Consider the following 144,179-nt stretch of genomic DNA (forward strand, 5'->3'; position numbering starts at 1 on the left):
TCCATCACCTCCACTAGCTTTGTTCATAGTGATGCTTCCTAAGGCCCACTTGATGTCACATTGCAGAATGTCTGGCTCTAGGTGAGTGATCACACCATCGTGATTATCTTGGTCGTGAAGATCTTTTTTGTACAGTTCTGTGTATTTTTGCCACCTCTTCTTAATATCTTCTGCTTCTGTTAGGTCCAGACCATTTCTGTCCTTTATCAAGCCCATCTTTGCATGAAATGTTCCCTTGGTATCTCTAATTTTCTGTTTTTTTAGTAGTATGCATCATTTATTTATATTTTATTTATTATTTTTTAATAGATTTATTTATTTTAATTGGAGGTTAATTGCTTTACAATATTGTATTGGTTTTGCCATACATCAACATGAATCCACCACGGGTATACATGTGTTCCCCATCCCACCTCCCTCCCTGTACCATCCCTCTGGGTCATCCCAGTGCACCAGCCCTGATTACCCTGTCTCATGCATCGAACCTAGACTGGCAATCTGTTTCACATATGATAATATACATGTTTCAATGCTATTCTCTCAAATCATCCCACCCTCGCCTTCTCCCACAGAGTCCAAAAGACTGTTCTATACATCTGTGTCTCTTTTGCTATCTTGCATATAGGGTCATTGTTACCATTTTTCTAAATTCCATATATATGCGTTAGTATACTGTATTTGTGTTTTTTGTTCTGACTTACTTCACTCTATAATAGGCTCCAGTTTCATCCACTTCATTAGAACTGATTCAAATGTATTCTTTTTAATGACTGAGTAATATTCCATTGTGTATATGTACCACCGCTTTCTTATCCATTCATCTGCTGATGGACATCTAGGTTGCTTCCATGTCCTTGCTGTTATAAACAGTGCTGCAGTGAACATTGGGGTACACATGTCTCTTTCAATTCTGGTTTCCTCGGTGTGTATGCCCAGCAGTGGGATTGCTGGGTCATAAGGCAGTTCTATTTCCAGTTTTTGAAGGAATCTCCACACTGTTCTCCATAGTGGCTGTACTAGTTTGCATTCCCACCAACAGTGTAAGAGCGTTCTTGAAGAGATCTCTAGTCTTTCCCATTCTGTTCTTTTCCTCTATTTCTTTGCATTGATTGCTGAGGAAGGCTTCCTTATCTCTTACTGCTATTCTTTGGAACTCTGCATTCAGACACTTATATCTTTCCTTTTCTCCTTTGCTTTTCACTTCTTTTCTTTTCACAGCTATTTGTAAGGCCTCCCCAGACAGCCATTTTGCTTTTTTGCACTTCTTTTCATGGGGATGGTCTATATCCTTGTCTCCATAGTTCATCAGGCACTCTATCTCTCAGATCTAGTCCCTTAAATCTATTTCTCACTTCCACTGTATAATCATAAGGGATTTGATTTAGGTCATACCTGAATGGTCTAGCAGTTTTCCTACTTTCTTCAATTTGAGTCTGAATTTGGTAATAAGGAGTTCATGATCTGAGCCACAGTCAGCTCCCTTTCTTGTTTTTGCTGATTGTATAGAGCTTCTCCATCTTTGGCTGCAAATAATATAATCAATCTAATTTTAGTATTGACCATCTGGTGATGTCCATGTGTAGAGTCTTCTCTTGTGTTGTTGGAAGAGGGTGTTTGCTATGACCAGTGCGTTCTCTTGGCAAAACTCTATTAGCCTTTGTCCTGCTTCATTCTGTATTCCATGGCCAAATTTGCCTGTTACTCCAGGTGTTTCTTGACTTCCTACTTTTGCATTCCAGTCCCCTATAATGAAAAGGACATCTTTTTGGGGGTGTTAGTTCTAAAAGGTCTTATAGATCTTCATAGAACTGTTCAACTTCAGCTTCTTCAGCATTACTGGTTGGGGCATAGACTTGGATTACTGTGATACTGAATGGTTTGCCTTGGAAACGAACAGAGATCATTCTGTCGTTTTTGAGATTGCATCCAAGTACTGCATTTTGGACTCTTTTGTTGACCATGATGGTTACTCCATTTCTTCTAAGGGATTCCTGCCCGCAGTAGTAGATATAATGGTCATCTGAGTTAATTTCATCCATTCCACTCCATTTTAGTTTGCTGATTCCTAGAATGTCAACATTCACTCTTGCCATCTCTTGTTTGCCCACTTCCAATTTGCCTTGATTCATGGACCTGACATTCCAGGTTCCTATGCAATATTGCTCTTTACAGCATCGGACCTTGCTTCTATCACCAGTCACATCCACAACTGGGTATTGTTTTTGCTTTGGCTCCATCCCTTCATTCTTTCTGGAGTTATTTCTCCACTGATCTCCAGTAACATATTGGGTACCTACCGACTTGGGGAGTTCCTCTGTAGCCAGCTGAATAAGTTTTAGCAGAAATGATTCTTAAATTACGAGACCATCAACAAATAAGAAATTATTTCCAGTTTTAGATCACAGGAAAAACATTGTCAAGACATGAGTGATAAAAGAGCAAATTAACAAGTGTTTGTGCAATTTTAATGGGAAATATGATGAAGGGTGAATGCTAAGAAAATAGTTTCAGTACAGACAGACTCAATAACCAAATCAGTTTCTGCTGATCTGGGAAAGCATTCATAATGCATTTATCTGCACGATAAAGCACCAGCCACTTCCTATCCCACAAGCAGCAGGACTTCATTTAAACAAATGCTTTATTTTTTCAAAGGACTGTTGTTAAGGTCAAAATCAATTACCTCAAGTTAAAACTCTGCTTTCCAAGATGGTTACATAATCGTAATGCCTCTGCCTTTCCAGAGGCAACTGGACCCAAGGTCCCAGCCACTTGGCATTGAAATGAAGCGTCCCAGGGTGGGTTTCTTCACATGCAGGTGTGCTCCAGTGCACAGAGCCCTGTCTCTGGAATCCAGCTCAGTATGTGAACAAAGAGAAAAACTAACTTGCCCTTTGTCCTCATGAGAGGAAACCTTGTGGCAAAAAACATCAGCCTTATTTCCAAGCTGAAACTGCCTAAACCTAAAGCTTTAATTGTCAGGGGCTGTCCTGCATTCTAGAATGTCCTAAGCTCTGGAGTCTCACTGCCACTGGAGATTCACAGCAATGTGGAGAAACCATTCATGTGTAAGAGGCCTGTCCTAAAGGACATGTCACCAAAAATATTAGAAAAGTGTATCACCTATAACACAGTCTGTATGCCTGTGTCCCCCAAAGATTATATCATAGAACTGTTCTATTGAACCTCAAACCCTGGAAAAACAATACAGTGATTTATCCTGACCAGAGATATTTCCATGTTCTCATAGAAAATTTGAATTAGATGACCATCGTGGGCAGTTAAAGACATTCAGAGTAAAAAGATATTTATTCTGAATATAACATTACAGATATAAATATGCTTTTATGTTTTATTAGCCATCTTTTTGGATAAAGGACAGAAATGGTATGGACCTAACAGAAGCAGAAGATATTAAGACAAGGTGGCAAGAAAACACAGAAGAACTGTACGAAAAAGATCTTCAAGACCAAGATAATCACAATGGTGTGATCACTCACCTAGAGCCAGACATCCTGGAATATGAAGTCAAGTGGGCCTTAGAAAGCATCACTGAGAACCAAGCTAGTGGAAGTGATAGAATTCCAGTTGAGCTATTTCAAATCCTGAAAGATGATACTGTGAAAGTGCTGCAGTCAATATGCCAGCAAATTTGGAAAACTCAGCAGTGGCCACAGGACTGGAAAAGGGCAGTTTTCATTCCAAGCCCAGAGAAAGGCAATGCCAAAGAATGCTCAAACTACCGCACAATTGCACTCATCTCACACGCTAGCAAAGTAATGCTCAAAATTCTCCAAGCCAGGCTTCAGCAATACGTGAACCGTGAACTTCCAGATGTTCCAGCTGGTTTTAGAAAAGGCAGAGGAACCAGAGATCAAATTGCCAACATCCGCTGGATCATGGAAAAAGGAAGAGAGTTCCTGAAAAACATCTATTTCTGCTTTATTGACTATGCCAAAGCCTTTGACTGTGTGGATCACAATAAACTGTGGAAAATTCTAAAAGAGATGGGAATACCAGACTACCTGACCTGCCTCTTGAGAAACCTATATGCAGGTCAGGAAGCAACAGTTAGAAATGGACATGGAACAATAAGGAAAAGGAGTAAGTTGAGGCTGTATATTGTCACCCTGCTTATTTAACTTATATGCAGAGTACATCATGAGAAACACTGGACTGGAAGAAACACAAGCTGGAATCATGATTGCCGAGAGAAATGTCAATAACCTCAGATATGCAGATGACACCACCTTTATGGCAGAGAGTGAAGAGGAACTAAAATGCCTCTTGATGAAAGGAAAGAGGAGAGTGAAAATGTTGGCTTAAAGCTCAACATTCAGAAAACGAAGATCATGGCATCCGGTCCCACCACTTCATGGGAAATAGATGGGGAAACAGTGGAAACAGTGTCAGACTTTATTTTTTTGGGCTCCAAAATCACTGCAGATGGTGACTGCCGCCATGAAATTAAAAGACACTTACTCCTTGGAAGAAAAGTTATGACCAACCTAGATAGCATATTCAAAAGCAGAGACATTACTTTGCCGACTAAGGTCCGTCTAGTCAAGGCTATGGTTTTCCCAGTGGTCATGTATGGATGTGAGAGTTGGACTGTAGAGAAAGCTGAGCACCGAAGAATTGATGCTTTTGAACTGTGGTGTTGGAGAAGACTCCTGAGAGTCCCTTGGGCTGCAAGGAGATCCAACCAGTCCATTCTAAAGGAGATCAGTCCTGGGTGTTCATTGGAAGGACTGATGCTGAAGCTGAAACTCCAATACTTTGGCCACCTCATGCAAAGAGTTGACTTATTGGAAAAGACTCTGATGCTGGGAGTGATTGGGGGCAGGAGGAGAAGGGGACGACAGAGGATGAGATGGCTGGATGGCATCACCGACTCAATGGACATGAGTTTGAGTGACCTCCGGGAGTTGGTGATGGACAGGGAGGCCTGGCATGCTGTGATTCATGGGGTTGCAAAGAGTTGGACACGACTGAGCAACTGAACTGAACTGGATATGAGGGCAACATTATTTGGACTAAGCTACAGGTGGGGTGTGAGGTATGGACATTTAATGTGGAATCAAAACATGTTAGAGCTGGGAGAAACCATAGGAACCCTCTGGACCAGCCATTTCCAAACCTCCAGGTGTGTAAGAATCATTTAGGGAACTGGATGACAATGTAGACTCCCAGGTCTTATCCCAAAGATCCCAGTTCTGGGAATCTGCTTTGGTATAGCAGGATAATGCTTAAAAGACTACTTAATCCAACTACTGTGGTACACAGTAGAGGAAGTTGGGAACCAGGGAAAGTAAATGCCATGTGCAGGGACACACGGGAGAGTATTATCAGACGTAAATCCATCAGCTAGACAGAGCACTTGAAGGCTATCTAACATCCTAAGATGGTGGGAAAACTGCCATTTACTACCGTCCCTGACTGAATAGCCTGCTTGATACCAAAATGGTAATTGCTTTTGCTAGGAACAAAACATTAGTTTCTGCCCTTAGTTATGTGGAAAACACATATGAGCATAATTTGAATGCCCTTTCTGTCATAGGAATCCACTTATAATTACACAGCATTCACAGGGAATCAGGAAGGCTGGATTCTAGACCCCCTTTTGCCGTAGGATTCTTTTAGGGAAGGCAGCTCTCACTTTTACTTCACGTGTTGATGATGATAAAGCCAGGCTAAGAGACCCTAATATCTCTTCCAGACCTGAAATTATGAGTTTTACCACAGGCAGAAATATCCAGCTTGTTCCTTCCATTTTAGTCACTTAATTGTTGTATGAATGATAGTAATTACATATACTAGCAGCTCATGGTGAGTACTAAGTACCAGACAGTGTCCTAAGCATGTTATGTAATTTTTTTGCACTTAATTCTCACAATAACTCACTGTTATTTTATCCATTTTTTTCAAATGCTGAAACTGAGGCAAAGAGGTTGATTAACTTTCCTAAGATTACATAATTAGTGTGTTGCACAGCTGGGAAGAAATCAGATGATGGGGGAAATAAGAAAAGCAAGATATTATGAAGATGTAGTACATTTAAATATTAGTGTTTTGTCAGCATTTTTCTTTGCCCTTTGCCTTTACCCCGCTAGAACCTCTGGCCTCTTCTGAAGTAAGAACTCCAATAGCCAGTGCTGATTAACAAAGGCTCAAGTTGGAAAGATACTGCTCTTTTATTTAATTCTTTTGTTATTGTTGTTCAGTCACTAAGTTGTGTTCGACTCTCTGCGACCCCATGGACTGCAGCATGCCAGGCTCCCCCGTCCTCCGCTATCTCCTGGAATTGATGCTAAAATAAATTGATTCTTTATTACTTAATTACTTTAAAATAATGATAGTAAGCACTGCTACCATTGTATATATCAATGGAATCAATACAGATATTGATGATGTAACACGAAAATTCAAAGCTCTATAGAAGTCTTTTACATCCTTTTAAAATTCCCCTTTCTAGTTTAGGATAATGAGCTAGACTTTTAAATCCAAGACAAAATTATGTGAACATTATACTTTATATTAAGCCAATTAAACTTAACGAATAGAGTTACTATCTAGCAATATGAAGAGGATCAACAGCCTGAAACTACCTATTTAGGATTATATGATATCTGACTACATTTTTAAAAGAATTTCCTAACATTTAACTCTAACAACTCTTAAGAAACTACACTAATATCCTCCAGCTAAGGTTCAAATACTTGTCTTCTAGAAGCTGACTAGAGATGCATTGTATCCTGTAGCTAAACCCTTTGGTGAAGAAATATCTTCTTGTCTACATTGTTTTCTTCTGATTGTCTATGAAAATCTGTGCTTGTCACTAATACAGCAAAATTTCAAAGCACTCAAAACCATCTTTTAGGAAAAAAAATGAATATATACAAATTCTTGCAAAAATTCCAGACTGTACCAAAAAAAGGAACAAGACACCAAAATGAATTCTTTGCATTTGTGCAGTATCTTACACAGAGTAGGCATGGTCTATTTTTCTTTATCTTTCATTGTAAGAGTTAATATTAAAGAAGAGGATTTTACTTCAGCCTAAATAAGTTGGATGAGAACAAAGGACTTTCTTCTTTCAGAGTACCTCACATTTGTTTAGTACTTGACACGTCCTTCCAAATGCACTATATCATTTGGTTTTGCAACAAACCTTATTAGAAGTCAGCCAAATCTACAGAAAAAAGAAACAAGCTGAGAGAGGTTTTCCAGTTGGTAAGCTCACCTAGCTAGGAAGTAGCAAAGTTAGACTTCAACTCAGGTTTCTAATTCCACATCCTGTGCCTTTCACTTTCCTTCCAGGCCATACGGAAGCCTGTCTCTCACACCACATCTTTCAGGGTAGTTTGTCAACTGGGTTTATGTTACAATAAAATATAACTTTCCTGCATGATTCCTTGATCTTGAACTGTTGTAGCTGATCAAGGCCTATTTGTTGCCAGAGCATAAATGGAGGAAAATAATATACTTTGATCTCTTTACACATAATCTATTTTCAGGCTTCAGTTCCTGTAGTATATACTTGCTAAATATCATTGAATATTAAAGTGGCAGAAAAATATTTTACCTCATTTATTTTCTCCCTCAGCTAGAATGTCCAAGAAGAAGCAAATAAATTACAGTTGAATTTATAGTAAGAAATATTATCGCCAGGAAATTGTCAGATGTGATGTTATCATTTTTGTAATTACAAAAGAAATATCCATTCCACTAGAAGTTACCACAGTATGGGAGTAATTGCTATGCTATTACAGAATAGTTGTGTGATATGGTTATTCTTTTCAAACAAACTATAAATTAAGTACTAAACATAATATAATTTATAATGAAAAACTTAACATGGCTTAAAGTAGCTACCAAATTTGAGTGGCGCTCTGTGGTTGTTGCAAAGTAATTACATAATTATTTAAGCCTCACAAACTTAGAAATTACAAAGTACTTATGAAATGCATTACCACGAGAAGTTAAATGGAACCTAAAATAGTTACTAGCCTAATTTGGGTAATGTTTTCTGTGTGCTAAATGGCAATTCCATTATTATCTTTTTTTGTGATAGCATCTAATGTGTTTTAACAAATGCTTCTCATTTATCTTTATTCATAGAATCCTAGATTCTCCATGTTGCAAGAAAATATCTAAACCAAGTTTTATACCCTATAAGCCTCTTCTACAACATCCAAGACAACTTATTACTGGGCTTCTTGAGTCAAGGCAGCCCAAAGCTCCATAAATTAAAAAATAAAGTCAGTGAATTGGTTAGGAGTCTTTGGTGGCATATGACAGGTGACCAACTCACACCAGCTTAAGGGAAAGAAGATATTTGCAAGTTCAGGTACTTGAAAAGCCCAAGGTTGCTGGCTTTGAGCCTGTGAGATCTAGGTGTTACACAATGTTCTAAGTATTTTATTCTTTTAGATATCTGCTTGAGAGTCTCTGTTGGCTCTGTTCTCAGACAGGCTCTCCCTCTATAAGATGTCTGTCAGAAGATTCATGTACCACCTACTGACTCAGACATTCTAGTAGAGAATTTCTGTTTCCCAGTAGTTCCAGGAAAGACCTGGAATATTCTGACTGGGATGTTCTACATCATATGTCTTTCTCCAAATCAATCACTGCATATTGTTCATGGGTCACATGAGCATCCATCTCTAGAACCAGGAGGGTAGGGTCTTTCCCAAAAGAATACTGTGATCCTGTTAATGAAAGAAGAAAGAATGAACACTGAGTGGAGAAAACACAACAGATGTCCATGACAGGCGAGATTTATTACTCTTCCTCTAATAGAGATATTTCTCTTCTTCCTCTTTTATAGTGGGGGGACCTCTGGGAGTTGAGTTCTGGTGAAAATAAAATGGTTCCGGTCAACAAATTGGTCCAAGCTGGAAGCTGACATCTGTACTGTTGGCATTTATTACGAGCACACCAGAAGGGTAATTACAAGTTTACAGAAGCACTCCTGTCTCCATCCAAAAATGCAGTTACTCTGGACACAATGTTCTTTAGCCTCAATCCACAGAGCATTGATTCACTAGAACCAATCTTTCAAAAGTACTTAGAATTTTCTTTCGTCTTCTTTTTATCTTTTTTTTTTTTTTTAACATCTACTTCTGTTTTATTGATTATGCCAAAGCCTTTGACTGTGTGGATCACAACAAACTGTGGAAAATTCTTTTTTTTTCCTCTCTCTTTTTTTTTTCACTTTTCAATATTGTATTGGTTTTGCCATACATTGGCATTCTTTTAAAATAGTAGTTGTGTGTGACTCAGGATCTCTGCAGACACCATTCGTCGTCCACAGAACATTCTGGTGAACCACAAAGCTCTGCTATACATGCTGATTATCTTAGAGTCATGGTGTAGGGGAAAGAGCATCTCATGCTCATAAGGATGAAGGTGTAGATTGTGCAGTGTAGAGAAGCTTGCCACTCTCGTTCTCAGGTGTAGCAGGCAACTGTTGCTCCTTCTGGCCGCCAAGCATCTAAACCCAATGGGCAATGATCTGTCTTACGGGTTTTGATGGGAGGCACAGATATCGGTCACTACTGAAACAAAAAATGCCACTAACTCACTTTCCCAATCCCCCTTACAGCTAGTGTGTGGGCATGTGACCTAGGCTCCCTAGGTAGCACTAGTGATAAAGAACCTGCCTGCCAAGGCAGGAGATGTAAGAGACGCAGGTTCAATCCCTGGGTTGGGAAGATCCCCTGGAGGAGGGCGTGGCAACCCTCTCCAGTATTCTTGCCTGAAGAATCCCAGGGACAGAGGAGCCTGGAGGGCTACAGTTCATAGCGTCACAAAGAGCCGGACACAGTAAAATGACTGAGCACACTCACGACCTAGGCCTTAGCAGTCAAATGCATCTACTCTGGTCTTTGACTACGGGACCAGAGATGCAAGCAATAAAGCTTTGAGACAAAGTTCCTCTGGCAACAGAGGCCGCTGCTAGGAGATCAAGTTCTCGGAGCAGCAGAGCAGCAGGTCTAGCAGCTGTGTTCAGTGTCTGAGGTCATTTGTGTCCACAGATTAAGTGGCTGTTTAGGGTTCAGCAATAGCAGTTCCAGGGCCATCCTCCCTGGACTCATTTCGCAGTGCAACTTTGGTATTATTTTTTACTGCAGTGTATCTGAACTTGTATTTTCAGCACCCCCAGAGTTTCTATGAGCTTCTTATCCTCTTTTTTTTTCCCCCTAAAGTAACCCTGAATCAGTATCTGTTGCTTGTATCCAAAAATCAAGGTTGATATAAAAGTTCTCATCTTATGTAGTCTAGAAAGATTTTCCAGCGTGGTGGTTAAGGGGATAGGCTGCAAACTTGTCTTTCACATAATAACTCTTTGTTCTTTGTGTGGTGGCATGGTTTCTGAGTTATAAGAAACATTTACTCTCATAGAGGGATGAAATAGGGAATTTATATTTAAAAACTAAAACTCTGTCATGAAGAACATTTGAGCATTTAAGCATTTTATAATTTTGTAATCTATTTAAGCAAGTTTATCAACAATAGTGGCCTTAATAAAGGGGATAACAGCTTGGTGAAGTGACATTAGATGGTCTAAGGTATCTCCCTGTTTGGGGGAGGGGGTGCCCTCCCGTGGCTTAGCTTACAGTTTTGATCACTGTAAAATGTAGAAACATTTGTTGATGATTCCCATCATTTATACTTTAGTGGGACTAATGGGTCTGATCAGACATTGGTATAAAGGTGTGGAACAGTAGGGAAAGGCATATGAATCTGAAGAGGGAATGGGGGGGTCTCACAGCTGAATTAGAAGGAGCACAGTATACATAGGTGCCTGAGCCACCCTCGATGAGCAGAGTCAATTTTCTGTCATACCTTCACTCTCTAAAATTGGTGATTACTGTCTTGCTATGGAATTTTACTGAGAAACCAAAAATGTATGTGCTTATTTACCTATAAGACTATAATTAAGGCAGAAAATGCTCCCCCAACTCTTGCAGGCATACAGCCCCAATACTCACAAAATTGTACAAGAAATTGGAGATGACAACCATGTTAGAAGGATTGAGAAAGAAGAGGGAGGAAAAAAGCCCATGTTACTAAGTTAATAACCAGAAGAACATCTAAATAGGGGCCATTCCCTTACAATACCACATACTATTTCTTAAACAGAGTTATTCTGTGGTTTGTAATCAAGTGTCTGAATTCTGAATTTATAGGCCCCAGGATGGTAAATGTGGTTATATGGTATTTAGCAATTTTGTGTGGTGCTGCGCTAAATATGGAAAAGTCAGAAAAGTATTTCAGTGCTTTTCCTTTGAGTCTACTCTGAAAGCTGGGTTGAGTAATGGCAAAAAAAAACCAAACAACACCAAACCACCAGCCTGGTAAGGGGCAATCAAGTTTATCTGCTTTGGAAACTTTACTTTCATTTCAGGAATATCTCTTTAGAATATGTCTAAATTAACTTCTTCCTTTTTAGCTCATGAAATTGTAATCGTTTCTGAAAATCTTGAAATACCTAATAAATGGAGAATTTCTGCTCAATATACCAAAACAATGTCCTGATAGTTACAATCTGATCAAGGGTTATAGATGAAGTCTCCTCATCATCCCTAGAGGTTTTAAGCACAGAATAAAGGCTCATTAGCTAGGGTGTTGGATTCTAAAAAGCATTTCCCAAAGTGTTTGGGGGCCAGGACACATTGAAAATTACTTCCAGTCTGGCTGTCTGGGGTTCAGAGGTTTGCTCTGCAACTCACTGATATGGAATTTGAAAAAATTCAGTGACCTGTAATAACCCTTGTAAACTTCTATGGACTGTCAAGGCTGGGATTACAGATTTGATATAAAATTAAAATGTTCTATATCAAATCCCACTCTTGCAGGATCTGTGGCAGTTTAGAAATACCCAAACCAATAATATTTTAAAGTATCTTTAAACTCAGTTTAAAAAAAATCAGGCAAAGCATTCAATGTATTTCTTCTAGAATCACACTTCATTTTTGTTCCCAAATCATATTAATGTACCCCAATTTTTCACCATTTTCACCATACTTGGTCCAAAAGTCTTTTGGCTATTTTTTTTTTTTTAATTTTTATTTTTACTTTATTTTACTTTACAATACTGTATTGGTTTTGCCATACATTGACATGAATCCGCCACAAGTGTACATGAGTTCCCAAACATGAACCCCCCTCCCACCTCCCACTCCATATCATCTCTCTGGATCATCCCCGTGCACCAGCCCCAAGTATCCTGTATCCTGCATTGAACATAGACTGGCGATTCGTTTCTTACATGATAGTATACATGTTTCAATGCCATTCTCCCAAATCATCCCATCCTCTCCCTCTAAACTCAAATTCATCCTGAAAGTAAAAAGGTTCATTACTTTGAATGTATTAAATTAGTATGACCTAGGTTTTAAAAACATTTCTGAATAAATGTTTTGAGTCAACATAGCAGAATAAGAACATGAGCTTTATTCTCAAATTGAATTTTGACCAACCACTGGCTCTGCCACCAGCTGACCAAGCTGTTGCCCTTTGGGGACAAGTCACTCTGTTTTCTCATTTATACAATTAAGATAACAATGTTTACCTCCTATGAATGCTATAAGATTTAAAGGTTGTAAAGCTTTCATAGCAGAGTCCAGCACATGGTAGGCATTCAATAAATTATAACAAAACAAAAATGGCAATATGATTTTCCTAAATGTGCACTTACCTAAGGTAACCACTTGGAGAAAAAAAATAGTTGTTTACATATATATAAGTTGTGGTGTTTTAAAGAATAAGTCTTAAGTCATTGTGATTAAATTGATTGTGAACTGTTGAGACCCTCTTAAATGGATACTTCCTAAGAAAGCCCTCCATTTCTAGTTCATGTATTCATCGACTGATTCAGCAACACCCTTAAACACACTCATCACAGCAGTTTATTTGAAATGTCTGCAAGGTAGTTAATTTCAGAAGAGTGTTGCCACATTAGCCTGCTCATTTCTCTCCCAACTAGAGCTCCTGAGAACAACTGAAATGCTAGTCAGGTATTCACACCATAGAGAGCTACAACCCACCATGACATGAAACAGTTGAAGCTGTGCTTATCATATGATGATGGCAACTACATTTTCCCTTCCTCCAATGTTCCTGGCCTTGACCTAGGTCATCACTAGTCCTAGAGATGGCAGGCATGTTGGAAGTTCTTCCACTGGAGGTTCTCAGCTTCTGTGGCTGCTCTCTCCCTTATGTCCTTGGTTCCGGAGGACATGGAAGAACTTCAGCCCGACCTCAGCCCTGCACCTGTCCGTCTTTCCTGAATTGTAGACAAAGCCCACTCATTCTCAGGGGAGGTATCTTTCTTCACCATCCTCATGATCTCCTGTTCCTTAGCTGTAGACAGTGAGTCCTTGTCTCCCATCTGTTCAGTCCTCTTGGCCTCTGCCCATCACCCCTCTCCACAGCACTGACCAAAGTCATGCTACCCATTGGTTGAATATCTGCCATTATTCATGACATAACTTCCTAAGCGTTGTGACTGAAGTATGTACAGAAATTTTGGAAAGCAAAAAAGAAGAGAAAATAATATTTGCCCTAGGGAGACCTGGGCAGATTCTACAGAGAAGCTAGGACTAGAAGATGAATAAGAACACAACAAAGGAAGGAAAAAATGAAATTTTGGCAGAATAAAGAAATGTCAAAGGCATGAAAATCCACAGAGTATAAAATAATGGTCTCTATGAGCAATGTGTTGAATGTGTTGTTGTTCAGTTGCTAAGTCATGTCCAACTCTTTGCCTTGTGTTGAATATGTGGTGAAGAATAACTGGAGATGAGACTGGGAAGGGAAGTTGGAGTCAAACCATAAGGAGCTAAATGGGCCAATCTCAGAAGTTCATATTTACACTGTAGTCAATAGGAAATCATCAAAAATGTTGGGCACAGCAGAAACAAGACAGAGCTGCAATGGGAGGAAGAATGTGCTTGCACTGGAGCAAATTAAGAAGGCAAGTCTAGAGATAAGAAAATTAGTCAAAGAGTTGAGAAATTCAAGCTAGCAAGAATGACAGCTTCAAATATGGATGGCAAGGGAAAAAGAGGAAGGGACTGAACCAAGAGATGCATCAAAGGAGAGAATTACAGGGTGAAATGACCAAGTGAAACTATGAAAACAGATAGAAGAAGAAGTCAAAGATGATTCTGAGAGGACATTTTAAATTCCTGCATTTTCTCTGTAGATAGAGAGGTCTATATCTTATATCACATAAATAGATATAGGCATGGGTATAGATAGAGATGGGCTTCCCTGGTGGCTCAGATGGCAGAGTCTACCTGCAATGCAGGAGACCTGGGTTTAATATAGCTAGACATAGATATCTTCACTTACTTCACCTTACCCTTTGTTTAATCTAAACACCTGCATGTAATATGCCACCATGATGATGAAGCACTCAGTATTTGCATAATAGGTTAGAAGAGCTTCAAGGAGCTCATTATTTTCTCAGAAGAGTTGGGCATCTGGAATAAGTTACAGGGAGGTTATGGAATTTTCTTCCCTGGAGGTCTTTTGCAACAAGCTGGATACCCATCTGTCTGTGAAGGCTTAGGTGTGGTCCTCTCTGAAGCCTGGGAGAAGGCTGCCTTGAGTTCTTGTGATCTTTTCCAGGCCTACAATTCTATGCTTCTACATCATTTTATGGCTTAACCCCAAGGTATATTATTCATTTGATTAAGTAAATAATAAGGCAAAACTTGAAATTTTTATGGACACTGTCATAGAATGTATTCTGGAAATCCTGAAAGTTAACCAGCAAGACCTCTGAATAAACTGTGAATAATTTTATAGGTCAGGATTCCCAGTGTGTTTGATAGAACTAGTACTGTAGTATTCTTGCTCAAAAAAATAAGAACAAAACTTCAGTGTACATTAGTATATAAAAGCCCTAATATTTCCTATAGGATAAAAGCTTTTAAAATATTCACCTAGAACTTTTCAAATCTTACAGGAGAAAGAGACATATGTATTTGCCGCTATGTATATATATGACTATCAATATCCCCCTCTCTCTCTCTACCTAGCAATCATCTATCTACTTTTAAATTTCCTATGAAAATAGGGTCTCATAAAATATGCCTTATTAAATATTATTCTGACTTACTTTTCATATCATAAGAATATCTGGGTTGAGTGTATCACCAATAACATCTAAACTTGTCCAAGGATTTTGGTTAATCCAATAATTGAGTTATTTTTAAATTACAGTTTGCTTCCTTATAAAATGGAGATAATAACACCCGATTCATAGGTTGTTATGAGAATTAAATGAAAATATGTAATGCACCTGGCATAGAGACTGTAATTTGTAAGTGCTCCATAAACTTTAGCTTCCTACCCTTTGCTTCTCCATTAAGTTTTGGTACCTAATATATCTTACAAATAAATAGTTTAGGTGCAGAAATGCTTAGGCAATTAAAACCACTGGGTTCTGCTAAGCAATGAATAGCTCATCCTGTGTTAAATTAAAATGCAGGAGCTCAAGTGATTTTCCCTCAATAATCGAAGCTATCCTGTAATGTATGTGCATATGCATAAGGGCCACTCAGAAAAATAAGAATATTTTTAATAAGTGGTATGATCTCGGGTGGTTTGTTTCATTTAAAAAAAAGAATTAATGGACTATTTTTAGGGTAATTTAGGTTCATAGGGAAACTGAGAAGAAAGTACAGAGTTCCCCCATACCCTCTTCCCCATAGGCATATAGCTTCCCCTACCAACAATATCTTACACAGTGTACTACATTTGAATGAATGAACATATCATTATCAACCAAAGTCCCTACTTTGTGTCATACAGAATAATTTTGCTGCCTTAAAAGTCCCCTGTGCTCCACTTATTCATTCTTGCCTTCTCCCAAGACCATGGCAACAATTGATCTTCCTACAAAATATGGTATGTAGCCCTTTCAGATTGCCTTCTTTTGCTTACTAACATCCTAAACCCTCTTTAAAGGCCTTCCATTTCAAGTCAAGTCCACCTACAGTAATCTCCTTCTTCATTAACAAAAAGTCAGCTGATTAGGGACTTTATTTATATTTGCCTTTAAATTATTTTTTAAAGCTGTCTTAGTAGAGTATCTTTTTTTTATTATTTTTTATTTTTTTTTAAATTTTAAAATCTTTAATTCTTACATGCGTTCCCAAACATGAACCCCCTCCCACCTCCCTCCCCACAACATCTCTCTGGGTCATCCCCATGCACCTGCCCCAAGCAAGCTGCACCCTACGTCAGACATGGACTGGCGATTCAATTCTTACATGACAGTATACATGTTAGAATTCCCATTCTCCCAAATCATCCCACCCTCTCCCTCTCCCTCTGAGTCCAAAAGTCCGTTATACACATCTGTGTCTTTTTTCCTGTCTTGCATACAGGGTCGTCATTGCCATCTTCCTAAATTCCATATATATGTGTTAGTATCCTGTATTGGTGTTTTTCTTTCTGGCTTACTTCACTCTGTATAATTGGCTCCAGTTTCATCCATCTCATCAGAACTGATTCAAATGAATTCTTTTTAACGGCTGAGTAATACTCCATTGTGTATATGTACCACAGCTTTCTTATCCATTCATCTGCTGATGGACATCTAGGTTGTTTCCATGTCCTGGCTATTATAAACAGTGCTGCGATGAACATTGGGGTACATGTGTCTCTTTCAATTCTGGTTTCCTCCGTGTGTATGCCCAGAAGTGGGATTGCTGGGTCATAAGGTAGTTCTATTTGCAATTTTTTAAGGAATCTCCACACTGTTCTCCATAGTGGCTGTACTAGTTTGCATTCCCACCAACAGTGTAGGAGTATCTTTTAAATGTAAAAAAAAAATAGTAAATTGAAAATTGACCAACAGAAGAAACAAACCAAAGAAGAATGATGATTATCATGAGCTAGGAACTCTCAACTGGAGTGGTCCAGCCATACTTGTTTCCTTTTTCCCCAAACTGTTGAGTTCTGCCTCCTAGCAGACAATTTCAAGTTGCCCTACTCCTATTCCCTCCTTGTCTTCTGTCCCTGGGCTTCTGTCTTTCTCTTTCTCCACACACTTTTTTTTTCAGGGTTCTTTGAGGTTCTAAGGACAGAACAGGCTACAATCAATGAATGCAGAAAACTCAAGGGGAAACAGAGTTGTTGATCAGTCGCTAAGTCATGTCCAACTCTTTGCAACCCCATGAACTGCAGCATGCCAGGCTTCCCTGTCCTTTAGCATCTCCCTGAGTGTGCTCAGACTTATGTCCATTGAGTCAGTGATGCCATCCAGCCATCTCATCCTCTATCTCCCTCTTTCCCTCTTGCTCTCAATCTTTCCCAGCACCAGAGTCTTTTCTAATAACTGACTTCCAACATAAAGTCAGTTCTTCACATCAGGTGGCCAAAGTGTTAGAGCTTCAGCATCAGTCCTTCCAATGAATATTCAGGGTTGATCTGTAGGATTGACTGGTTTGATCTCCTTGCTGTCTGAGAGATTCTCAAGAGTCTTCTCCTGCACCACAGTTTGAAAGCAACAATTCTTTGGCACTCAGCCTTCTTTATTGTCCAACTCCCACATCTGTACATAACTACTGGAAAAACTATAGCTTTGACTATATGGACCTTTGTTGGCAAAGTGATGTCTCTGCTTTGTAATAAGCTGTCTAGGTTGTCATAGAATTTCTAACAAGGGGCAAGATTAATCTCATGGCTGCAGTCACCACCCACAGTGATTTTGGAACCCATAAAATGAAATCTGTCACTGTTCCCACTTTTTCCCCACCTATTTTCCCATCTATGAAGTTATGGGACTGGAAATCATGATCTTCATTTTTAGAATGTTGAGTTTTAAGTCAGCTTTTTCACTCTCCACTTTTACCTTCATCAAGAGGATCTTTGGTTTCTCTTCAATTTCTGCCATTTAAGTGGTGTCATCTGCCTATCTGCTGTGGTTGATATTTCTCCCAGCAATCTTGATTCCAGCTTGTGAGTCATTCAGCCTGGCATTTCAGATGATATATTCTGCATAGCAGTGAAATAAGCAGGGTGAAAATATACAGCCTTGATGTACTCCTTTCCCAATTTTAAACCAGTCCATTGTTCCATGTCAAGTTCTAACTGTTGCTACTTGTCCTGCATACAGGTTTCTCAGCAGTCAGGTAAGGTGTTCTGGTATTCCCATCTCTTTAAGAATTTTCCACAGTTTGTTGTGATCCACACAGTCAAAGGCTTTAGTGTAGTCAATGAAGCAGAAGTATGTGTGTGTTTGTTTTTTTTTTTAATTTTCTTGCTTTTTCTGTGATCCAGCGAATGTTGGCAATTTGATCTTTGGCTCCTCTGACTTTTCTGAATCCAGCTTGTATATCTGGAATTTCTTGGTTTACATACTGCTGAAGCCTAGCTTGAAGGATTTTGAGCATCATTTTGCTAGCATGTGAAATGGGTGCAATTGTATAGTAATTTGGACAGAGGAGCCTGGTAGGCTGTGGTCCATGGAGTTGCTAATAAGTCAGACATGACTTAGTGACTAAACAAAAATTGAAGCTGAGAGAGGTTAAATGACTTTCCTAATGGCTATCCTGGTGGCTTGGATTGTAAAAAATCTGTCTCTATGCAGGAGACCTGGGTTTGATCCCTGGGTCAGGAACATCCCCTGGAGAAGGAAATGGCAACCCACTCCAGTATTCTTGCTTGGAGAATTCCATGGGCAGTGGAACCTGGTGGGCTACAGTCCATGGGGTTGCAAAGACTCCAACACGATTGAGCAACTAACACTTTCACCCATTTTTGTGGCAGACAGGTAAGAATTAACAGAATCAGGACTCAAGTTCAGGGTGGCCTGTTTCCAAATCCTTTATACTTAACACTCTTTTATGCTCAGAATGGTAACACAAGTCCCATAGATCAGTGACTCCCAAATGTTAAAGTGAAAATGTTAGTCGCTCAGTCATGTCCAACTCTTTGTGACCTGCATGGACTGTAGCCTGCCAGGCTCCTCTGTCCATAGGATTTTGCAGGCAAGAATACTGGAGTGAGTAGCCATTCCCTTCTCCAAGGTATCTTCCTGAGCTACGGATTGAATCCAGGTCTCCTGCATTGCAGGCAGATTCTTTACCATCTGAGCCACCAGGGAAGCCCCTCCCCAGTGTTAATCCTGCCCTTTATGATGAATTTTATGATGGCATAATCCATGCGCATAGCACCGTGTTGTGCATCCATATACCAGATCCCAGGTGTAAGAGTTACTCAGGGAGAAGCTAGCTTCTGCCCTCTTCCTGAAGCACTCACTGGCTGCATTCCTGGTCTACACCCCTGTCATAGGATTTTCAGACCCACAGGGAAAAGACTTGTGGGCCCATAGTTCTACTTCTTAGAACAGAACCTGACTATTTTAAATTGTACAGAATTGTACTGAGTTAGCATCCAGTTTTTATGTATAATTTGACTTTTGATAAAAACAAAAAGGAGCTAGAACAAGATTGTAATAAAAATCAAAGTGCTATACCAAGAAAGCTCTAGGTCAAGGCATACTGACAAACAGCCAAGAAAATTCAGCTATACAAATGTCACATAAAATTCTAGGCTATAATTTTCTGAATTTGAATTTTTTAATGTGGGCCTTTGAAAAAAATCAACCATCTCAAAGGATAATATACATATACTAAAATTCACCAATTTTAACTTAGTTTAGAATTTTGGCAAATGTAAAGCAGTCATGTAACCACCACTGCAATCATGATGTAGATTATTTTCATCACACTAAAAGTTTCCCCTACTTTTGCCCCTTTGCTTCTCAGTGTCTACAAAAACATTTGCTTGGATTTTTGTTTGGAAATTCATTCACTCTACAGAAAATTTGAGGAACAATTCACATCTTCATGGCACACTGTTTGCCAGTCTGTCTCTCCGTTTATTTTTCTCCTTTCATTTTTTACAGTAATGCTTTGTAATTTTCAATATATGTTTTAACACCATTTTTATTACATTTATTCTCATCTTCTGTTTTTCATGCTATTGTAAATGGTATTGCTTTTTAAATTTCAAGATCAAATGTTATACAGATTGTTAGCATGTAAGTATTATACAATTGATTTTTGTATATTGACCTTTTATTCTATAATCTTGCCAAATTCACTTACATGTTCTAGTAGTTTTTTTGAAGACAGCTTGGGATTTTGTATATGGAAATTCACTGTCATATACTAATCAAGAAAGTTTTGCTTATTATTTTCCATCTGTCTCCCTTTCATTGGTCAAGATGTATTATCCTTTTAAAATGTTTCTGGATTCAGAGTATTAAAGATTTGTTAAAGATTTTTGCATCTATGTTCCCGAAGGATAAAGATCTATAATTTTCTTTTCTAACAATGTTTTTCTGTTGTTGTGGAAACAGGTTAATGACAGCCTCCTGAAATGAGTTAGGAAACATTCCCTGTTGTTTGCTGGAAGAGTTTCTGTAAGATTATCATTATTTCTTCCTTAAATGCCTGGCACAGTGTAGCAGTGAAGTTATCTGGACCTAGGGGTTTTCTTTGTGGGGAGAGGGCCACACGAGTACTTTAACTCTGATTTCAATTTTTAAAAATAGATGAAAGACTTTAGCTTTTCTATGCTACTTTGAATAAGCTTTGACACTTTGTATCTTTCAAAAAATGTCAGCCATTGCATCAAATAGATAAATTTGTTGACATATAATTATTCATAATATTGCCTTATATTTCTAACACTTGTAGGCTCTGTAGTTATATTCCCCTTTTTATTTCTGATATTGATAATTTTCATCTCCTTTTTTAAAATTTTACTTTATTTTACTTTACAATACTGTATTGGTTTGCCATACATCAACATGAATCCGCCACGGGTGTACATGAGTTCCCAATCCTGAACCCCCCTCCCACGTCCCTCCCCATACCATCTCTCTGCTTCATCTCCTTTTTTCCCTAATCATCCTGTTCAAAGATTTTAACCAATATTATGGATTTTCTCAAGTAACTAGCATTTGGGTTTATGGATTTTTCTCTACGGCTTTGGGAGTGTCTTTCTTTTTGCTTCATTGCTTTTGTAGTTGCTCTATTTTTACCTCCTTCTGCTTAAGTTAATTGCTGGTGCTCTTCTTTTTCTAATTTCTTCAAGTAGAAGTTTTGATCATTAATTTTTATAACTTTCTCTGTTATAATACAGTCATTTAATGCTATACATTTTTCTTTGAGTATGCTCTTTTATATCAGCCTAACAATTTGATATGCTGTGTATTCTTTTTTATTCATATCAAATTATTTCCTAATTTCCCTTGTGATGCCTTCCATGAGCCATGAGTTAAGATATGTGCCATTTAATTTATAACTATTTATGGATTTTCCAGAAATATTTTTAAATTGGTTTCTAGTTTGATGTTGCTGTTATCAGAGAAAATACTCTGTAAATTAAATCATTTAAAAATTTTATGGCTCAGAATTTTGTCTGTGAATGTTTCATGTACACTTGATGAGATTATACTATGCTGTTGGGAGGAGTGCTGTATAAACAAAAATTAGGTTAGATTGATATCTTGGGCAGTTGGGGCTGCTATAACAAAAATACCATTGACTGGATGACTTAAGCAATAAACATTTATTTCTTACAGTTCTGGAGGTTGGAGAGTCCAGCATCAAGGCTGACAGCAAATCTAGTGTCTGGAGCGAACTTTCTTCCTGGTTTGCAGATGGTTGGCCACCTTCTTGCTATATCATCACATGACGAAAGCTTCTTCATCCTTGGTAATATTTTTTGTTTTGAAAGTTGCTTTGTCTGCTATTAATATAGTCATCCTAGCTTCCTTTCAGTTTTGTGTTACATATTTTAGCAACTTTTCACTTTGAAACTATGATATTCTTATAGAGAGCATATTTGCTTATGCCTGCAATCTGACACTCTCTACCTTTTAATTGGAATGTTTAGAAAAATTTAAATTTAATGTAATTATGAACAAGATTGTGTTCAATTCTATTATCTTGCTATAGGTTTCTCATTTATTTTATCTAGTATTTCTCTTTTTTGAACACTTCTTCTCCATTAACTGAGTGCTTATTATAAAATCATTTTGTCTCCATTATTGGTTTGTTAGCTACACATTTTGCTTCGATTTACTATTAATTATTATCATCATCATCATTATTACTGTTGGTTTCTCAAGACTAGGAGATTGCACATTTTTTTCTGTAAAGCATCAGATATTAAATATTTTAAATTTCTCTTGCAGCTACTCAACTTTGCCACTGTAGTTGAAAAGTATAGCTGGATATCATGTAAAAGAATGGCTATGGCTGTATTCCAATAAAACTTTAATTACAAAAATATAAAAACGGGTGGCAGCTCAAATGGGATTTGACCCACAGGCTGTCAGTTTGTCACCTTTGTAAGTTTCCCAGTATTCATCTTTAACTTAAAACAGCCTAAGTTCAAATAATATTATACTACTTTACAGTGTAACAACTTTACAAAATTGTAGTTACAGTTTGTATCTCCCAAACATCATATTATTCTTCTCATATAGTTTAAAATTAGTGTTACACTCCTCAAGATACACTATTATTATTTTGCTTCAAACTTTATCTTTCAAAGAGATTAAAAATTGAGGTGAAGTAACTTTTGAAATTTATTGACATATTTCCACTTCTTGCCTTTTCTATTCTATCATCCAAATTCAGATTTCCATTTGGTGTCATCATATTGTTACTTCTGCTTGTAGAATTTCTTTTAACATTTCTCAAAGTGCAGGTCTGCAAATGGTTAATTTCATTTTTATTAGGTTGAAAAAGCATTTCTCCTAGAGTTTTGAAAGACTCTTATTGGGTATAGAAGTCTTGGTAGACAATTTGTTTTTCAGCAGTTTAGAGATACTGTTTCATGTGTCTTTGAGCCTTCATCGTTTATAATGAGAAGTTTGTTAACCTGCTTTTTCCCCCATTGGCATAACACATATATCTTTTTTCCTCTGGGTACTTTTATGGTTTTTTATTTATGATTTTTTTTTAGAAATTTGATTACAATGTATCTTTTTGTGAGTTTCTTTATATATTTCTGCTTGAGGTTCACTGAGATGCCTGTATGTGGGTTTAAAGTTTTTAATCAAATTTTCCGGTGACCATTATTTCTTCAGATTTTTTTCCATCCCCTATTCTCTCATTTTATTTTCCTTCTAGAAGTCCAGTTACGTATGATATACCATTTTATATTGCACTATATATGGAACAGGACATTGATTTTTCAAATCTCTTCATTTTGAATAGTTTCTATTCCTTTGTCTTCAGGTTCACTCATCTTTCTTTGGTGTGTATTGTGATAGTAATCACACTGAGTATATTTTTTTCATTGTGGATAATGTAAATTATTTCCTTTAGAAGCTGCAATTATATTTTTTAAAATTATTCTTTATACCTCTCCTTACCATTATTTGTTTTCCTTTATATCCTTGAAATGTTTATAAAATTTTGATAGCTGGTTTATGGTCTTTCTTTAATAATTCCATAGTCTCCATTATTTGGGAGTTTGTTTACCCTGACTGACATTTCTTCTGGTTATGAACCATATTTCCATTTTCCTTTCCATGCCTTTGATTGGTTGCTGAGCATTCTGAATTTTATGTTGAGTGCTGAATTTTATTTTTCTTTAAACAATGTTGGATTTGTTCTGATGCACAGTTAAGTTACTCATGAGTGAGTTCAGTCCCTTTAAGGCTTGCTTTCATGCTTTCCTATGACAAGTCTAGATTAGCCTTCATTCTAGAAACAAATTTGCCTGCAACAAATGCATGACACTTATGACAACATGCCCACATATTTTAGGAGATCCCTCCACTCTAGCTGGTAGAATCACATACTATGTTCAGCCCTTGATGAGTTCTGAGAACCGTTGGCCTATTGCTTGATACTGATTCCCAAGCCTGAGGTAGTTTCACCTGTAAATATGGAGGTAAGTACTCAGCCAGATAGACTCAGCAGAACTACTCTGCTACTCCCCTCAATTTGATGACATTCCTATACTCTGTCGGTTTATTCTACCTGCTCATAAGCCTGAGAACTGCCCCAAGAAATGAGCAAGGTTATCATATAACTTACTTCTTTTATTCCTCTTCTCTTAGGAACCTTCATCCTGTGCCACGTGCCACCCACTGTCTGAAATATATTATTTCATGTACCGTGTCTGATTTCTAATTATTTACACAGTGAGGGCAATTCCTATGACAGTTAATCTTGTAAGGGGAAAAAAAAAAAAAACCTGATGTCCTAGCTTGTTTTTATTTTCGCATGACAATTTTTTTTATTGTAGATCAATGTAGTTTTTTCAACTATCCTAGATTCTCATATTGTGTTCTTCCTCTTTTCATTGTTTTAAAAAAATTATCTTTTATGAAACAACTTTGACAGTTGTGTACAGATACTTTTTAGTTCCTTTACCTGGTAAAATTTTAAAAACTAGAAATGTTATATCAACTCTTCAATATTTTACCGATTAATTTTGCTGGGCCATAAAATTGAAAAATGTCTCGCTTCACTATCTTACATCAGATTCACACCTGTACAGGGACTGATGAAAGGAATTAAACAAAGGAATGTGGTGATAACTACATATTTGGTCAGTTGGACACTACAGGGTCTTAGTTCTACCACTCTAGCAATATAAAAGTGACCTTGGAGTAGATACTATAACCAGACCTCTGCCAACATATGAAGTTATTATAGACAGGCTGTTTGTGTCAGTTCAGATTCTCCAGGAAGTAGACACCAAGACGGAGCTAAGAGTACAAGAGACTGGGGTGGGTGGAGCAGTAAAACAATGAATTATAAAGGGATTGACAGCAAGATTAAGTGAGGAGAGCCTTCAGATTATTCTGACCCGTATGAGTGAGGATGGAGAGGGAAGGAGTGTGGTGTAGGAAGAGAACTCAATTTGTGCTGGAGCTCAGAGAGAGTTTCAATGGGGAGCTCCAGTGCCAAGACTGCTCATAGAATTCTGCATTGTGTAGAAATGACCAGGTCCTATTACTTCTCCAGTACTCTGTTATTGACCAGGGTTTCCCAAGAGGAGGTGGCCTCAGCTCAAATGCTGCATAAATGTTGAAGGTGCTGCTTCTGGTAGTAGTCACCTAACTGCACTCACAGATTTGTCCTTGGTGGTGGTGGTGGTGGTTGGTGGTTTAGTCGCTAAGTTGTGTCTGACTCTTGTGACCCCTTGGACCCCTGCCAGGTTCCTCTGTCCATGGGATTCTCTAGGCAAGAATACTGGAGTGGGTTGCCATTTCCTTCTTCAGGGGATCTTCCCAACCCAGGAATTGAACCCAGATCTCCTACATTGCAGGCAGTTTCTTTACCAACTGAGCTACAAGGGATTTGTCCTTAAAAGATTAAAGCAGAGTTTCTCCATGACTGTCATCGCTCTATTCTAATGCACTAAGACTGCAAGCGTGGTGGTCCTGAGAAGGAGCTGGCCCAGATCAAAGAAATGCATCTGTCTTAGTCTGTTTGGGCTACTATAATAAAATACCACAGACTGAGCAATTTATAAACAGCAGAAATTTATTACTCAGAGTTCTGGAGGCTGGAAATCTAAGATCAAGGTGCCAGCATGGTTGAGTGGGGACCTTATCCTGGATCTCATACTTCTTATGGTATTCTCACATGGCAGAGGGACAATAAAGCTCTGTAGGATGTCTTTTATCAAGACACTAATCCCATTCATAAGAGCTCTACCCTCATGAACTAATGACCTCCTAAAGGCCTCACCTCCTAGTGTCATCATCACTAGGAATTAGGATTTCAACATTTTGTGGGGACATAAAAGATTAATGATGTCATCCTCCCACCAACATATATCCCAATCTTCTAGAATAAGGATAGGTATGGCAATGGAACAATAATTGCTGCTTCTGTTTCCCCAGGTGATGTCTTGAATTTGAGCTCATCTTTATACCATTAGGTCCCAATTTCTTTACCTATAAAATGGAAATTACAATAATATACTCTCTTAGGCCACACATAAATTCAAATAGCATACTGGGGGAAAAGGTAGCATGAGGAAAGAAAAGGAAGATGTAATCTTCATCTTTTTAAAGCCAAGATATTTTATAGAAAATCTATGTCTTTATCAGTTAGCAACATTTCCCATTCCTCACAACATTCTAACTTTTAAATGGATATTGAGATTTGGGTTTTTTTTTTTTTTTCCAAAGTAAAAAGCATACAGAACTGCCTCTCTTTAAGTTATTGAAAACATCCATGAAGAGTCTCTCGCTTTCTTAAAAAATTTATTTGGAAGTACAAGTTAATTCTTACATTAAGTTATGATAGCCACTTGGGCACTGGTGGTTCAGATGGTAAAGAATCTACCTGCAATGCAGGAGACCCAGGTTCATTCCCTGGGTCGGGAAAATCCCCTGGAGAAGTAAATAGCAACCCATTCCAATATTCTTGCCTGGAAAATCCATGGACAGAGGAGACTGGTGGGCTGCTTGGGTTGCCTATAGCCGCACTATTGCAGCATCACTGAACTTCCTACTTATTATTAGTCCTCAATTTTAAAATTGTGTTATAAATCACTAGTTTCTTTAGCATTTGAAGTTTGCCTCTGTTCAAGTAAATAATAGCTTGATTATTTTTGCTGAAAGGTCATGAGTTCCCTGCTTGTTCAGACCCAGTGTTCTATATTTAAGTTATAGCATACTTAACTAGTTCTATCGGAGGGGGAAGGACAAAATGCACTGAAATGCTGATTCCCAAAAAAGCACAACTCTGACTAAATCTATAATCAATCCAATTTATGATCTTATTTAAAATAAGAGTGAAGTTATTGAGAAAGCAAAAATAGAAACTGCATGCCACGGCCATTGAAAGTGGTTTGAACCAGTTGCTGACTGACTTGGACTAAAATTCAGCTTCAACCTAAAATCCAATCAAAACCATTTTAGATTCCTCTACAGTGGTTTTAGGACTGCCTCCACAATTCCCTGACTTACAATCTTCTATTCTTACTAGGATTTGTGGTTTAAGAGAATGGTTAAAATGTCATGATGTGTCAGAAGAAATGACTAAAACAATGAAAACACATCTAGGGAAGGGAGTCTTTGCATCAAGAGACATAAATGCAAAGACAAACATTTCCATGGAAACGGTTTAGTACTCCTTGCTGATCTGTGGGGGCAGAACCACTAGGAAGGTGGATGCTCAGATTCTACCTACTTTCACTGCAATATTGCCTGCTCTTATTTATCCAAAGCCTTCTGTTTCTCAAAGAAATAAACTGAGGATAAGGCTGGGAAGGTGATTGCTCCCAGACATGCTGTGTCCACCACTGTCGTCCCTGGGAATACAGGCAAAAGAGCATTTCATTTTGTGGCAGTCAGAAGCAATAGAAAGCTGGCAAAGGCTCCAGTGTGTATCTAACATTGTTTAAGAACTGGGGCAATTTAAAGAAGGCTTAGCCTTTGCCCTCAAATAGCTTATCTTCCAACAAGAAGATAAGAAAAACCCATTTGAAACAAGAGTGAACAAAATAAAGTTACACATAATTTACTGCTAAATCACTGCTCCATTAATCACATTTCATTTCATTTAATTCTCACATCTTCCCTTACTTAAATACTTCTCTAGGGTTTGAAATTCCCTTCATTCCTCTTATTGATAAAGTGGTTGCTACTTGAAGAGAGAGGTCCATGTCCCTTACTTGCTTTTACCTTTATTTAGTGGACTATGTATAGATATAAAGTAGTTAAGACTAATAAAAGAAAGAGGTTATTAGAGATCAGCTAGTAAAAAAAATCCACTTAAAGTCATGATCTTAGAACTCTAGGAGTTAGCACATAGCAGGCCCTCAATATACATGCTGTGAATGAATGAGCAGTCTGAAGAGATAGATAAAATATTCCAGGAGAAGAAAACATTGCAGACATGAGAATGATGTCTGCATGGAAGTGAGAGAGATTAGCCAAACTAGAGCTAAAGTTACGTAGCATGAAATGACAGGAAGTGAGGATCACCAGGATACACAAATTATTGGCCTTTTCTGGAAAAATTTAGGTTTGATGTCCTAGAAAATGGCAAGTCTTTGAAGGTCTGGGACCAATGAGCTATAGAACAAGAGTATCTGAGGAAGATGAATAGCCTTGGCATGTAGGCTGGGTTAGGAATAAGAGAGGCCTCGCCTAGTCCAGCTCTGAGCCCATGCCAGCTGTCCAGGTGTGAAGTGATGGCTAGGGGCGGGGGAGGTGATGGAAGGAAGGGGTATGGATAAGAAGCATTTCAAAGGAAGACTCAGCAGGAGTTAATAAACACTTTTCAGAAGATCAAAATCACTGTGCTTACTGAATCTACAGCAGAAGAGATAAGAACAGACTACAGACTAACACTGTAGAAGGAGCAAAAGATAGAAAGGCTAAGAAATAGAAACCAGGCCTGGGAGTCACAAACCCATGACCTTGCCCAGTGTACTTGATAATTCATTCCTTAAAATCAGGAGGCAGTCTCACCGTTATCAGTTGTCAGCCTCTTGCATGCAGCCTTAAGGTTTAAGATGCAAAGAGAAAAGATACCCCAGTCCTAGTCATCAGCAGCCTTCCTGGAATTTTCTAGAACTGTCACTTCATGAGGTAGGATTCTTCTGACCTTGCCAAACCCTTTCTACCTGGTTATGTCTCCTCTGAGGCTAAGAACACCCTAAAGCAAATACCCAGGAATGTCTCCACTTACTGGAAAATTTTGCTCCATAAACATTATTAGCAGGTGACAACAGATCTTGGTTTCTTATTTCAGCATTTAAAATAGTCAACATGATGCGTAGAAAGAGTTAACTCACCCAGTTGTAGAAATACACCCCAGCTCACATACAAAAGAAAGTCCAATAGGTTTAAACAGAAAATGGAACCACAAAAGCATCATTCACTATGCATTCTCTTTACATTTTTCTCTACTGTGAGAATTTCTCTTAGGTAAGGATGTTTCGTTTGCTGTGGATTCTGCCATCTGAGGGTCTCATTAATGCTCCCAGTGTCCCTGTATCTATTCAAGAGGAAAGAAGGACTTCCAAGTAGGGATAAATTGTGGTAAAGCCATGATATAGAGTGGAAATGATGTTGTAGAACAATGCACATGATAAAACAACCATTACAAAAAAAATGATAATTAGGTGATATGATAGAGGTGTCAGCTAATGCTACAGTGGTAATTATATATTTGACACACATAAATGTATCAAACCATCCCATACATTGTACATCTTAAATATATACAATGCTATAGCTCAACCATATCTTAATAAATTTTAAAAATACATAAAACTTTGTCCACATACATAAAACTCAAAAATAAAATAGGCAATTTGTAAAAGAATATATATATATGTTATATATCTAACATATATCAGGATTTTATTGAGTCTAAAATGTGAAAGGAGCCCTATGTTTAGTTCAGGGACACACTAAGGCTTCCGTGGTGGCTCAGTGAACCCACCTCCAATGCAGGAGACGCAGGTTCAATCTGAGTGTCGGGAAGACCCCCTGAAGAAGGAAATGGCAACTCACTCCAATATTCTTGCCTGGGAAATCCTGTGGATGGAGGAGGCTGGAAGGCTCCAGCCCATGGGGTGGCAAAAGGATCAGACATGACTTGGCGACTAAAAACAACATCAGCACCAGTATGAGAAAATCTAAACACTTGCACCTGGCAAGGAGAGGACGGATGAGGCATCAGGAAAATATTGAATATAATGGGATATACCAAGGGGCTTCAACCATGTTTGTAATGAGTCATCTCTTTAGCTGCGTAGTGTGTATAGGTGTGTTCATGACATAATTCCTTACACCTTTCTATAGATATGAAATATTTAACATTTCCTGTAAACCTTCAGCTCTTTCCCGGGAGGAAAGGTGGAAATTCACACTTCACAACATAGAAGTAGACTCACTTTCCTCCTGTGCTTAGTGTAGAGGAGCCCCATTTCCAGGTAGGGAGACAAAAATAGAAGAGAGGGGACCCCTGCACAAAGGATTCAGTTGTTAAAGGAACAAATAACCCTTCATTCAACCTTCACTAGTGAGCTTTAAAAAGTCTGTATATTTTTATTTTTGCTGCACAGAAATTCCCTTCCAAGAGGAGAGGAGCATGATGTTTTGGCATTACTCAGCAGGGAAAAGGGCTTTCTCCTACTACAATGTTTAAGAAGGCCAGTATGTGCGAGTCACCCGAAATACTTCCTGAATGCCTGCGCCTTGCTGGCTCACAGAAAGGGGATTAGTAAAGCACCATTAACCCCACAATGAAAACACATCAGTTTAGGGTTTTCTTTCATCCTAAACCCAGTTTATAAACATAGCCTTATCACAAGGAGAATGTTTATCTTCATGTGTTATAAGTAGATTTCCAAAAAGCAACAGTAGCTAATGAAATTAAATATGATGTTGGAAAATCTATTTTCTCCCTCCAGCAAAAATGACACAGAAGACAGTTAAGCCAGAATGTGGTTTAGTTTAAGCATCCTCTACTCTGATTAATTTAGAAATTTTATTAATAAGTTTAAGAAAGCCAGAGATTTGAACCTAAGCATTTCCTAGTTTCCCACTTACTTACATCAAATTTCTAAAACGAATCAAGAGATAGAGCTTTTTGTAGCTTTTCAGGGCTGAGAGTTAAGACATGTTCTAGCAATTTATGATCATTTATCTGAGAAATAGTTGATGACAAAGGAAACTTAATTACAGCTTTCCTCCTTCTTCCAACCACCCAAGAGGTCCTTGAGCTTCCCTGTTTGTTTTTATTTATATGTAGACTTTCAGAGGCTAATTTGACTGAAGACCTTAACTAACCTTGACTTTTCTAAAAGCTTCCCTGAAGGGTTAATAGTATGTTTCTACCCCTATCATCATTTTTCACTTGAGGATCACATTTGTTATGCACAATTACTAATGAAATGATGAAACAAATGGAGAAACAGTGCAGGCTGTCACTCCCAAAGGACCAATGTGCAAATTTAAATGTGTCTCAGCTCTCCAACATTGAAGCATATAAATCTGTACAACATGTTCCTTATAAAGTTTCTGACAATGCAAGTGTCACAGCTAACAAGTCTTGAAAGCAAAATGTAATTTACCACCTATTCTTTTCCCTGGTGTGCGGTAGTGGGTGGTGGGGGCGGGGGGGCAAGTCAATAGTGGAACTCAGTATGTAGTATTTTCTGAACCAAAACATGGAGTTCATGGCACTGCAGAATTGATGCAATCATAAGAAACAAGACTGTTCAAGTTAGGAGAGAGTGAGTGAGTGAGTGAAGCAGCTTAGGTCATGTCCGACTCTGCGACCCTGTGGACCATAGCCCGCCAGGATCCTCTGTCCTGGGATTCTCCAGGCAAGAATACTGGAGTGGGTTGCCATGCCGTCCTCCAGGGGATCTTACTGACGTAGGGATCTTTTACACCTGACCATGTCTTTTACATCTCCTGCACTGACAGGTGGGTTCTTTACCATGAGTGCCACTGGGGAAGCCCAATTCAATTTACAGCTTTTATGGAATGTTGGGGATATGTGGTTGCCATATACATATATGGATAGCTGAGGGTAGAAGTGGGAAGATGCAATGTACACATTAGGACACATATGTGGAGAAATAACTTTCATTTTCCATGACTGAAAACTTTTTCATCTGTTTCTAGGACAGTTTATCCTATTCCATTCAGGTGTACATAGTCTGAGCTAATGATTTGCAGCCAAATCTGAGTCATCTTCAGTTCAGTTCAGTTGCTCAGTCGTGTCCGACTTTTTGTGACCCCTTGAATCGCAGCACGCCAGGCCTCCCTGTCCATCACCAACTCCCGGAGTTCACTCAGACTCACATCCATCAAGTCAGTGATGCCATCCAGCCATCTCATCCTCCGTCGTCCCCTTCTCCTCCTGCCCCCAATCCCTCCCAGCATCAGAGTCTTTTCCAATGAGTCAACTCTTCACATGAGGTGGCCAAAGTACTGGAGTCTCAGCTTTAGCATCATTCCTTCCAAAGAACACCCAGGGCTGATCTCCTTTAGAATGGACTGGTTGGATCTCCTTGCAGCCCAAGGGACTCTCAGGAGTCTTCTCCAACACCAGAGTTCAAAAGCATCAATTCTTCAGCGCTCAGCTTTCTTCACAGTCCAACTCTCACATCCATACATGACTACTGGAAAAACCATAGCCTGGACTAGACAGACCTTTGTTGGCAAAGTAATGTCTCTGCTTTTCAATATGCTATCTAGGTTGGTCATAACTTTTCTTCCTAGAAGTAAGCGTCTTTTAATTTCATGGCTGCTAGAGACATGCAAAATGTAAATAGATATCTGTACAGAATGGCAGGATTGCATGGAGATTCAGAAAATTTCTTTAGAAAAGCTGATGCTTCCATTAAGACTTGGAGGGTGATTAGGCTATCATCACCAGCAGAACAGAGCCTTTTTTTTTTTTTTTTTTGGCAATAGGAACAATGGAAGGAAAAAGATGGGGGCATGAAACAGCATTCAGTTCAGTTCAATTGCTCAGTTGTGTCCGACTCTTTGAGACCCCATGGATTGCAGTACACCAGGCTTCCCTGTCCATCACGAACTCCTGGAGCTTACTCAGACTCATGTCCATTGAGTCTGTGATGCCATCCAACCATCTCATCCTCTGTCATCCCCTTCTCCTCCCACCTTCAATCATTCGAAGCATCAGGGTCTTTTCAAATGAGTCAATTCTTCACATCAGGTGGCCAAAGTATTGGAGTTTCAGCTTCAGCATCAGTCCTTCCAATGAATATTTAGGATTGATTTCCTTTAGGGTGGACTGGTTGGATCTCCTTGCTGTCCAAGGGACTCTCAAGAGTCTTCTCCAACACCAGAGTTCAAAAGCATCAATTCTTCGGTGCTCAGCTTTCTTCACAGTCCAACTCTCACATCCATACATGACTACTGGAAAAATCAAAGCTTTGACTAGATGGACCTTTGTTGGCAAAGTAATGTCGCTGTCTTTTAATATGCTGTCTAGGTTGGTCCTTGCTTCCGAAAAGCAATCATCTTTTAATTTCATGGCTGCAGTCATCATCTGCAGTGATTTTGGAATCCCCAAAAATAAAGTCTGTCACTATTTCCATTGTTTCCCCATCTATTTGCCATGAAATGATGGGGCCAGATGCCATGATCTTAATTTTCTGAATGTTGAGTTTTAAGCCAATTATTTCATTCTACTCTTTTACTTTCATCAAGTGGCTCTTTAGTTCTTCTTCACTTTCTGCCATAAGTGTGGTGGAAACAGCATTAGAGAGCTACAAATACATTATGATTTAGTGTAGTTGGAACAAGGAAGGTGAAGTGGAGAATAGGAAGAGGTAAGAAGATGGTCTGGAGACAGATAATCAAATCAAGAACTGGAAAATGATTCTTTGAATTAAAAGAGAGATATGACCATATATACCTTGTAGAAAGACCATTCTTGCTATAGGGTAGGGGGTAGACTTAAGTAGGTCAACTTTGGAGGTAGGAAGGCTAGACAGGAAATTATGAAAATGTGAATTAAGAGAGCAATAGTGAAATAAAAGGGAAAGAATAGCAGTGAGAAATAGTTTGTAGATTTGAGAAGACTTGATTACTTACTGGTGTTGGTAATGAGAGTCTGATGGGTGCATAATAATTTAATTTGCTGAGATCAAGAATATAATACAGTGAATACCTTTTATCAGGTAGGTTATTTAGTTCACTTTTGAACATATGAAGTTTAGGGGATTTTTGAGATATCCAGATGGAACTATTTAATGAGTAATTAAACAAGTCAGGAACTAAGCATTAAAATCTGGGCTAATGATGTAGATTTGGAAGCTATAAGCATACAGCTTGCATTAATGTCTGTGTCTGTCTCTTCATGCTTGAATGTGATCTTATTCTGCACTAGCAATTTTGTTGGGCATAGGATTCTAAATGGAAATTATTTTCTTGTATGGGTTTGAAGTATTGACTCACATTTTAGTACCCAGGATTGTTGATGAGGCATCCAATTCCCATTTTAGTCTTATTTCCTTTGATTTTTCTTGCTAAATGTAGAAAAGAAAGGACACAGATTGAAACTTGGTAACACTAGCATTTTGGAGGTTTAGAAGAAAACATGGAATCTGTCATGAGACAGTCTGAGGAAAAGAAGTCAAAGGATCAAGAAAGTGTTAAGTATCTGAAGGGGAAGGTTGAGAGTTTTCCAAGAAGGAAAATCATCAACAATATCAGGTTCCAGAAAGATCAAGTTAAATAAGCCAAGAATGGGCCAGTTAGATTTGGCAATTTATAGGGCAAAGATAACTTTTATTGGAATATTCCAGTGGAGTATTGGGTTAGGAACTGAATGAAGGACTCCCAATTCAAAATGGGAGACCGAGGACACAGCCTGCCTCCCTTGTCAATCTACTGAGATGACTGGAAGACCTACAAGAGGCTGACTCCATACCAGTGATAAAAATAGGGAGAAATCCTCAATGCACCAAAAATTTTGACAAATTTTTGGAAAATAAAAATAACCCAGGTTTTCACTTTGTGACTAATCACAAAGTAAAGTCTGAAGACTTAGGGAGGGAACTCACTGTGGACTATTTACTCACCCTCTTTTAAATATGTCCTCTGAGAGGGCTTAGGAGATAATTCTTTCACCAAAACATTGAGAAGTATGTTGGTAGAGAAAGTGCCAGCATCTATGAAGAGTGTCACTGTGGAGTACAGACTGAAAAGGCTGGTGGGAGATACTACAATAAAATGTGTTCCTGGCTTCTGTAGGTGTCGAGAACTCTGCATGGTCTGAGATTTTATCTGACACACAAGTTGGCTTGCTAGCATTTCGTGAACGATGGCAGAAGACATGAAACTTCTGAATTAAAGACAAGGAACTGCTTAAATTCACAGTATGCCAAGCAGCTTGAGTAAATTTGCAGCAGGTCACCCTGCCTTCCGTTTCCTCGGAGGTCATGCAGTTGGACCCAGATGGATACATACTCGTGAAGTAGGTTGCGTTGTAAAAGAGAAATGCTGAGGTGAGAAAACCCAAATCTTTAATAATGAACTGTAAGCATATCCGCCTTTTGTTTGGGAGACACTATCTCTAGTTTCTAAGGCTGTTCGGTACACAAACAGATTAGACAATACGGAGCAAAGGCAGACAGTGCCTTGCTCACAAGACATGCAGTAATACAAGTGACCCATGGAGTGTTAGCACCTAATGACATCCACCTGCCCTTTTAAACTCTTAGCTTCTGGCAAATTTTCCCATGAATGTGCCACTCTATTTGGCCACTCCGATGAATCCGAATGACAGAGACTGGGACCAAATCCATTCACCTTACCTCACAGTGCATTTCATTTGAGGCTTCCAAGTAGCAGGATGAGGCCAACACACAGTATTGATATCTCAACCTTGCTCTCCAGGATTCCAGACCCAACCTTCTGAACAAATTGCAGCAACCATCTGGGTCACCTTAGAAAGCCAAGTGGGCTTTCTCCTCATGTCTCTCTCTTGACCATTCTGCTAGGCTTGCAGAACTGATCCAGGCACAGCAGGATGAATTAGCAGTTGTAAAGAATTTGCCTCCATGGCCCACAGACAGAAATTCTAGGGCAATTCTGTCATCCAAAACAATCGTGTCTAGGGAGTCGGGGCTGCCCTGAGTGCCTTTCATGGCCAATTGTGTCATTGGTCACTTCAGCTAAATCTAGGAATTCATTTTGTATCACCTTTTCTAATTGGATGACTCCTTTCATGGGGATACCTGCCCACGAGGAGTGATAAATCACTTATCTCTCTGGGAAACTCCACTTGATGAACAAGGGTAGCCTCATCTTACAGAGAATTTTGCACTTATCAAGAGTCTATATGATGATATTTCCTTAAATGCTTGAAGGCCTCTCAAAATACCTGTAAGACAGATGCAAGTCATTTTTCTTTGGAGAAGGAGGCAAAGCAATGCCTGGTGCTTCCAGAAAGAAAGCTTTGTGTCCATTGTGGGGTCCCTTGCAAATAGGGACTGATATAAACTGACTTCCCTCTGTGATGAGGTGAATCTGACAGAATCATCCATCCCTCCCCATACCCGGCAGAGCTGAAGGTATTTCTTTCTCAGGTGCTATGATTGTTACTCTCCTATTATTGCTACAAAATTGTGTCGCTTTTCGGTAGCTATGATTACAACTTTTTTCCAGGTATTACCTACTAGCATCCAGACTCTCCAACTAGAAGGATCAGATATAAGAATATTTTTATTAAACTTACAGACCCCTACATAGACTGCCTTAGGTCAGATTCAGATATAAAAACATTTTTGTTAAACTTATAGATCCTTACATAGACTGCCCTAGGTGTATTCAGCAACTGTGTTCTCAACCATGCAGTCATTATATTAGACCAAGTCAGTCCAGTAAGAGAGAGGGCAATGGCACCCCACTCCAGTACTCTTGCCTGGAAAATTTCATGACGGATCAGCCTGGTAGGCTGCAGTCCCAGGGTCGCTAAGAGTCGGACATGACTGAGCGACTTCACTTTCACTTTTCACTTTCATGTATTGGAGAAGGAAATGGCAACCCACTCCAGTGTTCTTGCCTGGAGAATCCCAGGGACGGGGAAGCCTGGTGGGCCACCATCTTTGGGGTTACACAGAGTCAGACACAACTGAAGCGACTTAGCAGCAGCAGTCCAGTAAGGGAATTCAGGTGGCTTTGTTGTTCAGTCACTCAGTCATGATCAACTGTTTGCGACCCCATGGACTGCAGCACACCAGGCTTCCCCATCCTTTGCCATCTCCTGGAATTGGCTCTAACCCATGTCCGTTGAGACGATGATGCCATCCAACCATCTCATCCTCTGTCACCCCCTTCTCCTTCTGCCTTCAATCTTTCCCAGCATCAGGGTCATTTCTAGTGAGTCAACTGTTCGCATCAGGTGGCCAAAGTATTGGGGCTTCAATATCAGTCTTTTCAATAAATATTCAGGGTTGATTTCCTTTAGAATTGGCTGACGTGTTCCCCTCGCAGTCCAAAGGACTCTCAAGAGTCTTCTCCAGCATCACAGTTTGAAAGCATCAATTGCTTCAGCATTCAGCCTTCTTTATGGTCCAGCTCTCACATCCATACATGACTAATGGAAAAGCCATAGCTTTGATTATGTGGACCTTTCTCAGTAAAGTAATGTCTCTGCTTTTTATTAATAATATGCTGTCTAGGTTTATCAAAGCTTTCCTTCCAAGGATCAAGTATCTTATTTTTATGGCTCCAGTCACCATCCACAGTGATTTTGGAGCCCAAGAAAATAAAATCTGTCACTGTTTCCACTTTTTCCCCTTCTATTTGTCATGAAGTGATGGGACTGGATGCCATGATCTTAGTTTTTTGAATGTTGAGTTTTAAATCATTTTTTTCACTCTCCTTTTTCACCCTCATCAAGAGACTTTTAAGTTCCTCTTCACTTTCTGCCATTAGAGTGGTATCATCTGCTTATCTCATGTCGTTGATATTTCTCCTGGCAATCTTGATTCCAGCTTGTGATTCATCCAGCCCTGTATTTCACATAATGTACTCTCATATAAGTTAAATAAGCAGGGTGACAATACATAGCCTTGACATACGTAGACTAACTTTGGGCTCTGGAGCCTAGCCAGAATGGCAATCATTAGAAGGAATTAATTAGGAGATTAATAACAATAAAGCTGAGGGAGATTTTTAGATGGATCTTTTAGAATGATCCCAGAGTCTGTGAATATGTGTGCTCTATATGAATAATCAGTAAAAGTTACCACTGTAAAGGAAACTTTTTAATAACCAGTTGGGCAAAGTGACCTACCCAGTAGATTTATTTTAGCCCTTTTATCAGTTCCCCTAATATTCACTCAACGGGATCATATATAAAATGCCCATCGTGATGAGAATGCAAACAATGCTTAAATTCAACAGTCCAGACTTCTAGCCATGGGTAACTACACTCTTGCTGAATGCCTAACTTGCTAGAAACAGCAAAAATCAATCCTGATCTTTTTACAGAATTCAGTAATCTGGGATGGTCTAAATATCTACTCAAGGACAGTTAATTACATCAAATCTTTTCCATTTGAGGGAAATACATATCTGTCCTCACTGGAGTAGTCACTGAACCTTTATTTGCTTTTTCTGGTCCCCTTTGGCAAGGACCACCATTCCAAGATTCACTGAATGCTCCTTCCTCAGTCACTTTAACCTGTGCAACACTGCTTCTGACCAAGAAATAGATTTTACAGTGACCATTTTAAAGCAGAGTGTCTTAAAAGTAGCATTGCTAATGTTTTGGACAAGATAATTCTATGTTGCAGAAGACTGTGCTGTGCATAGAAGAATGATTGGTATCATCTCTGTCCTCTATTCACTAGAGGCCAGTCAATAATATTTCCCCACTCCCCAAATCATGACAATAAGAAAAGTCTCCAGACATTACAAAATGTTCCCTATAGGGTAAATCACCCTACTTGACGACAAATGATTTAAGCTAATGTTCTATAAACCTCATATAAAGAAGAGTTGACTTCACAGAACAGTTGGATGATCTACTTTAGAGTTGGTAACAACATCAACTGGAACACAATATACAACCTTATGGGCTGGAGTGGTAATTTTGGGAATGTGGTTTATTCTCTGATCATATAGCCAATAAAAGTGATGATTCTCCTATAGCCAGAATACATTGGTCTTGGAACCACAGTATGAAAGATGGGTATTATCTCTCATTATTATGTGTAATAATTCATTTACAAAGTTTTACTCTACCATCTCCAAAACAATGGACTCTACTCTGTTAGTGATTTTGGCACCAAAGGAAGGAATTATTCAACATGGACACAAAACAGTTGTTTCATATGGATCAGAAACCAAGATCAGCACTTGGTTATATGCTTTTTTTTTTTTTTAATGGAAAAACATCCTAAAGAAATGGTAGATCTTGAGACTTAACTGAGGTAGTAGAGCCTGACTAGAGAGGGTCGTTGCCACGTAACAGTGGCAAGGGACTGTAGAAGGAAACCATCTAGACTTTCTGTTAAGTATTGTAATGCCCAGAAAAGTTAATGAGAGAATTCCATATCTGTTTATGGAGCCTAACATATAGATTAATTCCGCCCCCCTCCCCGCCCCCCCACCCCCGCCACCGCCACTGACCATTAGAAAAGCTTGAGCATGTTTTAAAGTGGTTTTAAGGCATCAGAAAATAAAGTCTATCACTGTTTCCATTGTTTCTCCATCTATTTGCCATGAAATGATGGGACCAGATGCCATGATCTTAGTTTCTTGAGAGTTGATTTTTAAGCCAGCTTTTTCACTCTCCTCTTTCACTTTCATCAAGAGGCTCTTTAGTTCCTCTTCACTTTCTGCCATAAGGGCGTCTGTCATCTGCATATCTGAGGTTATTGATATTTCTCTCAGCAATCTTGATTCCAGCTTGTGCTTCCTCCAGCCCAGCGTTTCTCATGATGTACTCTGCATAGAAATTAAATAAGCAGGGTGACAATATATAGCCTTGACGTACTCCTTTTCCTATTTGGAACCAGTTTGTTGTTCCATGTCCAGTTCTAACTGTTGCTTCCTGACCTGCATATAGATTTCTCAAGAGGCAGGTCATGTGGTCTGGTATTCCTGTTTGTTTGGTTTTTTGTTTTTTTTTTTTTTTCAGAATTTTCCACAGTTTCTTGTGATCCACACAGTCAAAGGCTTTGGCATAGTCAATAAAGCAGAAATATATATTTTTCTGGAACTCTCTTGCTTTTTTATGATCCAATGGATGTTGGCAATTTGATCTCTGGTTCCTCTGCCTTTTCTAAATCCACTTTGAAAATCTGGACCTTCTCAGTTCACATACCGTTGGAGCCTCGCTTGGAGAATTTTGATCATTACTTTGCTACCATGTGAGATGAGTGCAATTGTGTGGTAGATTGAACACTCTTTTGCATTGCCCTTCATTGGTATTGGAATGAAAACTGACCTTTTCTAGTCCTGTAGACACTGCTGAGTTTTCCAGATTTGCTGGCATATTGAATGCAGCACTTCAATAGCATCATCTTTTAGGACTTGAAATAGCTCAACTGGAATTCCATCACCTCCACTAGCTTTGCTTGTAGTTATCCTTCCTAACACCCACTTGAATTTGCCATCCAGAATGTCTGGCTCTAGATGAGTAATCACACCACTGTGGTTATCTGGGTCATTAAGATTTTTTTGTGTAGTTCTTCTGTGTATTCTTGCCACCTTTTCTTAATTTCTTCTTCTTCTCTTAGATCCATACCATTTCTGTCCTTTATTGTACCCATCTTGGCATGAAATGTCCCCTTGGTATCTCTAATTTTCTTGAAGAGATATCCAGTCTTTCCCATTCTATTATTTTCCTCTATTTCTTTGCAGTGATTGCTGAGGAAGACTTTCTTATCTCTCCTTGCTCTTCTTTGGAACTCTGCATTCAGATGGGTATATCTTTCCTTTTCTCCTTTGCCTTTCACTTCTCTTTTTTTCTCAGCTATTTGTAAAGCCTTCTCAGACAACCCTTTTGCCTTTTTGCATTTCTTTTTCTGGGGGATGGTTTTGATCACTGCCTCCTGTACAATGTCATGAACCTCTGTCCATAGTTCTTCAGGCTCTCTATCAGATCCAATCCCTTGAATCTATTTGTCACTTCTACTGTATAATCATAAGGGATTTGATTTAGGTTACACCTGAATGGTCTAGTGGTTTTCCCTGCTTTCTTCAATTTAAGTCTGAATTTGGCAATAAGTTCATGATCTGAGCCACAGTCAACTCCTGGTCTTGTTTTTGCTGACTGTGTAGAGCTTCTCCATTTTTGGCCTCAAAGACTATGACTAATCAGATTTTGGTATTGAACTGACCATCTGCTGATGTCTATGTGTAGAGTCATCTCTTGTACTGTTGGAAGAGGGTGTTTTCTATGCCCAGTGCTCTGTTCGCTTTTGCCCTGCTTCATTTTGTATTCCAAAGCCAAACTTACCTATTACTCCAGGTATCTCTTGACTTCCTACTTCTGCATTCCATTCCCCTATGCTGAAAAGGACTTTTGTTGCTGTTGTTGTTGTTAGTTCTAAAAGGTCTTGTAGGTCATCACAGAACATTCAACTTCAGCTTCTTTGGCATTACTGGTTGGGGGATAGACTTGGATTACTGTGATTTTGAATAGTGTGCCTTGAAAATGAACAGAGATCATTCTGTCGTTTTTGAGATTGTACCCAAGTACCGCATTTTGGACCCTTTTGTTGTCTATGAGGATTACTCCATTTATTCTAAGGGATTCTTGCCCATCGTACTAGATATAATGGTCATCTGAGTTAAATTTACCCATTCTGGTCCATTTTAGTTCACTGATTCCTAAAATATTGATGTTCACTCTTATCATCTCCTGTTTGACCACTTCCAGTTTACCTTGATTCATGGACCTAACATTCCTGGTTCCTATGCCATATTGTTCTTTACAGCATCAGACTTGCTTTCCATCACCAGTCACATCCACAACTGGGTGTTGTTTCTGCTTTCACTTCATCTCTTCATGCTTTTTGGAATTATTTCCCCACTCTTCTTCAGTACCATATTGGGCATCTGCTGACCTGGGCAGTTTATCGTTCATTGTCATATCTTTTTGCCTTTTCATACTATTTATGGGGTTCTCAGGACAAAAACAGTGAAGTGGTTTCAGGGGACGTTCAACTTTAAGGGATCCAATATGTTATTTTCTTCTTTTGTGTGGTGTTTCTCAAGGACTCTCTATTCCTTATCAGTTCCTGGAAAACAGGAGTGAGCAGAGCTGCACGCAGTTCTCAGGACTGAGATCATGAGAAGGGGTGCCTGCTTGGATTCCTTGCAGTGACTCCCTTCAGTGACCTTTTACTTAAAGGTAATTTATTCAGTTATGCCCCTCTTACTCAGGATATGGAATGCTTTCTGGCCCTTTGAAGATTGTTATATGCTTGGCTTTGTTTTTGCTCAATTTTTTTAACTGCCTAAAGCTGCTTTGTATGAAGATATATAAACATGCATTTCTGCAAATAAAGCACCCTTGTTTCACTCAAGACTTGGGTCCCCTGCATCCTTCTCATCAACGCCAGTCCCCAGGTCCCAGTCTACAAAGCCGTGACAAAGTGATTTGCCATTCCCTTCTCCAGTGGACAACATTTTGTCATAACTCTCCACCATGACCTGTCCATCTTGGGTGGCCCTTCATGGCATGGCTCATAGTTTCATTGAGTTATACAAGGCTATGACCCATGTTATCAGTTTGGTTAGTTTTCTGTGATTGTGGTTTTCATTCTATCTTCCCTCTGATAGATAAGAATAAGAGACCTGTGGAGGCTTTCTGATGGGAGAGACTGACTGTGGGGGAATCTGGGTCTTGTTCTGATGGAAGGGGCCATGCTCAGATGGTGACTGTATACATGAAATTAAAAGATGTTTGCTCCTTGGAAGAAAAGCTATGACAAACATATACAGCATATTTAAAAGCAGAGACATTACTTTGCTGACAAAGGTCTGTCTAGACAAAGCTATGGTTTTTCCAGTAGTCTTGTATGGATTTGAGAGTTGGACCATAAAGAAAGCTGAACATTGAAGAATTGATAATTTTGAACTGTGGTGTTGGAGAAGACTCTTGAGAGTCTCTTGGACTGCAAGGAGATCAAACCAGTCAATCCTAAAGGAAATCAGTCCTGAATGTTCATTGGAAGGACTGATGCTGAAACTGAAGCTCCAATACTTTAGCCACCTGATGCAGAGAACTGGCTCATTGGAAAAGACCCTGATACTTGCCCTCAAAGATTAAGGGCAAGAGGAGAAGAGGGTGACAGAGGATGAGATGGTTGGATGGCCTCGATGAACATGAGTTAGAGCAAACTCAGGGAGATAATGAAGGACAGGAAAGCCTGGCATGCTGCAGTCCATGGGGTTGCAAAGAGTCGGACATGACTGAGCGACTGAATAAGAAGACATCAGAGAACCATCAAAACAGATGAGATGTGGGGGAAGGAAAACACATTGCGGTGAGTCAAGATATTCTTTGCTCTTTTTCTTTTGGTGCATTTGCTGAAGTATGAGCAATGGGCTGGTGAGACTGAGAAACTGAATGAAAAGTAGCTGTGAAAAGTCAGAGAACTAGGTAGAACTTTAGTTGTCACACAGGATGGGAAGTCACATATTGGAAATCAAGACTACTACAACAGCCAGATTTTGAGGTTCAAAATCTTAAATGAAAGGAAAATACCTTAAAATGAGCCAGGCATTCTACTGCTTTTTTCCTAGAGGCATTCATAAATAGCACAAGCCTAGAGATGGAGATTACAGGCAATAAATGGAGGCTAAGAGGCTGAGATATTAACCAGAACTATCAATAGTTTCATAGAACCGAGGAGATCAAAATTGGAGTTCAGGTTCTAACAGGTAGAGCTCTCTGATAAATATCAGCAGCTCTGGGATCTCCCAAAACACTATACCCTGGAAATAAGAAAACACTTGAAATAAATCAAAGCTTACAATGACTGAAGCCTAACCTTAAAGAATAGTCCCTGATTAGATTAAGTGATTTGATCCTATTGTAATTACCTGCCAAAAAGCTAAAGAAAACTCTCTTTAAAGGATAGCATCATGTAAATCTTCTATAATATATTTTATACAATATTCAACATTCAATAAAAATTATCAAGGAATGGAATCGAGAAGGAAAGAAAATAGAAATAGATGCACAGGGATCCAGGTATTAAATTTGGGAGATATAGACATTAAAACTGTGATTAATATATTCTATAAGATTAAAGGCAAAATACGAAGTTTTACCAGAAAACTATCTATTTAAAAAGAATCAAATGAAATTAACAGATATACAAGTGAAATTAAGAATACAGGAAATAGATATAAAAGCAGTTTAAGTACAAGAAAAGGAAAAGCAATTATTTGGTGGATAAGTCAATAAAATTATCCTTATTAAAACAGAGCAGAAGAAAGAATGGGCAAAATAGGATAGGGTAAATGACCTAACACTTGCACAAATGGAGTTATGGGAGAAGAGAGCAAATGTAGCAGAAGAAATATTAGACAAAGGGAGGGAATTGCCTAAAATGGATAAAAGCTATAGATTCTAGAATGCTTCAAAATTCAAGTGAATAATTAAAGAGACCCAGGTAAAAATTGTTTTGAAAAAGAAACCAGCAAAACTCAAATACAAGAAAATCTTCAAAGCAATCAAAGTGGGGACAAGGCCAAATTACTTTGAAAGAACCAAAGGTAACAAAAAGAGTAGAAAATAGAAGACCAAAAAATGATATCTTTTATTTATTTTTTTTTCATTTTTTGTTTTTTGGCCATACTGCACGGCATGTGGGATTGTAGTTCCCTGACCAGGGATTGAACCTGCACCCCCTGCATTGGCAGCATGGAGTCTTAACCACTAAACCCTCAGGGAAGCTCAGAATGACATCTTTTAAGTGTTGAAACAGTAACCACCATTCAGAAATCCTACACACAATGAAAATGTCCCTCAAAGTTCAAACTGAATGACCCAAAGACCTTAAAAGACACCCCACCAAAGGAGAAATATAGATGGCAAATAAACATGTGAAAAGATGTTCCACATTATCTGTCATTGGGTAAATGCAAATTACAATAACAAAGAGATACTGCTGTATACCTATTAGAAGAGCCAAAATCGAGAACGCTGACAACACCAAATGCTAACAGGATTGGGAGTGACAGTAACTCTCATTCATTGCTGAAGGAAATGTAAAATGGTACGGCCATTTTGGAAGATAGTTTAGCAGTTTCTTATGAAACCAACCATAGTCTTACTGTACAATCCAGCAATCATGCTCCTTTGTATTTGCCCAAAAAAGTAGAGAACTTGTGTACATACATACAAACACTGCACACTGTGGCATACAGGAACTTTATTCATAATTGCCAAAACTTGGAAGCAACCAATGGGACTTTCACTGGGTGAATGGATGAATAAGTTGTGGTGCATTCACACACATGCATTATTTAAAAATAAAAAGAAATGAGATACCAAACTATGGAAAGATATGGAGGAAATTTAAATGCATATTACTAAGTGAGAGAAGCCAATCTGAAAAGACTACACAGGGTGTAATCCAACTATAAGACATTCTATAAAAGGCAAATTTATGGAAATTTTTTAATTGAAAGATCATGGTTGCCAGAGACTGGAGGGAGGGGGAAAGAAAGAGCAAGCATAACACAGAGGATTTTTAGGGCAGTGAAAATACCCTGCATGATACCATAGGATGGATACATGCCATTATACATTGTCCATACCTGTAGAATGTACATCAAGGGTGACTCAAAATGTAAACTGTGGACTTTGTGTTATTCTGCTGTGTCAATATAGGTTTATCACTTGTAATAAATGTACCTCTCTGGTGGAAAATGTTAATAATGGGGAAGGCGATACATGTTTAGGGGCAGTCGTATTTGGAAAATCACTGTACCCTTCCCTCAATTATGCTGAGAACCTAAAACCACTCTAAAAAAAAATCTTTAAAATTAATTAATTAATTGAAATAAAATTTGTTAAAAATTTGAAGGTGAAAATTAAGGCAATTCCAGAACCCAAAAGCTGTGAAAATTCATCACCAGCAGACTTGCAGTCAAAAATATAATAAAATAAAATTTTAAGCAAAAGAAATATAATATCAGAAAAAAAGCATGAAAATAAAAGAGAAGAAAAAGGTCAAAGAATGGAGAAATTATGTTGTCATATCTAATTGAATATTGACTCTTTCAAACCATAAACAACAAACTAATAGAAGGGAAAATAAATCAGTAAAAGATGCTTCATTAATCAAAAAAAAAATGCAAGAAGGCAGAAAAGAAGATCATAGGAGAGAACAAATAGAAAACAAATAGTAAAATGATAGTCATAAATCCAAATATGTGAGTAATTATATTAAAATAATTCAATTAAAATATCAAGATATTTTTAAAAGACTGAATTAAAACCAACCACAAAACCCAAGTACATGCTACTTAAAAAAGACAGTATCTTAAATATAAGGAAAAATAAACATTGAAAGTGAAAGAATGAGAACATATAGATGCAGTGTTAATATTAACCAAAAAAAGCTGCTGTTGCTATAATAGTTACAAAGTACAACTGGCCAAGAAATATGACTAATGATAAAAGAGGCTAATAGGGAAAAGTTATGGTAGAAAAGGATCAATCCGTAAGGAAGTCACAATTCTAAATTTGTTTGTACCTAAGAGCATACCTTCAAATTATATAAAGCAAAATTTCATAAGATAAAGAAGAGAACTAGACACATCCAGAATCAACCTCACTCAGTACTGAAAGAATAGAGAGAAAAATATAGTGAATATGGGGAAGGTCTGAAAACATGTGACCCAGTTGATATATATTGAACACTACACTCAACAGATGCAGAATACAGATTCTTTTCAAAAGCACACAGATTTCCTAAAATTGGCCATTCTGAACCATGAAACAAGTTTTAATGTATTTCAAAAGATGGAAGTCAACAGAATATATTCTCTGGCCATATTGGAATTAACTTAGAAATCAGTAACCTATGAATAACTAGAAATACCTAAATGTTTGGAAATTAAGCACTATACTTACAAATAATCTGTGGATGAAAGAATTCTTAGCGGAAAATATTTCAGACTAAATGCTAATGAAAATTGCATCATAACAGCTAAATGCGATTTGTGATTCTCACATCAGCTTATCTTCTGGGTCCCACAACATTAAAAAGATACAACAATGTTCATATTCTGAAAAAGCACACAATATCCAAGGAAAACAGTTACCAAAATAAACTCAAGAAAAAATTTTAAAAATCTGAAATGACTCTATATGTACTCAATAAACTGAATCTGTGATATAACTTTCCAGAAAGAAAACTCCAGGCCCAGATGTCATCCCTAGTGAATTCTAATAACATTTAGGGAAGAAATAGCATTAGTTTCCAAAGATTAGAAAACTTAATGTAAGATTACAGTAACTCTAAATAAGCAAAACCATCAAGGTCTCAGAATTTTCAGGTATGAAGGTATGAAAAAAACTCCTTTAAGACAAAAACTGCCTGAAAGCAAAGAGAACACAAAATTGGAAAATCATTAATACTAACTATACTTTTAACCAACTTCAGATATGTGGACCTGTATTTTTTCCATATATATAATTTCTATTTTAAAAATAATTTTTCTTTTCCTCTTTCCCCCCTTTTAGTTTATTTAGAGTTTATTGGTGGTAGTTAACCTGGTAATTTACAGATTATGGGATATACAGGCAAGATCATAATAGAACAGAAGGAAGGACAGGATCTAGAAATTTTAGACTTGTGGCTGAATAAAGGAGCTGAAGAGCCATGGTGAAGGATAGGTGGGTAGCAAGTGGACACTGGCCCCAACCCTGGCTTCTTACTGTCAGGCTTAGGTTTTTCTAGTCTTGTGAAGAACCTACAGGGCTTATAAATTAACCTCTCCCAAGGACTCCTGGGGCATCTGGAGGCTTGGAAGTCCAACATGGTGACCTATACTAACATGATCATCATGAGTGTAATGAAGTGCTTTTAAAAAATAAGAATTGCAGGTGGTATATGTAGTTGTGAAAGAATGAAGCACAGAGAGAGCTCCCTGAGGCCACTGAGGATCACACCCAGAGACAACATATCTGAGTAATTCCTTCTAACCAAAGCACAGCTCAGTGCTGTGGCTGGATCTAGGCCTACTAAATATGTTGGGGTTTGATAGTGATCAAGATTACACAGCAACAGATAGCTGAATGAACAAATGGATTAACATCATACTCTAAGTATGAGCCCAAGAATGTGTTTGAAAACAGCTGCTGTGAGAAGTACTGGAACAGAGTCACGATAACAGACCAGCATGATCTGGCCCCCAGGACAGAGAGTCGGCCGTTTGATGGACTTAATAAAAGTGTTATGTTTTCTGATACCACTGCTACAACAAGCTCAAATCCCCCAAGAACAGACAGAGAAACTAAAGAATGAGGTTCTAGTCGAGCCCTCATTAAATCAAACATGAAGTCCAAGCCCAGGAAAAACAGGCCAAGTGTCGACTCAGAGACATGGGTGGTTCCCTCATGCTGCTTAGCGTTTCATTATTTTTCGGCTCAGTTTTAAAAGTAGTACTGTAGTCACCTGTCATAAGCAGGAGATTTTTATCTTAACAAAAGATAATTTTCACGAACTTGGAAAATTCCCATCTTGTGACAAAATATTATGAAATAACAATAGTTAGCACATTTTCTTTCTTCCTAGGAAGCTAAAGGACTTTGATGTACATCTTTTTTCATCTTGAAACAACCCTTTGGAATTATGGGGAAGACAGGTTTGAATATATTTTGCATATGGAATATCCAAAGTTCACACAAAAAATTAGTGTCAACAACGAAGGAAACTATAAGCAAGGTGAAAAGACAGCCTTCAGAGTGGGAGAAAATAATAGCAAATGAGGCAACTGACAAAGAATTAATCTCAAAAATATACAAGCAACTCCTGCAGCTCAATTCCAGAAAAATAAACGACCCAATAAAAAAATGGGCCAAAGAACTAAACAGACATTTCTCCAAAGAAGACATACAGATGGCTAACAAACACATGAAAAGATGCTCATCATCACTCATTATCAGATAAATGCAAATCAAAACCACAATGAGGTACCATCTCACGCTGGTCAGAATGGCTGCTATACAAAAGTCTACAAGCAATAAATGCTGGAGAGGGTGTGGAGAAAAGGGAACCCTCTTACACTGTTGGTGGGAATGCAAACTAGTACAGCCACTATGGAGAACAGTGTGGAGATTCCTTCAAAAACTGGAAATAGAACTGCCTTATGACCCAGCAATCCCACTGCTGGGCATACACACTGAGGAAACCACAATTGAAAGAGACACATGTACCCCAATGTTCATCGCAGCACTATTTATAATAGCCAGGACATGGAAGCAACCTAGATGTCCATCAGCAGATGAATGGATAAGAAAGTTGTTGTACATATACACAATGGAATATTATTCAGCCATTAAAAAGAATACATTCGGATCAGTTCTAATGAGGTGGATGAAACTGGAACCTATTATACAGAGTGAAGTAAGTCAGAACGAAAAACACCAATACAGCATACTAACGCATATATATGGAATTTAGAAAGATGGTAATGATGACCTTATATGCAAGATAGCAAAAGAGACACAGATGTATAGAACAGTCTTTTGGACTCTGTGGGAGAAGGCGAGAGAATAGCACTGAAACATATATTATCATATGTGAAACAGATCGCCAGTCTAGGTTCGATGCATGAGACAGGATTCTCAGGGCTGGTGCACTGGGATGACCCTGAGGGATGGGATGGGGAGGGAGATGGGAAGGGGGTTCAGGATGGGGAACACATGTATACCCATGGCTGACTCATGTCAATGTATGGCAAAAACCACCTCAATATTGTAAAGTAATTAGCCTCCAATGAAAATAAATAAAAAGTTTGTTTAAGTGTCAAAAGTGGTCAAGAAGAGAATGCAGGGACTTCCCTGGTTATCCAGTGGTTAAGACTCCATGCTTCCAGTGCAGGGGGCTCAGGTTTGATCCCTAGTTGTGGAACTAAAATCCCACACACTTTGCAGTGCAGCCAAAAAAATAAATAAGATAAAATAAGTAAGAGAATGCAGTGTTTCTAGCTCCCAGCCCAATGGTCTTTCTCAGTCTCAGCTCTTCTTCAGTGACTTTCTGGACCTAGTTCTGTCCGTAGGAAGTTCACTTCATAATACAGACTTCTATTCCATCAACAAAGACTTGTTGACATTGCTATGTGCTTTTTCCTATCTAGGTGTCAGGAGGGGACAGTGGATGTTGTGCTCGACAGGCAACATCCATCCCATCCCTCTGCTCATGGGTGGTGTGCAGAGTTTGTGGAATTCCCCGTAGCTTCAAGGGTATATCTGACTGATCTGAAGAGTTATCCTATCCCTCATGACAGTGACTGGTTTAGGAATGGGCATGTAACCAAAGAGAGATTTTCTGGGAGGCTTCTGGGGAAGTGCTTTCTCACTCTTAAGAGAGAGCAACAGGAAAGCAGACACTCCCCTGCTGATTGCTACTGGCAGTCCTCCCACAGCCCCAAGAGGAACTGCCTTAGGATTAAACTGACACTGCGGACAGCAGTGTGGAAGATGAAAAGACACTAAGTCCTTGATGACATCACTGAACTTCTGGATCTACTAAAGCTGAAGCCCACCCCCTACTTCTGATTTTCCTCACATATGTCAGCTGAAGAGTAATCTTATTGTATAAGCTACTTTCAGTTGGCTTTCCTAACTTTCCTAGCTGAAAACATCCTAATGCAAAAGGACTCAGAGAGAACTAAGTTTTCATGCAGAAGGAACCTACTTCTCTTTTCCTTTCCAGTCTTCATTCCACCCAGTCAGGACCTGCTGTTCGCAACCCCAACAGGCAGGGTGCAGACTCTTCATTGCCAACCCTGTGCTCTCCTCAGTAGCCTTCTCCTTGCACCATCCAACAGTCATGGTTCAAGCCATTAAATATCCAAGTTTATGAGGAGATTCATGTCCATTTATACAATCCCTGGTAGTTTAGCTGTAAAGAATCCACCTGCCAATGCAGGAGACACAGCATATCCCCTGGAGAAGGGAATGGCAACCCACTCCAGTATTCCTGCTTGGGAAATCCCATGGACAGAGGAACATAGTGGGCTATGGTCCATGGGGTCACAAAAGAGCTGGACATGGCTTAGCAACTAAACAACAACAACCCATCAAATGGTATTCCCTACTAGCTTCTCTGTAGTAGCTGCCTTGCACTCTGATTGTTGCTTTTCAGTTGCTCAGTCAAATGTGACTCTGCGATCCTGTGGACTGTAGCACACCAGGATTCACTGTCCTTCACCATCTCTTGGAGCTTGCTCAGACTCATGCATATCCAACCACCTCATCCTCTGTTATCCCCTTCTCCTCTTGCCTTCAATCTTTCCCAACATCAGGGTCTTTTCTAATGAGTCAGCTCTTCATCTCAGGTGGCCAAAGTATTGGAACGTCAACTTCAACATCAGTCCTTCCAATGAATATTCAGAATTGATTTCCTTTAGGACTGATTGTTTTCATCTTCTTGCAGTCCAAGGGACTCTCAAGAGTCTTCTCCAACACCACAGTTCAAAAGCATCAGTTTTTCAGCGCTCAGCTTTCTTTATAGTCCAGCTCTCACATCCATTGGAGAAGGAAATGGCAACTCACTCCAATATTCTTACCTGGAGAATCCCATGAACAGGGGAGCCTGGTGGGCTATAGTCCATGGGGTTGCAAGAGTCAGACACGACTTAGAGACTAAACTACCACCACCATGTCACACCTATACATGACTGCTGGAAAAACCATAGCTTTGACTATACAGAGCTTTGTTGGCAAAGTAATGTCACTGAACTCAGGTTAAACAACAATAATGAGAGGTTGGCCCAGGCACTTCCAGGGTCAGGGTTATGTTGTGGGTAGGACACCTGTTAAAAGCTTTTTAAATTTTAGCCCTGGCTATACCCCTCTTGCTGCACATCAGACCTTCCTCCAGGTGTTGTATCTTTAATGGGAAGAGGGAGGAAGGCACTGCCTTCCCTGTGCTCACTCTCCAATCCTGTACAGTGATTTTCCCATCCCCAGAGCACACACACCTCCTGCCTAAGATGCCCTGTGTCCAGGTATGCCTGATCTGATTGTTTCCCAAGACCGATCCAAAAGAGACAGCTGGTGTCCAGAGTTGAGCTCCCAAAGGGAGACTCCTCACCCTACACCAAGGAATCCAGCGTGAGCACTGGTGTGAGTGTTAGACTGAGTCCCACAGAGCTGAGGGTCTGGAACTGCAAGTCAGCAGAAGGACAGAGGAGAGCAGACTTTGGTGATTCCAAGAAGCCCATCAGGAACTGGCTCTGGTTGGGGTGGGGTGTGGAACCCTGGGTGGATTTCTTATGGGGGTGAGTAGCAATGATTTTGAAGTCAAATTGACTGGATTCTCTTGTTACCTCCCAAAGTTTTTAGCTTTGTTGCTTTTGACAAAATCCTTGACTTCTCTGGGCTTTCTGTAGAATGAAGTCAATGATTGCTGCCTCTTGGGGTTGCTTTGAAGATGACAATGGCAAAACACCTGGCACACGCTTTCTCTTAAGACTCCTTTGTGAATCCTTGCCCTTTTTCCTTTGGCGTGAAATCTGAAAGCACCTCGGCGAGTGCTTGCCCAGGGTGAAAGCAAGGCGTGGGGTTAGGATCCTATTTGATTTGAGGGCATGTGCCCAAGGGAAAAAAAAAAAAAAACATACCAGGTGAGAAACCTAACAGTTAGATTTAAGACCAGCTCTTCAAGCTGGGTAAAAGAACAACCCATTCATCCTGTCTGCTGGCAGCCTCCTTCTCTGTAATTGACAGTGTGGAAGGAAATAATCTCTAAGGTCCCATCTGGGTCTCAGGCCTTTAGGAGGAAAAATTGAGAACTCCGGGCATGGCTGGCAAGGATCATGTGTGGATGTGATTTCATCCATACTCAGCTCCTCTGTTGGCCCCCTTGAGTACTTCCTGCAGGTTCTGGGTCCTTGGCCACAATGTCCTGCACCCTCTGCCATGCTCCTATTTCATACTCCTTCAAGAAGGCCCATGGCAGTGTCTTGAGCACCCCTCTTAAATTAACTAAATATCGTGTTTGATCATAATTCTTTAAAGGCTGAATGTTTACTTAATTGTTTCTTCTCTTTCATGCTATTCATTCTAAATTAGGGATCTTTTCTTGTTTTAGGACTTTTTGCTTTGGGATTCCATGTCAGAATTTAAACAATCTCGTAACAGCCCTCTCTACTCTCTCCCTGTAACCTTCTTCCAATGTCTGACCTTCACTATCTTCATGGAAAAGCTCCCTCTGTGTTCATCTAATACAAGTACCTTTTGTAATTTCAGCTTGAGAAATTCCAATAGCTTTTTAATAACCCTGTCATGGTCTCTACACTCTTTCACTTCAAGAAGATATTTTTCTCACTGGTCACCCAGGTTGAGGTCCTTTTTTTTTTTTTTTTTGTCTTTCTCTTCCTCATAGACTCCAAAACAGGGCTCTCTCCAACAGAGCTGCATACTTGGAAGTTGAGAGAGAATGTGGAACTCAGGCCATGTGTGCTGAGAAATCCCAGGTGATGTGTGCTGAAAATGCAGATTTCTGACCTCAGGCATAGTGCCAAAAAGAAGTTTTAATGTCCAAGTGTTTTATGCTTCAAAGATAGGCCCTTGTGGTTGTTGGTTTAAACCTGCATTCTACACAGGAAGCAATCTGATATCCCACTGACTGGAATCCATAAGGTAATTCAAAATTGCTTAGATTGAGGCCAACAACTTTGCAGAAGATTTGATACTCTCCAGAGATTATTGCTCCAAATAGGTAAGTAACGTAACAAGTTGCTCCACCAGTCATGCATTTTAGCATACTTCACACATCACAGGCCAAATTTAAGAATTAGGATAAACAAAGATTTTAAGTATTAGGATAACAAGGAATTAAGTATTAGGATTAGTTTTATACTTTGTATTTTCCGGCATTCCATAGCTTTCAAAAATTTCCAAACCCTCAATTCAAAAAGTTGAACATAGCCCTCATATCATTTGTTAACTGCAAAGCAAATACATTTCTCCAGCAGAAGGGGTACTCTGCTGTCCTGGTCAAATAATGGTATAAGACTAGGAGATGCTTCAATTCCACATGGTAAGAAAGTTGTCCTACCCAATTAAAATACCCTTCTCCAATATCATATAATTAAGTAAATATTCATTGAAAACCCTATGTCCCAAGCACCAAAGACAACACCAAGGTGAATAGAAGAATATTTTTTCTCTCTGGGCTTACAGTTTAAAGGCACATAAATGGGCAAGTAGCTACATAAAAAAATAGATAACATAGAGTGAAAAGTCATCAAGGAGGAAATGAATGACCCCAGGAGAATCTGGCAAAGCCTTACAGAAGTGGAGTCTGAGCTGAGCCCTAACTGATGGAGAGTGCTCCCATCATTAGAAGTGATGGGAGAGTGTTTCGCCTGAAGAGCGCCCCTGAGCCCTGGTTAAGGGAGAAGGGGACTGTGGACACAGGTGAGCGGCAGACGTGGTCTGCACAGTGTATGAAGGAACACAGTGCTAGTGGAGATGCAGAGACCAGGTGGGAGGACTGCGAATGGCTGTCTGAGAAAGGGCTGGTGTTTTCTGTTCTAGTTGATATCCCTGGTGCTGCTCAAGGGAATCATTCACCAACATTGTATAAATAACCCCAGAAAAATGCTAGTTCACATTGCCCATGAGAGAGGCAACTCCATGGAAAATCAATACCTACTGCAAATCAGCAACTGCAATTCAGAAAACTTGCCTTTAAAGATTTAGTCTGGGCTGAACCTGGAAACCATTCTTTGTTTTCTTTGTCCGTGGCTGATTTTGTTAGCTTTGCCTCATCCAAGCAGGAGACATGCGGACTGGCTCAGCTGTGGGTTCCAGCTGCTCTGAAGGTTAATGGCCTGTACCATTGAGATGCCCTCCTGAGTGCCTCCAGGGGAATCCACAAAACTCTCCATTTTAAGTCATATCCTCCTGAACACATAGTTCACATTTTTATGTGGTGCAGGAAGACTCAGACAACACACACTTAATTTCATTTATCTAGGTGAATAAAAACTATCAGCAAGATTGGTGGCGCACTTTAAAAGTCACCTTCTACTGGCAGCAGGGTTTGTGGATAACAGACTGGGTCGGCCTGTTAGGAGGATTTTACAATGCTTCAGGCAAGAGGTAACAAGACCTGAATTAAAGTAGTGAGACTTAAAAGAAGGGGCAGAATGGGAGGCGTTTTGGAGATGGGATCAAAAGGGTTTGGCAACTGATTGAAGGTGCAGCAGGGAAATGTTCAGGTGGCTTCCAAAGGCGTGAGGCTGAGTTAATAGGAGGATGATAATACCATTACACCAGGAAGGGAAACCCAGGAAGAGCAGTAATTCTGGCACTAAGGGGGTAACTTATTTAGTAAATAACAAGAATATGCTTGACTTCTATTCACTAACTTAGTTGTAATTAGTGTGACAGTTGGGCTTCCCTGGTGGCTCAGTCAGTAAAGAATCTAGATAGCCAGTGAGAATTTGCTTTATAACCAGGGGAACTCAAACTGGGGCTCTGTAACAACCTAGAGGGGTGGAATGGGCAGGAAGTGGGAGGAAAGTTCTAGAGGGAGGAGGCATATGTATACTTATGACTGATTCATGTTGATGTTTGGCAGAAACCAACACAGTTCTGTAAAGCAATTATCCTTCAGGTTTTAAAAAAGCAACAATCTGCCTGCAATGCAGGATATGTGGGTTTGATCTCTTAGTCAGAAAGATCCCCTGGAGAAGGAAATGGCAACACACTCCAGTATTCTTGCTTGGAAAATCCCACAGACAGTGGAACCTTGCAGACTACAGTCCATGGGGTTGCAAAGAGTTGGATACAACTCAGTGACCAAACAAGCACCATCAGTGTAACAATATCATTTTATCATCCAAACTGGGACACTGTTGAGAAGAAAAGGGGATGCTTTCATAATTCCAGGACAGGAGGTCTAAACCCAGATTATCCCTAATACATCCAGGTATGTTGACTCCCTGCTGGTAATGCCTTTCAGTGTTTGCTCAATTAATAAATTAGTGTTAATAAAGCTGTTTCACAGTTCGTTGAACTTCAGATCTCAAGAATTAGAAGATACCATAGAAATCATATATAAAGTTGCCTCCTGGCACTCCCAGAAAATCCTGTGTACTCCATTCCCCAAGGCCAGCCTCTATTGGAACAGTTCCCACAGACAGGGACTCACTATGACATTATGAAGTGCATTCTATTTTTGGACAGTGCTAAGTGTTCTTCCTTATACTTAGCTAAGAGTAGTTTTCCTATAAACTCCACACAGTTGACCTTTAAATAACATGGACGTTATGGGTGCTGACCCTCTGCACAGTTGAAAATTCATATAAAATTTTTGACTCCCCCAAAACTTAACTACTAACAGCCAACTGTTGACCAGGAGTTTTGCAATACCATAAACAGTTGACTAACACATATTTTGTATGTTATATGTATCATATTCTTGCAATAAAATAAGCCAGAGAAAAGAAAATATTTTTAAGAAAAATCACAAGGAGTAGAAAATACATTTATAGTGTGTGTGTGTATATATATATATATAATATATATATATTTCTTGGAAAAAAATCAGTGTATAAGTAGACCCATGCAATTCAAACCTGTGTTGTTTAAGGATCAACTGTAATTCCAATAATAATGACATCTCTAATATTGGGACAGCCAGTATTTATTGAGTACCTACAAAGGTCTTGGTTTCACATGTATTATTTCTGAAGGTCTCCAACAACCCTTCTTATGTTGAAGAATCCCAATTTTTCAGATGAGGCAGCAGAGAGGGAATGTTACCTGCCAAAGATGCACAGCAACACATAACAGCAAGTATGACCAAGCCTATGGCCAAGGGAAGAGGAGTATACTTTGCCTACCATGAGACCATGGCAGGAAGGTGGATATATAACACAGCTGCAAGAGAGTGAAGATTTATGACCAAGTTATAACTCAATATACCATAATGATAGAATCAAGGCCAATGAAATTCAATTCCTGGACTTTTATCTGAGCTCTCCAAGAAGTAAACCCTATTTCCCATGGTACTATGGTGAAATAAGCCTATGGAGTGCAACCACCACTCAGAGCAAGAACGAAGCCACCCCAGAGAAAGGAGAGCGTATAAGTGAAGCCTAGTGATTGAAATTGAGCCCTAAATCAAGTTGCACCTGAAGTCAAAGCCAAGTATTGTATATTTTTAAACTGTATTAGCCAATATAGTTCCATTTTGCTTCAGCCAGTTGAGTTGGGCTTTCTATCACTTGCAAACAAAGGAGTTCTAACAGCTGCAGTGAATGAATGAAATTACCTTCACAACTGAGTGACAGCACATGATTATTAAGCCTGTGACTACGCTGGCCAGAGTTTTGATAGCTCAGCCTTTTAGCCCATGCATCACTGTTGGAATCCCTCCTAGGTGGAGTGATGGTACACAAGGCATGAAACTGGAAGGCCATGATTGTATCTCAAAATCTTTTGAAACCATTTCTGATCAATTATAATCTAGACTGACTGACTTTTCTTTTTATTTTTTATTGAAGGATAATTGCTTTACAGAACTTTGTTGTTTTCTGTCAAACCTCAACATTAATCAGCCATAGGTGTACATATATCCTCTCCCTTTTGAACCTCCCTCCCATCTCCCTCCCCATCCCACCCCTCTAGGTTGATACAGAGCCCCTGTTTGAGTTTTCTGAGCCATACAGCAAATTCCCGTTGGCTATCTATTTTACATACATTAACGTAAGTTTCCATGTTACTCTTTCCATACATCTCACCTTCTCCCCATGTCCATAAGTCTGTTCTCTACATTTCTTTCTCCATTGCTGCCCTGTAAATAAGTTCTTTAGTATCATTCTTCTAGATTCCATATATATGTGTTAGAATATGAAAAATCTTTCTCTTTCTGACTCACTTCACTCCGTATAATAGGTTCTGTGTTCATCCACCTCATCAGAACTGACTCAAACACATTCCTTTTTATGGCTGAGTAATACTCCATTGTGTGTATGTATCACAACTTCTTTATCCATTCATCTGTCGATGGATGTCTAGGTTGCTTCCATGTTCTAGCTATCATAAATTGTTCTGCAATGAACAATGGGATATATGTGTCGTTTTCAATTTTGGTTTCCTCAGGGAATATGCCTAGGAGTAGGATTGCTGAGTCATATGGTGGTTTTAATCCTAGTTTTTTAAGGAATCTCCATACCATCCTCCATAGTGACTGTATCAATTTACATTCCTACCAACAGTGCAAGAGCATTCCCTTTTCTCCACACCCTCTGCAGCATTTATTGTTTGTAGACATTTTGATGATGGCCATTCTGACAGTGTGAGATGATACCTCATTGTGGGTTTGATTTGCATTTCTCTAATAATGAGCAATGTTGAGCATCTTTTCATGTGTTTGTTAGCCATCTATATGTCTTTGGAGAAATGTCTGTTTAGGTCTTTTCCCCACTTTTTGATTGGGTTGTTTGTTTTTCTGGCATTGAGTTGTATGAGCCATTTGTATATTTTGGAGATTAATCCTTTGTCAGTTGTTTCATTTGCTATTATTTTCTCCCATTCTGAGGGCTGTCTTTTCACCTTGGTTATAGCTTTTTTGGCTATGCAAAAAATCAGGTCCCACTGGTTTACTTTTCTTTTAATTTCCATTACTCTAGGAGGTGGGTCATAGAGGATCTTTCTTTGATTTATGTCATCGAGTGTTCTGCCTGTTTTCCTCTAAGGGTTTTATAGTTTCTGGTTTTACATTTAGGCCTTTAATCCATTTTGAGTTTATCTTTGTGTATGGTGTTAGGAGGTGTTCTAATTTCATTCTTTTAAAGGTAGCTGTCCCATTTTCCCAGAACCATTTATTGAAGAGGCTATCTTTGCCCCATTGTACATTCTTGCCTCCTTTGTCAGAAATAAGGTACCCATAGGTGCATGGGTTTATTTCTGGACTTTCTATCATGTTTCATTGGTCTATATTTCTGTTTTTGTGTCAGTACCATACTGTCTTGATGACTGTAACTTTGTAGTATAATCTGAAGTCAGGAAGGTTGATTCCTCCAGCTCCATTCTTCTTTTCCAAGATTGCTTTGGCTATTTGGGCTCTTTTGTGTTTCCATATTAATTGTGAAATTTTTTGTTCTAGTTCTGTGAAAAATGCCATTGGTAATTTGATAGGAATCACACTGAATCTGTAGACTGAGTTTGGTAATGCAAGTGATTTCTGTGTATTGATTTTGTATCCTGCAACTTTGCTAAATTCACTGATTAGCTCTAGTAATTTTCTGATAGTATTTTTAGGGTTCTCTATATATAGTATCAAGTCCTCTGCAAACAGTGAGAGCTTTAATTCTTCTTTTTTGATCTGGATTCCTTTTATTTATTTTTCTTCTCTGATTGCTGTAACTAGGACTTCCAAAACTATGCTGAATAATAGTGGCAAAAGTGAACCCTTGTCTTGTTCCTGATCTTAGGGGGATTGCTTTCAGTTTCTCACCATTGAGAATAATGTTTGCTGTATGCTTATCATATATGGCCTTTACTATGTTGAGGCAGGTTCCTTCTATGCCCATTTTTAAAAGGTTTTAATCATAAATGGGTGCTGGATTTTGTCAAAGGCTTTTTCTGCATCTATTGAAATGATCATATGACTTTTATCTTTCAATTTGTTAATATGGTATATCACATTGATTGATTTGTGTATACTGAAGAATCCTTGCATTTCTGGAATAAACCCAACTTGATCATGGTGTATGAGTTTTTTGATGCGTTGCTGAATTCTGTTTGCTAAATTTTGTTGAGGATTTTTGCATCTATGTTTATCAGTGATATCAGCTTGTAGTTTTCTTTTTTTGTGTTGTCTTTGTCTGGTTTTGGTATCGGGGTGATGTTGGCCTCATAGAGTGGGTTTGGAAGTGTTCCCTCCTCTGCAGTTTTTTGAAAAGAGTTTTAGAAGGATAGGCATTAGCTCTTCTCTACATGTTTGGTAGAATTCTCCTGTGAAGTCATCTGGTCCTGCACTTCTGTTTTTTGGGAGATTTTTGATCACAGCTTCAATTTCAGTGCTTGTAGTTGAGTTGTTCATAATTTCTATTTCTTCCAGGTTATCCATTTTATTGCCATATTATTGTTCATAATAGTCTCTTATAATCCTTCATATTTCTACACTGTCTGTTGTAACCTCTCCTTTTTCATTTCTAAATTTGTTGATTTGATTTTTCTCTTTTTTTCTTGATGAGTCTGGCTAAAGGTTTGTCAATTTAGTTTATCATCTCAAAGAACAAGCTTTTAGTTTTATTAATCTCTACTGTTGTTTCTTTCATTTCCTTTTCATTTATTTCTACTCAGATCTTTAATGATTTCTTTCCTTCTACTAATTTTGGACTTTTTTTGTTGTTATTCTTTTTCCAATTGTTTTAGGTGTAAAGTTAGGTTGTCTGGTCGATGTTTTTCCTGTTTTTTGAGGTAGGATTGTATTGGTATAAACTTTCCTCTTAGAACTGCTTTTGCTGCATCCCATAGGTTTTGAGTTGTCATGTTTTCATTGCCATTTTGTTTCTAGACATTTTTTAATTTCCCTTTTGATTTCTTCAGTAACCTGTTGGCTATTTAGAAACATGTTGTTTAATCTCCATGTGTTTGTGCTTCTTACAGTGTTTTTCTTGCAATTTATATCTAGTCTCATAGCACTGTGGTCGGAGAAGATGCTTGATACAATTTCACCTTTCTTAAATTTACTGAGGTTTGATTTGTGACCCAAGATGTGGTCTATCCTGGAGAATGTTCCATGTGCACTTGAGAAGAAGGTGTATTCTTCTGTATTTGGATGGAATGTCCTGAAGATATCAATGAAATCCATCTCATCTAATGTATCATTTAAGACTTGTGTTTTCTTATTAATTTTCTATTTTGGTGATCTGTCCATTGGTGTGAGTGGGGTGTTAAAGTTTCCTACTATTATTGTATTACTGCCAATTTCTCCTTTATGTCTGTTAGTGTTTGTCTTATGTATTGAGGTGCTCCTATGGTGGGTGCATAGATATTTACAATTGCTATGCCTTCCTCTTGGATTGATCCTTTGATCATTATGTAGTGTCCTTCCTTATTCTTGTAATATTCTTTATTTTAAGGTCTATTTTGTCTGATATGAGGATTGTTACTCCAGCTTTCTTTTGCTTCCCATTTGCATGGAATATATTTTTCCATCCTCTGACTTTCAGTCTATATGTGTCTTTAGGTCTGAAGTGGGTTTCTTGTAGACAACATATATATGGGGCTTATTTTTGTATCCATTCAGCCAGTCTGTATCTTTTGGTTGGAGCATTTAATCTATTTACATTTAAAGTAATTATTGATATATATGTTCCTATTGCCATTTTCTCAACTGGGGTTGATTTTGTAGATCTTTTTTCTTCTCTTATATTTTTTGACTATATAAGTCCCTTTAACATTGTTTGTAAAGCTGGTTTGGTGGTACTGAATTCTCTTAACTTTTGCTTATCTGAAAAGCTTTTTATTTCTCCATCAATTTTGAATGAGATCCTTTTTGGGTACAGTAATCTTAGTTGTAGATTTTTTCCCTTTCAATACTTTAAATATATCCTGCCATTCCTTTCTGGCCTGCAGAGTTTCTGCTGAAAGATCAACTGTTAAGCGTATGCAGTTTCCCTTGTATATTACTTGTTGCTTTTCCCTTGCTGCTTTTAATGTTTTTCCTTTGTGTTTAGTCTTTGTTACTTTGATTAGTATGTGTCTTGGCATGTTTCTCCTTGGGTTTATCCTGTATGGGACTCTTCTTGGACTTGATGGACTATTTCCTTTTCCATCTTGGGGAAATTTTCAACTATAATCTCTTCAAAAATTTTCTCATACCCTTTCTTTTTCTCTTTTTTCTTCTGGGACCCCTATAATTTGAATGTTGTTGCATTTGATATTGTCCCAGAGGTCTCTGAGACTATCCTCAGTTCGTTTCATTCTTTTTACTTTATTCTGCTCTTCAAAAGTTATTTCCACCACTTTATCTTCCAGCTCACTGATTCGTTCTTCTGCTTCAGATATTCTGCTGTTGATTCCTTTAGAGTATTTTTAATTTCAGTAATTGTGTTGTTTGTCTCTGTATGTTTATTCTTAATTCTTCTAGGTCTTTGTTAATTGATTCTTGCATTTTCTCCATTTTGTTATCAAGGTTTTGATCATCTTTAAGGCAATGGCACCCCACTCCAGTCCTCTTCCCTGGCAAATCCCATGGGCAGAGAAGCCTGGTGGGCTGCAGCCCATGGGTCGCTAAGAGTCTGACACGACTGAGCGACTTCACTTTCACTTTTCACTTTCATGTATTGGAGAAGGAAATGGCAACCCACTCCAGTGTTCTTGCCTGGAGAGTCCCAGTGACAGCAGAGCCTGGTGGGCTGCTGTCTATGGGGTCGCACAGAGTCGGACATGACTGAAGTGACTTAGCAGCAGCAGCAGCAGCAGCACTATCATTATTCTAAATTCTTTTCCAGGTAGTTTGCCTATTTCCTCTTCATTTATTTTGACTTCTGTGTTTCTAGTTTATTCCTTCATTTGTCAAACATTTCTATGCCTTTTCATTATTTTTTTAAGGTTATTGTGTTTGCGGTTTCCTTTTCTCAGGCTTCAAGGAAAGTTAAATTCTTTCCTTGAAGAAGGTTGAATTCTTTTCTTTCTTTTAGCTTCTGCCCTCCTAAGGTTGGTCCAGTGGTTTGTGTAAGCTTCCCATAGGGTGAGATTTGTGCTGAGTTTTTGTTTGCTTGCTTGTTTTCCCTCTGATGAGCAAGGCCGAGTGAGATGGTAATCCTGTCTGCTGATGATTGGGTCTGTATTTTTGTTTTGTTTCTTGTTTAGATGAGGCGTCCTGCACAGGGTGCTACTGGTGGTTGGGTGAGGTGGGTCTTGTATTCCAGTGGTTTCCTTTGTGTGTTCTCACTATTTGATACTCCCTAGGGTTAGTTCTCTAGTAGTCTAGGGTCTTGGAGTCAGTTCTCCCACTCCAAAGGCTGAGGACTTGAGTGACTGTGTTAGAGCAGCCTTCACAGGTCATGTCCAAGGAGAACTTGTGCTTCAGTGTGATGGGAGGTGGCAGCTGCAGTGGTGACTACGCCTCCACCGGTTCTCTAGACTGACTTTTAATAGTATTTTACCCCCATTAGAAAGCCTTTTTCACCTTGAAAGTGAAAGTGTTAGTCTCAGTAGTGTCCAACTCTTTGGGATCCTATGGACTGTAGTACACCAGACTCCTCTGTCCATGGAGTGCTCCAGGCAAGAATACTGGAATGGGTAGCCAGTCCTTTCTCCAGAGGATCTTCCTGACTCAGGGATCAAACCCAGGTCTCCTGCATTGCAGGCAGATTCTTTACTGTCTGAGCCACCAGGGAAGCCCATTTTCACCTTACTTCAATACAAATATTTCTCCATGTGAAAATTTGGGGGAAGTGCAAGTAAGTTTAGAAGTCCACTTCAAGAGAAAACAGAGAAAGTATTTTTCATGCCAAAAAAAAGACAGAAGAAAAGTTTTGTAATGACCTTGTTTCCCTGGCCTGTGGAATTGAGTTTTTTGCTCTATCAAATGGTTGGGTAGAAGGTATGCTTAACTTCAGAAGCTCATAGCTTGGTCCAGGAGCATCACATTATAGTCTCACTGAGTTTCAGTTTCCCCATCTGTTATAAAAAGGATGGTTTCTGTTTCACATGATTTACAAAGTTGTAATATTGAGAAATGAATAAAAGTGGGATATTTTTAATTATTTTCCTTATAATACAAACATTTCTTAAATATAACAAAATTTAGAGAAAAAATACTTAGTTTGAGATAATAAAATGTAGTTTATTATGCTTTATGCCATATGCCTAGATGATTTCCAGTTTCACAACCTCAACAATGAAAGAAAAGGAGGCCATACCTTCTAGTGCTTTCATAGGAGCAAGAAAGCCTTTCACAGAAGTTCCCAATCAAGCCTCCATTTCATTGGCCACAGGTGACTCCCATGTCCAATTCTTAAACCAAACACTTACAAGGGGAACGGAACAGTGAAGACTGCTTAGAGCAGCCTCGCTTTCACGCGGTGGCATGTGCATGAGAGGGCATGCCTGAACGAGACCAGGGTTTATCACAAAGAGGGGAACGGCACCGGTGCGGTGGGAAGCCATTAATTTCCGGTACCGTATTTGCCACTCTTGTAAATTTCCCGTTTACAGTGTCTGACGTTCCATGACTCTCTAATCTCTGGAGCCAGGTCTTGCTGTGTATCCTCAGCACCCAGTACAATTCTGAGACCCAGTGGGAACTACGTAAGCATTTATTGGATTTTATTATTGAATTTTAAATCCATTCACCTCTAAGGCTCTAGGAACATGTTTCGATAGGAAGCTGACAATGGTTTCTGCACTTTTCTTGGTGCCGGGCAGAGACCTAGCATGGAGGAAGAAACCCGCCATGGTATGTATAAAACTCCTGTGGGGCTTCTATGATTCTTTGATTTTTAGAATGATTTCATTTCCCTTCCCCCTTTACATTATTATCTAAAGCCTTTAGAACTAATTAGAAGTGGGAGGATCAAAGATGATATATTTTAAATTTGCTTCCCGCCTCACCCACTTAAAGTAAAGAATCCTGCATAGCCCATTAAGCTGGAGGTACTTGCTGACAGGAAGGAAACCATCTGGTGAACAACTTCTGTTAATTATGTTGGAACATACTAACGAGAATAAAGAACAGCCCTTAATGACCTTCCCCTTGGTGGCAGAATCCACTGCAGAGTAGACAGTCATGGCTCAGAGCCAAAAGTTAATGGTTAGTATTGGCACCAAACACTCAGGCTCACTAGTACTTAATAATCTCCCCTCAGTGGAGAAAGTATTTCAGGCATTCACAGCATAAATCCTCCTAGCACCTGCATGTAACTGAGCTCCAAATAGTCATTTAGGGCATTATTTGGAATCCCTTAGTAAATGTGAATCTGGGCGTTACCTTCTCTGTATCTTTCTTTGCATTTGGACATATTGAATCAGGCCAGACAAAGATTTGCATTTTGTTTCAACCAATAACAAGATTTAAATATTACTTGGCAAAGTGCTGATGCAATTATTCCATACCCCAGAGGGATAAAGAGACACAAAAATAATTATCCTCATTATGACCTGGATGAGTTAATCATTTATAATGATATTCTTTCTAATTCCACCTTACCCTTGGAAATCTAGGCAAGCCTGTGCCATCCATACAGAAAGGCAGTGAAAGCTTTGGCATTTGTATCATGAATTAGCTGCAGGCGCCAAAATATCTGTATTTTTTTTTATTTCATTCATTGCTTTGCTACTCAGTTTGAGAAAGCTTTTTTAAGTGGCTTATATAGTGTGGTAAGATTAAGTAAAACTTAAAAGAAAGCTATTTAAAATGATAAGATTTAATACTGAAATTTTAAAGAAAAATTTAAAAGTAAACAAGAGTAGGAAAATAAATTCAAACCAGGAGTGAAAGCAGTGTACAAACATATCTGACATGAAATCCTATACATCATTGAGAGTGGGTCACAAATGTGACCCTAAGCTTCCTAGTCTCCAAATATAAGAAGCAAAAAAATGCTCTGGTGGGCACCTGAGGGTTGAGGGGTGCCCAGGAAAAAGTTTTGATAACATCTCAGGTGTAAGGGTTTCCTAGTATTAAAAGTACTTGAAGCTGACTGTATCATCTAGTACATTCACAATATGTATACATTAAAAAAGAAGCAAACCCTGAAATCGCTGCTTCAAATCAGGTGGGAGATGTTATTTTGATAGAAATCTTAAAGAAAAGTTCTGTAACTAGGAACTGTCAACATTTAGCTCCTAAATTATAACAAATCTATAAGGAATATGGATCTGTAATATATTAAAGTTTAATAACCCTAGATATTAGCCAAGAAACTGCTCTCTATATAATTTCTTGATGTATATTTAAAGCTTTTCATATGTACATCAAGAATATAATTTTTATAAAGGCAGGTATGTCCAAGAGTTTGCACAGAAGTAACAAAATAAAAGTTGTTTGTGCCTAAATCATCCCATCTGTGCCTCTTGGACAGTATTCAATACTCTTCGCAACCACATGCATCAAGCAATTGGCTAAATATCCTTGTAGACAGGATGTCTCCTATTTGCATTTGAAGTACTCTTCTGTTTAAAATATAAATGCAATTAATTTGCATTATTTATTTAATCTGTCTTTGCATACTAATATCACAAAAACTGATAATAAATGTCAGGTCATTATCAACATACCTCACAATATCTTCATATTCAGTAAATTTATAATTAAAAACAACCAAAATCTAATCTTAACTTTCTTTGAAGCTTTACTGCTTGCCCACCTCCTACTATGGGCTGTGCCGCCCACCACTGTCTTTGAAGTTGGCTCATCTGGTAACAGACTAACTCCAAGCTGTAGTGCACACCTACCATTTAAAAACTTAGATGTTGTCCATGTGACAGATTTAATCAGTCCCTTGGTCTCTCAGACATGCAGCTGTTGGTGAATTCTTTTTTGCTAGTGTAATATTGTAAGTGCCTTAAGTTAGAATTAAAGCTGCCATTAAACTTTCATCTTGTTCTTCAAGAAGACTGTTTTCTGGAAGTAGCATGTGTATACATTTTTAAGTGGCAGTGCCAAAGAGATGCTTTATACTACATCAAATCTTTCGTGTTCAGAAGGAATGGCCCAGTTTAAGAGAAAAGTCAGTAAATAATCTAAGTTGTTGGATCTGGGCAAAAGCAGGTTGCCTAGAATTACTGGTAAAAATAAAAATATGACCCTCTTTGGCAGTTTTATGCTACAGATGCTGCATTTAGGATGACAGCATTGAAATGCAGAAAAACACGTGGGATTTATGGAAAGTCTCTTCATGGCCAGATTGCCTGGCCCCTACAAAGCAAAATGTCACTTCTGAAACACATCATTTACCAGTCCTTCAGCAAAACAAACAACCTTTAAAAAGTCCCCCATGGAACCAACGAGGTAAATAGTAATAGAGTTGGAATGTCATCATGATCAAGAGAGAATGGAGCTTCAGATATTGCCAACTATTTGTAGAGAATTTTAAAAAGCAAAGGAAACTAAAATTGAATATTGAACAGCAAAAAGCGTTTGAAATAACAAAATGAATTTTTGACAACTACTAAGTACATGTCCTGGGGTATGCCCATGACAAGTATGCCCAGTATGGTCGGGGAAACAGAAGGTACCAGTGAATACTTATCCAGTTGAGAAGGAAAATGAGGACTCCGGGGATTGGGAAATTTATCTAAAGATTATGTCTTGCTGTAATTGTTTCCTATGAATTCTACAGGAAATTCTATAGATATGAATTCTATATCTGGGCCTATAACAGGAGCCACCTATAAATTTCCACTTCCATGTTGGTCAGGTAAAAAAATATGTCAAATGTTTAATCTTATTCTAATGAAAGCTAAAGCACGGAAAAAGATATATTAAGCTTCTATTATTCTATAGGAAGGAGTGCTAATCATCTGATGTTTTGTCTTGTGATCTGATATTCAGAATAGTTGAGTGTTAGGGTCAGACAGTCTTGGGGTATTTCAGACTTTAGCACTACTTAGCTATGATATCTTGACTGAGCAAGTTTTATAATCTATTGAAGCTTTAGACTTCCCATCTGTCAAATGGGATAGAATCTTCTTCACAGTGTTTACAGAATAATGTGAATTATGCTGGGATTTTATCAAAGTGTGTGTCATATAATAACTGCTTAATAAAGTATAGCTGGTATTATTAGAGAAAACAAACTAGAACTCTACATCCTAATAAGTGGTATGAAATTATTCTCATCTAAAGCCCCAAGTACTATGTAAGGTGCATCCTACAAGAAGAACAGTGAAAGTGTTAGTTGCTCAGTCATGTCTGACTCTTTTTGACCCCACAGACTGTAACTGGCCAGGCTCCTCTGTCCATGGAACTCTCCAGGCCAGAATACTGGAGTGGGTAGCCATTCCCTTCTCCAGAGGATCTTCACAACCCAGGGATCAAACCTAGGTCTCCCCACTGCAGGCAGATTCTTTACCATCTGAGCCACAGTGGACAAGACAAAAATCTAAATACTGGACAGATTTAGAAGATAAAAGAGTATTCCAGACAACAACAAACTTCATGCCTTCTTTGCAGACTGTGATACAGCTACAAATTGCTTAAGCAGGAAAACACTACAGTCCTCCAAGTTTATGTTGCTGCAAATGCCAAAGTTTCATTTCTTATTATTGCTATGCAGTATTCCATTATGTATAAATACCACATCTTTATCCGTTCATATGTTGATATAAATTATGCTGCAATGAACACTGGGGTGCATGTGTCTTTTTTAATTAGTGCGGTTTATTGGGGATTATATACCCAGGTATGGTGTTTGTGGGGTTCTCAAGGCAAGAATGCTGGAGTGGTTTGCCATTCCCTTCTCCAGGGGACCACGTTTTGTCAGAACTCCCACCATGACCTGTTCATCTTGGCTTGCCCTACATGGCATGGCTCATGAACACCTGGGAAAAGGCAGAAAGATAGGACACTGAAAGATGAACTCCCCAGGTCTGTAGGTGCCCCATATGCTACTGGATAAGAGTGGAGAAATAAATGCAGAAAGAATGAAGAGACGGAACCAAAGCGAAAACAACGTCTGCTTGTGGATGTGACCGGTGATGGAAGTAAAGTCCATTGCTGGAAAGAACCATATTGCATAGGAACCTGGAATATCAGGTCCATGAATCAAGGTAAATTGGAAGTGGTCAAACAGGAGAAGAAACTCCAATACTTTGGAGCTGAAGCTGAAACTCCAAATCTTAGGCTACCTGATGCAAAGAACTGACTCCTTGGAAAAGACCCTGATGCTGGGAAAGAGTGAAGGCAGGAGGAGAAGGGGGTGACAGAGGATAAGGTGGTTGGATGGCATCACCGACTCAATGGACGTGAATTTGGACAAGCTCTGGGGGTTGATGATGCACAGGGAAGACTCTCATGCTGTAGCGCATGGGGTCACAAAGAGTCAGACATGACTGAGCGACTGACCTCACTGACTGAAACAGGAGATGGCAAGAGTGAGCATCGACATTTTAGGAGTCAGTGAACTAAAATGGACCAGAATGGGTGAATTTAATTCAGATGACCATGACATTCTAACATGTATACTATCATGTAAGAATTGAATCGCCAGTCTATGTCTGATGCAGGATACAGCATGCTTGGAGCTGGTGCATGGGGATGACCCAGAGAGATGTTATGGGGAGGGAGGTGGGAGGGGGGTTCATGTTTGGGAATGCATGTAAGAATTAAAGATTTTAAAATTTAAAAAAATAAAAAATAAAATAAAAAAAAATAATTCAGATGACCATTATATCTACTACTGTGGGCAAGAGTCTCTTAGAAGAAATGGAGTAGCCCTCATAGTCAACAAAAGAATCCAAAATGCACTACTTGGGTACAGTCTCAAAAATGACAGAATGATCTCTATTCATTTACAAGGCAAACCACTCAATATTACAGTAATCCCAGATTATGCCCCAAACACTAATGCCAAAGAAGCTGAAATTGAATTGTTCTAAGAAGACCTACAAGACCTTCTAGATATAACACCAAGATGTACTTTTCATCATAGGGGACTGGAAAGCAAAGGTAGGAAGTCAAGAAATACCTGGACTAACAGACAAGTTTGGCCTTGGAATATAATGAAGGAGGGCAAAGGCTAACAGAGTTTTGCCAAGAGAATGCACTGGTCGTAGCAAACACCCTCTTCCAACAACACAAGAGAAGATTCTATACGTGGACAGTACCAGATGGTCAATACCAAAATCAGATTGATTATATTCTTTGTAGCCAAAAATGGAGAAGCTCTACATAATCAGCAAAAACAAGACCAGGATCTGACTGTGGCTCAGATCATGAACTCCTTGATGCCAAATTCAAACTTAAATTGAAGAAAGTAGGGAAAAACACTAGACCATTCAGGTAGGACTTAAATCAAATCCCTTACAATTATACAGTGGAAATGAAAAGCAGATTCAAGGGATTAGATGTGATAGACAGCCTGAAGAACTATGGATGGAGGTTCAGAACATTGCACAAGAGGTGGTGATCAAAACCATCCCCAAGAAGAAGAAATGCAAAAAGGCAAAATGGTTATCTGAGGACACCTTACAAATAGCTGAGAAAATAAGAGAAGTGAAAGGCAAAGGAGAAAAGGAAAGATATACCCATCTGAATGCAGAGTTCCAAAGAAGAGCAAGGAAACATAAGAAAGCCTTCCTCAGCAATCAGTGCAAAGAAATAGAGGGAAACAATAGAATTGGAAAGACTAGAGCCCTCTTCAGGAAAATTAGAGATACCAAGGGAACATTTCAAGTAAAGATGGGCACAATAAAGGACAAAGATAGTATGGACCTAAGAGAAGCAGAAGATATTAAGAAAAGGTGGCAAGAATACACAAGAACTATACAAAAAAGATATTCATGACCCAGATAACCACGATAGTGTGATCACTCACCTAGAGTCAGACATCCTGGAATGTGAAGTCAAGTGGGCCTTAGGAAGCATCAATCACTACAAACAAAGCTAGTGGAGGTGATGGAATTCCAGCTGAATTATTTCAAGTCATAAAAGATAATGCTGTGAAAGTGCTGCACTCAATTTGTCAGCAAATTTGGAAAACTCAGCAGTGGTCACAGGACTGGAAAAGATCAGTTTTCATTCCAATCCCATAGAAAGGCAATGTCAAAGAATGTTCAGACTATTACACAATTGCACTCATCTCACACACTAGCAAAGTAATGCTCAAAAGTCCCTAAGTTAGGCTTCAACAGTACATGAACCGAGAACTTCCAGATGTTCAAGGTGGATTTAGAAAAGGCAGAGGAACCAGAGATCGAATTGTCAACATCCATTGGATCATAGAAAAAGCAAGAGAATTCCAGAAGAATATCTACTTGTGTTTCATTGACTATGCCAAAGCCTTTGACTGTATGTATCACAACAAACTGTAAGATTCTTCAAGAGATGGGAATACCAGACCACCTCACCTGCCTCCTGAGAAATCTGTATGCAGGTTAAGAAGTAACAGAACTGGACATGGAACAATGGACTGGTTCCAAATTTGGGAAAGGAGTATGTCAAGGCTGTATATTGTCACCCTGCTTGTTTAATTATATGCAGAATGCCAGACTGGATGAAGCAGAAGCTGGAAGCAAGATTTCAGGGGAGAAATATCAGTAACCTGAGATGTGCAGATGACACCAGAAAATGAGTGTGAATGTGAAGGTGAACTGAAGAGTCTCTTGATGAAAGTGAAAGAAGAGAGTGAAAAAGCTGGCTTAAAACTCAACATTCAGAAAACTAAGATCATGGCATCCAGTCCCATCACTTCATGGCAAATAGATGGGGAAACAATGGAAACAGTGAGAGACATTATTTTCTTGGGCTCAAAAATCACTGCAAATGGTGACTGCAGCCATGAAATTAAAAGACGTTTGCTCCTTGGAAGAAAAGCTATGACAAACCTAGACAGCATATTAAAATCAGAAAAAATTAATGAGGTGGATGAAACTGGAGCCTATTATACAGAGTGAAGTAAGCCAGAAAGAAAAACACCAATACGGTATATTAACGCATATATATGAAATTTAGAAAGATGGTAACAATAACCCTGTATGCGAGACAGCAAAAGAGACACAGATGTATAGAACAGTCTTTTGGACTCTGTGGGAGAAGGAGAGGGTGGGATGATTTGGGAGAATGGCATTGAAACATGTATAATATCATATATGAAACGAATCATCAGTCCAGGTTCGATGCAGGATACTGAATGCTTGGGGCTGGTGCACTGAGATGACCCAGAGTGATGGTACGGAGAGGGAGGACGGAGGGGGGTTCAGGATGGGGAACACATGTATACCTGTGGTGGATTCATGTTGATGTATGGTAAAACCAATAAAAAAAAATACAATATTGTAAAGTAATTAACCTCCAATTAAAATAAATAAATTTATATTTAAAAAAAATCAGAAACATTACTTTATCAACTAAGGTCCATCTATTCAAAGCTATGGTTTTTCTAGTAGCCATATATGGATGTGAGAGTTGGACCATGAAGAAAGCTGACTGCTGAAGAATTGATGCTTTTGAACTGTAACGTTGGATAAGACTTTTGAGTCCCTTGGACTGCAAGGAGATCAAACCAGTCAATCCTAAAGGAAAATATGTCCTGAATACTCATTGGAAGGACTGATGCTGAAGCTGAAGCTCCAATATTTTGGCCACCTGGTGTGAAGAACAGACTCATTGTAAAATACCCTGATTCTGGGAAAGACTGAAGGCAGGATGAAAAGGGGATGACAGAGGATGAGATGGTTGGATGGTCCATCACCAGCTTGATGGACATGAGTTTGAGCATGCTCCAGGAGTTGGTGATGGACAGCGAAGCCTGGGGTGCTGCCCTCCATGGGATTGCCAAGAGTCGGACATGACTAAGCGACTAAACTGAACTGATCTGAATGTTAGTTCTATTTTCAGTTTTTTGAGAGTATAATCTTTAAGAATTGTGATTCACTCTTTGTATACCCATAATATGTTATATTGTACATCAACTATATTTCAATAAAAATAAATAAATAGTCCTTAAAAAATACACCCACTGCAGTCATGAGGTTCTATTAACCAAAGAGGAAACAAATTCATACACGGTAAATATTAAACTCTCCATTTTTGAAAAATGTGTTGTCATTTCTTTAAATTTAGAAAATCTCTAGGTTCTTGGATAAGTGAGTGAAAATCATAGATTCAATTTTGTAGAATCATTTTACAGATGAGTAAAGGCCTTTATCTTAGTTTAGCAATTAACATGTTTATATCAGAGGGTGGAAATTGGACTCCCATATCTGCTAACTCACCTTGTTACAGACAAATTGCTTAATCCTCTTATTAATCATCTTCCTCATCCATAAAATAGCACAATAATATTTACCTACCTCATAGGGTGTTATGAGTCTTTATTAATTAATGTTTGGAAGATTATGATCCTTAAATGAAAGGAGCTGTCAAGTATAATTCTCATCTATTTTTGCATGATATGTTTGGAATAAGACTTTTAAGATGCTATTCCTGTGACAAAGGCCAATAAAGGTATGCATATCTATGCATTTGGTTACTGACAAATACTCTATAAAGTGATTCCCTTGGAAATGCTATGAGGGGTTTTATCAGATTCTAATTTTAGAATGTTTTCTTTTTAAGGAAATGTTTCCTTTCTTCCTCCAACTGTAAGATTTAGCCAGTGATGAAAGAAGAGAATTAAAATTTCCCTCCATCATCAGCGCATTCTACATTCAGTCTTCACCTCAATCGTAAACACTCCTGAGATAGTCAGAGTTCATTCTTTTCAAGGTCAGGTTAGGGGAAGGGTCTTCAAAAATAAGAAATTAGGAACAGCAGTAAGCCATTTTCTGTGTTCACGTCTATATTTTCTCATCTTTGATTTCTTTCCTCCTTTTGTACATTTCTTGTTAATACATCAACAATTCCTTTTTCCTCTTCAGGGAAGATGTCTCAAACCTTACCACTTAATGTGAAATTTTAGTACCCAGAGACACACTGACTAGAAAATACCCCCATTGCAGTGATTCCTTTTCCCTTTCCTCTTTATTTTTTTTTAATGGTGAGGACAGTTTTGAAAGACTATTGCAGGGCTGGATAACGCTTACACTCTTGAAGGAAGCAGAGAGTAAACCAAAACTCTTCCACAAAGTTATCCACCCAACAAATTTACTTGCTAAAACACACATCTCAACTCATGCTTGGTCTGCTCAAAACCACCCTCTCAGAGATAAAGATCATGATTTAGGAGCTCTTTACAAACTAGCACCAATCTCCATCACAGTCTCTTGTCTGCCTTCTTCACCCCAAACCCTCAGCCTAAAATGCTTTATTTCAACCTCAGACTAATCCTTCAAGACTCAGCTCAAAAATTCTCTCTCCCACCATCCCAGAAAGTTAATTATACCATCTTCTATGTTCTCAATAGTATTCAAAACCACTTGTGCGCTAGCCATGGTTGCAATCGTATACATATATACATACATGACATACATAATATATAAACATGTATAAAAATGATATTCAATGCCTTTATTTAAATGACTGATATTTGTATTTAAATTGTTTAAATTTTATTACATTTTTATTATAGCTTTATTTTTTAAATTTACTTATTTCTCTGATTTATATTATGTCCACATATAGTTATTGTGTCAGTACTTTAATTAGACATATTAAATATTATTGTGGCCCTAGTGGTTAAGAACCCGGTTCGATCCCTGGATCAGGAGGATCCTCTGGAGAAGGGCACGGAAACCCACTCCAATATTCTTGCCTTGAAAATCCCATGAATAGAGGAACTGGTGGGCTCCGGCCCGTAGGGTCGCAAAGAATCAGACACAACTGAAGAGACTTAACATGCATGCATGTATGGTCATATAAGTTTGCATTTATTTATAATGTATATATTTTATTTATACTTAATATTTATTTAGCATTTATTTATTATTTATATAAATAATAAATGTGTGTTCAATTAAATATTAAATTTGAAATAAACATAATTCAGAACCCATCTGTACCAGGCTTGTGTGAATTCCTTTAGGATAAGAATGCAGAATGAAATTCAAACTCAATTCACCACTATGATCATATCTACTTTTTATTGATCTTGGTGGTCTCTCATGTTTTTACTTTTACCAAAAAAAAAAAAGAAAATACCAGAATGAAAATCTTTGGTAAAGCACATTTATGGGTCTGTTGAGTGACATTTCTTTGCAGTTCCTTATTGACTGGAACAAAGTATGTGAGCATCTTTAGGGTCCTTGTTACACACTGTTACATATTGCTGATTTTTCATCCTAGTTCCAAAATTCTAGGATTCTTAGAGAATCTTGCATTCTCAAGTGGTGGTTGCAGCAAAGACTAGAAGCAGCCTGCTACTGGTGCCACTACAGGCCTTGAAAATGGCAAGATAGACATTTCCACATGCCTTTCTTTCATGGATGATTGTAACAAAATGGAAACCTTGTGTTAGAAATTGGCTTAGAGCATCCAATGGATGAATATCAAGTTACACAAATGACCAGAGACCTGTTGGATAAACAAGATAAACTCAGAACTGCATTCTTTCCCAGAATCTAAGAGTAGCACTTTAGAGCAGGGATTCACAATTCTGTTTCTAGGCTATTTTTAAAATATCAAAGAGAAGGACCAGATGTCACAATGAATTAATATCCTAGACTTCCAAATCTGGAGACATAGATTCAAATTCTCCCTGGTTGAAAGTAAATATGAGCATTCTGTCTTCTTGGAGATCCCTTGTGGATATTTCATTCACCCCAAATTTGACAGTTTGACAGGATGATCCCAGCATCTTCTTTTTCATCATGACCTGAGGGCTGAAAGCTCAGATGAGGTGAGGCAGGTGCCATATATAACTAAGCCGAGGTAAGAATCAGCCTGGTCTCCCACTCCCCTCACTACGCATTCCTCTTGGGACTCCTATCTACTTTTCAACATTTCCCCTTCAAGAGCACCGACTTACACAGCTGTTGCTTAAGAGAGGCAGGAAATAAAGAAGGAGGAGCTCTGGCTCGTCAACTGACTTAGTGATGGAGAAGTCGAGAGCCATCAAAGTGCAGCTGTGAAATCCATCAGCTCAGCCAGGGTAGTGATGCAGTCCATCCAAGTGGATCTCATAGAGGTGTTCCGCAAGCAAGGGTCCCTCAGTGACACACACCTCTGTTCTCTACTGGAGTCAGTTTCTGAGACCTCATCACAGAGGTTCTGCAATAACATTAGCATCCTTATCCCCAACCTCCATCTCTTTTAGGATGTCTTCCTGCTACACCAGGGTTGCACATCCCTTTTTGTGCTCTCATCATATCCTTCTCTGTGTCTCAGTACGACTCTCACTGGTAATTGCCTTCACTCGTCTGTTTCCCCCACTGGATTCCATGGGAACAGAGAATGCAGCTACCAATTCACCAGCATATCCCCTATTGCATAGCAGAAAACATGTCCATGTCTAGATTCATCCTCTGACTTTGTCTTTTTAAGCATTTCAGTGAGATCTTCTGGATCACTCTGGAAACCATCTGAGACATCTTTGTGAAAAGAAGAGTAGTGTGAAAGAGGCTCTCCTGATGGGTTCTGAGAGGAGGGAGTTGTCTCAGCTCCCTGCCAGCTGGGCATCTCAGCTCAAGGAAACTAGATCTGCACCGGAAACTCCATGCAGGTCCTTGCGTGAGAAATATGACTGGTGTGATGATCACAAGTAAGAAGTGATCTTTCTTAAAGAGACACAGGAATGGAAGGAAGCAAGTGGAGCATCCTTTACTCAAGCAATGTCAGCCTGAAACCCAGAAAAACAGCAATCAGGAAAAACTGGACTGAGGAATTTTTAATCCAAAAAAAAAAAAACTAACTACATGTACAACCTTACCTTACAGCTGCGTTTCTTTCTAGAGGTGCCTTAAGTTGAGTCTTCAACTTAAACTATTTAAACAAACATTTAACAAGGCAGAAGGAGCTTATTCTTTTGTGTGACTCCCTCCAAACAGTTTTCCCATGGGATCCAAGTGAAGAAAGGCTGGCTGTTCCTAGACTTTCTATTGTAAATAGCTGGGCTGTGCACTTATCTCTGATATAGATGCCCTGCCTTTGAGTTCAGCTATATCAAACCGTGAGCATATGTTTAAAAAAACATAGAAGTCCTTTTAAGGCATACCAAAGACTACTGAAGTATTTCTTTTTCCCTATAGAAACCTAGGAATGAATTCCTCACCACTGAAGAAAAGTCCAGAAGAGAAAAGGGCCAGGTAGAGAAGGAACCCAGAGGGCTGGTCAAGGCAGATCTGGAAAGACCAGCCTCCAGCCTCTAACTTGCAGTCCTGGGAAATCTCAGGGAACCTGTCTCTTTCTCTTTTATTTTTCCTGAAAAATATTACACTGAGCTCTTCTGTGCTTCACCCTGGTCTTTGGGATCGTTGCATCCCACCTCTCTTAGACTTGGGTGCTAAAATCTCCCAGAGTGGGGATTTTTAAGAAAGTAGGTTTAAAAACTATCAGCGAGTGAAGAGAGAAGGCCAAATTGCTCTCGTGCTTGAGCCCATGGGCCAATTTGTTTGTAATTGGATCGGTATGCAGGAAAGATAGAGCTGTCTGGGGGAAATGCTCCATGACCCCTCTATTCAGGGGATGTTCCTTCTGACGCTGCTCCTAGCCCAGCACCAGCCCCCATGGGGGAAAGGCAGAGAGACCTCGAGCCCGGAGGAAAGGGGCCAATCCTGTGTGCTCGCTAGACAGAAGGGCAACAGAGAATGCCTCCAAATAAACCCAGAAGTCAGAGCACATATTTCAAGGGCTGTGTCCAAAGTCAAAGACTGCGGGCCAAGGAGGCAGCTTGGATGAGGGGAGGGGAGGAGAGAGGCCTCCAACATGAGGCTAACAGCAGCCCCAGACCAGGAACCTAAGGAACTCTTTAAGAAAATGAAATTGCTGCCACTTTTGTTTCCCCTTCAATTGAGCCCAGAGGGTCCAACTGTTAGGTAATCATAGAAATGCCATCCCTAGGCCAGCTGCAGCTTTAGAGGCTGTAAAATCTTGGCTTGGGAAGACACAGATCTGGGTTCTAACCTTGGTTTTGCTATTTCCTTTTTATGAGACTTTAGGCAAGATATTTAACCCAACTAAATCTGTTTTTAGATCTGTAAAGTGAAACTAATAATTCCTACCAGAAGGTTGACTTAAAGGATCTTAAAATCTTGAAAAGTTATATTGGGTACCATTCATTACCACTTAGCACTGTCCCACTCCTTGCCTATAGGTTCCTGTTCATGGTCAGGTGCTAGAGGCCTGGGAACTACGTATCGCAGACTTCCTCTCTGCCAAGGTTCTGGATATGACATGTTTAACAGTAACGTTCATTTATGAATGTATTTGTGAGGTGGGGGAGAGCAAGGGGCCCTCTTCCTCTGTCAGTAATGGTGGGGGATACTGAATGTGGTCATCAGCAGGTGGGCCCTATGGGGCAGCTGACAAGTCTCTTTCACAGCCAGGCCTCAGCTTCAGGGCTGTGGGTAACATAATTTCCTGCAGCTTCCTGATCTCAGACAGCAGCCTGTGGGGGTTCAAACCTGAAAGTTAGGAGTAGCCTACCTTGCTTTCTTGACTCCAGGTTTTTCTGCAATCTGGCAAGCACTGCATTTATTTTCTGTTGCAGTGTAGCAAGTGACGACAAACTTAGCAGCCTGACAACATAACCCTGGTGGTGCTCAGTTGCTCATTCATGTCTGACTCTTTGCAACCCCATCGACTGTAGTTTGCTAGGCTCCTCTATCCATGGGATTTCCCAGGCAAGAATGTTGGAGTGAGTTGCCATATCCTTCTCCAGGGTCTTCCTGACCCAGGCATCAAACCCATGTCTTCTGCATTGATTGGCAGGCGGATTCTTTACCACTGTGCCACTTGGGAAGCCCTTAGTAGCCCGATTTATTTATTAGTAACCTTATTTATTACCTCTACCAGCTCTGTAGGTTAGAAGTTAAAGCTCAGCGGGCTTCTATGCTCAGGGTCACACAAGGCTGAAACCAAGATTTCAGTTAGGTTGGGATCTTACATGGAGGCTTTGGAAATGATTCTACCCCCAAGCTCATTCAGGTAATTGGCAGAATTCATCTCTTTGTGGTTTGGTCGGTCCCCAGTTCCTTGATAGCTGTCAGCCGGAGGCCTCTCCAGCTCCTAAAAGCCACCCACATTCTTCCCCACCTGGCTTCCTCCACCTTCAAACTAGCAATGGCACACGAAGTCTTTCTTGCATTGCAGGAACAGCAGGACTCCTCGGGTCGAATGCCCTCACATTTCTGACTCTCTCTTCTGCTCTCAGCTGAGAACATGCCCTGGTTTTAAGGGCTCTTGTGACTAGATCAGGCCACCCAGGTAATCTCTTTCTTAAGATAAACTATGCCATGTAACATAATATAATCACAGGGATGATATATGAGCACATTCAGAGCTTCTGGGATTAGTAGGGGAACTTCTTTGGGAGACCATTTTAGAAATTCTGCCTGCTATAGCACCTAATTCCCTCTATTAAATCATGTTCTGCTTGAAAACCTAGAGGGGTTTCTGTTTTCCTACACTGAACCGTAAGTGACCTAAGATCACTCTCTGCAAACAAACTCTGAAACAGAGAAAACAACCCTTCAGATTATGATGATCTTACCCTTAGAGCATTCTGGACCCTCACCCAACAAATGTCAGTTCAGCAGTTATTTAGCAACTGTTAAGTACCAGTGTGTGCCATTTTTCAAAGAATCCAAAGAGAGTAAGAAACCTCACGAACGTGGTCTATTGGGTAATCCTCTACATGAAGAAAGGGTTTCAAGATACCATCAGAGATGTTAAGAGAAGATTTTAGGTTCAAAAGCATCACTCATATACTCAAGAAATATTGATTGAGCTGACATCTACTCAGGGTCAGGCATTGCCTTAAGTACAAGTGATTCAGAGACCAATGAGGCCAATTACTGGCCTAAAAAAATCTCAAAGCTAATAGAGGAGCCAGATATGCAATCGTCATAAAAGGTTGTAATAATATAACATTTTTTTTCTTTTTCACAAGTTACCTCACACTATGTTAAATACTTTGCATACATTATCTTATTCAAACTTCACCTTAAGCCCATGAGTTAGATACAGTTATTTTCTAAATTTTACAGAGGTGGAAACTGAGACTGAAAACAGTTGTCACTTCTCTAGGAAAAGATACATCTTGGTTTGCAAACACATAGGCTCAATTTGAATACCCCTAGTAGTGGATAATATCGAACATCTAACAGTTTCACTTCCCACGGCCAGAACTACTTTCTGTCTTGAAGAACTAGCCTTCGAGTCTCCTTGCTACACATAAATGGAGAGACCAAAGTGCTTGGGAGTGCACTGCCCCTGGGTGGTCCTTAACCAATAACTGATGGATGTGAGAGTGTGAAAACTCTGGTTTCATTGCCTTCGTTCAGGACAACTCCAAGGCTTGATTTATAGAGTTAATAAGTTTGCCTGCATAATCGGGCAAAAACCACCCTCTGTGTAATTTTGTGATTGCATACTCACTTGGTTTCCTCCCCTTCCTGCCCTCTGCCTCTCACCCACTACTTTCCTAGCTTCCCTTGGGAATTTCCTTACAAATATTTGCTCACAGATCTGAGAATCTGCCCTAAGATACCTCTGCTCTGATATATATGCTATACTGCTATGGGAACCCAGAAAAGAAAGTGATATTAACTCAGTCTGGGGAAGTTGGCAAAGACTTGACAAAGAAATTCATATTTTCTCCTGGAAGATAAGCAGAGGTCTGTCAAGGAGGATAAGTTGGAAGAAGAGCTTTCTAGGCAGCATGCATGCTAAGTTGCTTTGGACAAGTCTGACTCTTTGTGACCCTATGGACTGTAGCCCACCAGGATCCTCTGTCCTTGGGATTCTCCAGGCAAGAATACTGGAGTGGGTTGCCATGCCCTCCTCCAGGGGATCTTCCTGACCCAGAGATTGAACCCACATCTCCTGTTTCTCCTACATTCTCAGGGAGAGGGACACACAAAACCAGAAAGACAGGGAAATGAATTCAAGTCAAAGGATGGATTAAAAACTTGTATATGCTGAGGCAGAAAATAGATGAAATTGAGGGCCTGCCAGAGGTTAGAACTCTTGTGTCAGGAGAAGCACCAAAGAATATTAAGAAATGATGGACCATGATCAGACTTGTGTTTTCATGCAACAAATATTAATTGAGTGTTTACAATGGGGGTAGGAAACCAACCCAGGTACTAGGGATATCAAAGTCAAGACCAATCCAGTCTATAACCTTCACTGAGTTACCAAATAATTCTTTTGGTCCAATACAGTAATCACTTCTTAAATGAACAGTGCAAAGAAGCAGAGGAAAACAAGAAAAAGGGAAAGACCAGAGGTTTTCTCTTTAAGGTTTTCTCTTCAAGAAAATTGGAGTTATCAAGGAAAGATTTCATTCAAGGACAGGCAAAGTAAAGAACAGAAATGGTAAGGACATAACAGAAGCAGAAGAGGTTAAGAAATGGCAAGAATATACAGAACTATACAAAAAAAAGGTCTTAATTATCAGGATAACCATGATCATGTGATCACTCACCTAGAACTACACATCCTGGAGTGTGAAGTCAAGTGGGCCTTAGGAAGCATCACTATGAACAAAACTAGTGGAGGTGATAGAATTCCAGCTGAGCTGTTTCAAATCCTAAAAGATGATGCTGTTGAAGTACTATACGCAATATGCCAGCAAATTTGGAAAGCTCAGCAGTGGCCACAGGACCGGAAAAGATCAATTTTCATTCCAATCCCAAAGAATGGCAGTGCCAAAGAATGTTAAGACTACCAGACAATTGTGCTCATTTCACATGCTAGTAAGGTTATGCTCAAAATCCTTCAAGCTAGGTTTCAGCAGTACATGAACCAAGAACTTCTAGATGTACAAGCTGGTTTTTACAAAAGGCAGAGGAACCAGAGTCTTCTCCAGGGCATCTTCCTGGCCCAGGGATCAAACCTGGGTCTCCTGCCTTGAAGGAAGATTCTTTACCATCTGAACCACCTGGGAAGCCCTAACGCCCTAAGGCTTTGACTGTGTGGATCACAGCAAACTGTGAAATATTCTTAAAGAGATGGGAATACCAGAGCCTTACCGTCTTCTGAGAAACCTGTATGTGGGTCAAGATTGGGAAAGGAGTAAGACAAGGATGTATATTACCACCCCGCTTATTTAACTTATATGCAGACTGCATCATGCAAAATGCTGGGCTGTATGACTCACAAGCTGGAATCAAGATTGCAGGAGAAATATCAATAACATCGGATATGTGGATGATACCATTCTAATGGCAGAAAGTGAAGAGGATCTAAACAGCCTCTTGATGAAGGTGAAAGAGGAGAGTGAAAAGCTGGTTTAAAATTCAGCATTCAAAAAACAAAGATCATGGCATATGGTCTCATCACTTCATAGCTAAAAGAAGGGAAAAACGTGGAAACAGAAACAGATTTTATTTTCTTGAGCTCCCAAATCACTGCAGACAGTGACTGGAGCCGCTCCTTGGAAGGAAAGCTATGACAAACCTAGAGAGCTTATCAAAAAGTGAAGACATCGCTTTGCGGACAAAGTTCCTAATAGTTAAAGCTATGGTTTTGCCGGCAGTCATGTATGGATGTGAGAGTTGGGCCCTAAAGAAGGCTGAGCACCAGAGAATTGGTGCTTTTGAACTGTGATGCTGGGGAAGATTTTGACTCCCTTGGACTGCAAGGAGATCAAACCAGTCAATTCTAAAGGAAGTCAACCCTGAATATTCATTGGAAGGACTGATACTGAAGCTGAAACTCCAATACTTTGGCCACCTGATGTGAAGAGCTGACTCGTTGGAAAAGACCCAAACATTGGGAAAGATTGAAGGCAAAAGGAGAAGCGGGTGCTGGAGGATGAGATGGTTGGATAGCATCACCGACTCAGTGAACATGAGTTTGAACAAACTCTGAAATATAGTGAAGCACCAGGGGTGCTACAGTCCATGAGGTCGCAAAGAGTCAGACATAATTTAGCAACTGAACAACAGCAGTAACCACTAAATGCATGTGTCTGTTTATACTTAACTAAGAATGACGTTTGGGTCCCCAGTCATATTAGCCACCTTTCAAGTACTCAGCAGCCACATGTAGCTAGTGGCTATCTCACTGGACAGCGCAGGTATAGAACACTTGCATCATTGGAGGAAGATCTATTGGATGGTGCTAGTCTAATCACACAAGAGGACAGCTATGCGTTTTCCATCTAATTGTTAGTTTGTATGTGGCTATCTCCTGTTTAGCCTTTTTTAAAAGGTGCCTCCTGTGCCTTTCTTTTTTGCACAGGGGAATCTGAGGATTCTTTTGATTACACAACCACCTGCATTGGGCAATCAAATAGTAGTAGTGGCTGTCAAAAGACCAGGATTGCAGACATCCCTTTGAAAATGCACGTGGTCCTTTTATGTATTGGATGAGGGAGATATGCTCACACCTGCCTAGAGAGCCCAAGAAGTGGGATCTTCCTGCCTCAATCTGTTTACCTTGTTCTTTCTGAATGTTTATAGCTGAAAGCACATCCTCCAAAAACAAAATCATATTCATGAAAGAGACGCAAATTGAATTCCTCACCTGGAGTTCTATCATTTCCACAAAAATGAAAGTAAGAGAGTCACTAGCAATAGTCATCTCTGAAATCTGTTACTGTAATTAAAGCTGTAATTAAATTTTTTTTAATTTACATGATAAGCTAATAGGAACTGAAATTTGCTTTGAAGTCATTACCCTTTACTTCTTCATCTTCCATTTTCTTACAAAAACTAGTGAACAAGAAAGTTTTTACTAATATATTAGAATAAACCTGTCATAAACATAAAGTATGTAATCAAATATTTTGATCAAAGTGTCACTACAGGGAAATTTAAAGCTAACAATTCTGAAGTATGCAGTATAAAACTTAATGACTATGGCTTTCAAAAACTCAGTTCAAAAAAAAGAAACTCAATTCACTCTAAAGAGTCAATTTACTGCTCAATTGAGAAAAGATTATATCTTTTCCTATTCCTGGTACCACACAGCTTTCAGGCTCCAAACTAACACTGTTGACCTTCCACTCATATTTTGATTGGGTTGTACTCCCAATTTTTAAATAAAAATTTTAAAATAATACTAAAATAAAATAAAAACATTGCTGACCTTATGAAAGTCCCCCTCTTTATTATAATAATCAATAGGGGTTAGTTATACATGAGAGAAGAGAAAATGCTGTATTTTAAAATAATAAAGTATCAACTTTCCTTGATTATGATGCCTGCTGAGAATCCTAACTTGGCTTTGTAGGACTTTTGCTAGTCTTAATTTATAATCAGCTGGTGAACACTAGCAGACGGGTTCCTAAAGGCCTAGAGCAGCTGCAGGAACCAGAGACTAAGTAGCCAAGATTGTACTATTTCTAGGGGCAAGAAGATGTCATCACAATCAGCAGGGTTGCTTTTTATAGATAGTTGGCTTTGCTTTGTTTGGGTTTTTTGTTTTTATTTTTGGGTAGCCCTTGGTTAATTCCTTTGGCTTGTCACCTGCAGGCAAAAGGGAACAGGATCATCCCTCTCTCCCCTTTGTCTAATTCCACCAGCCCAGGAGGGCGATAATGACCAAGCTCTTGAGTTTTCCCGTTGATTATAGAGAGGTGCATTGTATTCACAGTATATTCTTGCGGTCCTGCCACCAGATGAAAGGAAGAGCATGAAAGCGCCAGCAGATCTGGGGCCCTGCCTTTCCAGCTTTAACATGCCATCAAACATGGATGAGGCGCTTGACTGTCGGAGGCATTCTGTTGTTCCTGTGCACCGGCTTCAGCTGGGAGCTGCTGAGAACAACAGGTGGCCTTGCTAATAGAACAGATTCACTCATTGTTTGTGTGTTTAATGAATCATTGAGTTACTGATCAGCAGTGGGCAATGGAAGCTGTTCAAACAGAAAGGAAGCCCAGCCGTGAGGTGGAGCCGCCACCATGCTCCTTTGAAGCACTGCTGGCCCCAGGGGAGTGCGGGAGGCTCAGGGGTTACTCCCTACAGTTCCCAGAGAAACTGGTAGCCAGAGGAGGGTGTTGTTTCTAATTGGATGATGAAAGTCAGCAAGAGGAAAGAGACCAAAGGACGAAACGTAGAAGGGGAGGAAAGGAAAACATCTGAAATCAAAGGTTGAAGTAAAACCAAGAGACAGGTGTTTGCAGTGAACCGTGCAATAACCCTCATCTTGCCCCAGGTCCACAGGAAGCAGCCAAGTGGAGAAGGTCCCAGAGAATTGAGAAAAAGCCAGGCTGAGGATGTTCTCGGAGAAGGCAATGGCAACCCACTCCAGTACTCTTGCCTGGAAAATCCCATGGACAGAGGAGCCTGGTAGGCTGCAGTCCATGGGGTCGCAAAAAGTCGGACCCGACTGAGCAACTTCACTTTCACTTTTCACTTTCATGCATTGGAGAAGGAAATGGCAACCCACTCCAGTGTTCTTGCCTGGAGAATCCCAGGGAGGGGGGAGCCTGGCGGGCTGCCATCTATGGCGTTGCACAGACACAATTGAAGCGACTTAGCAGCAGCAGCAGCAGGATGTGCTGATTTTCGTTACAAACGGTTCATGGTAAATAGTGAGGTCACTCTGTCATATCAGGAGGCAAGGCTGACCCTTATTTGTAGGATTCCCACATGTTGCATTGGGCTTTTCCTGTGAGTAGAATTTGACTGGATTCTACACCAGAATTGTGTTTAATGGGCTGTGCTTTCCTTTCTTTCCCCACAAATAGGAAATAGTACAAATAATACAAATAGGACTTGGTATTTGTCACCATAAAACATCTGAATTTTAAGCAGATCTGTGGACTGGTGGCTCATCTCCGTCAGCTCAACTTTATCAGCTATTCCAGGAGCTTTTCACAATGAAGCTCCATGAGTTTTCCCAATTCAAACTTGGACTTCAGCATTTTTACTTTTCTAATCAATCCATCATAGAGAAATGTTTCTAGATTGGCCATCCTTTTCTGTGTCTCTCCCAGTGCTCTCTGGAATCAATTTATGAATCCCTTCTCTCAAGTCATTCATCTATAACTCTTGGGTCATGATTTTCCACCATCCTTTTCTGGGTCTGGCAGACTTGTAGGTAGTTGCTAAGAGTTATTTCAGGTCTGATTGCTGCTTTTCCTTTTTTTTTTAACCAAGAACAACTGTACTCCTAATATTGAACATGAGTGTGTGCTTATTTGTCCAACTCTTTGAGACCTCATGAGTAGCCTGCCAGGGTCCTCTGTCCATGAGATTTCCTAGGCAAGAATACTGGAGTGGGTTGCCTTTTCCTTCACCAGCGGATCTTCCTGACCCCGTTGATTCGGGTGCATCTCTTCTGTCTCTAGCATTGGCAGATGGGTTCTTTACTAGTGTCACCTGGAAAGCCCCAATATTGAACACAGGTAATGCTGAAACCTCACATAATGATTCGTCAAATCCATTTCATCTGCCTTCACTAATCAAAGTTATTTTAAGGCAAATGTCCTCCAAGCAGCAAATAGCCTAAACAATGTTTGAGGGAGTTGTTTTCCAGGAACTTGGTATCTCACCTGTGATTAGTTGAAACTGAGTTAAGACTGGATAGGACCACTGACATTCCAGCTGGGCATCTGCAGGTGTTCACCTGGTGACCTTTAGATGTCAGAGGACTGAAAAGTCCACAACCCAGATCATGCTAAGCATGTCCATGTTCGAATGTACAGAGGCCTGTAGTTAGTTACACCTGTGCAGAACTATGATTTGTGTACTTTTTCCAATCATGTTTCCCCATACCCCTGTGCTTCCTACGTGCGCCATGCCTCAGACCACCTTGCTTCCATATTTGTTATACCATAAGTAACCCCAGATTCTTGACTTCAGAAGGCAGAATTGAGTGTTGTTTTTCTCTTTTGGTCTGCCTTGTCAATAAGCCTTCTCTTTGCTGCAGGGTTTGGTGTTTCAGCATTTTGGCTCCCTGATGGTCAGGCAAAACAAACTTGGTTTGCTTACAAAGCATTTTTACCAATTTTCCTTAGAAAATGGATCAATAACTTTCTTCTTGGCTCTCCTTTTGCCACGTTTGTGGACTGTGGGTTTTTTCCTTCCTAAGGGAGAGGACCTATAAGAGAGATGGCAGCGTGTGGTTTGGTGAGGAGAGCCCTGAGGTTTGGATTAAGAAATGTGTTTTAACTCTGCCACTATCTCTAGAGCACCATTGCTTATGTAGTCTCTGCGGTAGAGACTGACAGGCTATTCACCAACTCAGTATCGTTTCTCCATGGATAACAGCCAAACCCAGTTCCCAGCCTTCCTTACAGTCAGGTGAGTCCTGACAAGTTCCAGCCAATAGAATGTGGACCAAGGTCAGGCAATTGGCAATCAGGCCTGGGTCATAATCCTTCCTGATGACCCTCTGTCTTCTCTTCTCCCTCACCTTCAGCTACTGATATGTAGGGTTGACACTGAAGATCACAGATCTCTTGAAGATCCTCTCAGCATTCAGGATGGCCAAGCAGGGTAGCTGGAATGCCAAGCTTGGCACCTTAGGTATAAGCAATTCCCTCCATTTAGCTAGGTTCACTGTGCAAACACTAACTCTTATCTGTATCTAGAAACCCCCAAAATAAGGACACATTTCAAAGGCCTATGTGGTTCCTTCCGGCACTGTTATTTCGAATCTGAAGTTATTCCTTTGTTTACGCTTTCATCCCTAGACAAAGACAGGGAGGACACTCTTCAGTCCATTCAAGATCTCCTGGAGGAAGGAGGAGACTCTTCTGCATTACATTCTCCTTCAAGGATAGAGAAAATGGGGGAGACTATAGAAGAGAGAGAAAACAAAACATCTGTCAGAGCCTACCAGTTAGTTCATGGAAAGGAGGCAGGAGTAGTAGCTTAAAATCTGGGAGACTCCGGGCCAGAGACTGAGGGTGTCATTTGCCATTGCACCTGCCTGGTGGCAGATCTTGGGGTTATAAACCCTGAATGAATAGAGGCTAAAGCAGAGACAACAAGCTTCTACTCTACGAGCACATCTCTTGCTGTGGGTCTGTGCTTAAATCATTCCTGCCTCAAATCCTTTTAGAACTGAAGATCTCAGCTGGTCCCAAGTGAATCTCCATTTTTGTTCCCTCTTCAGTAAAGTCGTCTTCTCAACACAGAGGAGGATGTGAAAGCCACTGCTCCTAAAGGCACTGTCACTGCTATTTGAAAGACCAAGACATATATACACACGTATGTCCTGTGTGTGGATAATTTACAATAAAGTATTCTGATCCTGAATGTATGTACAGTAGGATGTTAACTCCTCCTAGGCATAGAAGTAGCACCATATGTCCCTGTAGTAGGAATGTGTCCCAATCCTGGAATGATGGGGTTGTATTTGGTCTGTGACTCTAAAGTCAAACTTACTATTGAAATGTATAACTGATCTACAAAGATATTTATAAGCCTCCCTCCCCTCTATTTTAATAAGGTGAATGAAGGATAATTCCAGACATTTTATATCTTAAAAAATCTTTGAAACATTTATATAGTGTTTCTTAAATAACAGGCATTATGCAACAAACATTGCTCTACATCTTTTCACAGATAATAATTAAGTTCCCTATGAGCAGGATGTGATTATCACTTCTTTTTATACAAAAGAAAATGAGGAACAGAGATTTGATTATTTACCCAAATTCACACAGCCAGTTAGTGATAGAGCTGGAATTCTGATCCTTCTAGTCTAGAGCCATAGTCTATATGTTCAATAACTATGCCATACTGCCCAATTGTTTTAAAAAAAACAGTTGATCAACCCTCGTTCATGTTTGCCTTATACACCTACATACCACCCTGACCTCCCCCGTATCATCAGGTCATATCCAAGCCTACCAAATCTGATCCTGGCTATGAAAATCTTTCATGGTGAGCATGGCAGCTAAACATAGGCTCTTGGTGAAAAAAAAATCATTTTTTCCTTTTGAAATTTCATTCTTCTATGAGAAAAAAACTATTCGAACTGTCCTTCTCTATGGAAAATAGAAAACTGCTCTGTAATATTGACTTTGCCTTTGTGATTTTCTCGTAGAATATGAGTCAAGAAGACAGTACAACTGTGGCATATTTTAAATATGAGGAGTTTAAATGTGTGACAGTTTCCAGCAGTCCCACCTTTTTAGCATTCAGGAAGAGTTTAATGAATGATAAGTAACAAAGACTGTGAGTGGAAGATCTTCTTTCCAGTTGTAGCATAACTAAGGTTGGCTGGTGGAGATGGGGTGACAAAATCTCACTTTTCTGGGCTCTGTTTCCTTAGTTTTGAAGTAAGAAGGGCAAACTAGTTGCATGCCAGGGTCTAATCCAATTCTAGGACCATTCTGGTTTCACTCTTCTCCTGGCCCACAAGATCTCTCATGATCTGGCCCCTGACAACCTTTCCAATCTCATCGTGTATCCCAACCTCACTCAGCTCTAGCCAAGTTTTTTTTTTGTTCCAAAACACTCAGCTCCTTTCCAGCTTATAGCCTTTCTACCAGCAGTTCTCTCTGCTGGGAAGCCCTTTCCCTGCATCACTATCTGGTAGGCTCTTTTTTGTCACTCAGGTCACTTCTTCTTGTGAGTCTGTCCCCAACATCTCAAGCTAAGTAATTCCTTTACCCCAGTAGTAGCTCTCCATCAATCACTCTGACTTTCTATCACCTATCACCTTCTGATATTTTATCTGCTTATTTGCTCATAGTCTGCCTCTTCTCACTAGGTATAAAATTCCATGAAAGTGGGAAACTGACTTATTGTCTTATCTCCAGTGCCTATATAAGAGTATATAGCTGCCACTGAGCTCAGCAAATCTAGGGTTGATGATAGAAGCAAAAGCAGTACCTAGGATCTAGAGGCAGAAGGATTCCTTTCTGAGACTCACATGGTGGAGCAAAAGAGCTCACTTAGTGCTACATTTCCCCCTTTTTACTCAATTTAGTTTCAGAGTACACATCAGGATGACTGTGCACAGACCCACGTCACAAGAAGTAGGTGTGTACACCCTTTCTCTCCCACTGACCTACCTCTCAGTGACAAATCCTGAATCTTCAGCGACATCTTCTTCATGTATATTGACTGTCTAACAAGCAGAAAAGAGCATATCCACCTAGGAGGCCAGCATCTTGCTGCTGTGGGCAGCTTTGTAGCTCTGGTTCTGCACATTCTGGGCTTCAGGATCTGAATGAGTGAGTTTGACATCTAGCAGTCAGAGGACCTAGAGTCTGCATGTGGAACTTCACATGGTGTTCTACGATGACCAGAAAGGTTTCAGGGATCCTGCTACATCAATCAACTGACGTTAGTGGAAGCTAGTTCAGTGCCAGCTGCCACCCTGATGCAAGGGTGTTTTTTCTCTCCTAATGGAAAAACAAAGTACCAAACAAGACCACGGTAATCATCTGTCTCAGGTCTCTGACCAGACAGAGAAAACCTCTGGGGCTTAAGGAAGATTTGTGGATTTTTCTGGGAAGGACAGATACAGAAGCTGCTCCTCCCAGCTCAAAAGGGAAAAGTAATGCTCGACTCACAGCTGCAGGCAGGGCCTCCACTCAGGTTAATCACCTGGATTTAGAATAGAATGAAGAGGAATAATTGGTGAAGTCACAGGGCAATGACAGATTGTCCCCATCTGGATTATAGATGTGGAGTCCCCACTCCTACCCCACGTCAGGAATCATCACAACACCTCCATGACCTAGGGATAGAGATCTCATTATTGTTTTTAATAGGTAACTGACTTTTCTTTCTCCCCTCCAACAAAATCTGCTGCTGCTGCTGCTAAGTCGTTTCAGTTGTGTCCAACTCTATGCAACCCCATAAACAGCAGCCCACTAGGCTTCCCCGTCCCTGGGACTCTCCAGGCAAGAACACTGGAGTGGGTTGCCATTTCCTTCTCCAATGCATGAAAGTGAAAAGTGAAAGTGAAGTTGCTCAATCTGGATGGTATCACCAACTCTTAGCGACCCCATGGACTGCAGCCTACCAGGCTCCTCCATCCATGGATTTTCCAGGCAAGACTACTGGAGTGGAGTGCCATTGCCTTCTCCGCCAACCAGATCTATCAAGGGTCAATTTCACACTCTCTCAGATTCCTCCACTCACCCCTCAGGGTGATACCACATATCATCAGATACATCAGATACCACATATAATGACAACTCAGGAGTGATGATCTTCAGTCCTATCACAAAAAGATTAGACAGTCAGACATTTCAGCACTTCCTTGCCCCAGTATTTGGTCCAAAAGGTCTTCCTTAAGCATTACTAACATTTCTCTTGCTGCAATTTCTGTTTTATGATCTACTGTGGAGAAGTAAAATGAGTACCCATATTATTTATGATACTTGAAAACCATGAAATCTACCCTTAGCTTTCTCTCTCGCCACTAAATTTCATCTCACATTTTGATACCAAAAACATACTAGACATAATCAGATGATTTTAATATCTATTAACTTTCAAGTATGGGTCAGTATGCTAAATATCATTAGAGTAAAAAAAACTACCGTATTTGCTTTATCTGCTAATATAATATCACTCAATTAAAACAAAGTATATTTATCATTGTATAAGTAAAATATCTTACCAGTATTCAAGGTTATCATAGCTGCTAATTTGTATAAAAATTAATGACCTTCTAATAGGTAACTATGACAGAGTTTGACAGCTAACACAGATGTTAAGAGAAAGTGAATTTCTTAGATAACTTAGGAAGAATGTTAAATTATTTTTCAAATGCACACAGGTTTATAGAAACTTAGTAATACAAGACAGAATAATAGTGATTAGGTTTATTGTAATTCTAATCACTGCAGATGGTGACTGCAGCCATGAAATTAAAAGATGCTTACTCCTTGGAAGGAAAGTATGACCAACCTAGATAGCATATTAAAAAACAGAGACATTACTTTGCCAACTAAGGTCCATCTAGTCAAGGCTATGGTTTTTCCAGTGATCATGTATGGATGTGAGAGTTGGACTGTGAAGAAAGCTGAGTGCTGAAGAATTGATGCTTTTGAACTGTGGTGTTGGAGAAGACTCTAGAGGGTCCTTTGGACTGCAAGGAGATCCAACCAGTCCATCCTCAAGGAGATCAGTCCTGGGTGTTCATTGGAAGGACTGATGTTGAAGCTGAGACTCCAATACTTTGGCTACCTGATGTGAAGAGTTAACTCATTGGAAAAGATGCTGATGCTCGGAGGGGTTGGGGGCAGGATGAGAAGGGGACAACAGAGGATGAGATAACTGGATGGCATCACCAACTCGATGGACTTGAGTTTGGGTGAACTCTGGGAGTTGGTGATGGACAGGGAGGCCTGGTGTGCTGCAATTCATGGGGTCGCAAAGAGTCAGACACGACTGAGTGATTGAACTGAACTGAACTGAACCTTTATATAATTGGTTACTATATACTGAAAATACTTCTCCTTAAATTATATTCTGCTCACCACAAAAAGTTAGTGATGTTTTTAAGTATGCTTCCTTTGTTATCTCATATAGCAAATATTTAGATGAGAAGAAACTACCAGAATTTCTTTATTTAAGGTTGGTAACACTTAGTATTAATGAAACATTGAACTAGGTTTCTGCTTTACTTGGTTCCTGAAGGATTTCTAAATCTCAAGAAATGATCATCACAGTAAATCTTATTGAATAAATACTTACAGCACATGACAAGGTTATGTACCTCAAGAAAGTTAAGAAGAATACATTTCTCTGGGAAAATAAAAAGGCAAAAGGCAGGAAACATGGAGGGTGATACCTGGAGATGTTAAGGAGGTTTAAAAAAAAAAAAGTTTTTTCCATATGAGAAATCCATGTAATAACAAGGAAGTACTAGAGAAGGCAAGATTGAAAATGTATAAAAGGTAGAGCATCTAACTGATAAAGGAGAATTTAGAGGAGGATAAAGGGTGATGAGATGGACAGCGCTAGCAGAGCAATCGGAGAAGGCGATGGCACCCCATTCCAGTACTCTTGCCTGGAAAATCCCATGGGTGGAGGAGCCTGGCAGGCTGCAGTCCATGGGGTCGCACAGAGTCGGACACGATTGAAGTGACTTAGCAGCAGCAGCAGCAGAGCAATTGTGAGGGAGAAAAAAGTGAATGTGAGGGGCCTCAGGTCGGATGTTCTTGATTTTTCCAGTAAGTAGGTAGATGGGCTTCTTTGATGGCTCAGATGGTGAAGAATCCACCTGCCATGCAGGAGACCCAGGTTTGATCCCTGGGTTGGGTGATCCCTGGAGAAGCGAATGGCTACCCACTCCAGTATTCTTGCCCAGAGAATTCCACGATTAGAGGAGCCTGATGGGCTTCCATCCATGGGGTTGCAAAGAGTCAGACATGACTAAGCGACTAACACTTTTAACCACTTCAACAAAGAGTATAGAAATCTCTTTGGAGACTTCAGGAAAATGGAAAATTTTAGAACTGCTGCTATGGGGAATATGATGTGGCAATAATTAGACATAAATAAAAGGATATCCGATTAAGCCTAGATACCCAACAGAGATGCAATAGCAGTGATTTGTGATGAATCCAAGCACAACTTCCAGTAATGACCCACCTTCTGAAATGGTTAAAGATAAGGCATATGGAGATCGCAGGCTTGGAAGAGTCGAGTCTGTAGAGGAGAGAATTTCACATGGAAGGATCTGCATTGTCAACCCAGGCTGGGAATGAGGAAGTAAAGACAGAGGTGGGGAACAGGTGCAGACTGAGGTGCAGAGAGCAGTTAGGATTAGGAGGATCAGAGTTTGACACAGATGAGTTCAAATCCAGCCTGAGTCACTCAGTTGTGTGGTCGTGGGCAAGTTTTTCAATGTTATCTAAGTTTCATTTTCTTCAGATATAAAACGATCATACTTCAAAGGGTAATTCTGAGGATAAAACAGCACAATTCCAACACGTATTTTTGCTGTTCTGGGCTCACAATACCCATTCAAAAAATTTTTGTTAGGTATATGACATATGCAGTATGGTTAACTGTATTATAATCTGTTGATTTTCTTTTAAAATTCTTTTCTACCTAGGTATCCATAATATACCTAGGATATCCACAATATACCATGGATACCTAGGTATCCACGTTTTGATGATTCTCTTACTACCCCTCTGCTCTCTTGTTTCTTGAATTAATGTAGTCCATATTACATTTCTGAGAACTTTTGTATATATGTGTCTTTTTTTTCTCAGACAAAAATTTGTGAGACAGGTACAGCAAATTCTGTTAGGTCCTCTGGGTAGGAAATGATGTATCCTGATTAAGCAAATCTTCTGCTTTATGCCATACACAGATACTCATTTTTCAAATAATTAACATAGAACACATTTACTAAAATTGTGCTACCTGTAATGAAAATGCTCTTTAGTGATTCAAAAAGTCAACTTAGGATTTTTACTGTCTTCACATCTCTGTATCATCAGTAACAGAACTTATTTTCATCTTTCCTAGAGGTGCAGAATGCACTCCTTGTTACAGAGAGCATCTGACCTCTCTGAAGATAAATATGTACAATATACATTTACCTGTACATTATGTTCAAAAAGGCCAAGTCCCTAGAACCCCAAAATTAAAATAGGGAGATCAACTATACACATGTTCAGGGCCAATATTGGGGATTAAGGGGACAGAGTCACCAGTAATTTTTGGAGATCAGCATCAAGCTTCTAGATTGTTCCACCAAATCAGAGAAGTGTAAGTTCAACTAGACATGGAGAAAACAAAGGATGATCTAGAAATTAAGTATATCTATTATATTCACTGAGACATCAGAGTTTAGCTTTTAGAACTAGAGGCTATTTTACATAAACTTTATTTTTAAAGAAATCCTCATTAAGGAATTCTAAACACAGGAACAAATTCTGTCCTTGGATTCTTAAGCAAAACTGGGTCTGAAATCAATATAGGCACTGTTAGAAAGGATTTAAGGATTGAATCAGAGAATAGGATTTGGCTCCTAGGACACAAACCATGCTACTAATCCCGGAGAAAGGATTTGCCTGTTTAAAGGATTATGAATTTTTGAAAAGCATATTCTGTTGATAATACTTTTCATTTCCTGCAAATCAAATTACTGAGGGATATTTTCATTGTGAATAGAATTGGACAATGTTTTCATTGTTGTTGTTTGAGTTTCCTTTGTATGAAAGGATACCAAATTTCAACGTAATCAGATGTGAAGTTTCACGGCCCCAGTGGCATACATCTGAAGATTCAAGCAAATAAATTAGAAATAATGCCTACTAGCAAACCAAAAGGCAAGGATACCTAAAAGAAAGTCTCCTTGCTTGTGATGCTGGCATTTATGAAAGTCTGGGCAGTTTTATATGACAATGACAGCACAGAGAGCTCTGGACAATGAAGGGTGAGTCCAGCACACTTACTTGGTGGGCTTGGTCACATGCCGGCTACTGCCCACTCTGGACTCATTTTAGTTTACTGAAACAAATGGCTGTAAATTATGTTGAAAGATACTGTTTTAGTAATAGGAAAATTCATTGGTTCTTGAACTTCCTTAATGGAATGAGCCTTCCAGAGGCTATTAGTCAGGCTCAGAAGAAAAAGAAAGGGAGAAAGTAAGCAAGAGAAACATTTGAGGTCATATAACACTTTGGTCTCTAATGTTCTCAAGGCCTCCCTCTGTGCACAGACCTCACTTTGAAGTTATCACCAGCCACAAGCCTAGAAATCTGCTCATTGAGGACCATGTCTAATGCTTTGTTCTCAAAGGCACCTGGAAGGTTTTCTCCAGAGTTAGCAGTCATCATCAGCATCAGTATCATATTTTACTTACACCAGCCGCACAAAATGGCAATAAAAGTTGGACCCTGTGGGCTTTTTGTTGATCTGAATTTTCTCCTGTTGCTCAGACGATGGGCCAACCATTTCTGAGAAAGGAGAAGCAAGGTGGGGGTGGGGAAGGAGACTGCCAGAAGTCACAGCATAATGCTATTAGTCTGAACTCTCCCATGACGGGACCCTCACTGGGAAAGACAATTATATGGGAAAGGATGATAACCTCATGGGGCAATAACCTTCTAAGAGATCTTGTTCCACTATGTACCGGTTACTAATTTGATTACCATTCAGAGAAGTAGCCAAACTTCAGGGGCCCTCTCAGAACCCACTCAACCCTTTCAAGATTTGCCCATCTCTAATGAGCTGGGTCTTTTCAGCAATCATCTAACCACATGATTTCCTTAATTTTCAGCCGGTTGCTTAATGACAAAGATAAATGTGGCTTTTCCCAGCTGCTTCTAAAATAAGTTCAAGACTGAATTAATATGAACGGTGATACTTTTTATTTGTATAAATGGCAGGGGAAAGAAACCACAAGTGTGGAGTTTGCCAACACCTGCTAAAATGTACCCTGTTTCCCACACTTGGGACCCAAAATCACAAAGACAGCATAATCAACTTCTTAGAACCCTAAACTCATAAGATGGTGAAACTCTATCAAAATCATTCCATTTCAACAAGAACTAGAAAATGCCCAAATTCCAAAAATAGACTTGGTAATAAAAGAGATCTTTGGAGGGATTCTTGAATCCCATCACTTGTTCAATGAAATATGACAACTATGTTATTTCTAAAAACAAGAGTCGAAATGTGTTGAAATATCTCCAATCTATCAATTTATGTTCTCTTCAAGCTCTCATTTGTATTAGGAATATAATGGGTGATGGGAGAGCCTGGGAGTCTGAGAGCAGCAAAGATTTAATGACTGCAGAGGAAAAATATCCTGCTTGAAATCGCACAGAAAAGTGGGAGCCTCCTACTGAGTGAGAATCTTGACCTAACTGGGAAAAAAGTTCCCTACTTGTTAAATTATTGATAACATGTAACGTTAACCCTTATTTGGGACACATTTGTAATTAATAGATGCCCTCCAATTAAATGACACAAGTGTTGGACTCTATACAGTAAAAATTAAAAACAAACACACAAAAGGCTTGTTTTGTCACAGGACACCACAGTTTAAAGGGGAGAGGGGGAAATAGCTCCCACAGAGCAAAGGATGCACAGGTTCTCCAAGATGAAAACACACAAATGAGAGACAAAGTTCCTGAAAGCTAAGTGGAAATTGATAAGAATGAGTGAGGCCAGTTGTGGATATTTCTCCAGGGAAGCTTGAATTTTTAGGCAGATTTGAGAGGATAACACAGCTGGATGGATAGAAGAGAGGATATTCTGTGGAACTGAAATAAGTTAAGGCTTTAAAGCACGATCCATTTTATCTCTTTGTTCTATTCCCTCAACCTGGACTGTAGCTGAATCCCCTCCTCCAGGCAAGTAGAGGAAGAGTGTGTATTGCTTCTAGGCACTGCAAAGTATTTTTCTGTTACTGACAACCAAACCGAATCAGATCGAACAGTTCAAGCTCAATTCACTGTCTTATAAGAAGATGGACATGGGTTTGCAGGGGTTGGGGCGTAGTCTTCCCAGGTGGTAAAGAACCTTCCTATCGGTACATGAGACATCAGAGATGTGGGTTCAAACCCTGGGTGGGGAAGATCCCCTGGAAGAGAGCATGGCAATCCACTCCAGTATTCTTGCCTGGAGAATCCCATGGACAGAGGAGCCTGGTGGGCTACTGTCCATGGGGTCACAAAGAGTTGGACGTGACTGATGACTAACACTTTTACTTTCACTTTGGGGGAGAAGGTTATCATTTGCTTTCTTAATGTCTTATCTTTCTTTGAACTCCAACAAGTGTCTTTACTGCGCATTATGGTGATTCTCTTCAATACAAATTTTAATGTGTCACAGTACTCCACAAGGCAAAACATCTTCAGGTTGCTAATCCACTTTCAAAACAAATCCTTTTGGATTTGTTCTTAACCAGCTGCTTTAAAGTCTCTTACTCTCCTCTCATCTGTCGTATGTAAATTCAGATTAAAATGAAGTCAGTTAAATCCATAAATGCCACAGAGTTAATCTGGCGTTCCTGTTATTTTTGTCTAGAACCAGAGACTGAACATGAGCACCATGTATCCTCACTTTCCACACTCAGGCCCTCGCCTGTCTTTCACATTCATTAATTTATTTAATCCTTATACCAACATGAAACAGTGTTTAAAAATTCCCGACACATATTAAACTTCATGTGCTCATTTGCTCAATTGTGTCTGACTTTTTGAGTCCCCCCATAGACTGGAACCCAATAGTCTCCTCTGTCCATGGGATTTCCCAAGCAAGAATACTGGAACGGGTTGCCATTTCCTACTCCAGGGGATCTTCCAGATTCAGGGATCAAACCCACATCTCTTATATCTCCTGCATTGGCAGGCAGGTTATTTACCAACTGAGCCACCTGAGTTTCTGTACCAATTATGGTTGCCTTGGACGCAGTGATATTATAAGTAGTAACGTTAGCTCAAAGAATTGTGGATTTCAGGAAATATGGTTCCTTTAGACTTAAGAAATACAAGCCATCCAATAGTGCCTCAATACCCTATAATATTTAATTTGAGTAAGGAAAAAAATTCATACTGCTCTCAGAAGCACATATATATTAAGCTTTAGGAAACAAGAAATCAGAATTCCCCAGAGTCCTTGTGAGTTCCCGAAATCATAACTTATTCTTTATTTTAGTAGTATTTACCAAGGAAAAATATTTTAGTAATAGTTTTTCCTTTCTATTGTTTTGTTTTCAGTATTTAATAGTACGTATTTACAAAGTATTTATCGTACTTATTTGTTTTTATTTGTATGTATTTGTACAGTATTTATTTGTACGTAAATACAAATACATATTTACTATATGCTAAACTGACACTCGGAGAAGGCAATGGCAACTCACTCCGGTACTCTTGCCTGGAAACTCCCATGGACGGAGGAGCCTGGTAGGCTGCAGTCCATGGGGTCGCTAAGAGTCGGCCATGACTGAGCGACTTCACTTTCACTTTTCACTTTCATGCATTGGAGAAGGAAATGGCAACCCACTCAGTGTTCTTGTCTGGAGAATCCCAGGGACAGGGGAGCCTGGTGGGCTGCTGTCTATGTGGCCGCACAGAGTCGGACACGACTGAAGTGACTTGGAAGCAGCAGCAGCTTACTGACATTTTGCATACTGAAACTGCAAAATGTACCAGAAAAAAATTGTTGGATAATGCTAGGAAAACCTAAAATTTGGGTATCCTAGCAAGATTGACATCGCTACACAGACCCATATGTCAAAATTTCTATTTTAAGGACTTATTTTTCTTCCAAATGTGTTTTTTCTTAACATACAACTCATAGGATTCATATAAAGTGTACTGTGCATACAGAGTTGTTGATATTTATTTTGTTCACAAGAATGGCTCACCGTGAGTCACAGAGAAGGCCACAAATAAGCTCTTGTAATATGGCTCACTGGATTTCTATTGCTGTATAACAAATTACCACAAACGTAACAGCTTTAAACAGTTCACATGTATCATCTCATCTTCCTTTAGGTCAGGTCCCTGGGTCAAAAACTCTCAGCTAAAGTTTCCATTCTCTTGGAGAGAGTGCGTGGGCAGGGCTGGTTCAACGTCCTCTCCAAGTTCACCGATTGCTGGAGAAACTCATTTCCTTCTGGTTTTAGGACTGGAGTCCCCATTTTTCTGCTACTGATTGGTTGGGGACTCCATTCAGGTCCCGCAGGGCTTCCCTGGTAGCTCAGACAGTAAAGAATCTGCCTGCAATGCAGGAGACACTGGTTCGATCCCTGGGTCAGGAAGATCCCCTGGAGAAGGAAATGGCAACCCACTCCAGTGTTCTTGCCCGAAAAATCCTATGGACAGAAGAGCCTGGTGGGCTACAGTCTGTGGGGTCTCAAAGAATGGGACAAGACTGAATAACACATTCACTTTCAGGTCCTATAGGCAGTTCTTTGCCTCATGGCCCCCACAGGCAGTTCACAACCTGAATGTTTTCCTTTCCTGCAGGCCACCTGGAGTGTGTCTCTCTGCCTGTCCCTTCTGTGACCGGTGGAGAAAAGACTCTGCTTTTGAAGCACTCATATGATGAGGTGAGGCCCACTTGGATAATCTATCTTTAAATTAAGATGTTTGAGCCCTTAATTGCATCTCCCAAATTCCTTCACAGCAGCACCTAGATTAGTGTTTGATTGGCTAACTGGGGAAAAGTATGTGTATACCAGAGACCTCCTTTGAGGGGTCCTGTTAGTTGCCTACCATACGTGACAATAGCCACAAGCTATATGTGCTGGCCACCTATATAATTAAATGTTCTAGGAGGCACATTAAAATGAAAAAGGAACCAGGTAAAATTAATTTAAGTAATAATTGTAATAATTTTAATTTAATAATTTTATTTAAACCAATATATTCAATATATTTTCATTTCAATAAGCAATCAGTGTGAGAAATATCAATGAGATATTTCACCTTCACCTTGCCATACTTAGTCTTTGAAATCTGTGTTTTACAGTTGAATTGAGATGTAGCAGCTTCAATTCACAGAGAAGGCAATGGCACCCCACTCCAGTACTCTTGCCTGGAAAATCCCATGGATGGAGGAGCCTGGTAGGCTGCAGTCCATGGGGCCGCTAAGAGTCAGACACGACTGAGCGACTTCACTTTCACTTTTCACTTTCATGCATTGGAGAAGGAAATGGCAACCCACTCCAGTGTTCTTGCCTGGAGAATCCCAGGGACGGGGGAGCCTGGTGGACTGCCGTCTCTGGGGTCGCACAGAGTCAAGTTCTCCATAGCCATACTTGGGCTTCTCCGAGGGCTCAGCAGGTAAAGAATACACCTGCAATGCAGAAAACATAGGCTAAATCCCTGGTTCAGGAAGATCACCTGGAGGAAGAAATGGCAACCTACTCCAATATTCTTGCCTGGAGAATTCCATGGACAGAGAAGCCTGGTGGGCTATAGTCCATGGGGTCACAAAGAGTCAGACACAACTGAGCAACTAAACACACAATACACACATAGCCATACATGCTGTGTTGGACTGAGCAAGATTAGATTGTGGCTGCTTTCCTCTGACATGGTCCTGGTCCTGATCTGGAAATGTCTACCTTCACTTCAGAGTGTCAGCTCTTCTGCTCTTGCTTTAATGTGACATCAGGGACTAACTTAAAGCTTACAATATTTCTCTGTTGTTTGTTTAAGCTTTCATTTTTGCAGAACTATAACAGTTTGTCCTATTTTCCTGATTCCTCGATTGATTTTTCACAATACAAGATTCAGGAAAACATACATTTCCTGAGAAATTCTGGGAAGGAATTCCCACATGGTAATGCTATGAGATGTATACTACAGAAAGTAAAGGCCCAAAGAAGGAAAGTTATTGCCTGAAATCATACAACTGGTGCAGATGTTTGCTCATCTTCTTGTACTACAAAATATTGCGAATTCTTGTGTAATCAGAAGGATAAGATATCCTTCCTCTTCACTCCACATTCTCACTCTTTTGGGGGTTAATTCTCATTTAAGACCTCAATCAGGAGGTTTTTAAAGATTTCAACATGCTGGCCTGGATGAGGCAGGAAAGAGTGAGATAAAGATGAGTGAAGTGCTATGAGAGCAGAGCAGAGAACTGTGGGGGGAGAGAACATGTCTGATGCCCCCAGGACCACTTCCCCCAAAGAAGGGTTGATTTGATCAGATTTGGGCTGGTGAGTCCTATTTACTAGAGACCAGAGTTCATGTTCTCGCTCATTCAGTCCTTGCAGTGGGAAGAAAGGCTTAGCTGATTTTCACACTTCAACTACATATTTTCACACTTCCGCTAAATCCTTGAATGTGTAAAGGAATAGTCAGGGCTAAATTTAGAGTTGAGGGCTGAAGATTGTATTGGGTTAGCCAAAAAGCTCATTTGGGTTTTTCCCAATGAATGAAATTTTGGCCAAACCGATAGAGCTAACTTCTTGGCAAACCCAATAGAATTGCTCTGCTTAAGAACATAAAGGTAAATCCATACATTTAATAGTCAGTTGTGTTTTCAACAAAGGTGCCAAGACAATTCAATGGGGAAAGGATCATTTTTTTCAACAAATGGTACTGGGGCAACTGAATATTTGCATGCAAGAGAGTAAGCATAGACCCCTACTTCGCACTATATACAAAAGTTAACTCAAAATAGACCGAAAACTTAATAAAAGAGCTAAACTATAAAATACTTTGAAGAAAACATAGGTGTAAATCTTTGTAAACTTGGAATAGGCAATAGTTTCTTAGATATGACACCAAAAGCAAAGCAACCAAATTGGAAATAGATAAATTTGGCTTCAACATTAAAAACTTGGGGGTTTCAAAGGACACTATCTAAAAGGTGAAATGACAACCCATAAAATAGAAAAAAAAAGTTTGCAAATCATATTTCTAATAAGGGCCTAACATTCAGAATATATAAGAACATTTTAAAATGAAAATTGAAAATTTTTGAAAGACAAATAACTCAGTTTTTAAAGTGGAAAAAATTTGAATAAACATTTTTTCAAAGAAGATAGACAGATACCAATAAGCACAAGAAAAGATATTCTATATCATTAGCCACTAGAGAAATGGAAATCAAAAACACAACGAAATATTACTGCACATATACTAGGATGCTATAACATTAAAAATATCCATTTAGCCACTGGTGAATGAACAAATGAGGTATAGCTGTACAGTGACATTTTATCCAATCCCACAAAGGAAAGAAGTACTGATATGTACTGTAACACGGATGACCCTGAGAAACTTATGCTAAGTGAACGAAAGCAGACCCAGTGATTCCAGAAATGTCCAGAATAGATAACCCATAAATACAGAAGGTAGATTCATATTTTCCAGGGGCTGCAGTATTAGAGGAATGAGAATTGCTAATGGATATGGAGTTTCCTTTTGAGGTTATTAACATATTCTGGACTTAGGTATTGCTAATTGTTGCACGTGCATGCCTGCTAAGTCACTTCCATCATGTCCAACTCTTTGCGACCCTAAGGACTGTGGCCCACCACGCTCCTCTTTCCATGGGGATTCTCCAGGCAAGAATACTGGAGTGGGTTGCCATGCCTCCTCCAGGGGATCTTCCTGACCCAGGGATCAGACCCAGGTCTCCTGCGTTGGCAGGCGGGTTCTTTACCACTAGCGCCACTTGGGAAGCCCCAATTGTTGTACAACTTTGTGAATGTATTTTTTAAAAATGGTACTTCTCTTATGGCACAGTGGATAAGAATCCAGCTGCCAATGCAGGGGACATTGGTTTGATCCTTGGTCTGGCGGGACCCCACATGCTGTGGAGCAATTAAGCCCATGCACCACAGCTGCTGAAGCCCTTGTGCTCTAGAGCGCATGCTCCACATCAGGAGGAGCCACGGCAATGAGCAGCCCCTGCACCACAATGAAGAGCAGCTCCCGCTCACCACAGCTAGAGAAAGCCCATGCATAGCAACAAAGACCCAGCACAGCTCAAAATAAATAAGTAATAATTTTTAAAATTAAATGTTTCACTTTAAAATGGTGAATTTTATGGTATGTGAATTGTATCTCAATTAAAATTTAATAGAGAACATAGAAGAACTTGGCTTTTGTTCCAAGAGGAAGGAGATAGAAAAGGAAGTAGGAGCAGAAAGAGAAAGAAAGGGTTCTTGGGGTGACATGGCTGGAGACTGAGCCTTACTTGTTGAAAGGGACAAGGATAATTTGAAGATTAAGGATGTCCAATATTCAGTGTTAAGATGTTGCAGTACTCAATCCTTAACATTTTATCAAAACCTCAGTGATGTCTGATAAATACATAGAGACTTCATATAAATGGTTTTCCGATTTGTTTGTTTGGGTCTTCCTCTGTGTGTAAGAGGTAGAAGTAAGTAAAAGCTCAGAGTTCCAAGTGTAAGCAAATACACAATGTACAGGAATATAATATGATGGATGATGTGACCATCCACAAACAGAACTAACATGGGAACCGGGGCCAGAGGTGGGCATGGGAATATAAGCACTTAGAAATTTGCAGAAAGCTTAGAAAAAGTGCTTTACTCCCCACAAACATGGAATGGAGTTTCTATGTAATATCTCAGTCCTAAGGGTAAGAATAACTCCAGAGAACATGTAATCAGTAAAATTTAGTCTAAGAAAAATTAGTGTTGCTCCTTTCATAGGGGATTTAAAACAGGCCTGCCCTCAGGAGGACTGTGTGTATCTCAGATCTCTAGGATCAGTTTCCCAGGTTCTATAAAGTGAGAGGGCGAGTGTAGGTTCTTTTCCATCCCCAAATTCTTAAACCCTGGAAAATTTTTTTAAATGCAGCTGAGGTATTCAGTCCAAAGGTTTCTGGGTTAAAAGATTTTTTCACTGACAATTTATCCTCAAATCAATAACATTTCAAATCAGTCACTTAGGAAAGTCATAAGGATGCCAACAAGTACTTGCTAACAGATATAAAGCAAAGTTCTTTTTCAATTGGGCAAGTAAGGCAGGAGAGGACATCCTCCAGACCTACAGTTCTTAAAATCAATTCTTAAAAACTCATGATCCATGTCAGCGTATTTAGCAGCAGTTTTAAATTTAGGGTCATCTAATTTATAGAATGGAATGGGTAACTGCTTCATAAGAGGTTTTTTTTTTTTTTTCTTTAACAACATTTTTCTGTCTGAAGAAGAATATCCCGTCAATAGCATTTTTCCTATAACTAAATATTCTTATATGAGCCAAATCCCAAAGAAATCAATATAAAGCCTTTATTCCTGTTCCTCTATACCTAAAAGCTATCTAGAATACGTACAGCAGTCAGGAACGGGCTCACAGGAAAGAAAGGTCTTCTTCCATCTGGGATATAAACTGCAAGGGCAGGGGGTATGTCTTGTTCGTCATTACATCCCCAACACCTAGAATAATGCCTGACACAACCAATTGTTTACTAAGTGTTTATTATATAAACAAATGGTTAAAATATCAACTCTACCACAGTGACTCAATTCACTGAACCTCCATTTCTTCCACCGCAGAATGGAGAGAATCGCACTTCCGTCATAGAACTTTCTACTGTGTAGCATATGCAGTGAGCTTGTCACAGAACTAACTCAATCCATGGTGTCTCTTGCTGCTATTTTTATAGCAAGCTGTCTTTGAAACCTTTCCTGATGCACGTTAAAAAAGAGCCTTTTAAAAGTCACCCAAGTCTGATCAGCAGGGCACTCTAAGGATAAAATAATTTCAGTTCAAATCAGAGGACAACATAGACAACAGAGAGAATAATTTTCATGGGAGAATCACTGTTTGCGCATCAGAGATCTAAGGCAGCTCTGATCTCTCATAGGCCCCCACAAACACTTCAGGAGGGAAAAGAGTACTGTCATTTTTTTTTTTTCAACTCTTGCTACTGTCACAGCCCTTAAAGCATATACCAGACTATTCCCAGCTTTACAACTTTAGGAACTTTGATGAAAATTGGGAGTATTGATGGGAAATCTATGAATGGAGTAATCCCACTGCTTTAATTCATGCCACAGAATGTCTGATTGTTCAGTTTTGCAAATTAGCGAGTGAAAGAACCAATTTAAAGGAATAAAGGAGAATGCCACATAAAACACACTCCTCTTGTGTATCTTGACAAGGCATGGTTCCATTTTAATGATTTATGCTAATGTTTTATTGTACAATGGTTATGCCCTGAAGTGCATTTTATAAGGCTAATGAAGTCTTAGTAATCCCAGACGTCTTCTCCAGTATTCTCTTATTATGTCTTTGCTGAGAACGCATGTGAGGGAGACCACCAACCATCATTTAAGTAAGGAAGTTTGTGAATTAGTGAAATGAAAATCAGTCAAGTCGTACAGTAGTGAGGGGTCCAGAGGCAGCTCCAGTGGGATTCTATGTTTTCACACACACAGAAAAAATGGTCTATTGGTCTTCATTACAATGAGAGATGAGCAAACTCTGCTGTATTTAGGGTTCATCGAACATCAAACCAATTTTTTTCAAATGTTTTGGGTTTGCCAAAATCCAAAACACGTTTTGCCCTCAGCATTTTTCCCTTCATTTTCAAACCCCTGTGTATTTTAAGGGAAATTTAATCCTTATGTTTCTGACTCATTTACACTTAACACGTGAACATGTTGTTTCATAAGACTTATTTGAAGTCTATGAAGCCTTGTAAGTCTTCTAAAGTCCTTTTTTGGTAGTGACAGGAAGCTGAGTGTTCCAAAGACATGAAAACTTGAATTCCCAATAAGTGGAATAGGTTTGAAACTCAAAATTTGTTCAAACAAAATGTTAGATTGAGTTATACTTGGTAAAACCCATCTTCTCTCCCATAATTACCATCCTCTACTCTGGTGCATGGCTTTTAACAGTGAAATTCCTAAGGTCACAAAACAGTCATTGTTGATATTACTGTGATATATACCATCAGCTGGATTTTCATACAAGAGAAAGGAGTAGTGGTCATTTACTACCTGTGGCCAGTGGAGTATGGTTTAAATTCTGTACTTTCTTGCGTCTAGTCACAACCTTCCATGGAAGAAGCCATTGTCTCCTGGCTGTTAAAGCTAAAAGGTCCCCCTGCAGTCCTCATCCTTATCTCTTCAACCACCTCCTCTAGCCTCACAAAGGGCTGGGTAGTGCGTGGGGAAGCCCATGTACACTGGCATTCTTCCAGTGCTACCACTTCTCGGAAGGCATGTGGGATGGTAGAGGAGGGCTATCTGAAAAAAATATCTCTCTTACCCTAGAGATTCAGAGAATGAAACCCAAGGCAGTAATCAGTGCATCAAACTTTAATATAGATATTGTGGGGGTACTTGAGGGAGAGGAGGGGGAATGGTGAGGTTTCAATTCCTTCCCTATTTTTATGTCCAGCCCTCTCACGTATCCTTTATCCCTAAATAGCTATTTCCACTGCAGTGGGACCCCAGAGGGATCTGGAAGGTTGGTATAGATGGTGGGCTCAGAGCCATCTCCAGATTCTTCCTGGAACAGATACAAACCATGGACCTCCTGATGCTTCTAGAGGCCAGAAATGATTTGGAGCAATCAGTGGTAAAGCACAAGGATTTTAGAGTTTATCAAATCTAAACCTATATCATGTCTCTGTCACTTCGTCATTGCTTGATGCTTGAGATGTTAACTATATCTCTGAGCTCTGTTTTCTCACTAAAAGTGGAGATTTAAAAATACGCTTAACACAAAGTGATTGTGCAAATTAAATTAAATCAAACATGGTAAATGTTAAGTGAGCACATTTTACAAGCACAGTGAATGGTAGTGCCATTCATTGCTACTACTGTTGCTATTATTTTTGTTTTTAGACCAACTCCTAGAGGATGTCTTCTATCTGGAGTCCTTCTCCCCACTATTTACAATCTCTTTCCCTGTTCAAATATTTGAACAGGATTGAATATCCAAGAGTGGTATGTTGTTCTATTCATTTTTTGTCACTGTTGTGTGTCCTCAGGATGTCAAGTTAGGAAAGGGTACCTCCTTCCTGCTTCCCACAGGATTTATCCTTAGCATAGACATCAGACAATTTTTAGCTAACCTTTAAGCAGTGGCCTTCAGTACCACTTCAGCTCTTCTTAGGTACAGGTTGGGTTCAAGTACTTTCTTTTGAGATGGAAGACTCCACTTTTCTCCATTTCAATTGATTTCTCCTCTGTTTTCATTCCTCTACAAGCAGCCACGTTTATTAATGGTCTTCCTTCTGCCTTCATGTCCTTAAATAACATTTCCTTCCATCATATATGGAGGGCTTTCTCACTTCTCAGCTCCTTCAAGAATATCCTCTGTTTAACTCAAACCTTGTTCTCAAAATCAACCCCTTTATACTTTTCTACAGATTAGTAAATGACTCTACCACCTTCCCAGTTACTCAAACCAAAAGTCTGGCATCACTTTGGTTCCTCCCTTTCCATATTTTCCTGCATGTAGTCACTCCATTGATTCCACCTTGGCAGCAAATGTATTTATCTGTCCTCCTTACTCCATGTTCACCACTAACACTCCAGTCCAGTCCAGTCCAGTTCAGTTGCTCAGTCGTGTCTGACTCATTGCAACCCCATGAACTGCAGCACGCCAGGCCTCCCTGTCCATCACCAACTCCCAGAGTTCACCCAAACTCATGTCCATCGAGTCAGTGATGCCATCCAACCATCTCATCCTCTGTCGTCCCCTTCTCCTCCTGCCCTCAGTCCCTCACAGCATCAGGGTCTTTTCAAATGAGTCAGCTCTTTGCATCAGGTGGACAAAGTATTGGAGTTTCAGCTTCAACATCAGTCCTTCCAATGAACAACCAGGACTGATCTCCTTGAGGATGGACTGGTTGGATCTCCTTGCAGTCCAAGGGACTCTCAAGAGTCTTCTCCAACACCACAGTTCAAAATCAATTCTTCAGCGCTCAGCTTTCTTTATAGTCCAACTCTCGCATCCATACATGACCACAGGAAAAACCATAGCCTTGACTAGATGGACCTTTGTTGGCGAAGTAATGTCTCTACTTTGTAATATGCTGTCTAGGTTGGTCATAACTTTCCTTCCAGTAGTAAGCATCTTTTAATTTCATGACTGCAGTCACCATTTGCAGTGATTTTGGAGCCCAGAAAAATTAAGTCAGCCACTGTTTCCACTGTTTCCCCATCTATTTGCCATGAAGTGATGGGACCAGATGCCATGATCTTAGTTTTCTGAATGTTGAGCTTCAAGACAACTTTTTCACTCTCCTCTTTCAGTTTCATCAAGAGGCTTTTTAGTTCCTCTTCACTTTCTACCATAAGGGTGGTGTCATCTGCATATCTGAGGTTATTGGTATTTCTCCCGGCAATCTTGATTCCAGCTTGTGCTTCCTCCAGCCCAGTGTTTCTCATGATGTACTCTGCATAGAAGTTAAATAAGCAGGGTGACAATATACAGCCTTGATGTACTCCTTTTCCTATTTGGAACCAGTCTGTTGTTCCATGTCCAGTTCTAACTGTTGCTTCCTGACCTGCATACAGATTTCTCAAGAGGCAGGTCAGGTGGTCTGGTATTCCCATCTCTTTCAGAATTGTCCACAGTTTATTGTGATCCACACAGTCAAAGGCTTTGGCATAGTCAATAAAGCAGACTCCAGGATAATCCACTATTACCTGATGCCTACAGAACTGTAACAATTCAAACTGCTGATATTATTTCTATTCTTCCTCTCCTACAATCCATTCTCCACACGGTAGACCCATCTTTTAATTATGAACTTCTGTTCACATCATTCTTTTACTTGAAGCCTATCATGGCCTTCTCATATTTTTAGATCCTACAAGGCCCACATTTTCTAGCACATCTTCTTTAGCTCTCCCTCTAGCTCACCATGCACCCACATATGCTAAACTTTCAGTTCTCCAAAACTGTTGCTCTCATTTCCACATGGGGGTCTTCCCTCTGTGGGTAACAGTCCTCTCCCATTTCTCCCTCAGGTCAATTCCTATTCTTTCTTCCTGTCAAAACTGATACATCACTTCTTCTAAAAAGTCTTTTCTAACCTTCTTCATAGTTGCTCACAGCATCCAGACTTCTTTTTGAGACTTATCATAAGTATCACTGGATAGTTTAGGGGGTGACTTTGGTTTACTAGGTCCTAATGGTGTTATATGCAGATGACACCACCCTTATGGCATAAAGTGAAGAGGAACTAAAAAGCCTCTTGATGAAGGTGAAAGAGGAGAGTGAAAAAGTTGGCTTAAAGCTCAACATTCAGAAAACTAAGATCATGGCATCTGGTCCCATCACTTCATGGGAAAAAGATGGGGAAACAGTGGCAACAGTGGCTGACTTTATTTTGGGGGGCTCCAAAATCATTGCAGATGGTGATTGCAGCCATGAAATTAAAAGACACTTACTCCTTGGAAGGAAAGTTATGACCAACCTAGATAGCATATTAAAAAACAGAGACATTACTTTGCCAACAAAGGTCCGTCTAGCCAAGGCTATAGTTTTTCCAGTAGTCATGTATGGATGTGAGAGTTGGATTGTGAAGAAAGCTGAGCGCTGAAGAATTGATACTTTTGAACTGTGGTGTTGGAGAAGACTCTTGAGAGTCCCTTGGACTGCAAGGAGATCCAACCAGTCCATCCTCAAGGAGATCAGTCCTGGGTGTTCATTGGAAGGACTGATACTCCAATACGTTGGCCAACTCATGCAAAGAGTTGACTCATTAAAGAGACTCTGATGCTGGGAGAGATTGGGGTCTGGAGGAGAAGGGGACAACAGAGGATAAGATGGCTGGATGTCATCACCAACTCGATGGACATGAGTTTGGGTGAACTCTGGGTGTTGGTGATAGACAGGGAGGCCTGGAGTGCTGCGATTCATTGCATAGCAAAGAGTCAGACAGGACCGAGTGACTAAACTGAACTGAATGGTGTTATAAGCCTAAACTCCAGGAGGTACTATGTCTCCTGTTCACTTCTGAATCCCCATGGATGGCAGGAACACCTTAACTTGGTTTATTGTTGAGAAATATGTCTTGAGTGAATTAACCCCACCTAATTCTGTTCTCTCTTGCCCTGCACATCCCTTCCCATGTGAGCGTCAGTTTGCACCACTGAAAAAATTTGTACTAGTCTAAAAGTCCTTTTAGTGGCTGTAGTCAAGGTACTTGATCTGCTTTAGGATTAGATTGTAAGCTCTATGTGGGAAAATGCCACATTATCTATTTCTTCTGTTTTTACCATACATTTATTACTCCCAATACTATGACATCATATTTACTAGTGTTTACTGGCTGACTGGTAACTCATACTCTTTCTGGATAACTGTTTACTTATCTGCAAGATTCATCCTTTCTACAGTATATAGTTATTGATATAACTGTGGTTGTATATAGTTGATAAATATTCTACATATATATATAGTTATAAATGGATGTGTATATATAGATAGATTCTTCTACCAAGTGGCAATATGAAATCAATGTTTTTAAACTTCAGTGACTATTTTAAATTTTTAATCAATTATTAGATTAATATTTAGTAACTTCATAACTTTGATACATCATAATAGATAAAGCAAGAAAATTCCAGAATAATAATCTGCTTCATTGACTATACTAAAGACTTTGATTGTATACTACTACTACTACTACTAAGTCGCTTCAGTCGTGTCTGACTCTGTGCGACCCCATAGACGGCAGCCCACCAGGCTCCCCTGTCCCTGGGATTCTCCAGGCAAGAACACTGGAGTAGGCTGCCATTTCCTTCTCCAATGCATCAAAGTATAGATCACAACAAACTGTGGAATATTCTTAAAGAGATGGAAATACCATATATCATGTCTCCTGAGAAACCTGCATGAGGGTCAAGAAGCAACAGAACTGGACATGGAAAAACTGGTTCAAATTTGGGAAAGGAGTATGACAAGGCTGTATACTGTCACCTTGCTTATCTAACTTCTACACAGAGTACATTATGTTAAATACTGGGCTGGATGAAGCACAAGCTGGAATCAAGATTTCCAGGAGAAATATCAACTTCAGGTGTGCAGATGATACCACTTTAATGGCAGAAAGTGAAGAGGAACTAAACAGCCTCTTGATGAGGGTGAAAGAGAAGAGTGAAAAAGCTGGCTTACAACTCAACATTCAAAAAATGAAGGTCATGGCATCAACTTCATGGCAAACAGAAGGGGTAAAGGTGGAAGCAGTGACAGATTTTCTTTTCTTGGGCTCCCAGATCACTGTAACAGTGACGTCAGCCATGAAATTAAAAGACACTTGCTCCCTGAAAGGAAAGCTATGACAAACCTAGACAGAGTATTAAAAAGCAGAGGCATCACTGCTGACAAAGGTCCAAAAGTCAGAGCTACAGTAATCATGTACAGATGTGAAAGTTGGACCATAGCGAAGGCTGAGTGCCGAAGAGTTGATGTGTTTGAATTGCAGTGCTGGAGAAGACTCTTGAAAGCCCATTGGACTGCAAGATCTAGCCAGCTGATCCTAAAGGAAACCAATTCTGAATATTCATTTAAAAGACTGCTACTGAAGCTGAAGTTTCAATACTTTGGCCACTTCATACAAAGAGTGGAAAAGACCCTGATGCTGGGAAAGACCCTGATGCTGGGAAAGAGTGAAGGCAAAAGGAGAAGGGGGTAGCAGATGATGAGATGGTTAGATAGCACCACTGACTCAATGGACATGAATTTCAGCAAACTCCAGGAGATGGTGGAGACAGGGAAGCCTAGCATGCTGCAGCGCACGGGGTCACAAAGAGTCAGACACAATTTAGGGACTAAACAACAACAACAAAAATTAATTCTAAGGCATGACCCAATTACATGAGAAAAAAAAATAGCTCTAGGATACAAAAACATTTAAAACATATTCTTTAAATTCATTAACTGGTTGGATGAGGGCCACCCACATTAGGGAGGGCAATCTGCTTTACATAGTCTCTTGTTAATCTCATCCAGAATGTAATTTCACCTCACAGACACACCCAGAATAATGTTTGACCAAATATCTAGGCACCTTATGGCCCTGTCAAATTGACACAAAAAATTAGCCATCACACCTTGGTTTTCCTAAATCCTTCTGGTTTTGTCTTTAAGAATTTTTAAAAGATTAAAAGATTAAAGTCTTCCTTCAAATTTTAGATTAAATTAAATCCCCTTCATCTTCATTCCTCTGTCCTTTCTTATTTATGACACATCATTCTTATAGTTAATCACATATTTAATATCAGTAACTCTCCTAGTCTATAGCTCTATGGCCACAGAGGCTGTTTTTTCCACCTCATTTCTACTATTGTCCTAGGTACCAGCACAGTGCCTAACCCAGAGGAGGCACTTAATAAACGTTTGTTGAAATGAATTGATTACATTCTAGTTCCTTGGCTTTATGACCTTTAAACAATTATTTTCCAGGTCTGTACTGTATTCCAAGTATAAATGATGACAGTCTTCTTCCCATTTGCTTTCGACTGAACAAGAGCACCATGACTAAAATTTTTCCTTAGATTTGGGTTTAGCTAAAATCCACGTTAAGTCAAATAACCAAAATGCTGGATCTGTTGCTCATTCTTCCAACACACTACGGTGGTTTCAGCAGCATAAACTCTAGCCTGTCATTGACAATCCACATAACCCTCAGAGAGGAAATCCCTAAGGTGATCATGGCTACAATTATTTTCCAGTTCAGCTTTGCATCCCTTGATAAACTTTATTATCAAATGTAATAGAAAAAAAAAAAAAAGGAAATCCTGATGCAATTCTTAGATAAAACAACCTGGGGCTTCTCCCTCCTTAAAAATAAAATTGTAATAATATGTGTTCCATGTTAAATTTGAAATATTATGAAATTTCTCTATAGTCTAACTATATTTAAACCATAGCTACTCTTTCATTTTTATTAAGAGATGAAAACTTAGCAATTCCCTAATTTACATTAATTAAAAAAAAATTATTTGGTTGCATCAAGTCTTCATTGTGGTGCCAGGCTTACTTGTCCCAAGGCTTGTAGAATCTTAGTTTTCTGACCAGGCATCAAACCCACGTACACTGGACCACCAGGGAAGTCCCATACGTTAATTTGTAAAAAGAAAAACCATGACAGCAATTACCCCAACCTTTAAAGTATCACACATGTAAATATAGTTATTTACTATTTTCCCCTGTTTTAGCACTATAGTAGAGAAAGAATGAAGTCAGCCTAAGACTCAAAAGACCTACTTTTGATTCTTGACTCCATCTCTTTCTAGCCATGTAACTTTCGTTGTTTTGCTTAGTTGATAAGTTGTGTCTAACTCTTGTGTAGCCCCATGGACCAGGCTCCTCTGCTCATGGAATTTCCCAAGCAAGAATACTGGAGTGAGTTGCCATTTCCTTCTCCATGAGATCTTCCTGACCCAGGGATCAAACCCATGGCTCCTGCCACATCTCCTGCATTGTAGGCGGATTCTTTACCACTGAGACACCACCATGTAACTTTAGCTATCAACTTATCAACCTGTAAAAATGAAGCTGATTAACCTCTTTCCTACCTATCCCCCCAAAGTTGTATAAATTAAATGAGAAATCATATGTAAACAAAACTTTCTAATTATTGAGGACTATGCAGGTGAAGCCAATATTGATGCCATGTCAAACAAGTATATTTGATTTTTAAAATTTTTCTCAAAATGAATTTTCCATTAAGATTTGACTAATACTTTTAAACTTTTTCTCCAGTTTTCATACTTAACTTTTTTACAGCAACGTCTTTTCCTAACTCCATTATGTTATCTTGTACTTAATGCTGCTGCTGCTGCTGCTAAGTCACTTCAGTCCTGTTCGACTCTGTGCGACCCCATAGACTGCAGCCCACCAGGTCCACCGTCCCTGGGATTCTCCAGGCAAGAACACTGGAGTGGGTTGCCATTTCCTTCTCCACTACATGAAAGTGAAAAGCGAAAGTGAAGTCACTCAGTTGTGTCTGACTCTATGCAACCTCATAGACTGCAGCCTACCAGGCTCTTCCATCCATGGGATTTTCCAGGCAACAGTACTGGAATGGGTTGCCATTGCCTTCTCTGTGTATTTAATGGGTAATGAACAAATAGTTTGTTGAATGAACAAATGATTACTTCATCTTTTCAGGTAGGTAGTTGTTTTATAAAGCAAAACCTTTACTTAGCTTCTTAGCCAATGCATATATAGGCAACTACAATTTTCACGGAGAACTTTAACCTCAGGGAGGGAATTCAATGAATTTTATATAAGTTAAAGATGCTCCACTATAAAGCACCAGGCAAGATGCTAAATAAAAAGTGATGTTGGCACCATGTTTAAACTTAGTGAGGCTTTCATCATAGAAAAAGATGGTTTGTTTCCACCAGGGCATCAGAGACAGCAGCATGCTCTCACCATCTGGGTATAATAAATGAAGAATTTGAGTCATAAAAATTTTTGCCCAATTTAAGATGCACAGTATTGCTTTTCTCAAACTAACTGCCCACGGTGGTTCCAGTTAACACTTCCGTTCAACACCAATACAGTATACTAACACATATATATGGAATTTAGGAAGATGGCAATGACGACCCTGTATGCAAGACAGGAAAAAAGACACAGATGTGTATAACGGACTTTTGGACTCAGAGGGAGAGGGAGAGGGTGGGATGATTTGGGAGAATGGGAATTCTAACATGTATACTGTCATGTAAGAATTGAATCGCCAGTCCATGTCTGACGTAGGGTGCAGCTTGCTTGGGGCAGGTGCATGGGGATGACCCAGAGAGATGTTGTGGGGAGGGAGGTGGGAGGGGGGTTCATGTTTGGGAACGCATGTAAGAATTAAAGATTTTAAAATTTAAAAAAAAATAAAAAAATTAAAAAAAAAAAAACAAAAAACAAAAAACACCTTAAAAGCCTTTTGAGCTGACATTTAAAATAATTTGGGGAACAATGCTAAGATTTAATCTCTTTTACATCAAACTTCCTGTGAGATATGATTGTGTAGGCTTCCCCCAATTCTCTGCCACTTATGGCCGACTTGCTGAAAAGCAACATAGAGGGTAGGAATCAGTCTTCCCAGGAAATAAATGATGAGACCATGTGCATTTTAGATTTCTTTGCAGAGCGGGTTTAACCAACAGCAACAAGAGCAAATCCAATAGGACTGGATTCTGTCCAGCCATAGGCAAACTGAGTCAAAAACAAAATTAAAAAATTTAACTGCTTTTCCAAAATTCGAATCTTTGTCGAGCAACATCCTATAATTTTTTTACTAGCTTATGGGAAAATATACTCTAACCTGGCTACTGGATATACAACAGGCTCAACAAGAAACTGTTGTGAACCAAGAGTAGAAACTTTGGAATTGGCAAAAATATATTTTCAAAAAATTGACCATGAATTGCCTTTAATCAACACAGATTCTTTTGAAGTAGGAGGAGAAAGAACAGGAGAAAAGAGATCATAATGATAAAGCATCTCTTCCACCTCTCGTTAGTAAAAATTTAGTTTCTTACACAGAGTTCTTAAGACAAAATTTCAGACTTTCTAAATTGAAAAAGAAAGAGATTACAAGTGCAAAAATTTTAAGCTGACTTTATAAGAATGGAAAACTCATCTGCATCCAAGCCAAATAAGAATCATTTGGCTTAAATAAGACCAAGAGTTACTATCACTACGATGTAAAAAGCTCATTCAAGTAGATATAAACAACAAGCGCACACACCCCCAAAAATTGAACAAAGGGTATGCACTATCACAAATGGAGAAATTGGAGAAAAGAAATATATGAAAAAAGCTCAACATTACTGCTGCTGCTGCTGCTGCCACTTCAGTTGTGTCCGACTCTGTGCGACCCCATAGACGGCAGCCCACCAGGCTCCCCTGTCCCTGGGATTCTCCAGGCAAGAACACTGGTGTGGGTTGCCATTTCCTTCTCCAACCTCACTAGTAAGTAAATAATTATAAATTAAAGGAAAATGCTATGTTTCATCTATTAAACAAAGATTAAAAATGATAATACTAATTTTGGTGAGTATACAGTGAAATGTATAAAACTCTTACACGTTGCTAGCAAGAGTATAATTTAGTTTGTTTTCTGAAACCATTTTAACCATAAACATTGAGTTTTAAAAACACCCTTATTCTTTAATCCAATACATTCATTTATAGGGTTCATTGTTCTGAGAAAACAATAAAGAATCTCACAAAGACCTATGTGGAATAATCTTCATTATCACTTTTATATAATAGAGGAAAATTGTAAATAATCACTTACATCAATAAATGACCAAGGCATTTCATATGATGGAATATGATGTCAACATAAAAAGCAACATTTTTAAAAAATAACTGATGGCAGTAGAAAATGCTATCATTTGAAATTAAGTGAAAAAGTAGAACACAAAACCATATATACCATCACCATATTTTGGGTAAAATATAGGCATAGGAGGAAAAAGACAAGAAATATAAGACTATATCAACAAGGGATAAAGAAAACTATATTTTCTTCCTTGTACTTGTATATTTTCTAAATGTTTTATAATAACCATATTGCATGAGTGCTAAGTCGCTTCAGTCGTGTCCAGCTCTGTATATGACACTAAGGACTGCAGCCCCACCAGGCTCCTCTGTCCATGGGATTCTCCAGGCAAGAACACTGGAGTGGGTTGCCATGCCCTCCACCAGGGATCTTCCCATCCCAGGGATCAAACCCGCATCTCTTACATTTACCTGCATTGGCAGGTGGGTTCTTTACCACTAGCGCCACCTGGGAAGCCCCAATAAACATATTAGCTTATAATTTTTAAAAGTTCTGATTATGGAGTAAAAGGTCCACTACTGATACATTCTTGTCAGATAGTGGTTTATCACCTTGGTTTTAGAAAGGAGTACAAAAACAATAATATTTCTAACTTGTTTTGCGCTTCAAAACTCAAAATCAATCTCATCCATTAAGCTTCCGTGGAAATACTCATAGCATTCTAACTCAAAGAAATCCCTCCCTTCGAAAATTCACACTTTGTTTACATGCATCTTTTTATTTAAGAGCCAACAATTATTGACTTACTATCCTAAGAGCATTCAGTTCAGTTCAGTTCAGTTGCTCAGTCGTGTCCGACTCTGGAACCCCATGAACCACTGCATGCCAGGCCTCCCTGTCCATCACCAACTCCCGGAGTTTACTCAAACTCATGTCCATTGAGTCAGTGATGCCATCCAACCATCTCATCCTCTGTCATCCTCTTTTCCTCCTGCCCTCAGTCTTTCCTAGTGTCAAGGTCTTTTCAAATGAGTCAGCTCTGCGCATTAGATATGTTAATTGACCATCAAGCGTACTGCATGCTAAGTCACTTCAGTGGTATCTGACTCTTTGTGACCCTATGGACTATAGCCAGCCAGGCTCCTCTGATCATGGAATTCTCCAGGCAAGAATACTGGAATGGGTTGTCATACCCTCCTTCAAGGAATCTTCCCAACCCAGGGATCAAACTTGTGTGTCTTACTTCTGCATTGATGGGTAGGTTCTTTACCACTAATGCCACCTGAGAAGCCCAATTAACCATCATTATTCCCATTTTATAGATGGAAAAATGAGGCATGGAGAGGTTAAATGACTTGCCTAGAATCATACAACTAATAGTGGTGCTGCTGCTGCTAAGTCACTTCAGTCATGTCCGACTCTGTGTGACCCCAGAGATAGTAGCCCACCAGGCTCCCCCATCACTGGGATTCTCCAGGCAAGAACCCTGGAGTGGGTTGCCGTTTCCTTCTCCAATGCATGAAAGTGAAAAGTGAAAGTGAAGTCGCTCAGTCGTGTCTGACTCTTAGTGACCCCATGGACCGCAGCCTACCAGGCTCCTCCATCCATGGGATTTTCCAGGCAAGAGTACTGGAGTGGGGTGCCATAGATGGAGATTGAAATCCAGGCAGTGTGACTTCTACACCACATCTACCCACAGGTTTTAGCATATTCTGTCTGCTGCGTCACCATTTTCTGTGTGTTTAGCCTCCCCAGTGAAAGTGTAGATCCTTTAGGGGCAAGTATAGCACCTTGAACTTCTTCAGCCTGTCCTCGACAAGGCCCAGGATGGTGCCAGGGACTAAGGATACTGATCATAAATATGGATTTAATTGTATTAAAAAAAAACAACAAGTCAAATGTGTTTACTTCAGGAAGAGTACTTTTGAAATTAATGTTAATTTTCAAGACTTGTTTTCAACACAGATATCTCTAAAAAGCAAACAATAACTGATCTAAATATGCTCTGGCCTTAATTTTCCTCATCCAGCAACAGAAAGACCAAATATTAAAACATTAGTTTTAACTAAAAGAAATTAAGATGTTGTTATGAACTGCCTTTAATATAAACCCACTCATTATCTGTGGAATTCTTTAGGACAAATACAATTCAAAGATGGAAATAAAGAAGGGTAGAATGGGGATTTCCCTGGTGATCCAGTGGCTAAGACTCCAAGCTCCCAATGCAGGGGGCCCAGGTTCAATCCCTAGTTCCTAGGTAGCTAGATCCTAGAGTCCAACTAAAGATTCCACATGCCATAATAAAGATTGAAGATTCAGTGAGCTGTGATTAAGAGATCCCATGGTGCAACCAAGACCCTGTACAGCCAGATAAATTTAAAAATAGAAAAAAATTTAAAAAGAAGGATGCAATGAAAGATCCTCCTTTTCATTTTTGTCAAATAGGCAAGTGGTTTATAAACTTGGCTTCTAGAAGGTGTTAGTGCAAAACACAGTTACTGTGCTTCCTGCTGCCTCAGCCAGATTGGTGGTGAAACATGTTTAGTAGTACGTAACATGATGCCAGTTTTGGGGGGGCAGAGAGAAGAAAAAAATGCAATGGCTTATCCAAGTGAAATTACTGGAGAATTCTGGGTTGGATCACCCAAATTGGATTTTGGCCAAATGATTGAAGTGAAGGTCTCTAAATGGGTAGAAAAGGCTGCTGGACCTTTAATGACCAGGGAAGATTAATATGACTCCATGTTGTAACTCAACTGAAAGCCAGCCCTTTCCACAGTGGCCCCTGACACCAAAGCTGGCACAAGCTGGTTCAGAAGAAAGAGCGCCAGCATGTTGAATTACCAAATCATTTCCTAGAGCAGATTTTTCCTGGATACCTACCATGCAGTTTCATCAAGGCATGGATCCTATTTCATTTATGAGCTCATAGCCCAGTGATGTCTATGTGAATACTCAGAGAAAGGATTAAAGGAAGAGTCAAGAATATTTTTAATATCAAGGTGCTAAAGGTAATAAAAAAAAATAATACTAGGCTTCTAGGGCTTGAGTGCTGACATTGACACCAGCATGAACCTCATATATTGCTCTAGCCACGTTTGCCATTTCTAGTGACTGTCACCATGCTTCTTACATCCCATATCCCTTTCTTATTTTAGAAAGCTGTTTAAAGCTGCTTGCTAATGGAAACTCTGGCAGCATCTTCAGAAGACAGCTATTGTAAGTTTACATCTACAGAATCCTATCTGTTCTTCTCGTTCCCAAGTATGTAAATAACACTGTGCCCAGTACTTGGTAGGTACACCATGTCTGTTGTTAAACTCTTGGTTCTTTTTATTGCACTGTGGCCTAGTGTAAGAATCTCCTCTCCCTTTAAAAATTCCCCAAGCTCTTTCCCCATTCTCATTCAGTCCTTCCTTCCTATCATTACTCTAATATCTTCTACACAAGATGATTCCCCTGTTGAAGGATATTTTGGTGGAGGATCTTCTGCTTCAGTTTGAGCAGCCAAAACTCCAACTCTAACATCTATCTGCAGGAAGAATCTTAAGGTTGTCCGATTGTTCGCCTCTTCCTGTTATCCACCTCCTTAGAGCCACATCCCTCAAAATCCTCTGTGCATGGTTCTCCTTCATTTCTCAGACTGCAGTTTTTTCTTCAATTGCCTGTATCTGTAGGGAACAGAGAATAATGTCCTTAGTGCCACAGTGCATCCCCATCACATTTTAATTGTCTTCAAGCATTTAGAGAGAAGAATCCTGCACTTGGAATTGTGAAACCTGGTTTCTAGTATTGAATGATAGAAACGGCTTACCTTTTTGCTCATTTCCAAACAGGGAATAAAGATCCCATTGCCAAACATCTCTTGGGAGCAAGGACTAGAATATTTATTATATTTGAAAATGCATAAAACCTATGAAATTATGCAAATAAAATATAAATACAGGCAAATTCAAACAATTTCAAAAATGTTAGTTAACTCAGAGTAAAGAGTCACTTGTATGGTCAGCCAAAATTTACGTGCAAATGGCCAAATAAGTCATATTGAAATTAAAAGAGCTTTTACTCTTCAAAACACTTAAGAGTATTGCCCTAAAAAGGTAAACACTATAATAGGTCTTTGAAGTAGAAACTGGTTCTGCTGCCTTTCTCCCTCATTCCAGCCCCTTCAAAGTCATCAAAGCAATGTTCTTAAAAGTGTGAATGTCTTACAAGTAGCTTCTAATTGATTTTCCCTTCACTCTGTTCCTCACTGATCAGAGGTAATCTGACTTTTACCTCCCTAATTATGCCTTTTTCAAAGAATATTAAGGCTAATATTGGTTTTAAATGGTCCTAAATGCATCTCTGCTTTTAACCTGGGCTGCTCTGGCCATCTTGCATCCTGATATTAGAGCAATCCTAAAGACAGTATGTCCCAAGCCCCCAGACAGTAGGGTTTGTTTCAGGGTTACTTCTCTTTCTTTTTTCTCAACCAACTGTTGGATGTTCCCTACTTGATGATTTTCTTAGACCCTGCTCCCAAAAGATCAAAGTGTTCAAAGGGTCACCCTTGTCTGAGTGATTTTCAGATTTAATGCATATTAAAAAAAAGTGAAAAGCTCAAAGCTTTGGGGGATATTTTTCAAAATTAAGATCCCTAGCCCCATATCTCAGATACTTTAATCTAGTTGGGTGAGGCTAGGGATGTGCATTTTAAATAAGTAAGCTAACTGGTTCACAGATATTGGTAATCTTTTTCGGAGAAACACTGTACTTCAGAATAATACCTATCCCAGGCCCAACTGATCTTCCTGAATTAGTTCCCATATTAACTCCCAACTTCCATTCTCACTGTGTACACCTCATATGCATGTGAGTGCATATACGCGCGCACACACACACACACACACACACACACACATTCACACACACACTCACATTGGGCCACAGAGGATAATGCATAGTCCAACTTGTAAGTTCTTCCCTATTCTCTCAGCCTTGACTGTCCTCCTTTCCCTTTGCCACATGAAATCGGTATGTTTTCAAGGCCTTGCCCAGATACAAACTGTAAAGCCTGCCCTAATATCCCAGTTAGAATTCTTTCCTTGAAATTTCTGGAGAACCAATTTATATGGCATCTGATCCTTACTGAAACATTGTTCACATTACATTGATTTTTCAGCCTATCAGTGTTCATTAGTAAACTGTAAAATACTTGGAGTCAAGTATCATACCTCTTTATCTTTTTAGTCCTAGCAGAGGGCTGTTAACTTAATAATTGCTGAATAAATGTTTGTAAAATTAAACTTAGTTTAATTATGTCTATTAGATGTATTTAAAGTTAATTAGGCATTTCTCCCATCTTCCCTTGCAATATTGAAATTATCTCTGTGTACATGTAATAATACACAGCCCAGCAAGGCAAAATTATACATTACTATGTTTGTATTTGAAAGGGTTGCCTACCTTCTTTTTGCAACTGTGGGCTCCAGAATTTCGCCCATAATAGACAGGCTGTAACTACAAGTATCTAAATACAAAAAAGAAATACTTAGGATTGTTCTTTAATGCAGAACTTAAAAAGAGGCCAAATATTTACTTGGAAATTAAATAATCCAATAATAAGAAAACCTTTTATACTCATCAAATTAGCAAAATATTAAAAGGATTGATAATATCATATATTATTAAGGAGATGAGTGAACTGAGCACCCTCGTCTATGGTGGATATGCAGATTAGCACAGCAGTTCTGGAGAACAAACTGATAGCTTCTGTTAAGATATAAGGTCTCACTGACCCAGTAGTTCTTCTGTTTTGTAATCTTCCCTAGAGACATCCACACAGGATTGCACAGAAAAATGCACACCAATATTCACTGTAGCTTTGACAGTAATAGCTATAGATCTATTTCTTAGGGGATATGTAAATAAATGTTGGTATGGTCACACTATAGGATATTATGCAACAGTTAATTATAAAAGATATAGACATGTACTGACACAGAAAGATCTTTACTATACATTATTGAGTTCAGAGTGAAAGCTGTAGCACCTATATTGTAGGATATAAGTTGATACTAAAAATTTAACAAAGTAGTACCTACACTGAACTGCAGTTCAGATGTAAACCTATGTATTAAAAGGTGTGGAAGACCATTACACAAACTGATGACATGAGTTACCCCTCCTGCTGGAGCAGCTGTGAAGAGATACCCCACACCCAAGGAAAGAGAAATACAAATAAGATGGTAGGTGTTGCAAGAGGGCATCAGAGGGCAGACACACTGAAACCATACTCACAGAAAACTAGTCAATCTAATCACACTAGGACCACAGACTTGTCTAACTCAATGAAGCCAAGCCATGCCTGCGGGGCAACCCAAGACGGGTGGGTCATGGTGGAGAGGTCTGACAGAATGTGGTCCACAGGAGAGGGGAATGGCAAGCCACTTCAGTATTCTTGCCTTGAGAAGCCCATGAACAGTATGAAAAGGCAAAATGATAGGATACCAAAAGAGGAACTCCCCACATCATTAGGTGCCCAATATGCTACTGGAGATCAGTGGAGAAATAACTCCAGAAAGAATGAAGGGATGGAGTCAAAGCAAAAACAATATGCAGTTGTGGATGTGACTGGTGATAGAAGCAAGATCCGATGCTATAAAGAGCAATATTGCATAGGAACCTGGAATGTCAGGTCCATGAATCAAGACAAATTGGAAGTGGGCAAACAAGAGATGGCAAGAGTGAACGTCGACATTCTAGGAATCAGTGAACTAAAATGGACTGGAATGGGTGAATTTAACTCAGATGACCATTGTATCTACTACTGTGGGCAGGAATCCCTCAGAAGAAATGGAGTAGCCATCATGGTCAACAAAAGAGTCCGAAATGCAGTACTTGGATACAATCTCAAAAACGACAGAATGATCTCTGTTCGTCTCCAAGGCAACCCATTCAATATCACAGTTATCCAAGTCTATGCCCCAACCAGTAATGCTGAAGAAACTGAAGTTGAACGGTTTTATGAAGACCTACAAGATCTTTTAGAACTAACACCCCAAAAAGGTGTCCTTTTCATTATAGGGGACTGGAATGCAAAAGTAGGAAGTCAAGAAACACCTGGAGTAACAGGCAAATTTGGCCTTGGAATGCGGAATGAAGCAGGGCAAAGACTAATAGAGTTTTGCCAAGAAAATGCACTGGTCATAGCGAACACCCTCTTCGAACAACACAAGAGAAGACTCTACACATGGACATCACCAGATGGTCAACACCAAAATCAGATTGATTATATTCTTTGCTGCCAAAGATGGAGAAGCTCTATACAGTCAACAAAAACAAGACCAGGAGCTGACTGTGGCTCAGATCATGAACTCCTTATTACCAAATTCAGACTCAAATTGAAGAAAGTAGGGAAAACCGCTAGACCATTCAGGTATGACCTAAATCAATTCACTTATGATTATACAGTGGAAGTGAGAAATAGATGTAAGGGCCTAGATTTGATAGATAGAGTGCCTGATGAACTATGGAATGAGGTTCGTGACATTGTACAGGAGACAGGGATGAAGACCATCCCCATGGAAAAGAAATGCAAAAAAGCCAAATGGCTGTCTGGGGAGGCCTTACAAATAGCTGTGAAAAGAAGAGAGGTGAAAAGCAAAGGAGAAAAGGAAAGACATAAGCATCTGAATGCAGAGTTCCAAAGAATAGCAAGAAGAGTTAAGAAAGCCTTCCTCAGCGATCAGTGCAAGGAAATAGAGGAAAACAACAGAATGGGAAAGACTAGAGATCTCTTCAAGAAAATTAGAGATACCAAGGGAACATTTTATGCAAAGATGGGCTCGATAAAGGACAGAAATGGTCTGGACCTAACAGAAGCAGAAGGTATTAAGAAGAGGTGGCAAGAATACACAGAAGAACTGTACAAAAAACATCTTCATGACCCAGATAATCATGATGATGTGATCACTAATCTAGAGACAGACATCTTGAAATGTGAAGTCAAGTGGGCCTTAGAAAGCATCACTATGAACAAAGCTAGTGGAGGTGATGGAATTCCAGTTGAGCTGTTTCAAATCCTGAAAGGTGATGCTGTGAAAGTGCTGCACTCAATATGCCAGCAAGTTAGGAAAACTCAGCAGTGGCCACAGGACTGGAAAAGGTCAGTTTTCATTCCAGTTCCAAAGAAAGGCAATGCAGAAGAATGCTCAAACTACCGCACAATTGCGCTCATCTCATATGCTAGTAAAGTAATGCTCAAAATTCTCCAAGCCAGGCTTCAGCAATACGTGAACCGTGAACTCCCTGATGTTCAAGCTGGTTTTAGAAAAGGCAGAGGAACTAGAGATCAAATGGCCAACATCTGCTGGATCATGGAAGAAGGAAGAGAGTTCCAGAAAAACATCTATTTCTTCTTTATTGACTATGCCAAAGCCTTTGACTGTATGAATCACAATAAACTGTGGAAAATTCTGAAAGAGATGGGAATACCAGACCACCTAACCTGCCTCTTGAGAAATCTGTATGCAGATCAGGAAGCAACAGTTAGAACTGGACATGGAACAACAGACTGGTTCCAAATAGGAAAAGGAGTACATCAAGGCTGTATATTGTCACCCTGCTTATTTAACTTACATGCAGAGTACATCATGAGAAACGTTGGACTGGAAGAAACACAAGCTGGAATCAAGATTGCCAGGAGAAATATCAATAACCTCAGATATGCAAATGACACCACCCTTATGGCATAAAGTGAAGAGGAGCTAAAAAGCCTCTTGATGAAAGTGAAAGAGGAGAGCGAAAAAGTTGGCTTAAAGCTCAACATTCAGAAAACGAAGATCATGACATCTGGTCCCATCACTTCATGGGAAATAAATGGGGAAACAGTAGAAATAGTGTCAGACTTTATTTTGGGGGGCTCCAAAATCACTGCAGATGGTGACTGCAGCCATGAAATTAAAAGACGCTTACTCCTTGGAAGAAAAGTTATGACCAACCTAGATAGCATATTCAAAAGCAGGGACATTATTTTGCCGACTAAGGTCCGTCCAGTCAAGGCTATGGTTTTTCCAGTAGTCATGTATGGATGTGAGAGTTGGACTGTGAAGAAGGCTGAGCACCGAAGAATTAATGCTTTTGAACTGTGGTGTTGGAGAAGACTCTTGAGAGTCCCTTGGACTGCAAGGAGATCCAACCAGTCCATTCTGAAGGAGGTCAGCCCTGGGATTTCTTTGGAAGGAATGATACTAAAGCTGAAACTCCAGTACTTTGGCCACCTCATGCGAAGAGTTGACTCATTGGAAAAGACTCTGATGCTGGGAGGGATTGGGGGCAGGAGGAGAAGGGGACGACAGAGGATGAGATGGCTGGATGGCATCACGGACTCGATGGACGTGAGTCTGAGTGAACTCTGGGAGATGGTGATGCACAGGGAGGCCTGGCGTGCTGTGATTCATGGGGTCGCAAAGAGTCAGACATGACTGAGTGACTGAACTGAACTGAACTGAACTGATGGAGATGAATGAAATTAGCTCAGTGGATGTAGGGGGAAGGGAGACAATGGACTTTTCCTTTATTTGTATTGTCTGAGTGTATGTTAACTGAACTTGTATTCATATGTGAATACCATTATGGAAATGTTTTACCTAAAGGACTTTGGCTGTAAAATGATAGGCAATGGCAACCCACTCCAGTACTCTTGCCTGGAAAATCCCATGGACAGAGGGGCCTGGTGGGCTGCAGTCCATGGGGTCGCTAGGAGTCGGACACGACTGAGCGACTTCACTTTGACTTTTCACTTTCATGCAATGGAGAAGGAAATGGCAACCCACTCCAGTGTTCTTGCCTGGAGAATCCCAGGGATGCGGGAGACTGGTGGGCTGCCGTCTATGGGGTCACACAGAGTCGGACACAACTGAAGCTACTTAGTAGTAGTACGACATACTTGGTATAGTAAAGAACAGTATTATGGTTATCTTACTATACGGATACCGTGTAATTAGCTTAAAACTGCAGTTTCCAAAGGATGTGCACATTCTAATACTAATTGCCAATTTCCTTTAACAAAAGCCTGACACAGACACTTAAGTAGCCTGTTGAAAGCGGAGATATCTGTTTGGTCTGGTTACACTCACTTTCTTCCTGTTTCCATGGGTCCTCCTCTCCATGCCCTCCCGCCTGCATGCTTATACTCAGGCTGTGTTATCATTTTCCTATCCCAGGACTGATGACAAATCACAGAAGTCCTTACTCTCTACAGCTCTGTATGTATTAGTTGGAGTTCTCCAGAGAAACAAACTAAGATATAGATATATAAAAAGAGATTTATTATGAGGAATTGGCTCACTTTGTTATGAATGTTGAGAAGCCCCATGACCTGTTATCTGCAAGTTGGAGGTTCAGGAAAGCTGGGAGTATAGATTAAGTCCAAACCCAAAGACCTGGGAACCAGAGGAGCCAATAAAGGCCCAGGAACCAGGAGCACCAATCTCTGTGGGCAGGAGAAGACAGATGTCCCAGCTCGAGTGCAGAGAAAATTCTCTTATCCTATACCACTTGCTCCTTGGAAGAAAAGCTATCACCAACCTAGACAGCATGTTAAAAAGCAGAGACATTACTTTGCCAACAAGGTTCATCTAATCAAAGCTATGGTTTTTCCAGTAGTCATGTATGGATGTGAGAGTTGGACTACAAAGAAAGCTGAGCGCCAAAGGATTAATGTTTTTGAATTATGGTGTTGGAAAAGACTCTTTAGAGTTCCTTGGGCTGCAAGGAGATCAAATCAGTCAATCCTAAAGGAAATCGGTTGTGAATATTCATTGGAAGGACTGATGCTGAAGTTGAAGCTCCAATACTTTGGCCACCTGATGTGACGAACTGACTCACTGGGAAGACCCTGATGCTGGGAAAGATTGAAGTCAGGAGGAAAAGGGGATGACAGAGGATGAGATGGTTGGAAGGCATAACCAACTTGATGAACATGAATTTGAGTAAGCTCCAGCAGTTGGTGATGGACAGGGAAGCATGCTGCAGTCCATGGGGTCGTAAAGAGTCAGACACGACTGAGTGACTGAAGTAAACTTACAGATACCTTTTAATTCCATTCAGGTCCTCGGTGGATTGGATGATGGCCACCAGCACTGGTGAGGGCACTCTTCTTTACCTAGTCTGCAGATTCAAATGTGAATCTCAACCAGAAACACCCTCACATTTCTCACATGGAGAGAGAATGCTTTCCCAGCTATGTGCAAAACCTAGTCAATGCTCCAGTCAAACTGAGGCATAAGATTCACCACACAACCCTGCCTAGCCAATAGCTTTGCATACTAGCCAAAAATGGATGCACAACCCTGCAACTTGCTCTCTTGCTAACACAAACTGAAAGTGCTTCTTCTGAAGCTGTGTTCTCTGCACCCCAGAAGAGGGAATATTGTAAATGTCCTATTCCTGGGCAAGTCACTGGGACGGGGGGTTCAAGCTAAAATAAATTTCCCTCCCACTTTCCTCCTATCTATGGAAAGAAACTTGGAGTTGAGATATTCCCTATTTTTTGTGAGGCCCAAACTTACTTATACAATCTAGGGAAGCCCTCTTTGGAGAAGCAAATAAAAAATTACAAGTAAAAATTGCTAGGGTCCCTCTCAGTTTCTTATATTTATATGCATGTGTAAGGTCCTAAATCTTAAGCTTCATTATCTTCTTGATAAGAACCCTCTGCTGAGCATGTCATATCAGTAAATGTGCACCTGAAGTGGTTTCATCATCTCATCACCACTGTCAGCTAAGTTATGTAACACTCTGGGTCATTTAATAAACATTACCTACATCTGCATCAGCCACTGGGGCTTCCCTGGTGGCTCAGATGGTAAAGAATCTGCCTGCAATGCAGGAGACCTGGGTTCAATCCCTAGGTTAGGAAGATCCCTGGAGAAGGAAATGGCAACCCACTCCAGTATTCTTGCCTGGAGAATCCCAGGGACAGAGGAGTCTGGCAGGCTATAGTTGATGGGGTCGCAGAGAGTCAGACAAGACTGAGCAACTAAGCACACACATGTGCACACCTACGTCTGAGAATCGATGCTTTTGAATTGTGGTGCTAGAGAAGACTCTTGAGAGTACCTTGGATACTTGCAAGGAGATTAAACCAATCAATCCTAAAGGAAATCAAACCTGAATATTCACTGAAAAGACTGACACTGAAGCTAAAGCTCCAATACTTTGGTCACCTGACGTGAAGAGCCAACTCACTGGAAAAGACCCTGATGCTGGGCAAGATTGAGGGCAGGAGGAGAAGGGGACAACAGAGGATGAGCTGGTTGGATGGCATCATCGACTCAATGAACTTGAGTTTGAGCAAACTCCAGTAGATAGTGAAGGACAGGGAAGCCTGGCTTGCTGCAGTCCGCAGGGTTGCAAAGAGTCATACATAGCTGAGTGACTGAACAACAAGCTACCTCTGATGATGGTGGTAAGAATGATATAAATCAGAATATATGAATATACATTCAGCTCTAACATAAAAATGTACACCCTGTTTTAGCTATCCTATAGGTCATGGATAATATACACTCAAAAAAAAAAAGTTTAAAAAAAAAACTCAGTGCCATTCAAGGACCCATAATTTTATGTCATAGGTAGTTATAATTTTCTGAAAAGCAGTTTTAGTATTTATAAGAGTTTGTCAATACAAACTTTACACATGTTTTGGTTGACAAATTTTATAATTGGCAGATTATCTGTAGGAAATGGAAATTGTTTCTCCTGTGCTAATAGTGTGATTAATGCAGCATTTCCAGTGTCCCTACCTTCAGTGACCATACACTGGTGCTCCCTGAAAAATTCATGGAGAATCGAAATAATACTTTGAATTGGGTGTAAGGAAAGCTGCTTATATTCCAGGGTATTGTCATCTTGGAACAATGTGGATCTTGGGCCAGCCATAAGCTTATCATAAAATTATGGAGGGTGGAGTGAAAGGGAACTCACTACTTTCAGTTCAGTTCAGTTCAGTTCAGTTGCTCGGTTGTGTCCAACACTTTACAAACCCATGGACTGCAGCATGCCAGGCCTTCCTGTCCATCACCAACTCCTGGAGCTTACTCAAACTCATGTCCATTAAGTTGGTGATGCCATCCAACCAACTCATCCTCTGTCATCCCCTTTTCCTCCCGCCTTCAATCTTTCCCACCATCAGGGTCTTTTCAGATGAGTCAGTTCTTCGTATCAGGTGGCCAAAGTATTGGAGTTTCAGCTTTAGCATCAGTCCTTCCAATGAATATTCACGACTGATTTCCTTTAGGATGGACTGGTTGGATCTCCTTGCAGTCCAAGGGACTCTCAAGAGTCTTCTCCAACACCACAATTCGAAAGCATCAATTCTTCGGAGCTCAGCTTTCATTATTGTTCAACTCTCACATCCATACATGACCACTGGAAAAACCAAAGCTTTGACTAGATGGACCTTTGTTGGCACCACTTACTAAAGACCAATGAAAGAAGCAGTGAGAGGTTGAGAATTATTTAATAGCAGACCTTCTTTTTAATACTAAATGGGGAAATTTAGGCAAATTTTAAAGTCTGTCTTTATACATTGTGGTAAAGTAAAAATTTTTAAGTAACAATGATCATTTTTTTTTCTAATCATGTCAGCCAAAGATACACTTTCTAGCATCTTCCCTCTGCATTTGCCAAATAATTTTTCTAAGCTGAACTCTAGCAATCCTAATCATCATCACCATCACCATCATCATCATCACAAGAGCTACAATTTATAGGTGCACCCACTTTGGGGCTTCCCAGGTGGCACTACTGGTAAAAAAAAAACCTGCCTGCCAATGCAGGAGACTGAGAGGCAGTTTCCATCCCTGAGTTGGGAAGATGCTCTGGAGGAGGGCACGGAAACCCACTCCAGTATTCCTGCCTGGAGAATGCTATGGACAGAGGAGCCCGGAAGGTCCATAGCGTCAGAAAGAGTCAGACATGACTGAAGCAACTTTTCACTCACATATGCACCCACTCTGGCCACTGTACTGACTGCGTAGATAAGTGCAATTCTTGCTATGAAATAGATGAAATTCTGCAAAGTCACATCTTCCTAAAAGACCATCTTAATATCTAGGCTCAGATTTAACCTTCACTCTTCCTACTTCCCTGGTATATCACTTAGGACTTTGGGAGCCTTCCATTTACAAGTGCCAGAAAACCTTAAAACAGGATTAAAAAAATTAAAAAAAAAAACCCCATATAACTAGAAATCCAGGTATGGCTACCTTCAGCAGAAACTTGATCTGGCAGCTTAATCCATGTAACATGAAATTTGTTTTTCTCTATCTCCCATCCTGCTTTTCCTCAATGTTAGCTGCTCTAGAAGGTCCAGGTTCTTCCCTTGAGACTAAAAAAAAAAAAAAAAAACAACAACAACAACAATAGCTGCTTAGTTCCAGGCCTCGCATTCTCACCACAGCCCATTGAATGGCAAGGCCCTCAGGAGCCCTTGGATTCAATTCAGTCTTTTTGGCCCACCTTGTCATGTGTCCACTCATACACCATCACCATCACAGAGGAGCAGGTGAGCTAAGGTAACTGGCTTAAGGGAACAGTTTACCATTTGAGCTCCACGTAAGATGACATGATGTGTGTCTCATGGATGAGACTGAAGCGGGAATAACTTCACTAAAGGAAAATCTTGGTGCTGTTGTCAGGAAGAGGGAAGGGTAAGAGGAGGTATCAACACCAAAAATATATCCACTACACCTGCTCAGTATTACTCTCATACAGGTAAGACAATCTAAAACTCTGATATTGCAATCTGCTCATGTGCATTCAGCTAAAGACAGTAAATAAAACACCTGATCCCTCATTCTGTCTCCACTCCCTGAATATAGGGGGAAAAAAATGAATCCTAATCTGTAATTTAGAAAATCTTACTATGAAATATCATATTTAATTACTATGTATATAGATTTTCTTCTCTATAGGAGACCTATGGTGACCTGATGACCAGAATCCAAAATCTTCCAAAAACGCAAAGACTAAATCTATGTGAGAGGAAAATGGGCACCAAGATGATCCAAACAGTAGAGCTCTAATGTACTTTCCCTTCTTTCCAGAGATTTCCATGTCAGTCAGACCATTTGTACCCATGCCTGGAGAATCCCAGGGATGGGGGAGCCTGGCGGGCTGCCATCTATGGGGTCACACAGAGCCGGACATGACTGAAGCGACTTAGCAGCAGCCCAGTACCTTCATACTATGCATTTAAAAATGTTTTATACAAGTGCTTTTCATCCTTTTATCAAGACTTTGTTGAATTGCCAAAAATATAACTATATTTGAAATTCTTCAAATATGAATAACTGAAATGTGTTAATTCTTAACACATTTGAGTTCAAGACTGTTATATTTGTTGACCATAATGTACCCCAAATATGAGACTAAAATGTAGAATACTGCACCATGTGTATTGATGAACCAGGTATGGGTCTAAATTTTTACCACACTTAACAACAACATGTTTAAACTTGAAGGAAAAAACAAAAGAGTTAGAGGAATTTTCTTTTTCATGTGTTAACAGAAGACTCATTTGGAATATGATTAGTGATGGTGGTTGGTTTACCATAAAAGTGCTATTTAACTTGTTTTTAAATGGAGTGGTTGAATACACATTGGACTGGCATGAAAGAAATTTGAGTTCTAGTCTAAACTCGGTCACTAACCAGCTGTGTGACCTTGGACAAGTCACCACATTTCTGGGTTTCACTTTTCTTATTTGCACAATGTACAGGTTGGCAGGGATTATCTTTATGAGTTCCCAAGCCCGACCGTATTAGAATTTTGTGAAATAAGCATCCTAAGTAGAGCGGGCTCAATTTACCTAAATATCTAAAATGGAACACTGCCATCCATTCCCCGCCTCGGAAATTGATATCAGATGATGGAGATAGAAAGTTTGTAGGACAATTCTGGGTTTTACAAACAAATTTCCATGTACCTCTTTAATTTGTGATTACCTTAAGTAAGCAATTCCCTTTACACTTTTATTCAAAAATAACAAGCTGTGTTTGAAATGCCAGTATACACCATTTATTACGCTCTCCAACCCAAACATGAAAACATTTGTACTTATGTTATGACTTCACCTGGTGGCTTTCATTTTCCCCAACATAAAGACAGGGTGAAGCAAAGTAATAGAAAAATAGAAAACATCTTTGTCGGAAAATGAGATTGCAGCTGTGTAACTGGAGCACACAACCATAAATCAGAATGTCAAATCCAAAACACATGACTTTGTGCAAGTTCTCCATGTGCGCTCTAATGTGATTACAGCCTGGTTGCTATTATGATTTAAAACAAAGTCTTTCATGCTAGAAACAAAATGCGGAATGTGAGCCGCCTGGGGGAGAGAGCTGCAAGCTAGCTAGCGACATACCCCTTGCTGTCAGAGAGGTGGGCTACAGTATTTCCAGCATTGGTTTGTCAGGTGTGAGAGAACCAGAGGATACAAGAGGAACCTTGGCAGAGGTCTTAACATGAGGGACAAATTAGCCAGCAGTGTTCAGCTCAGCTTGACAATCTGAAATTAGCTTCTTTCTCCCCCCTCCCCATCTTTTTTTTTCTAAGCAGAATCTTGAAGCCAAATACAAAGATTACAGAAGTCATTCTTTCCTGCCTATCACATAAACAAATGGCCCAGCTGTTATTGCTAAGATTCCAGTTTTAAACTTGGACTTTCTTGTATAAACTTCAATGTAATGGTATTTAAAGTGTCATAGGCAATAAGCATCTAATCCTACTCAATAAATTGTAGGCTCATTGCATGAACTCCTAGAGCTGTTAAAGACAGCTGTGCTTTTTTTGTAATTTAAGTCATTTCCAAATTGGGCAGCTCTCCAGGTGTATTTTCAGACAAACAATGTGTGCTAGAAAAAGTGATGTTCTGAGTCTTTCGGCAATGGAATAAACATAAAGGAGTAAAAGCGGAGATATAAGACAATACAAACATCATCCACGATCACCCCAGGAAGATAGGCATCAAGGTCAGGGTGCTAGGAAGCTGTTCTTGTGTCCTCAGTCTATTCAAATATGAGCCAGGACATTTTCCCCCAAGGACCTTTTGCAAGCCCAATAACTTTTGTAACTGGTTGCTGAGCCAATGCCATTGATGAGTACCAGGATGGAAGACAACAATTTAGTATTTCTCAAAATAGAACCATCAACTCCCAGAGCAAAGCCACAACCCTGAAGTAGAAAAAGCTCCTCCCACAGCTGATATTTAAAGTGTCAGGGGAAAATGGTTTCCACCCTGTGATGTCATTGCCACAATCATCCTGAGGCCATAGAATAAGACGGAATTGCAAGAGGTCATTTCAACCTGTGTACTGTCTCTAAGAGGACCCACAACAAAAGTGTTTAAAGATTAATTGGTTATTACTTTATATCCAAGTAATTATTAAGTATTAAACGATCATTTTCTAGTTATAAGAGCTCTGGTGGGTAGAACAGGGAGGGTGCTTATCTATGTCCACCCCAAGCTGACCTTTCTACAATCTGCTGATGTACCTGAGTAGGTAGAAGCCCACATTCTTCCACACCAGGGTTAGATGCTGGTGTGTGGTCTTCAGGGATACCACTGCCAAGGTCTGCCTCTTGGACCTGATTCCAGAGGATTGCTGTTGCTGTTGTAGTTGCTTCACTTTGTTGGTTGTTTCATCATCAACGTTTGGTTTGCACCTACAAGATCTTCTTGCCCACCTTTGTTCTGTCCTGTGCATTATCTTTTGAGCTAGATACATCTGATGTCTACCTCCCTCTCAACAGTGCAGAGAAAAGCACAGGCAAAACATAAATCACAGACCTGGAGCCCACAGTGGAGTTCCCCTGAGTCCCTCTGTGGTGGGTTGAACTTCATCATAGACAAACTAGGCCTGAAATGAATCAACACCTCTTTCAGTTGCTGGAACATAACCCAAACTCACAGGTGGAGGCAATTTCAAGCAATGACTCAGGATTGCTTTTGGCCTAGGTGGACAGCTGGGCAGCTACACCTAGTCCCAAAACTCTTAGAAATGACCTGAATATCTGCCCCCGCACAACCCCCAAAATGACAGTTCTACATGCTAAGTAGAAAATTCCTACTGAGAAACTTTTAAGCTAAGGCTTAATAATTAGCACTTCCCTTCATCTCGGACTACTGATGATATTCCCACTGTCCCTCTTTGAGAATGTTCAGACCTGTCACCTCCAAGGAAAGCTTCACCTCAGGCAAAAGCAATGGTCCGCTTGTTTCCGGCTCCATAGAGTGAAACCCCTCAGGCTTTGTTCAGTTTTGAGGGGAAACTCAACAGCTCTGAACAGATTAAAGACCTAACCAAAAAAATGTCCAGAAACAACTAATCTCTCAGTGTCACTTCAAACAAGTATAACATACCAGACACATGGTATTTATCAAACAATTTAGTCTCTCAGCTAGCCAACCTATTGGGTCCTATTTCTCTCATTTAAAGTCTCTAAAAGCCTACAGAAGTCTTGTCAAAACTACAAGTGATAGTATTCAGAATTTTATTCTCATAGCAATTTACCCAATACTGCAGGTAGCATTTTTCAATGTGTGCATGACTAAACCACTCTTTAATTTTCACAAAAGTATCTTGAAAGGAAGGACATGCCCCGTAGAATGGAATGGTGGGTAGGTTTTTTTTTTTTTTTTTTTTTAAGCTAAAAGCTGAAGAATTAAATTATTGAAACCATCTTCTGTTCCTACTTTAATTTTCACCAGCTTTTTGCTAGTTTACTTTAACAAGTAATGTTTGATTGAATTCAGGCCTGCTTTTGTTTACAAAATGAACCAGAGCCAGCAAGTCATGGCCTGGCTAATTTGCACATCCAGTGCCTTGGTCTCCTCCCCTTTAAACAGAAATCTGGAGTTTGTGATTTATTGTTGATTTGGTTAGTTCAAATGATTTTGATGGTTAAAATCTACTTTCCACCCCATCCTTGAGATTTTCACCAAAAGTACCCCATCTGTGTCTACTGTACAAGGCAGAAATGATCCTCCTGCCCCAAATAAATGCAAAGTACATCTCTTTAACTCCCAAGATTTCAGATGCCAACAAAAGAAACTGAGAATGAGAATCCACAGATGGAAGAAGGGAAAAGCAGTGTCCATACAGCTTTTGCTCTAGAAACTAAACTGACCCTTTGTGAAGAATTATGTTCTGAGGGCAAAGTAAAGTGATCATTGTTGCTGACAGCTCTCTTGGAATCTTTATGCACCTCCTTGTTTGCCAGTCAGGTAAACCAGTGCTTCTCAAATGCAGCAGAGCATCAGAATCACTTTGGAAGGCCTATTTCTGAATCTCTCCTTGTGGAAATTCTGATTTAAATTCTGATCTGTATGTCCACAGAGTACTCCCAAATGGTTCTGGATATGTACCAAGCTCTGAAACATGGGTCTAGTCTTTATGCATGTTTAATGTCAACCCAGCCAGCCAGTCTCATTTCTTCCTCTGGTGTTGACTTCTCTACTGAAAATCTGAGAATTTCTTCTTCAAGGTTGTGAAAATGGGGTGGTGCTCCTGATATAGTCAGATGAGAGTAAATATATGGAGGGGGTAATCCATCCCACACTACTGTTGGGGTTGCTCCTCAAGATGATGTGGCTCTCACATGCCCACAGTCTGTCCTTAGCATTCCGTCTCCATTTAATCTTCCACTCTCCTAATAGTGAGGCAAAACATTCCCAGTCTTCCCCACTGCCATGTAATCTGCTACCTTTTTTTGTGATCTATCCTTTTTCTTTTGGGTTGCCTCTTTAAATGGAAATTCATTTGAAATAAAAAGGGAGTTCACCCAAGAGTATGGGTATTGAGGGAATGACTGTTAGCTCTGAAAGGAAAAGAACCATACCAACTGACTTATCCCTGTATCTCCAAATCAGAGCCTAGTGTACTCCGCATGGCATATGTTCAGTCAATATCTATTGAATAGAAACCAATGGATGGCTAAAGTTCAATGTGCTCTTAGAGATGACTTTAATAACCTATGACTTTTTAGAATCATACGGAGTTATGATTTAGAATCATAACCATATGGAGGGTTTCCCTGGTGGCTCAGAAGGTAAAGCATCTGCCTGCAGTGTGGGAGACCTGGGTTAGATCCCTGCGTTGGGAAGATCCCCTGCAGAAGGAAAAGGCAACCCACTCCAGTACTCTTGCCTGGAAAATCCCATGGACAGAGAAGCCTGGTAGGCTACAGTCCATGGGGTCTCAGAGAGTTGGGCACAACTGAGTGACTTCACTTTCACTTTCTTTTAACCATATGGAATCATAAAATTTTAGGGCTAGAAGAGCTAATGAGGTCATGAATGTTACGGTCTTTCCAAGATCATCAGCACATGAATGGCAAATCTCAGACTAGTAAAAAATCCAATGCTTATTATTATTTTTATGGTTTTGTTCTATTTTGTTAGTACTTATCTCAAAAACAATTACCAACGCTTCCTATGATATGATAGGAAGAGATAGGTAGGAAAAGATACCTAAAAAAATACCTAGAAGTGTCTCTGACATGTGGCAAACACTAAATTTAAGCTTTCATTATTTTATTATATTATGTTATACAACATTTCCTTTCCAAGTCAGATGCCTGATTTCTAAATCATCCATAATCTGACCCAATTTTGTCAGTGCAACTGAACTTCCCATTGTTCACCTTGCAATGCAATTCTGACACTAACTATCCCAGTTTAGGTCAAATTTCACTGTCAAGAGCACAGTCCTCCACAGGACTCCTCTCACTTCAGACTCCAGCCACAAGCTCTGAAGTTCTCAGGCCACTTGCACTTCTGACCAACCGACTACATATTCAGGGGTTTTCACTACAACCTCAGGTTTAAGAATTCAAGAAGGACCCATAGAACTCACGAAAGAACTGTATTTATAGTTGCGGTTGTATGTAAAAGATATAAATCAGGATCAGGCAAATGATGAGAGATATAGAGCCAGATCTGGGTGGGTCCCAAAGTGAAGTTTCCATTCCCCTCAGGACCCATCACCCTCCCAGCATACCAGTAGGTATCACTCACCTGAATCGCAGATGTCCATAGTTTTTACTGGGGTCTCATTGCATAGGTCGGAGAAGGCAATGGTACCCCACTCCAGTACTTTTGCCTGGAAAATCCCATGGATGGAGGAGCCTGGTGGGCTGCAGTCCATGGGGTCGCTAAGAGTTGGACACGACTGAGCGACTTCACTTTGACTTTTCACTTTCATGCAGTGGAGAAGGAAATGGCAACCCACTCCAGTATTCTTGCCTGGAGAATCCCAGGGACGGGGGAACCTAGTGGGCTGCCGTCTGTGGGGTTGCACAGAGTCGGACATGACTGAAGCGACTTAGCGGCAGCAGCAGCAGCATTGCATAGGTACAATTGATTGAATCATTGATTGAAGATTCAGTCACAAGTTTGAACTGAATCTCCAGCATCCTTCCCTTCCTTGCAGATCTAATGCTCTAACCACATGGTTGGTTCTTCCAGAGTAGATAACCCCATTCTGAGCTCCCTCATGAACATAAACTCAGGCATACTTCTGGGTTCTACCAGGAGTAGCAAATACACTAATTACTCAGGAAATCTCAAGAATTTGGAGTTTACCTCCTAGAGACCAAAGTGTAGCCAAATTCTTTATTATACAATGGGCCTCTACTCCAATATGACTGGTCTTCTTGGTATGCTCAGTGATCAGTTCTAGGTCAGCTTCTTGTATTGCACACATCGCAGCACTTCATTTTGGTTATATCCATCATATTTGTAATTACTTGTTCTTTGTCTTCATCATTAGACTGTAAGATCTATAACAGCAAAGATCATGTCTGTCTTATTCACTACACTTGGCCTTAGACTGGTCCAATAACATAGTTAATATAATTAAATACTTTTGATGAGTGAATTCCATCTCCATGACTTTATTCACAGGTATGGAAAGGAAATTTGCAAACTTAAAGCTAGTGCCAGGGCCACAGTAGCTGCAGTAGAAGCAGGTATGAATAAACAATAGAATAGCCAAGAGAATCTCTAAGTCACTGAAAAAAATGCAAAGACTATTTGAAACATACTTTACCGCAAATCCTGTTGTGGTTGCAAGAGAAACCTGAAGAAATGTGATGTGAGACAAAAGGCACACACAAAAAAGAAAATTTCTCTATTTTTCACCCTGAAGGTGCTAATGATGGTTGCAAGGAAGAAGAGATGTTGATTTTCTTCTTCATTCAACTTCTAATTGAATTTTATTCACCTTTAGCAAAAAATCAAGGTCTACAGAGCAAGACCATATCAGATCTTCTGTGCTTCCAATCCTTCAATGGCTTCCTACTGCAATTAGAATAAAATCAAACTCACAACAGTATCTTTCATATCCTACACAATCTTGTTCTACTTTTTCTTCCTACCTTTCCTCCTTCCTGCCTCTTGAAACTTCTTTCCTCATCATCAGCCACAATGACTTTCTTTTAATTTCCCCTTATTTCAGCTTTTTCAGAGCCTTCGCATATGCTATGAAATAGTCACTGTGCCCCTCCTTACTCCATTCTCACACAGAATGAATCATGTCTCTTTGCATCCACACCCCTTTGCAATGAGACTTTGCTGCTCCTCCCATCAAGTAATAGAGGCCATTTTCCCTCCTCTTAATCTGGACTAGACTTCTGAGGAATAGAATGCAATAGAAGTAACATTTGGAAACTTCTGGAACCAGGTCTTAAATGTCCTTGTATCTTCCACTTTTGTTCCCAACTGCTAAGTAAAAGTGTTCAACCATACTGCTGAAGAGAGAGCGCACGTGCAGATATGGAGGCCTAAAAAGATGCCACATGAAGAAGAACCAAGGTATTTTAGCTGACAGTCAGCATCAAGACCCAGATACATAAATGAGGCCACCTATGTTTTCCAATTCCACCTGAGTTGGCACAATATGGAGCAGAAGAGCCAACCTGGCTGGACCCTGCCAAATTCCTGACTCACAAAATTTTAAACAATGCAATGGTTATGGCCATTTTAAGTTTACTTTATTTTTAAATTTAAAATATAGCAAGCATTTTTTTAGTTTACAGTTCTATGGGTTTCAACATATGCGAAGATTTTTGAAGCCACTGACACAAATGAATTCAGAAAAGTCTAACATTCCAAACCATTTTCTTGTACTACTCCTCAGTAGTCTTAACTCCTTTTCCATCCAGTACTAGAAATTACTGTTCTCTTCCCTAAAAGTATAGTTTTGCTTTTGTCAGGGTCATATAAATGGAATCATACAGTATTCAACATTATGAGGCTGATTTCTTTCAAGTAGCATGAAACATTTGAGAACCATTCATGTTGTCTACACTAATAATTTGTTGCTGAGTAGTGTTCTACTGTACGGATTTACTATCCATTTAAGTCTTTTGTGAATATTTCCAGTTTCTGGTGATTTTTAACAATGCTATTTTAAGCATATTTGTGGAGGCTTCTGGTTGAAAATAACTTTTTCTTTCTTTGGCTAAATAAAGTATGATTCTGGATCGTGTGCTACATGTATGTTTAACTTGTAAGAAACTACGAGAGTGGCTCTATCACATTGCATTCCCACCAGCAGTGCATGAGAATTCTTGTTGTATTCTGACATCGTTGTCAGCATTTGCTATTTTCAGGATTTTTATTTTAGATATTCTAATAGGCATTTAATAGTAACTCATTGTGGTTTTAGTTTGCAATTCTCTTCCCTGGTGGCTCAGCACTACAGAACCAGCCTGCCGATGCAGGAGACATAGGTTTGATCCCTGGGTCAGGAGGATCCCTGGAGAAGGAAATGGCAACCCACTCCTGTGTTCTTGCTTGGGAAATCCCATGGACAGAGGAGTCTGGCAGTCTACAGTTGATGGGGTCACAAAGAGTCAGGCATGACTGAGCGACTAAACAACGAAAATGACTATTAATGTTGTATATCTTTTCATGTACTTTTATTTGCCCTTTGCATATTCTTTTTGGCAAAATGTTAGCTCAAATCATTTGCCTATGTTTTATTGAGTTCTTTGTTTTCTTATTGTCAAGTTTTATAAATTCTTTATTTTTTTTTTTGGATACAAAGCCTTTGCCAAATATGTGATTTGCAAACATTTTCTCCCAATCTGCTGCTTTTAATGTTCTTATCGACACCCTCTGAAGAACAAAATTTTAAATTTTGGTGAAGTAAAATTTACTTTTTTTGTTTTTAGATTGTTCTTTTGGTTTCGTATCTAAGAATTCTTTGCCTTGCTCAAGGTCAATAAGATTTTTCTCCTATAATTTTTTCCAAGAGGTTTAGAGTTCTACATTGTACATTTAGATCTTTTTTGTATAAGATGTGAAGTATGGATTGAGGTCCTAAATATATTTTATTAGATTTATACCTAAATGTTTCAATCTTTTAAGTTATTGTGTTACTTTTTAAAAGGCTTTCTGTTTCCAACTGTTCTATATTGAAATATAGAAAGGCAATTGATTTTTGGATTTCGACCATCCAAAAACTGTGACCTTGCTAAACTCACTTATTAGTTCTAGGAGCTTTTTTGTATATTCCTTAGGATTTTCTATGTACAAGAAAGCCATCCATGAATTTGCACTGTTTTCTTCTTCCTTTCTTATCTGAATATCTTTTATATATTTTTCTTGCCTTATTGTATTTGCTAAAAGTTCTAATATGACACTGAACAGGAGTGGTGACAGTATCCATCTTGCCTAATTCATGCTGTTAGGGAGAAAGCCTTCAATCTCCTCACACTAAGTATTATATTAGTATAGGGCTTTGTTCATGCCTTTCTAATTTGGTTTGATGAGAGTTTTAAATTATGAATGGTTGCTGAATTTTGTCCAATGCTTTTTCTTCATCTACTTAAAAAACTATGTTTTCTCTTGTTTTCCTATAAATCTATTGAAAGTCGCTTAGTCGTGTCCAACTCTTTGCAACCCCATATTGTGACTGTATACAGTCCATAGAATTCTCCAGGCCAGAATACTGGTGTTGGTAGCCTTTCCCTTCTCCAGGGGATCTTCCCAACCTGGGGATCGAACCTAGGTTTCCTGAATTACAGGCAAATTCTTTACCAGGTGAGCCATATGGGAAACCCAATTAGCTAAGCTAAGCTAAGCCCATTAGTGAGTTACACTAATTTATTTTTGAATACTTCTGGGATAAGCCCCTTTTTGCAAGGGTACATAACTAATTCTTCTTTTATATTGCTGGACTCAATTTGCTAATATTTTGTTGAGAACTTTTGTATCTTCGTTCATAAAAGATATTGGTCTGTGGTTTCCTTGTACTAATTTTGTCAAGATTTGATATCAAGGTAGCATTGGCTTCATAAACTGAGTTGAGAAGTAGCCCCTTCCTGTTCTGTTTTCTTGAAGCTATTTTTACCTCTGGCTACAATTCAACCTGCATATATATATATATATATGTATATATGTACACATATATATGAGGAAAAGCAAAAATAAAAAATGGGAAAGTCATTGCTGGGTTGTTTCTTGAGTCCTGCTTGCTTCTATACATCTTTCAGAGTCTCCTGATAATTATTTTACATATTTTATCTATGATTTAAAAAAATCTTTATTAGAGTACAGTTGATTTACAATGTTGTGTTAGTTTCAGGTGTACAGCAAAGTGAATCTATTATACGTATACACATATCCAACCTATTTTGATTCTTTTTCCATTACAGAATATTTAGTAAAGTTCCCTGTGCTACATGATAGGTCCTTATTAATTACATATTTTATATATAGTAGTGTGTATTGTACAGTATGGGGTACCATCACAGGGATCTAGTTACTGTTTTAAGCCACTAAATTTTGGAGTTGTCTGTTATGCAACGATAGATAACAAATAACAATTCTCATTCTTCACTATCTTGATCCTATTTGTCCTTCAGGACCCAGCTTAAATGTTAGTTCCTCAGAGAAACTTTATCTACTGGTTGAATCTGAACTGCTGCTGCTGTTGCTAAGTCGCTTCAGTCGTGTCTGACTCTATGTGATCCCAGAAACAGCAGCCCACCAGGCTCTGCCATCCCTGGGATTCTCCAGGCAAGAACACTGGAGTGGGTTGCCATTTTCTTCTCCATGAAAGTGAAAAGTGAAAGTGAAGTCTCTCAGTTGTGTCCAACTCTTCGCGACCCCATGGACTGCAGCCTACCAGGCTCCTTCGTCCATGGAATTTTCCAGGCAAGAGTACTGGAGTGGGTTGCCATTGCTTTCTCTGTGAATCTGAACTAGATCTTAACAATTAATCTTATCATCCCACTTGTTTTCCCTCATAAGACTTTGTTGATATATAATTATTTTATTCGTTCATGTCCTTGCATTATTAGCCAGTGTAAAGTGAGTATTTAGCATGGTGCTTGGCACATTGAATGCACTCAGTAAACACTGCTGAATGAATTGAGGAATTCATTTTCTTAAAAACAATGAGTGAATGAATGTACAAAACTACAGCTTATAATTCTGGAGAAGTATCTTCACATGCAAAAGGCAAAATAGATACTGTTAAGCAGTTCAAAAGCTAATAAAATTCCTCTCATTAAAAACTAAGCTTCCTTTTCTTTCTATTTGATCGATGGTAGAGGTACACTAAACAGTGGCTAGCCTTCATCTTCTATGTAGTATATATACATATACATACATATGTGCACATATATACATACACATTTATAACATGTTTGTATTTGTAATACATTATACATTATATATATATATGAAATATATAGATAGATATTTATCATCCTGCTTTTCTTGCCTTCCAGATGTTTTTCCACATTCTTTGTAAACTCCTTGGATTCTTATATTTCCTTGTATTTATAAGATTTTAATTTCTTTGCTTAAAGAATTAAGCCCCCATTGTTCCTTCCTTACCTTTATGCTTGACCCTAGTTACCCTAGAAAAATCTTGTACCTTCTACATCCCATTGCTTCTGGGAATCTTTATGGTCCCTCTCTCAAACCTCCTTACTCCATCTTGTCCACAGCTCTCTAATGTGATCCATTGCTTTAAATCTGGTTTCTGTTTTTTCATCCATTACCCTTGGACCAGATGTTTCGGAACTTCTCATACTTCCTGGGCTCACCCCAGCCCTTACCTCAACTTTGATTCTAATTCCCCTTTAATTAGAGCCCTCAAAGTGCAGAGAAACCACACCCACTCCAATACCAGTCCCTGCTAGTAGAGTTTCAACCTGGCACAGTCTCTGCTTGCCTGGGAAGGAAGATTTGCCACCTAGTTTGTTACAAACATAATATGAGAGGCAATAGCAAGGACTCACTATGGAATAATTCACATGGTCTTGCTGACTTAGTGACTGTATTACAATTTAATCCACTGTGAAAAGGTCTTTGATTTTAATCACTGTTGGAACTAAATTTTTCTGCCTTTCTAAAAGATGACATGAGCTATCATTTAACTTTTTTCTTGATATCATTTTAAAATTAATTATCTAGTAGACTATTAGAGGGTCAGAACCCCAGAGCTTAGTAAATTGAGAAAGCCTATTTCTCTCCTGAAATATCCCCAAATTGCTATAGGTTTTCTGTAGGTTGCTTAATGTTGGTGGTGGCATATTTCTTTTTGTTCTTTTCCTACCCCTTGTAGTTTTGTTGTTTTTTCCTTTTCTATGCAGAAAAGGAAATTCATTTTCTGTTAAAATGCCCTTATTAATTAATTTTCTCTTAAAGTATCTAAAAATTGCTTTCAATTTGCTATGAACATTAGAAGGGAAAAACCTGTTATTCACTTTAATTATCAACTTTTATTCTTTCTTTTGACTTTTAATGCTTATCTATGGCTTGAAATAGTACTTACCTTGAGAGATTTGTGAATATCAAATGTATAAAAAATATGAAGGACAGTACCTATGCCTAGTAAATCCTCAGGAAACATTAGCTACTGTGCTTCGCTTTTCTGCTTCATCCTAGAGACAGTCCAGCTCTGCATTTGCAGCTCCTATTTGACAGCTTCTCCTGGATATTCTACTTATACCTCAAATTACAGACTTGAGTTTACCATCTTCCTTCACCCCGACCCAAATCTGTTCTTCCTCCTGTGTTCCTTAATTCTG

General features: G+C 39.5%; 1 long non-coding RNA gene across 1 annotated transcript; it reads left to right on the forward strand.

Moving 5' to 3' along the window:
- On the forward strand, positions 21,629-119,268 carry LOC108636980. Its single transcript, XR_001918672.1, has 3 exons — positions 21,629-21,755; positions 99,347-99,429; positions 119,237-119,268. It is a non-coding gene; the product is annotated as an uncharacterized LOC108636980 (long non-coding RNA).

The sequence above is a fragment of the Capra hircus genome, chromosome 10 (assembly GCF_001704415.2).
Source record: "Capra hircus breed San Clemente chromosome 10, ASM170441v1, whole genome shotgun sequence".
NCBI lineage: Eukaryota > Metazoa > Chordata > Mammalia > Artiodactyla > Bovidae > Capra > Capra hircus.